The following is a 141,876-nucleotide window of genomic DNA, read 5'->3' on the forward strand; positions in this document are numbered from 1 at the left end:
TAATGGTGGAAGCAGTGAAGTTTGATGCTATTTGTGGTGGATGTTATCACTGTGCATTCTGGGCAATGTGTCTTACCCATCTTTTCTGCCTGTCCCTGGTGCTCTGATGTGCTGGTAGCACTGATAAGCAGAGGTGTGAGACACTTTCTGCTCAGGATAATCTGCTGAGAATGAAGCTGCTGCTTTCTCTGTGCCAAGTAGAGGGGAGGATGATGGAAGAGAGGTTGTTAGAGGGACAAGTAGCAGCCAACTCTGTTTGGATTCCCTGCTCTTGGAGGGCAATGAGGTGTTGAGGAAGAGAGAGACCTTGTCCAGCTCATACAGGGTTAGCAGCAGTGCATTTCATTCAATTTAATCAGTTTCTTGACCTGACATTTTGTTCAGGTCGTTGACGATTGGGAGGATGTTTGTCAGCTCGTGTCTCTGCCTGCAGCCACCTGATCGATTTATTGTTTGGATTTTGTTTTGTTTTTCACGTGTAAGCTCAGGCATGTGTGCCAGCTCTGTGCACCGCTTTTATACAGTAACTAAACTTAAGTGTCACTCATCTCTGCTGTTTATTGCCCAGGAGGTCTTATGCATGACTTGGTTTCTGAGCACTAACTGACTGGTTTATTTATCTCGCTGTTTAAGCCTTTCCATCCAATTTCTTTTTCTTCTCTATGCATCTCCGCTCCAAGCTTGTTTAATCTTGGTTTGTGTCTGAGGTTTAGGGCCATATAGCTTAGCATAGTCTGTTAGCTTCAATTTCTCTCCTCAGTGTTTTTTTTAGCACAGTCTATTTTCAGGGACTGTGACCTGTGAAAAATTTGAATAAAGCTCTAAATAGACCACTTATGGACAACACATAATTTCCATCTAACCCCTTCCATTTGCAAAAAACATGTCACTGCATGGAGTAAATGAATCCTAAACTGTCCACGGCAAACAGATGAATAAGGAGATTGAGAAAGAGCAGAGGAAGAGAAGTAAATGAGAGCAGCAGCTGCCCCTCGTGGGAGGTTCCTGCGCCAGCCAGTCGATTAAATTCAGTTGTCTTTGTAGTCTTCCAAAGGTTAAAAAAGCATCAATATTTCTGGGAGGCTGCACTTAACTCAGTTTCCTTGACATTAAATTGTGTGATAAATGCAAAGCAGCAAATCATCAGGCCTTGTTTCATAATTAGAGTAATTTCATGCATCAACTTCTTGACTGGCAGGTGGAAAATAGTTTTCTGTACAACACATCTCTTGTGACAACACAGAAAGAGAAGGAGGAATCTCCAGTGGGCGGAGGGAAACTTTAATCCTGATGGATTATTACAAAATATGATCAATATGTGAACCTGAAATGGATTTTTAGTTTCAGCTATGACTGGTAGCTCTAATGATTGATACATTCCCTCTGCACACTAAGAAAAGCAAAGCCATGAAGGTGTTGCAAATTGTTATTCATGACTCTAACAATGTTAGTAAAAATGTCTTAATGGTTTGTCAGTTGTAGCTTTATATTTTATTGCTGATATGTAAAATCTTAATGAATAATTTAGTAAACATTGTTTCAGTCAATAATAGCCAGCGGTATCAAAAGAAAAAATTAAGTTGTGACACTAAGGATTAAATTTTCCACACAAAGCAAATTATAGCAACATTCGATGTCATTTCTGTGCGGGTGCAGGATATTGCACTAAAAATTAAAACAAAGCAACTGCCCAATTGTGAAGGAGATGACAAAGACAGACAGAAGTAGAGACCGGGTGAGAGAGGAAGAGAAAAAAAGCCAGTCAGCCTGTGCTGGCAGTGATAAAGGGTAATGAGTTATAGCATTCACAGGTACACAGTGCTCACATATATCACAGCTCCGTCAGCTCACTCTGAATCGTGACAAAATATTTCATCCCGATCTCACTCAAAATCTCAAATCCTTTCACACTGGAGTAGCGATGGCTTTGCTTTGCTTGTGTGTGTGTGTGAGTGTGTGTACTATTCGGGTGTGTGTATATGTGCATTAGACGCAGCCAGGAATTGCACTTTTTTTTTTCAAGGGGGGGCTTCATGAAGACTCATTAGTCCGACCAAGTGAAGAGCAGAATAAGTGATTGATCAGTGAGCGAGGGAAAGGGATACCACAGAGGAAAAGGGGCTTCTCCTCACATCACCATTTCTGAACAAGGCTGGCAGCCTCCATTAATGAATTGGACTGTCCCATGCTGATGAATAGAGTCTAGATGGGCAGGAGGAAATGAAGGGAGTAGGGGGATGTCAAACTACATGAACGATTAAGAAGCTCATATCAGGCCCGTGTTACAGAGGCCTATTAGTCCTCTTGTCTCTGCTGGCGATGGGCGTAATGAGGTAGTCTCCAAAGACCAGATTGATTCCTACTCTAACACTCCAAGGATAAAGAGCAGGCTTACTGTACAGTTGCACAATAGGCTGTAATAACCAGTATAAGTCTCCTTTACTCTTGGACAATGTACAATGACACGACTCAAACTTTTACCTTGTAAGTGTAAGGACTTTTTTAAGTTCATTTTACTAAGATCTGAGTTTTTTTGCCTTTCGTGAAATTCAAATTCAGACATAATGTCCATCCGGTGTTTGTGTCAGTGCAGTTTAAATCTGATGTTTCTTTTTGTTTTCTTTCTCATGGTTCTTATTGGTGTCCAAAGGTTTAAATTTTAATTGAGCATTAGTGGGACTCGTGAGAGAAGATACAAATTTTGCAGGCTTTTGCTTTTTTGATGTCACTTTGTCAAACAAGCCTGAGCTACATAGTGCAAAATTATTACTTACTTACTTTTATAGCACTACATTTTCACGTGTACTGTCCAAACATGCAATCCTGAAGTGTTTTATAATGCTGTAAGATAAACACTTTTACATACAGATAGAACTAATTTCACAAAATGTATTTTATTTAGAAATTCCTAAATCCAAGATGATTTTTATTTTTTTAAAGAACAAAACCAATAAACTTGGCTTAATCTTCTTTTCTGAGCTCCATTTTCATCCAAGACCTATTAAAGACACATCACACTGCTGCACTGGGTGAAAAATGTCTTCATTATGAAACATATGGGCACTATATTTATTTAGAGACAGCTCGACAGACTAATATCATGAAATTGATTTAGTAAACCTTCAATATTCTTGCATTATCCATTGCACTATACTGCTCTCTCTCGCTACAACAGTCAGTTGAGGTTTTTTTTTCTTGTTTTTTACATCACACTTTGACACCCTTTCCCCCAGTGATTCCTGACATGCAGTGCGGGAGACAATCAGAGCAGAGTGATCATGGACATAACCCCTCATTAAAGAAAGTGCCTCCTTCCAAGTTGACAGAGAGGTGAAGGGAGAGGGCTGACCTTATTAACAAAGCTTGGTAGGTTAACATAGTGTCATGCCATCACTCAGATTATTCTTTCCTAGCTTGTGTTACCAATGACGGACCTGCCAGGTAATTACTGACAAAGTGCCACGTCCTCTCTGCACGTACTGTTATAAAAGCTGAAGGGTTCTAATTTTAATCATAAAGCAGAATTTTTTTTTTTTTTCGTTCTTACTTAATCATGTAAGTACCTTGTAAGACCTTGTACAGCTTGCAGTTGCCTTCACTACGAAGGAACCTGAGGCTATTGTCTTGTGTTTTGGCTCAAACATGATTCCCGGAAGAAAAGATTTGAATCATTTTTTAACCAAAGCCGATATCGTCTAAATGACACATTGGTGGCCACAGATTGGAGGATGCCGGGAAAGAGTATGTTTTCAGGAGTTTCTCATGGGTGAAGGCATTTCAAGCTACAATGCAGCATCGATGAGTCCCAATTCAGCAATTGTTGCAGATCATGGCAGCTAAAATTTAAGTCAAACTAACAATCCTCCAGTGTTCTTTATAAATGCGATGGCTGTTCTGTTCGGTGGAGTAAAGAGGCAAATGATTGGACAAAGAAGAAAGTTTGACACATTTTAAAAGTATATCTTAATATAAACATTTTATTCAGTGCATTTTTGTGTATACAACAAATAATAAACAACTGGAAGTTATCAGACAGCCACAATGTCTGCCTGTATATGTTGTTTTATCAGATTTAGCCTGGTAGTTTGGAACACATGATCCAACATGGGTTAATACACATAGCCTACATCATGCAGCTCTAGACCAGAATTTCCCTGCTTTCTCCCATGCAACAGATAGGTTCACCTAATACAAACCACCTCCAGAGGAAACCAAGAAAAGAAAGTCTCCCAGAAGCATGTACCAGAAAGAAGTTATGTAGCTGAAGGGAAGAGTACATAGCCCACAAAAAGGGTCCTTTGTGTACATATCTGTGTTTGTACATGCCCTGTGCAAGAAAGGGAAGATGTTCATTTTTGTATGTTTTTGTCATTTTTTTGTTTTCACTTTTACAAATATGACGTGTCCTATAAAATGTTAAGCCACCTAAAAGTCCACAGTATTCTTTTTTAAATATAGAAAATATTGTCACCACAATAAGTTACTCAAACACATAACAAGCATCCTGGGAAAGGGCTTTCACCATTTTCTTATGGTGAGCTGTATCAGACAAGAGAAGTCGACAAAAAAGGATGGCTTTGGGGGGGGGGGGGGTGTCAAAGAATGACACAAGCACAGAGGGAGGAAACAGATCACGAGGACCAGAGCTAGAGACATTGTGACACAGCGGTAACAGAAGGGAATGGGGACACATAAGTCGTTTCATACCTCGGTCATCGAGCGTATAAGCAAAAAGCACGACATCAAGCACGCTGCCAACTTCAAAATGTTTTAAAATCACTTCCTTTGTCCATTGTTCTTTATTTTCCCACAAAATCTTTGCTTTCTTTCATCAAAAATGTACAATAAAAAAAAAAAATCCAGCTTTGCCTTAATATTGGCTTGGTTTTCAGCGGCTTAAAGGGACACTCTTTTGTTCTGTCTTTGGTTGGCTGGAAACCTTTTCAGTAATGAACAAAAATACAAATACTGAACAATGGCAAGGGAAGAGAACAAGAGGGGGGCAAAAACAAAACCAGTAATCAAATAAAAATCTCTCAGCTAATTCAGAAAATTAGCAAAAACCAAGGTGCAGCTGTGGCATCTCTGAAATGAAAAAAAAAAAAAAAAAAAAAAAACTGCAAGAGAGCCACACTGTCCCTTATATTTCAGGTCAGTTGAACATAGGCTTCATTTTCCCATGCTAGAGAGCTCAGTCTCTGAGCGTGTGCACTAGGATGCAGGAGAGCTACCATCTGGCTGGCCACAGTCCCAGTAGCACTAGACTGTGCCACACCAGGGAGTTTATAGGCTTTGTATTCACAGAAGCATGGATGAGAGAGATCAGGGCTTGTACTGTACCACTGCAGCTTCGTAGACCAGCACCGTTACTAGCTGCCCTGAACACCTGCATGTCTAACTTCCTGTCCTTTTCTGACATATGCACGAGTGCTTGGTGTCTGCATGACCTAAGAAAAGTTATTGTCCATAGGAAATTAAATAAGAACAAAATAAGATAAAGATGAGCTAACTGGTATGCATTCATCATCAAAATAGAGTGACCAAGGTAATAAATAAATCTCAAGCCCAAAACAAAATATTTAATTTGTTTCTTTAAGTCGAGAATGATCTATGTGCTGTTTAGTTTCCTACTATCGATGCTGTTTTGGTGACGATTGACCAGGATGATACCTAACTGCTTTTTAATGATGGCGTCTGGGTGTTGATGTGTGGTTTGTTGTAGTAGCTAGTCCTGAACCGCTGATCGGAGAAACAAGTCTGCTTGGATTCACGCTCTGCTAGAGGTAAGGTTTCGTGGTTCGGCCCCTGGCCTGGGTTTGGCTACCGGGCTACGTCGACTCATTCTGGCTCACGGCTTTGCCTCCGTTGAGGACAGCTGAGGCACTCCGACTCTTGGTGGGTGTGCCACTGCCAGAGCGGGAGAACTCTGTCAAGTCGTGAAGAGATGGCTCTCTGTACATTGCCACTGTGGAAACACAAGAGAAGTGCAAATCAGACAGAGTGAATTTTATAGATAGTAAACAGCCAATAACAGAAAACAAATAGCATGCAAAAGCTGTGAAGAGCATGAAGTTAAAGATTAAGGAATATTAGGGTTGTTCACAGTTATCATCAGGAAAGGCCAGTTGATACACATTTCAAAGTTTCATAAATACTTCTCAAAAGAATCCTCCACGAAGCTGCAGAGTACTCTAAAAAAAATAAAACTACTAATGCCCACAAAGCAGGAGAAGGCTATAAGGAGATAGAAAGGTTTTTTTAGAAAGCCACTTCCTCATGTCGTAATTATAAAAAAAAATACCAGTTAACAGGAGATCAAGTTAAAGTTCGAAAGACCAAGAAAACTTTCTAAGAGAACTGCTCGTTGGTTTGGGCCTCTAATCAACCAGTTTCAGTTATGGCTGGAATTAAAATATTCTCCATGTTTCAGCCTGCAAACGTTTTTTTATCCACATTGGAGCATCAGCAATATAACATTTACGAATTACCTTATTCATTTGTTCATTTAATAAACTTAATTGACAATGCGGCTGCCCTTAGCAGCCTAACCATAAGACTGCACATTATAATGACTGAATTGCTCCTCAAAGTGTGACAAGGTTGTTCGACTACTTTTTTGTTGCCATTTGCAGGTAAACTCATGTTTTCTCAAGTGAGAAGATGATTTATTCGTTTGTAAGTTTAGTTTTTGTGTTTTTCTACAGAGTAAATGCAAGTTTATTTAACATTTTGTAAAATAATCTCATAAATCTCATGGACGACTGTTGATAGTGTAATTGTCCAAATAACTACTGTATAGTCCCCTGAAAACTGCTGAATCAAGACATCACAGTAGACTAACACGGTGCTGAAGAAAAAAAAAAAAAAAAAAACATTCACAGCATTGGCATTATAAATTCAAGAGTTGCTAATGTTTTAGCTTTGCTGTGTATGCAGCATCGGCTCAATCTGCATCTCAGCAGACGCCTTTTCAGAAGAAATATCAGAAATCTGAGGTTCACAGTCTTTGGTTTCAGGATGTTGTCAACATCCTTCTGCCTAGAATGCTATTTGATGTTCACTCCTAAGGGAGTTGGTGGCTGAAACAGCAAACCCAGTCCTGCAGACACTTCACTTAGCCCAGCATTTTTTTGGTACAGCAGCAGTCCAGAGACAATCTTTGTGTACACACATCAATCATTGGCAGGATTTTGCTGGGAAACTGCTGATGATTGATACCGGTCTTGTTTGTGACAGTATTGTGTGAATATAAGGGAGGCAACTGACCTCAGGATTAAAGCATCACCTCAAAACCATTGCTGCTTTTCATTTTTAAACATAAATCCCCGACAACTGACAATTTTTTCCATTTCCCCACACAAATCACCCTATGTTTCAGTGACAGACGCCACTTGGCAGGCAGATACTCTCCAGATAAAGGCAGATCTTTGTCTCTTCTATCAGGTCTTTCTGGCAGAATTTTAAGAGGATTTTCCAGTTTGGGTTTGAATGACGTGAGCTGAACTTGCTTCATCCAGAGAAAGACAGAATGAGCGGCTGTGGGCTGAGCCTCACAGACTGGAACCAGAGGAGTAGTGAGTAATGCCTGGAAGAGATGCCATCGCCAATGCAGAGACAGCTTCTTAATTGGTGCCCTGTAACACTGCTGCCTCTGAATCTTTATGAGCTGCTGGAACAAATTCTCCTCTATTTCTTTCTCTCTCTCTTTCCCATGCAAAGCTCTTTTTGAATCACGACATACATCCAGGATGTATGTTTGTTGGTGTTTTAAAGTAAAGTATGTGTTTGATATGTTTCTCTCTATTTGGATTTGCTACTGGACCTTAATATTATATTTCTCCTTTTACATGAAAAGCACAAAAAGCAGCTATGGGCTTTGCATTTTGGTATCTGTTAGAATTATCGCCTTATCCAGCCTATATATATCCTTGTAATTCACTTCTTCTCTTTCTCAGTATTTCTCTCAGCATGAAGTAAGGCAATCATTTTCTAGCTATTGCTCTTAAGTGTGTTTGAGACCCCTTGGATGGCCTGTCAAATGAAAGTGAAAACCTATTACAGTGATCCCAGAGGGCAGATATGGATTCCTAATAAGATGCTGGCTTGAGAAGCTCCAATCAAAGATGCAGGAAGGGGCAGCAATACTTTGGCAAATAGAGGCAATGAAAAATGTAACTCCAAGCTGTAACATTTAGCAGGATTACTGAAGGAGACCCCTCATGTTTTACCAAGATTCTTGCACACAATTTGATAACATCAACATCTACATCTGCCTTTGGTGTAAAAAATGAAGAATCTGGCCAGGAATATTTAATCTTTTAAATAAAGCTTTGTCGCTTTATTTCCATCTCAAATTAAACAGAAAGCATTTGAATGATCTATTCTGACCTTCTCTGTAGAGAAGCACTTTAATACAGCCTTAACACAACATTGTATTATAATACAGTATACTGGACTGATAATTATAAACATATAGTATCATCATTTGAAGTAAGAATATTAAAACGCAATTATATTTTTATTAAGTCATCAGTAGTAAAGGAACCAGTAAGAAGAATACATTCTCTGGCCTCTTTTTGATATTACTGTAAAACGAGGCGTCAAAATGTTGGAATCATCTTTTAATATAATTGCATTCCAGTACAACACCATGCCCCACTATGACCTCAATAATAAACACAGTTATTACTTTTCTGACAATGGCACCCCAAATTGAAAATTTCCAACCTCTTTAAAAATAAAATTCATGGCAGAGCTGTTGTAATAAATTGCACTAGATTATACAGGTGTGTTTGATAAAGTAGCCAGTGAGTGTTTGTCAGTATAATGGTTAGATTGAGTTTACTTAAGTAGAAGGCATGTTAATGTGCATGCTCAATAAAAGAAGTAGAAACTATATATAGAGCCAAATGACAGATATAAACTCTACTCAACAATCAACTGCCCTCTTTTCCGTATTGTTTGAGTATTTTGCTGTGCAAGCCTTTCATTTCTTACTGAGACAAAAAAAAAAAAAAAAAAAAACCTGAGTGCTCTTTCTTTTGTCACACCGAAGAGAAAACAGACTCTCTCACTCGTCTCTGTTGAGAGGTAAATCTGTGTCTTGTTGAAGATGAAAGGACTGTGGCCTTTTCAGCAGACAACAGAACCATCTCTCCCCCTCCCTGTTTCCTCTGTTCCCCACAGCCCCACCACCACACATTCAGCCTGGATGGGTGGGGTTCCCCATGACTTTACTAATGGAAAAAATAAAATCCTGGGTGCCACTGTTCAAAGCATTAAAGCATATTGTTCCTGCAGCTTTTAGTTACTGACAATGGCTTGACCTCATTCTGCATGTCTGCAGAGGAGTGTGACCAACTCAATGAAGCTACTGAATAGGCACATGCCAACGTCTCTGAGAATGCACAATGTCAGAGAGTCATGTAGAGAGGAGCTCATTTAGTCTTTAGTAAAAGAATATTCACATTGGACCTTAAATATGAAGAAAATGGGGAAATTTAATCAGTTGAGTGGTTCTCTGGTCTCTAATTGAGAAAAACAACGCCTTTGCCAACAAACACCTGAACAGTCAAGAGAAGTTGCTCAATCAATTCTGTAGTTACTTCCTCTCAGATGCTGAGCCTTGCACTGCTTTTGATCAGCCAATATGTTCTGTTAAAACTGCATGATTAATCATTAAACAGTTTGATAGGCCCACCACACGCACACACACACACGCACACGCACACGCACACACACACACACACACACACACACACACACACACACACACACACACACACACACACACACACACACACACACACACAATGTTGCCATTTCTGTCATTTTACATGTGAACAACTGAGAGCAACAGAATGAATGTCTTCCAGGAAAGACTGCACTGAAAATGTGCACCGCTATTCCCATTTTCAAATGATATCACGTCAGTGCCCCTTGAATGACGTGTGACTGTTTCACACCTTTCAGTGCAGCCATTGAGAGCAGCTATGAACAAATGGGTGGATAACACATTACACAAACTAATTCGCGAACCAAACTATAACACAAACCTTCATACTCAACAGTAAATTGTGAAAGAGGATCTGAGCAGGCCTACCTTTTAGAGGTTTGGGAAGGAAGTGGGCTGCTGGCTTGTTCTTCTTGACATGATTCCCCTTCATGATTTCTCCTTCCTTGTTCAGACCGAGGTACCAGCCCCTGCCCGACTGTTGCTGCCGGTATATCATGGAGGAGTATGTTACATAGTAGTTCTCGAACACCGACTCCTTGAATTTGCACTCTGGTGTAAAGTGTTCCTGGGGAGACAAGATAAGCAGAAACGATGTATTGAAGTTGTTGGACAGTACTTCCGAAGTTCTCAAGAGTCTTTGACATACTGTTACGAACATTAGCAGCTGAAATGCAATAGTTTATTACTGGAGAGTGCAAATTAGTAACGGTACATTGCGCTGCACGTCCAACACTCACTCAGGCACAAAAAGAGTGGAGGAACTATCTCAAGGCTCAAGCCCCTGCTTTAAAATTTTGGTCTCTTGATAATCTAATTCTATTCATTCCATTTACCGTAGTGAATAATGTAGCACTTCATAGCATAGATAACAGTGATATGACAGATATAGAGGAGCATTAATAAAACATACAGGCAAAATGAGCAGTATATTCTCATTTGGTCCCAGCTCTTAATTATGTATGGGCAAGCTCATTATCTTTCAGAGTTTTGTCCTTTGCATTTTAGACTTTGTTGGACAAGATAATTTATTACTGCCAGTTGACTTTTATTTATTAAAGTAATGACCTTTTATACTGCAAAAAATATTAAAATGTTTTCACAGAGTGACTTTAATAGAATAATATGCAATCTGCGAGTACTTGCATAATGCATGCAAGGTGTTACTTCCTTTCCTCTTTTGCTAATGTACTGGTTGTGGAGAGACTCCTTAGAGACATGCAAAATTCATCTTCTGGACTCCATATTGTGCAAGAGTTCACTCGCCCTTTCTTTTTAGAATCCAGCCCTTCTATGGGATTTCACCATTAATGCCAGATCAGTGTGGCTGAGGTTTATTTCCCCTGTGGCAAGATTTTGTGTGTGGGGATGCATGGGTGTATATGTGTGTGTGTGTGTGTGTGTGTGTGTGTGTGTGTGTGTGTGTGTGTGTGTGTGTGTGTGTGTGTGTGTGTGTGTGTGTGTGTGTGTGTGTGTGTGTGTGTGTGTGTGTGTGTGTGTGTGTGTGTGTGTGTGTGTGCGTGCGTTTGTCTAATTTGTAGAGCTGCGTGGGCGGTGAACCAACAAAACAGAGTCGAATAAGTTAGAAGACAATTCCTCCTGAGAGAGACCGAGGGACAGCGTGTTAGACAAGTGCACGAGGAAACTAAAAACAAGTGCAGCTAGTCAGCAGTAAATTGTTCCTGCCTTAATTTTTTTCTTTTTAGGACACTTTCACATGAAAATGCATTTATTCAAACATTACCTTAATGCACAGTTAAACACAGTTCGAATAGCCGGTGAGTGAACGTATGGATGCTTCTTTCAGACCAAAGCAGGTCTGACACGGCGCAGTCCTAATGCAATTAAAAAACATCACACTGGTGAGGGTGATGCCGTGTTCCCAGGGCCAAAGACCCACTGTGAGATCATGACAAACAACATGTCACTACCAGACGGGGAGTCATCTATAACAGCCTCTCTCAGCCTAAGTGTTGTTTTTTTTTTTTAACACTTTAGCAGCGTCACTCTTTAAGTGCCGCAGTAACAGGACTTCAAAAGACAGACTGACGTTCATGTCTGATGATGAGGTGCTTTACTCTTCTGCTGAAGCTTCTGTATATAATGCAGCTGAAACATATAAAAGCTGTACAGTAACTGTAACTGTAATGGTTGTAAAACATTCACTTGTTGAACCTGTTAAAAGAGCCCTACCCCATAGTGCTTTGCCTTTTGTCACACCAGGCCTCAGAGCCCACTTGAGAAACAAAACCTACACCTACCTCCAGTAACTGACAACCACACTCATTCAACATGCCCTTCTCACTGATCTAGCCTTAACAGACCACATCACTCTCTGACAAGCATAGATGAGGTGACAGGAAGCTTGTGACATATCACCTCAATAGGGTACATCCTGTTGGCTCAGCTCAAGTTTGAATAAATGCTAAGCCCATCAGGAGGGCTGGGGAGCCAGCTTGGAGCATACTGTGTTATGGTTCTTATTTTAGACGAGATAGTTTTTAACCCATAGAGACGACAAAGCTAAGAGATTGGTCATGTAAAATGATAACAGGCCCTCTTCTTTGTCACAAAGCATCTGTGCATACAGACATACATTACTGTCATACTCATATCTCCATCCCTCTCACTCAGATGCTGCAACGAAACAGCGGTAATTCTACAGCAGAGACAATAACATGGTTCCTGAATGGCTTCACACTTTTGTTCAAAGCCAAGTTGGAACCTGGGAGTGGTGGGAGTCTTTACATACTGCATTTATTGATGTATTGCAAATGTTCCTTGTGAATATAGAGGCTGCAAACAGATTCACAGTCCATGCTTTGTCCTGTAAATTCAACATTAACAGGACAAAAGATGTCCATTCCTTCCTGTGTTGAAACCTGTTAGTCTACTGGGCAGTCAGCCTGTCCATTTAACACGATGATCAAGGCTGTTGTGACATCTGCTCACCTTTTTGCCAGGAAATATAGATAGTACTTCTACTTGTATGCAAGATACCTTATCTTAAACAACTATCAGACTGCCATCAAATCACATTTTTATAGGCGTGAACAATATTAATGGCTGTTTGGTCTTTCCTCTATTAAAACAAAAATATATATATATTTTTACCACTACGTTCATGTCGTTTCAAACACCTTGCTTTTTTGTTTAATGCTAGAATATTGAGATGTTTAATGATCTTACAGCCTGGTGCTCCTAAGGGCATCAGTCAGGGCGTAAGATATTTAGTCCTATGTTAGATAAGGGATAAGATTAGGGTATAGGGCATTTTTAAAGGGGAATGCAAATCCTTAAGCCAAATGAAGTAGATGTCCATTACAAACCATTACAGAAATACTTTTGTTATTTTACTTCTAGATCTTGGGGAGGATGCAACAACATTTTCCAGTCTGCTTCCTCCTCTTCTCTAAACTGTTAACAGCTCCAGAGTAGGACCAGTGCACGAAGACCCCGCGTTTTTGATCAGCGCATTCAGTTTGTTTGTATAACCAGCTCTGATGCTTATGCCCCACCAGATTTCAGCAATATTGCATTCACAACAACAAGAGTGGTAAAATATTTGCAGTGCCGGGCAGCACATGCAGTATTAAAGTACCTAAGCAGCCTCAAAAAATACAGGTGGCCTTGGCCCCTTTGGCAACTTAGCATGGACCTTTTAAGGTAGAGTTTTTTGTTATTCGTGTCCCTCAAGTTTTGCCATGATTAAAATCGAGGACCTGTGATCTGTAACTTGTTGATTAGTTGTAAATTAATGCACAGCAGTATTCCTCTTCTGTGTATTAGAAGGCTAATCTTGCCTTCAACAATTTAGTGTCAATCCTTTCACCTGACCATTGGAGGTATCTTAACTGTCTATCTTCTATCTCAATTTAGAGGTCAAATTTTGTTTCAATTTTTTTTGTCTTCATTGCTTTCTCAATCCTTCTCACACATCATTTCTTGATTGTTCAAGTCCTCAGTGTATTCGGTCTGTCTTGCTACTGTATCTGACTCTCTTGTTAGGCCTGCTTAGCAGCAGCCGTCTTAGAAAGACTGGGCAGCACCCATCTGAGTTATGCATGAGCTGCAGTTGGAAGCAAAACAACAGGCTGCTCTCAAGCCAGGAGTTCTGTTCTACCTCTAATAATGAGCTTATGTGGATTTGGCTGGTTATGCCTGTCCTGGAGAAGAATAAGAGTCTATTGATAAACGGATGCATTCAGATAGATACAGGCACAGTTGGAGCCAAGATGGAGGAGAGGCTGCTGGCTGTCAAGGCAGTATTGGAGTGGGTTTCTGACAACAGGCTCGCTCAGACTGACACAAGGAGGGGCCAGAATGGCTGGGGATCCCCATTTCTATTCTAACCGGGCTGTGATAGACAGAAACACTCAGATTCTTTTGAATGGGCTCCAGTAGCATCCTCTTCAGTCAATCTATTGTCCACTGAAACCAATCTCCCAGCAAAAAAACTCTCACATCACTTTAATCATGACTCCAGTGCCAGATGGAGCAAGGGGAAATCACTTTAGAAGTAAAGCAGGACACTATCTGCATAGAAATAATATCCGTCTTGTCATCTCTCTCTCTCTCTCTCTCTCTCTCTCTCTCCCCCCCCCCCAAGTCTCTGTGGTGGTTTGGCTAAATGGACTTTTAATGATCCCATTACACTACTTGGGCTTTTCCTTGAAATATGCAACTATGACAAGTCTTTGTCCAAATGATACACAGCTGGCAACCTCATTTGCAAAAAGTCCAGGCAAGCAGTTTTGTAAAACAAAAAAACGTACAGAATTTGTAGTGTATGTCATGATTGTAGGCACTGTGTCCCAATAGAACCAATTAGGCTTAAGGAAAGTGAGCTGCATAATTACCCCTGTTGTATAAGTCTGTTAGCTGTTTCTTGCCCTCTGTAGCTATGAGAAAATGTGCTTAATTGTTATGTTGTTGGTGGCTCTGTACAGCATTCTCTGCATTTAACAGGAATGAAATGGGCAAAATTCAGTCCAGTCCGATATATATTTACTTTCTAAAGCATCAGTGTCGGGGCGAGTTGTGTTTTCATTTAACTTTATAGACCTCTCTATCCTAGCATGCTCTTTGAGCTGTGACCTGGTAGACAGAAGCAAGAAAGAGAGCAGGATGACAGAAAGCTTGAAAGCTTTATGGTCCTCTATTCATGTTTTATACCAGTTTCACTTTTTAACCTAAGACAGAGTCAACAGTGACATCTGTTTTTAACTCCTCCTGACAAATAATTACACTTATCAAACTGTATGGTTTGTTGGTATTTACTGGGGGCTTTATATGTGTGTGTATAAGGGTACAGAGGCAGTAATTCCACTATGTAGATTTCATCAAATTTAAACAGATATCATTACTGTTACTGAACAGGACATCAGGGTTTAGCTTCAATGAGTCGCAGCTTTATAAGTAATTACAAGCGTCAAACTTTGCCTCAGAAATTTTTGCATCCTTTCCTCTCATCTCTCTTCTCTTGACAATTTCTGTAGCGTCAGGAATGCAAGTCTAATTTAGGCACAGTATGTTTACTGCAATGCAAATTAGCTTATTCAAATGTATGTAAAACATATTCACCATTAATAGTCACATTTCCATGAAATTTATAATTCAGATTATAAGCTGTTTAAAGGCTCAAACTGAATAAAAATGCTTCCTGTGAACACTTCATTCAGAATAAGCAGGCAATTTTAATCGTTTGTAAAGTGGCAGTTTAAACTTTTTCATAAACCGATCAAAAGAAAAATAGTAGGCTTCCATGTAAATAATTGAACTATTTACTTTCTGACTGCGTTCTTTTTGCACATGCCCTCCATCTTGATGTAAATGCAGATGGATGTTTCTCCCTCCACTACCAAAAATGGCACCTTCCAAGCTAGGAGTTTGTGATAAATAACTGAACATTACTGGATACCAGGCATGTGTTGTTATCAAGCTTTAGCTTAAGAGCAACACGGTAATGGCAACTAATGTGCTGAACAGGCAATAGATGTCCACTTTATTTTTTTCCCTGTTTTTTTTCCTCTAACACCCGCCCTACTCTGTGTTTGATTGGCAAGTATTTATTGCCTTGGTCAATTCAAATCAAAGGCAGACTAGGGGTGCGTCTTCCCAGAATGCAGGTGGGGGAAAAAGGCAATAAAATACGTGATGTATTCAACACAGCTGTTCTGATTAAATGCATTGATGCATTTCAACATAAAACTATATTAGATCACATCCCATGTAAATATTTGACCTACGATCTTCAATCTGAATGAAAAAATTAGTGAATGTAACTGCAGCTACTGTGGCACCTTCCAACAATATCCATTCTTGCATCCAGAAATTTTTCATACACAAATTCATTCAAGTCTGTATTTTATCTCATGTTTATCTCAAAGAGAGACAGAGAACAGTCACATGTTTTACAACAAGGGGGAATCCCGGCTGAAGCTATGGTGGTGTTGCCCGAGCTCTTTACGATCTAACAACTGCCTATAGGAAGGAGACATTCAAAGGCTGATGACATGTTGAGCGTACAGTGGTGAAGGATGTTTCCTTGCTATTTGTAATCGCTGTGAATGTAAAACACATTGACACACATGCACAAGCATACACTGCCCATGTGGACGACCTTTTGCACGCACACGCAATTATACAATTTAACAGTGGTAAAACTGTAACATGAATGTTCCATTAGTAAAGCGGTCATGTCAAGAAAACACTATCAATTATGATGCATTCTCAAACAGTATTCTGTTGGCTTCAGGGGAGTAATTACAGCCCAGTAATGTTTTCCTGATCCAATCAGCAGGAGAGGAAATACACATAATGGATGTGATCTCCTCTGTAAAGATATTGGCCGTATTTTTTTCAAGCCAAGCCAAATCAACGCTGTGCACTGCCCCATGCGTATTCAGCTGCCATATCAAAATTGAAATGACACCAATTATGCCAATACAATCAAGGCTGAGCGCTGTTCTAATTTCTTTGCAGCGACATCGAGGCTTGCGAGACTCAAACAAACTAATGCTGTGGCTGGGCAGTGAAAACAAATCTTACTAAATCCGGCTTTTCAGTGTCCCAGTCTTTTCAATAGAGGGGAAGTGGATTTAAAAACATCTTTTCCCTTTAGCTAAAGATGAAGTACACCCATAGTGTACTCAGTTGTTTGGGAATAAATTGGAGAGTTTTAATCTAGTGGAAAAGACCCTTGCAAATACCAAACATAAATAAGCACACCCACACAGGGTACACATTCAATCCAGAAGCACATACACACACAGCACAAAGTAGTTAATGACACAGCTCAGTGGAGTGAAACCTTACAGCAGTGGTTATTTACCAAAGGCTTTGTGCTTGCTAAATAGCTGAAAAGGCATGGGTGTGAGCCAACTACATGTCTAACAGGAGTGTATCAAAACAGAAATACATCATGTACAAGGACAACGATATAAAGCCTTCTTCGATACCTGTCTGTCTGCAAGTTTATTTTTGTTTATCCTACAAACATACAGCAAACAGCATGTAATTGTTATATTCTGAACAATAAAATGTGCTCTTTCACAACCTCTGCAAGGATTCAGTGATGTGATTAAAGCCATATTTTAAAGTTAGAATCTAAATGTAAACCTTGACTAGAAATGAGACAGAAATACTTGAAGTGAATTGGGATGAAGTGGATATAATGTACATCCACCTAGCAGCCATTTTTTCATCATTGGCATTCTGTTGTCTTCTAAAAAGCATTAATCAAATAACCTTTATTTTAATTTTAAACATTTCGCAAATTTAAAGCATATCCAGAAGGACTTATAAATGACTGAGAATGTTGTGCGTTTAATGTCTTATACAGAATCTCATTCACAGAATACACGACCATTGTCAGGATGTAACTGGCACAAAGTTTTAGGTAAAAGAGCCTGTAAACCTCAATGCAAGCCTGATAGATAACTTCACCCCGAGAGCCCTGAACTCTCCATTTTACACACTCACACAGCAGTCTAGACGAGACTCAACTGGAGCCTCGGTGACTCACACTAATTCAAATATGACCTGCCAGGAAATTAATAACACCACTTCAAAGGCACCTCATGAGATATGTGCACACCATTTAACTCAGGACGTAAAAACAGAACTCACATCTGAAAACATACCAAAAAATTTGAATGATTTTTTTTCTCCAAATTAAGAGTATTGAGTTGGCAAGATTATTTTAGATTATATTGACGACACTTTTTTCTTGATAAAGGTTGCTTGTGCAATTCTGATGCAAAACGTGCTTCACTACTGTTGTAAAAGTAGAAAGGCAGACATGGAAATAGAGAATAGTAAAGTAAAATATATACTAATTGGTTCTTCCTCTCCCACACATTGATGGGGAGAGATGAATATATTTTCACTGGTGCATTCTGCATCACCCACACATGTGCACTTTCTCACTCCTCATTTCTCTCACACTCTATTCTTTTCTTGGTTTATGTTTTCTGCTCTTAAACACACAGAACACCCAGTTATATAGAAATAAATGCACATACACTAAAAGCCTGAATGCTATCAAAGGTAATATGTTTGTAGGTAATTTGTGTCAGATGTAAATTGATCCTGCATGTAAATCCTGTGAATCCTCTTTATTATGTTACATTCTCTCACCAGTCGCTCGTATATATTCATGCATGCTCTTACGCACACACACGTAGAGTAATGGGAAAAATCTATATCCTAGCAGCAGCGCTCCCTTCCCCACCGAGAATACGTCATCTGTTGTCTCTCCACTGTTGATTGGGATTATCCCCCCAATGGTGACCTATGATTGGCTGGTTTAATGTGGCTTGAAGGCAGCACTACCATTGCAGCAATTCCAGCAAGACAGCCTCCAATAGGAAGCCAGCTTCACATTCAGTTTAATTCCCTCTCTAATTTAGCTGAAATAGAAATCTCTAAAGCCCATCCCCCCAACTGCATTCTTCCAATTTAACACACCAACATGATGTACTCTATTCCACATGAGGGCTGGGATTTAAAGCAGCATGGATGGTATACTGTATGCTGGCAGCAATAGGCTTTTTGCAGCTTTTCTCTTCTCCATATGACAAAAATGTAACACATTTTTACATCACCAAGACACAAGAGAATAAAATCCAAATTCAGTTCTTAAAAAAAAAAACGTCTGGTAGTGTTTGGTTTTAATGATTGTAGTCTAAATTGTGATTTTAGTTCTTTTTGAATAATGGTTCTCGTTTTTGTTCGTAAAATACACCCCCCGCAAGAAATTACATTATAAATACATATATATATATATATATATAGGTTAAGGTTTTGTTGTGACGCTCTGAATCACTAAACATGGGAATATTCTCTGTCTCATTTGTAGATAGAATGGGCCTTTGCTGTGGTCATAAAGGGACTCACAGTATAATAAGATATCATCTGCATAGCAGTGAAAAAAGGCAAGCATCAAAATAAAGGACACATCCTTCGGACAGACCACAAGACAGAGTTGTACATGAAAATGCATCCTTAACAGCAGAAGCTGAAAAACTGGATAAGAATGATTCGCTCACAGATATCCAAACACAAAGTCACTTCATTTGTAATAGGAGTGTGAAACGTTATCCCAAGAATCCAGCAGTACCAACCTTGATTATTCCCCTGCGTCGCCGTATTCAGATTTTATTAAAGACTCAAAGCAGAATTGTTTCAGAAAAGTGCAAAAGATGGTAGCAAGACAGAACCTTATGAAGAATATTCTGCTCATCTTGGGTAGTTTTTTTTCCCCGTAAATCTTAGGCAGTGAAAGAGTGTTTAGAAATAGGACAATACTTGTACTACTGCTTCTGTCTGCTTGTAAAGCCTTTGCCAGAGTGATCCATCTTTATGAAATGAATCCTACAACTAGCTTCATATGTTTAATTACTGACAGACTTCAAACTCAAATTATAAAGAATCCCTCACTGGGAGCTTAGGAATGGTGGTTAGCCATGACAAATAAGCACGTAAATGTGTGTGTGTGGGAAGGGGTTGAATGAGTATGTTTTATTTCAATTATTCCAGTATATTCCCCTCAGGCATGTTTAGCTGGGATGACACCCATGGATATGTTGTCACACAATTGCTAGCGCTCATTAGAATGTAATTATTGTCAGAGCATACAACATCTGCAGAGGGCTACACTGATTATGTTGTCATTCTTTTGGTCCTTCAGAACTATACATATTTCTGTGTATGTGAGAGTAAAATCACGGCTGAGAGAGATGCCAGCTCACTAGTTTTTTCTTCTTCCTGCATCACATTACTGTTTGAGTACGTAATAGATCATTATTCAGCAGAAGCTGCAGATTAAAAAGTCACAGGATCATTAGGTTTATTTAGCTGTCTCAGAGCTCGTTGCTATCAATCAGGAGACCTTTACCAAACAGAACAATCTTTAGTAATTTGACTATAAAGACAGTCTGTCAACAGTGAATGTGTGTGTGGCTACACGCCCACTGGGTGAACATCCAACCAGCCTGTCAGTCTTCTCAGTGACGCCTGCCACACAATGCAGTGGTGGCATTTGGGAAGAAGACAAACAGGGTTGGGCCAGAAACTGAATTATTCACAACCTTGCACATTTAATCCAAGATGAGGAGCCAGCTGCCACAATCAGATATGTCACTGCTTAGCCTGCTTACACAATCCTTGAACTTTTCATTGACATAGAATTATATCAGAAAATTATGTTGTTCTTTCATCAGGCTTAGGATGATGTGTCTGAGTGGGCATGTTGAGAGTGATATTCCCATTTCCACAAATAATTGAAAAAAGAAAAACACTTTGAAACTTTAAGCAAAGTCAATGCTGGCCCTGTTAAAGTATCCTTCTTCTCTCTCTTCACCTTCTTCGACCTGCTCACGTCATGTAAATCAGACCAAACGTTCTCTCTGTAGACAGCTGGACTAAAAGGTCAGTCTCTCAGATAGATGCCAGGATGTTATCCGAGACACACATTCACACTATCACTCACACTTAATGTAAGTGAGATACTTACCGATGTGTACAGGTAGCCCTCACTGTTCATAGCCAGATAGAGTTTGGTCTGCACCCCCTGGATAGCCACCACTCGCAGCCCCACTGGAATAAGGTTGAACACGGCTAGAAAGAGACAGGATGACACAAACAAAGGATCAACAAAAAACACACTTTCATCTCTATTTATGCATCTATCCCATCTTTTTCACTAAATAAATAAAGCAATGAATTAAACGCAGAATGTCTGCAATATTATAAATTGTAGTGTAGTAAACTCTGCCTGGTTATTAACCATGGAGTATTCACCATCAAGGGCTTGAAATAGTTGTTATTCGTGTCCCCTATTTTTCTCTGGACAGAGGAATGACTTGTCAAAACCTAACCACAAATAGAGGCCCAACATAAGGTCACTGAGCCACTATCTCAAGAGGGTCTTTACAATAACAAAAAAAAGAGAAGAAAAAAAAACAGTGCACAAAATTATAAAGATGACAGAAAACAAAGTATTGAAATAATAAAGCAACTCACATATTCTTTATTCATATACATAAGCGGAAATCATAGGCTGTTTAAAGTTAAACTTGTGTATTTTAACCACAATATATAAAATTGCAAAAATGCAAATGCAGATGCAAGATATCTAGTGGCAAAATGTTTAATTGAATCACTGAGAAACCTTCAGATAAAATAACTTTTGTACCAAACAAAGCCCCTCTATGCTCATTGTTTTGGCTGTGTCGCTGCAGTGTTGTTTTGCTGCACCTATTTTCACACACAAAAACAAAGCGCTCGCACTTCTCTGTACAATACATGCATTAGACTTCATGCTAAAACACACACACACACACACACACACACACACACACACACACACACACACACACACACACACACACACACACACACACACACACACACACACACACACACACACACACACACACACACACACACACACACACACATACAAAAATCTGTCTGTGTCCAGCGGGCTGAATGCTAGTTGTGAGCCTGAGAGAGCCAGCGGCAGCCCAGCTTGTCAGTGAGGTACAGTTCTACCTAATTAGTGTCAGCCTGTACTGTATGTCTGTGTGTGGGTTTATGTGTGTGTTTCATAATTTTCTGGCACTGATCCCACAGGCTGAACAGAGGGAAGCACGTGAACGTCCACCTGAGAGTCTGTGTGCATGCTTCTGTTCCCAAAAAAGGAAACTTCTCGCCTATTGTACTGACTATTGTTGGACATACTCCCAAACATTGATGCCGTCTCCACTGCTGTGGATTTTTGTATACCCTTTTGGTAATTACATCAATTACCAAATACAGTAAAACATGCCCACAAGAGAATCATAACATCCCTGTTAAGTTTCCCTCTTAAATGTAAAGATGGTACACATTGTACTGGATTTAGACACATGTGAGGAGAGAAATTAAACTTCTTCCATCCTTATATCAGTTAAGCTGTGAGTCAGTGAGTGTTCCCTTACTATAGATCCTCTTGTCAGCCACTTAGTAGATCCCTATCTACAGACTGCTTTGGGAGAAGTGCACTATAGAGGCTTTTTGACAGGCTATTTCATTTGCCCTCATCGCCTCAGAACTGCAGCCTTCCTTCTCTCCGGGCTTTCATTGTAAACAACAGCCAAAGGAATGTATAATATATTTACTTGTAGACAAACCTTGCCAGCATATTCTTGGTTCAGTGGAAAGGCATTTAAGTCCCAGAACTATTCGCTCTCTGGCTGGCTGTTCCTCCTTTCTCTTTGCCTCCTCTCTTTGATTCCATCTATCTCAGTCTTCATTTCTGTTTTGTTTTTTCGAATGCCATGTAAAAGAGCTTTCACAATATACAATCTTGTCTGTTCTCATGTTCCCAGTCATGTCTGAAATAGTAAAATATATTATAAAGCAAACAATTAAACAAAAAACAGTAATGGTTTTGGAGATATGAAAAATCTCTTATATGGTGTATTTGCTAGCCCTTTAAAAATGACAGGAGCATTTTATGGTGACTTGGCTGATCACATAAATATGCAGTGCTTAAGTGTAGTCTCTAGTATATTACGCAATAGCAAGAGTTCTCAATTTTTTTTCCTCTCACTATTCTTTTCATTTATTCATTATATAATCAGACCTCCTGTTAATTTCTCTTGAAACTGACTTCTATTACTGATACCGATCCTTGCTTTGCATGGTGGATGGTCTTCCATGCGCCCTAAATTCTCAGTGACATTCTCAGGTGTAGTACTGTTGAGTTACACTGTCAACTCACTGCAGCTCATACTAAAAGTTCCACCACCGCTGAAACATAGTTAGTTACAGCCAAACAATATTGCAGCTATCAAAAGAAGTCTCCCGAGGGAAAGTCACAGCATTCGATCTTGAAGCTTTGAAAATGACAGATCGGGGTATCTTTTCTGGGAGAATATCTTTGGTGATGCCGGCTTTGAACACGTGAGGCTGCCAGTAGAATGTATAGCTCAAATAGATAGTGCCTACTATTTAAAACCTCAGTATCTGCAGTATATTGTAAAATAATCGTGTGCATTTATTAAGCATGCCAAGTTTGTATTCAATGACTGTCATCCCTGGGCAGAGAAACTATGACTGAGTCATACCTGCTGCACTGAGGTGCACTAAGATCAACACAAACATAGGTTATAGTTAGTGTATCGAAGTAATTACTGAAATAGCTCACAGCAAATCCCCTCCAAATTTTCTCTACAAATGATTGAAAGGTCTGAAGCCACAGACACAGGAGACCAAGAGAAAGCAAGTTGTCGTTTTGACTAAAGACTACACCAGGAGAACTTTTTCTACTTTTAAAAACACTCGAACACTGCAGTGCGGAGGCGCAACAATTTCTTGCAAGAAATTCAGGTTACAGGTTACAGATGGCACTATCAGCAAACTTTCTGCACAGCCATTTTACAGATTGATCCATCTTGGTTTTACTGTAACTAGAGCTATAGGGGATGTGAGGACGTTTTTTTTTTTTCATAAGAAATCTCTCCTTACTGCTCTGGCAAACCAACACGATTTGCATTGCATTTGTATTCAAATAGAAATTAAACACATTTGGATCTGTGTACACACGCTTTGCATCTTTTATTCTTTGAATGTAGCATAGTTTAGATGTGATGTCCCTTTCTCTGCAACATCTTGCTACGTGAGCAGTTCTTGTCTTTATAATTGCACCCCACTCACTGTGCGTCACTCAACTGAGTTTTCTCCCTTGATACTCCCACCATGATGCACATATACACATCTGCACTCCACTTCATTTCAGAAGGATTACCAGCCAGAGCACTGATGGGAGATTTTCAAGAGGGGAAACTCAATTATTTCCTGTCTCCCTAGAAACACCTGAGCACACTGAAGAGGATGACAGGGCTGCCACCCACTTGCAGACCTTTCCTGGTGCACAGAGACTCATGGAATAAGAAGGGTGAAGAGGCCATGGGGACTGTTTTCATGATTGTCTCAGTTCCACCTACAAACAGCCGGGGATTCATAACCAGTTCAATGTGACAATAAAACCCGAGACTTCCCAATAATAGCTGCTCACATCTCAAACGTTTGTCCTAGTTACTCATTCTGGGATGAGCATGCCTGCTGTTAGAGCAGCCTGAATATGACGATAACGTATAGGAGCATAAAAATAAGCTGTTGTGATGAGGCACTTTTGTTATCTGACTTGTGTTGAGCTGCAGTGACTCTGCAGAGTGTAATTTAAAGAAAAATAAGCTGAATTAAGTAAATGCTCTAAAAACACAAAATGTGATTTGATAGCATAGTTTCACATCAGGTGGCTTTTTTTTTTTGCCTACTACTGTAGTCCACAGTATCTACAATCCTACTAACAATAAGGTGTTCCATTTTAACATTACATTTTGAGTCTATTTATGAAGACAAGGGCTGAAAGCACAACATCTAGGACAAGACTGAGAATGGACTGCATTTTGAACACTGAAGCAGTACCCTGCCTCTTTCAAAGAAAAGGATTTCGAGTTGCTTCAGAGTTCTCATTTTTTTTCTTTACCCAGTGGGTTTGTGATGCAACACAAGAAAATAGCTGATACTGTATAAAATAGGAGAGAAATCTCTAGGATTTCTGAGACTTGTATTTGTTATTTCTGACATTGTTTCCTATTCTTATAGAAATGTCACAAAAATATCAAACTTCTTCTTTAACATGGCCAAATGGCTAAAGTCACTCTTCTAAGCAAGCTGCAGTAGCAAAGATCAAATCCTCACCTTTATATGTATATGTTTGTGTGTGTACGCATTTGAGAAGGTCCTCTCCCACCATCACAAGACACCAGTAGCTCCAAGAGGACTGCGCTCTCCATCACCATGGAGACAAGCGCACCCAGCGCCTAACAACGCTATTTTTGGAGCAGTGCAAAGAGCTTGACTCTATCTCCTTTTCCTATTCAGCAGCACTCTTTAATTTTCTCCTCGAAAACTATTTTGGTGCCAATGCGGGCCAGTTGTTATGCAAGTAAATAGAAAAGGGAGACCATACAGACATGATGGGTTCGGTGGTCAGTGTGTGAAGTAATGTATGGTGTGTGTGTGTGTGTGTGTGTGTGTGTGTGTGTGTGTGTGTGTGTGTGTGTGTGTGTGTGTGTGTGTGTGTGTGTGTGTGCGTGCATGCACATGTGCACATGTTTGTAAAAGATGTTGAGATGTCATTTCAATATGTTTGCTTCAACTTTGGCACTTGTCTGTACTCTGTTGTATTTCACTTTGCTATTAATTTATTTAAGAGATTCCCCATAAATTAGGAGGTGTTGCTCTGCTTCAACATGCACAGAGCTTCTATTTATTTGTACGACACACACCATCACTACCAAGGGACTTAATGAATACGTAGGTACTAATTCAAAAGTGTTTACATCCGCTTAGTGATGGGATTACACACTCAGTATTACATCAAAGATGTTTCAGTATACCATGCAGAAATTATTCCTCAACCGTATTATTTTGGACTGAGGACAAAGTGACTTTCACTTTGGTCATTAACCACTGTACTGTTGTAATCTCTAAAAAACATGTAGTGCTCATTGCACTAATTATAAGGTGGTCCATTTCCGCTGTATTTTTACCCAACAAGTGTCTGTGCTGTTACTCTTCCATTGATCTCTGCTTTAATCTATTGGAAAACAAAGAGCTGGTGGGTGTTGTGGCAATGATAGGGATGCATCAATACATAGTATAAGAAGAAACTGGCTCTCACCAGAGAGGCAGTGTGTAGGAGAGTAAAAAGCCAGTCGTGATCTGTGTTCAGGCTGCTATAAAATTACTTTGATTAAATCAAATCAAACAGCTACTCAGTGCTGCACCACTTAAATGCACTGACATAGACTGACTTTTTGTTTTTCTTTGGACTATGAATCATTAAACCACTGGAGCAATAATAAAAACAAGCTTAACTGTTTATCTTAAACTGGTTCTAGGGGCACGGGTTTGATGTTGAAGTTGATATAATGTGGACACTGTTAGATAATATATAACTGGAACATGGAGCTGACGTTCACAAGGCAATAGGTTTCCCCTGACCAACAGTGCAGCAGGCCAGTGGATGTACAATTAAAAGAAGTCAGTGGAATCAAAATATTGGAGTGAAACTTACTGAAACCATTGTCCTCCTCCTTTGTTCCGTCAATGGTTCCATCTGCCTGCAGCTGCAGGTGGAAACCTTGTCGACTGTACAGCTTCGTCACAATCCCCTTCAGCTGGGGCTCTGTGGAAGCGGAGGGGAAAAAGAGACAGGAAACACAAGAGTGAAACAACAGACCCAAGACTGCAAGTTGATGTCATGAGTAGACTTCTAATGGGACATTGTAAAGCCTGAGTTGTACTGCTTGCCATCAATTTAGAAGTAACTGAAGCCACAAAAATCAATTTTAGTCAAAGGACAGTGAGGCTGAGTGGACCATAGGTCAGACAAAAAGGATTACAACAGCTAATTATGATGTGCTAAGACACTTGCCAGTCAAGCAAATACAATCCAAAAACATGTCAGAACACATGAATTGACCTTTTTAGATTTCACCATGTTGTGAAATGAATAAGAGACATTTTATTCCAATTTTGTGTTGCTAGATAAATCTAGAGATGGAATCTGTCAACCCTCAGACAAGCTACAGTTTAAAACATAGTTTTACATGGCCTTCGTCATGGTGGTTGCCACTTAATAGAATGAAAATGGCAGGAAGTACAGTTTGATCAGTGCTGCTGCGTTCACAATTAATGAACACGGACAAACTGCTTCCGTCTTCTCTCTACAGTGGAGCAGAGGGGAGAAAAATGGTAACCCCTGTGGCATGACAACATATGAATAAGACCACAGATGGATAAGAGCAAATAGTATAAACATTTAAAAACGGCCCATGAATGCATGTGCTGGCTCACTGGTCTAAGATGGCTAAGGAAATGTTTTGCATGTCACCCCTCTTTTACTCTGGCTTGCTTACCGTCGCTTTCTACAGGAATAACAAATTATATTTAAACAAAAATAAAAATATCCTTTAAAAATAACCTAAATAAATACTCATGAAACCTGACTTTAAATACACACAAAAACAATAGGGAATTTAATTTAAAAGGTAAAGAAGACTGATATGTAGGTGCAAATGAAATAAATATTGCAATGTACAGTGTATAGTCGTGAAGAAGGAGCAGAATATTGAGTGATGAAAATAATAGCTTTTGGAATTAAAAATTGGTGTGTAACAATAATTTAAAAAAACAACTTCAAAGTCTAAAAGACAATAGTTTGAAGTGTTAGTGCTGGTTAGCTGATCTGTGTGACATCAATGTCTGATAAGAGCTAAGTGCTCTCCATTCTCTGGTTACTGTCCCAGGTGGTGTGTCCTTTACTGTGGTTAACCACACCTTTCATCTATCCTTTCATCTGACTTACCTTTCAGCCCTGCCTGTACTAGCCTTAAGGTTACTTTTGCAGCACAGAAAGTTTATTCAGCCTGTACACTGCGGATATTGTGATGGTTTTGTTGGTAAACTGTCATGATGCAGTTTAGACACCGAGACAAAAAATTCGTAGCCTGAAGATCGGTCAACATCAGAACTACAGCTGCACAAGCGTCAGCATGTAATGTCAGCAAAACATGTACTCACAACATTACATGACAATACACCAAACAACATACACAGAAAATACAGTAATGTGCTCCCTAAAGTTGCCAGTTCTTTGTTGGATGAGGCACCAAGTCACACTCAGACAACGCCTTCTTGGCACTTATTGCTTCCTCCACAGGATAGAAATGGACATTGGAAGTGAGAAGGGAGCAAAAACTGTAGGATAGTTTTACTGTTACATAAGCACACGCCCTACCCTCCAGGTGCATCATATACAGAGTTATAAAACAGCTTGAGAATGAATGAAGTGAAAGAACACAGAGCTGAATATTGTAAGGCTACGTAGCAATCATGCCCACGAACATCAAACTACTGACACTAAACTTGGGAATTTAGTGAGATGGGATCAGATTAGATCACTTTTGCACTGGATTTGTAAGGGAGTGAGTGATTTAGGCACACTTTAGTCACTGAAATTGTCTGCTTGACACCACGCCGGACTTTGGCTCATGTCTGAGGTTACGGTAACACACAATTCTTATTGACAGTGTACAGGCCACTTACAATATGACTTTTGTTTTTCTTTAAAAAAAAAAAAAAATTAGGTACCTTTTATTTCATCTTATCCGCGAGTGTTTTTTTCAGCTGGATAAATTTCAGTTACAAAGAACTTGGCATTATTATGCGGGAAATATCATTTTGGAGCTAATTGTGAGATCTGCTTAAAAATTTAAATAAGAGTTAGGAGCTGCTTTTTATAAATCTGTGTGCCAGTCTGTGTCTGTTCTATTTGAGGCTGATTATGAAACTAAATTCTTATGTCCAGGACACCAAATACTAATAGTGGGTATTTTGTAATTTTGGAGAGTGATTACACATAAATCTGGCATCACTTTTGATGAAGGGATTATCCAGTTCAATTTGAACATTGAGCCATGACTTGCGAGTCTTAAGTAATTCACTTAATAAGGCTGTTTGTCTATCTAGTCCAGTGTGGATTGAATAAGTAGACAGAGAAGGATTAAGCATCAATCTAATATATCCCTCAGCATAATCTGAGATGCCAAAGGTGACTTCTCCGAATAAACTTGAGAAGTTCCCGTCAACTTCTACAGAGTCATTCATCTTTCAGAGAAATTGAGCAGTTCTGACTAAATGCTGTCTTATTTAGATGCTTTTTGTATGTAAAGGCATCCTATAAGAACTATTATACTAAGAGAATAATAGCCTGATGACATCGCACAACAGACCTGGTCGTCTCCTCCGCCTCTTCTTGGAACCAAAGAGTTTGACCCGTGAGAAAACGTTCAGTCGACTGGGTTTTTCACAGCTTCCTTTGGTTTTACTGGGGCTGCTAACGCAGCGGCAGGCATTCGACTTCTCCCGCTCCCTCGCCTGCCTTTTCTGTCTTATGAGGGAGCTGGCAATCGCTGCCGCCATAGCCAGTTTGGCAGCACTCTGGAAAAAACTTCCAGAGAAGAGTGAATATAATCACCCCCTTTGAATCCAGAAAATGTGATTCTGAAGGGAATTGTCCAGGAGCAGCGGTGACAATCTGAGGCAACTACAACGATGCGTTAAATAAAGAATTTGCAAAGAGCACTTAATAGTAGAAAGGAATAGTCCCAGCAGTGCGGTAAAAAAACAGTTAGATAACGTCCAAATGAATCATTTTGTCATGAATTTAGGCGTTATTTAGGAATTGTCCGTTGTATCTCCGAGAAAAAAGTGAAAATTAATACAAAATAAAAAACCACACGTTCCACCAGAGCCTGCACAAAGACTTTCACCAAAGCACGTTGCATGTTCCTCCAACTGTATCATTTTCTCGGTATCACAACAAATACGCACAATCCCAGTTTCTGTAAGCGGTTTTGCATCATCCCACTAAACTACCTGACCGCACGCATGGTGATCGGGTAGGCAGACAGTCACGAAAGAAGCTCAATGCAGTGCCATAGGATTGAAACACCTGTTTGCGGGCGCCGGGAGAGTGTTTGCAATGCTCTTGATCTATTTTCCCTAATCTCTTACTGAAGCTGCTGCTGTCACAAAGAGACTTAAACCGCGTTTTAGAAATGCCACGCAGAGGATGAACACGAATCACAACGTAGATTTCAGTTGTTTGTCTCTCTTTTGTTTAAGCGAAGCAACGCGAGGTAAAAGCAAGAGGCGCCCCATTCTGGATCAGCATCCGAGCCCAGTTTGAACACAAACTCTGCTGTGCTGCTGAGAGCATCCCACCTACAACCTGGAGAATGAGCGGTGGGGAGGAGGGAGAGGACGGGGAGTCTAACTAGTGAGATCCAAATCCAGTCAATGTGCACAGTTAGAAAACGAATATCTCCATACAAGCTGTCATATGGGATAATTCATATTAAGTATATCAAGAGAAAGAGACGTGGGGGCAGGTAGGTGTATGGCAAAAAGTCTGAACAAAGAGAATACCAAGGTTTTTGATATTTCATTTAACAGACTGGACAGTGTCCAACCTTAGACTAAATCTCATGGCTTAAAAACACAAATAAATAAATGTTAATTAGGCAACAGTATTTACGCATATTTAAGCTATTAACTCATTTCATTGCCCACTTTAATGTGCAAATGAATGTGAGGAATAATATAGAGGGTTGTCATTGGAGACGTCAGCAGTGATGTTACTGCGTGATGAATAATAGAATAATAAAACAAGATCCAAACAGGCTGATGCTGGTGGATTTTACCCAGAGAGAAAATGAATAAAAATGAAAAAATGACAAAAATGAATAAAACCCCAGTTTTTCCATCTTTAATACATCTGTCCCATTTCAACGTGTATGATTAGACGCTACGAAAAAAACTGACATTATGAAAAGTTCACATTTTAAAAAGTGCTACTGCTATTTTAGCAGCTATAGACTCCAGACCAAAGGTTAGGATCTGACACCATCATTTCCAAGCCTCACTGCCCGCCCCATCACTCCATCGCTTTTACTCAGACTGAGCACATTTATAGACTAACCAATGCTGCCATCTACAGTCCTCAACCAAAATTGTCGCAGATGTTAAATCTCCCCCCCCCCTCATAATTATAATAGACACGAGTAATACACCTGAGGATGATGCATTTTGTGCTAATTACATATGATGCGTCATTTAGTTAGGTCTGAGATCCAATACAGCTAATGTAGCAAATCTCATAAGTACAGCAAATAGTGAAGAACTAAACTAAAATTTTGAATTAAAATATAACTCCCCTATACTTGTTCAAACTAAATACACTCAGAAATCAATCACACAATGGGTCAAAAGTCCAGAGCAAATCAATTAAGTCATACTTATGGTAAAGCCATTTTAACAAATAAAGCCATCTCCACTTCAGCACCATGGACAGCAACAAGACGATTAACTACTGTAGAGTACCAATAAATTAATCCACTACTGAGTGAAATAAAACATCACAACAGCCTATACTATAAATGCCCAAACCATTTTACTACAAGAGAAGCTTTGTCTCAATAAAACTGAAACATAATCTGAAACACAAACAAAACAAGTTCATCGTAAATTTAGAGACAATAACAAGAACAGCAGCCTACCTGAGACACATTTTCTTAAGGGGAAAGTCATGTTTTCTCTACAGCGAAGCCAAAGCAGTGATTTGGATATTTGCGGCAGTCCTCGGGTGGTGAAGTGAAGGCGAGTAGACTACATTCAGCAAAGTTCAAACCATTGTCAGACAACTGTAAGAGGCGTAGTGGAGGAGAAAGCATTGAGGCGTGGCCATCAACAGGAAGATCATTGTAGGACATTAGCGACATGCCATTATGACTTATGCTCATTAAACATTCATTTAGAGGTCTTGTTGATCCGGCAAACACGGGCGTGTGTTCAATGTATTGCTGAGCTAGGCGGTGGGGAGGGTGAAAGGGGTGGAGGGGTGGGGGCAGATTGGAGAAAAGTGAGTGAAAATGCAGGCCGAGATTGTACTTCCGTCTTCAGACAGTGAAGACTTTGCTCTCATATTTCAAAAAATGATGTAAAATGATCCGATAATGCGTTGACTAAACCGGTTATACAGGCCTGTCCACTTTCGACTGAAAATTATCGATGAGCTATAAACTGAGACAACACGATGCATTAGACAGTGTTTTTTTTTTGTTGTTGTTTAAAAAAAAAAAAAAAAAAAAAGAGAGTAAATTCTCTTTTCTTTGGCAGTTTTCTCACATCCTAAGATGTGATACTAAGATTGAGCCAATATAACGTGAAACTATTTTTCAGCATCACGTCGTAAATTACTGTTTATCGATGAAGTGTGGCCTCTTGGTTTGCCTATACATCTTAATTTTGAATGACAGGGTATTTTAAGTTTGGAGTATGGTGTAAGTCTCCTTAGACTTGATTAAAGATAGATCTTAAAGTGAAAGCTGATTTTCTGATGAGATCCACAGACTAAAAACTCTGACACAGACTGAATATACCCTCAGTGAAATGTACATGTTTAAACACTAGAGGGAGCAAGTGGACTGGTTATGAAGAGCATTATACGCACCCTAAAGGGGAAAACATAAGTTAAGGTCAACATACAGTATTAGACAGGCAACGCTCAATGAATCAAATCTTGAATTAATGGTTTTATATAAATTGTTAGCACTGAATCTTTCTTTGCTGTTTCACATGCAGCATACAGTTTTATTTGCTTTAGAGCTGTAGCAGAGGTGTTATGATATCTAACTAAAATTACTGTTATTCACCATTCATAGAGTAGTCATTGCTCTTGGATGACACAATTACCACACAGAGCTTTTTTTGTTGTTGTTTAGTTTACAGACCAACTTAAAAATTAATAAACTAAAACTTCTGTATAGTTTTATACAAACAACATACACACATAATTGTGTAGTAGTGTAAAATTACACCATCATATTCTGCTATATATTTACAAATACCTAATCCCAACAGGGTGTCACACCAGATCAATAAGGTCAAGACAAGAGAACAGAGAAGAGAGAGAAAAAACAAATTTCATTAAGAGATTGATTGATAATGCGGGATTTGGACCAGTCAGCCGTGCAGAAAACAATTATATTTCTGCTCTTATAAAAGGTTAATTTATTTTAGTATTTTGTTGTTGTTGATGTTGTTCTTTTGTTTTTTAAGGTTTGAATCACTAGATAGGAGTATAAATCATTCATGGTTCAATGCCAATATATTGATTTTTCAAGGGATGTGGCTTAAATGACATGAAGCATACATTACAGAAAAAAGTATTTGTTTTCCCGTTTACTACCATTGATGCTTTCTATAGATAGCTCTCCATAATGCCCTAGAGGAGGTGACCTTTGCCAAATCAAACCTTTAATAGCTCATATGCTAAGAAATTGTGATGGTCAAAGGTTGTCTCGAAGTTTAACTTCAGCGTTAAAGAATCACTATCTGAAAATAGATTGCACCATAAGATACAGTAGCAATTATATCTATGGGGACCTTTTTTACTGTGATTAAGAGTAGAGTGTTTCCAAAGACTTTCTGCCAAGATGATGATGATGATGATGAGTACAGCAAAAAAACATCCAGCTATCTTGGCAGACGATGACTTAGTCGAGGGTGTTTCTGTGCATATTGAACCTTTACATAGCCTGATTTACACTGCAGCATACAGTATCTCTGCCTGGTACTATGTACTACCTTTAATTCTACTATGAGAGAACACAGACAGGCAGCTCGCTCCACTAATCCCAGGTTTTGCATCAGCTGTCCCACTACTGATAAAACCAGGCCATCACTCAAGCAGACAGTGTGGCCCTTCAGGAGGATAACTGGGTTTATCACTGACAGTTAGGAAGACAGAGAAAGGTGATGAGCGTCAGGCTGCATTGTACAATGGTGACACTAATCAAGCACACACGATGATACTGAAGAAACTACAAATGTGTAAAGACCTGATAATGTCTCTCTGCGGTAAGTGCTTTTCTTGGTAGCAGCTGAGCTATGACAGAGAAAGCAAAAAAAAAAAAAACAGCATACAATAACGGAACTGGTAACAATAGAATAAAATTATATAAACCTTTGTTTTAATCTATTTATGGCAGTGTTGTTTGAGTTCAGAAGTTTCAGAAGAAAATATAGCTCTTGTTCTCATTTTGTTTTTGGCCTTTTTGCGAGACAAAAGTGGACTATGGCTATATTTGACTCAATTGAAGTCCTGATAAGTCTCATAAAATATGCTGTCAGGAAATCAAATTCGCAGATTGGAGATAACGCACCCATCTTTGAGTTCTGTCCGAGTGCAAAACTTGTTCCTGTCTCAACAACAGATAAGAATAGCGAGTGACCTCTGTAAGCAACACCTATAGACACAGTAAATAAGAAAAGCCAGTAAAACGCAAGGACACACACAAACACAGAAAATGCCTATACGTGGTGTGTGTGTGTGTGTGTGTGTGTGTGTGTGTGTGTGTGTGTGTACGCACTTTGGTTGCTTGTGTGGCAATGTACCATGGGTACATTAATTACTGTAGTGCTCCAGAATGCCTGTCTACTGCGGCCTACCGGGGGCATCTTGACTGTGCTGTGCTCACACACATGCATACACACAGTGGGAGACTGAGAAAATAATTGGGAGTTGCTAAAAGCTAAGTTTTGACCGTATCCATCATAAGGCAACCATATAGTATGTGTAGTGCGTACGGTAAATCCTGCCTGTACCCCAGTGTTTGAACCTAACATTTACATGCTAATATACTAAAATGTTTGCATTGGTAGCCCAAGATTAGGTTAACATTTGATGCACTACATATTTCCAAATGTTGCGTTTAAAAGCCAGAAATGGAGAATAAAAAAAGTCTACTGCAGAAACTGCTGTCATAGAAAAGGCTCAGGCTTAGCATTTACTCTTCCTTAAATGTTTATACACAGTGTTACAAAACACTTTTCATACATGCCAAACTGTGTAAGGACTTCAAACATACTCACAGGGTCATTCTGCTGCTCTTCCATCTCTGGCCACTAGAGAGCAGAACATCAGAGACAAAGGGGAGATGTGTGGTGGCAAGGTTGAGCACTCTGTTAACCTTTGTATTATTAAATATAACAGAACAATTAAAGCTATCTGTTCTTATTAATAACCCAAGGCTGTCATGATAACACCCAAGTTTTAATGAATTTTTAAGTTCAGAAAGAAAATTGGGCTCCAAGGGCAAACGCTGAATAAATGGGCTGGTTAACCTTGCTCGTGGTGTTTAATAAAGGGCAGAGTTGCATGCAAGGGTTGTGCGACCGACTACATCGAGAAATTTGATGTCATACTAAATTATAATCTTCACATATGATTTCAATGTGTAATAGCGGGATTTTTTTTAACCTTTTGGTACAGAGTGAGGGGATAAAGTGAAACATTATCAGGGGAAAAAGGAATGATCTCCTCTGAGCTCAAAGGGTTGCTGCTCAAATCATTCAGCCCTTTGGCAACGTTCTGCTGGCTGTCTGCTCTTTGTGTGCGCGGGTACAGTAAATCCACTACAACAGCAGCTTGCAGCATGCTAGGCCACCAGTGCCATAGTGATACCACACGTTGCCATGGAGACTGCACATACGTAAGAGGGTGTGTGTGTGTGTGTGAAAGATAGAGATGAGAGAGAGAGAGAGAGAGTGTGCTGAGAATGGGGGTTGGGTATTACAGAACAAGAAACCATCAGTCACTCAAGGTGCCAGTAGAGGAGGGGGCTACACAGTCATGGCTGAATGGCAGACCCACGGCAAAGATTGTGTGATCTATCCCACTCCTTCAGAGCCACAGGGCTGTGTTCATGAAAGCAAGGAGTCAGTAGACTGAAACTGGAGCACACGAGTCCCATTGTTTTTTCCGCTGGGTAATTCTGGATGAGCTCCATCACAGAGCAGAAGAATATGTCACAACCTTACAAGCTGGAACTCTTAGATTGGGATATTTTGGGTCCGATGACTATTTTTTTGTCTTGTGTCTCAAGTTTGTTTTTAGTTGCAGTGAAAATAACATAAAACATAAGATCAATACTGCCTTTAATAAGACGATGTTTGAGCTGTGTGTCAATCAGCTCCTCATTAAACTGCCACCGTTTCTGTCTCACTTTAAAATGCTAAAACGAATTAGGAACAGACGGAATACCTGGCATTTGTCATCGAACCTCTCACCTTTTGTACAACGACTGTCTTCAAAGTCTTTATCTGCTGCTTAGCGCTGCCATATTTTCCTCTCACACGGGGAGAGTGACTGCAGAGCTTTTTGTTACCCAAGTGAAAGGAATACAATTCTATTTCATACATCAATAAAAGCTAAATATGGCACTGAAACATAGAACTCAAGCAATTTCAGTAGCAGAGTGCCTGCCAGACACTTTGTGTCTGTTTGTTTGATATTGATACAAATAGATGAGGAGCTTCACTGCTGAATAATTTTCATCCATTTGATATTATATTTGCAATCTGGACATGCACAGCTAAATATGAATCGTAAAGTGAAAGTAAGGTTATGATTATCTCAAATATTGAAGTTTCAATTAATCTTCATTCATGTTTACCTCAAACTGTTGTACAATGTATGATACAAATTTTTTTTTTTTTTTTAACAGAAATATTGAATCGGTAACCACTAACTTAAAGTTATAGCCTTAGACTTCTCCATAGCGTGCATTACATCGAACCCCTTGTTTAACAAGTTTGATTGAACCTGTTACTGCTAGTGAAATCTCTGTATTTCAGAGTATATGGAGCTTTTATATATTCTGGTGAGACATTCCCATGCTGGGCAGTTGAATGCATACTGGCCACACTCTATGGGTAGAGCATCCGCACCACAGATTTCTGCCAACTGAGTTGGCTAACATGCAGTTTAGCCCTAAAAATAATTCAATGGTACAGCTCTTAGACTTTCCAAATGTTATCGGAACACATGGTTATAATTCCAATAGAATGAGTCACAACGGACGCGATGGAGTAGACTATGGCCTATCCTGTGACACAAGCACGTGTTGACAGGGGTTTTGAAATTACTGTCACTTTTTTTTTCAGGGTTCGAATCCGGTCCTGGGCCTTTCTGTGCGGAGTTTGCATGTTCTCCCTGTGCTTGCGTGGGTTCTCTCCGGGTTCTCCGGCTTCCTCCCATCATCCAAAAACATGCACCTCAGGTCAGGTTACCTGGCGCCGCGCTAGTGGCAGCCTGCTGCAGCAGCTCCCCCCTGAGAGCCCCCCTGCTGTAGTGAAGAAATTTCCCCTCAGGGATTAATAAAGTGTATCAAAATCACTGGCTGATGGGGGAGATAAAAACTGTAAAAGTCAGTTAATTGTTTTATTAGTTGTAAAAAAAAAAAAAAGCCATCAGTTCTCTTTTGTTTTAGCAATCAGTGATGTGAGAATCACATTAAGGGAGCTTAATACTGTAGGTCCATGAAAATGAAGTGATACACTTTGACCTGCAGAGTAGATTCTGCTTATAAAACACAACCCCAAAGATTATTATTAAAATGGATTTCACAGAGCTTTAATGTGTTTCCTCTTCAACTTATAATAGAGAATAACAATTTACATGTTTGTGTTTGAGATGAGACCAAATTAATTGTCCCTTGCAGGGGCTTATACCAAACAACAAAAATCCCAAAGTCTAACAAAGTAAATACAAATGATTATATTTACACAACTCGAACTCTACAAGTTGCCACTTGTTATTTTGAACTATGCTAAATAATTTAGCTAATAAACATAATGTGGGCCTTTCACCTGCTATGGCGTCTGCTCTCGTTGTTCCTTAAAATGTGTCTGTGCACACCTGTGTGAGTATGTGTATGCAAGTTTCTAGGCTGTAAGGACATGGCAAAATCTCAATCAGAGGCACCAAACCGTGTGTGAAATGGCCAGAGTTCAGACAGCAGCCTGCTCAGAATGACTAATACTCTAGCAGCAATGTGCTCTCATTACCCCAGCATGTACGAGCGTGTGAAACTAGAGGCTACACAGGCTCCCTATTTCTCTTGTCCTCTAACCGGATAATCCTTATTTCTCTCTAGACTTTAAAGATGGGGATGATTATTGTACTTTACTGAAAAGCTCCCAGTCACAGACCTTGAAAACCCTGGATCTGAACCATACTGATATAAATGCAGATTAAAAAAGTCTAGCATGTTATGTGTGGCCCTCAGGTGCCCTTAGCAGGAATATGAAAAATAAGTACTTTTATTTGCTACTTGCAAACAGTTATGAAAGTTGGAAATTGAATTGTTACACTAATATGTATACATGAGCACACAGTGTTTGTACAATGTGTGTGGATGTGTCTGCATTGCATGACCATGCAGTTCTCAGGTCTCACATGGAATTATGGGTGGATCAAAACTAGTGCTGTAAGCCAGAGGGAGATCATGTGACTGACTGCTATGTAAAGCAACCTAGACAGTGTGAGTTTCTTCTTAGTTCTTCTTGTTTAGAGGTTCTAGTTCAAAGCAACACATAGGGTTACAATTATACAAATCTAGGCACATAAGCACAATTGCCTGGGTGTTCATGATACCTGTTTCTAGGTTACCTACTCCACACTGTCTCGAATACCACATTACTTTTCCTTTAACCAGTTAAGGCAGAACGAGTAGAAGATAAGCTCATATGGCATGATGTACCACACATTCACTTGTATATACAGATTATTCATCAATCATACATACATGTATAACAGATACACGCATGTACACACAGGCAGCCAGCCCACCAAATCTAATATGAGCCTCTAAATGCCCGTTATCAGAACAACATCCTGTGTCTGTCGTTGCCAGCATCACAACAGGAGGAGGGGGGAAGCAAATGCAGGAGAAGCTCCCTCGCCAAAATGGATGACTGACCAGTCACATGTGTGAATCATAGATGGTGAGTCAGTGGAAGCCCTTTGGCAATATCTATCATGGTGTGAATGCTTCAGAGAGACAGCGTTTAGGAGTTGAAAGACCACAAATAACAAAATCACTTTTATTCTCTTTCAACTAATTTGTCCTCCATTACTCTGAACACACCCAGGAAATGGGCTCTTGTCACAGTGAAGAGTGACATCTGGTAACAAAGAGAAATCAAGGAAGTAAGTTGCAGACTCTCTGAAAGTTTGTATTAATAACTCCATGCTAATTATACCCGTCAAGCAAGAGGAGTCTTAGTCCCAGAATACAGTTAAGTGAAGTGATGTTGTCCTACATATCCCCTCCAGTATGACACATCAAGGAAAGGGATGGAGTAAGATTAAAGGCTTCATCTCAGACAGTAGCTGGCTTAAACTGTCTCCTTACTGATGGAGACACAAAGGAAAGCTCTGAGACTGGCAAGAGAGCACAGGGTCAGGCTTGTATTCTTATAAGAGTTTCTAACTTAGGACACATCTTAGGTAATGGACACTTTCTCACAAGGACGATGAAAGTAAAACAATTGCTATTCCTGAAGCTAAAACTATAGTTATTACGGTGTTTTGATTTAGAAATAAAGATAAACATTTTTTTGTCTCTGTAATGTTCTCCTAATGGGAAGAAACACTGACTATTGTTAAGGTGTAACAAGTATTTATGATAGACACTGATCTTGGCCATTAAGTAGGTCTGTGTCCTCAGAATAACCCCATCACTGGCCTCAAGAGTAACTGTGGATATTAGGTTAACTGTGCAGTGCAGCGAACTGGATGTGAACATTAATGAAGCTCATTTTAGTCTGCCCACACACTCTGGGTTTCTCCTGCTGATGCATGTCCTCAAGGAAGGTGTTGGGGTGTTTCAGTTCCCTGGGAGGGAAGTATGATGCAGTGATGTCCCATGATACCCCACTGCGAATCAGAGAGACAGGGAAGATGCAAAGGATGCTTCTTCAGCTGTTCAGCTATTCAGTAATTGATGAATGGCTGTATATGAATTTTAAATCGATGGTGCTACACTTGACGCTAAAATGATTATGTATATTAACAAACAAAAATCTGAATGTGTGTAAGCATGCCATTGGATGATTTCCGGCTGGCATGGATTATTTCAGTGCACTGAAAAGCGTTCGGTGGAACAGATCGACTAAGCTGGAAATGACACGACAGGAGACATGAGTCAACTGATGGGAGTGGGTGGGTAAATAGGTCATGTTCCCTATCCGACACACAGTATCCCACTTTTCACTTTCATTCCCCATGCTTGTTAGTGAAGTAAGCAGACAGAGAAATCAATGGAAGTGTAATGACAATGGATGGTAGTGGACCTGTGTTTGGAGCATAACAGGTGAGAGAGGCTGTGTCAAGCTGATAGAGAACCCAACAGAGGTATAAAAAAAAAGGTAGACCAGAAAGCAGCAGTAAAGCAGCAGTGGCTCTCTGTGGTGTGTAGCAGGCCAATAGTATGTAATCCAACACTGATGCAAAACAGCATTAGACTTGTAGAATCATAACGAAGCCTGCAGGCATAACATCCTGTTATCTAGTGTCTTGCCTACATTACATAGGTAGTAGTCTGAGTTTTTAGTCACCTTTTAACTGAAATAAAAGTACTAAATGAAACTCTTTGCTCCTTTGTCCTGGGTTTTGTGGTGAAATAGCAGATATCAACACATTTTTACAGACTGAAGGCCATTTAAATTATTGCCATATTATCATATTTAATGTCAGAGTACACCCTTAAATTGCAACCTTCTACATCTGTGTCAAGAACCAAGAAACATGCTATCAAAGACAATTACGTAAACCAGCTGTGAAGGCAAAATCCTGATTTCTTGTGCTCTAATAAGGACTGCAACACCACTCTTGTTCAGCTACAATACACTGCCATCATATACAAGTGCCATTGTATGTGTAGTAATTGCAATTAACATTTTTAACTGTTTGCTTATGTGGTGCATTCAAGTGCGAATGAGACACTGTGACACACTGAAATTTGAAAGCCAAGAGTCAGCAGCTTCATGAGCTGCAATAAGTTGTTGGAAATCAAATCAAGTGTATAAACATGGCAAATATAGCACTAAAGAAAAAACATCTTCGAGCTACAAATGCTGTGCACAGCAAGAACAAAGATAAGCAACTGTGAACTGTGAAGAAATGTGTCTGCTTTTGTCGTGTGGCAATGCGCAGTATAATAATAAATTACAGTATAATTATATATTGGAGAAATGTGTTTTAAATACAAACATATGCTATTTTAATTCTGCATTGATTTTTTTTTATTATTATTTTTTATAATAGCTGACCTATGTTTAAGAATTAGAAATTCAGAAATCAAACTATTCTTTAAAGCAGTGCAGCATCTTATATTTATTCTTCACTTTAATTTGGTCTGTAAAACAGTTAAATAGAAATGAACAGTGTGCAATAGTCATGCACTTTTCAATCCTGGTGTCTTTATGAACACATCAAAAAGGATGAAGAGGGATCCCAAAAATCCAAAGACAGCACAGCAGACTCCTTGCTGCAGAGTGTGTGTGTGTGTGTGTGTGTGTGTGTGTGTGTGTGTGTGTGTGTGTGTGTGTGTGTGTGTGTGTGTGTGTGTGTGTGTGTGTGTGTGTGTGTGTACATGTTGTACTGTGGACAAAGTCTTGTTGGAAACCTTCCGAGCGAGGACATTCCTACACTATGAAGACATTTGGGGTTATATGAGGTTAGACATTTAATTGTGATGGTTAGGGTTATGGTTATGTCTGAGGGAATGTATTATGCTAGTGAGCGTCCTCATGAGTATAAGTGTGTGTACACAAAACTTCTACAACTTCATGTGTCTTATCTGTAGAAAACTAAGTTCATGCTATTACTCACTACTTCATTATATTAGTTTATGGATTCTAAGGAGGTAGAAGTTGTATGTTAGGTGGTAGTTTAAATGGATATTATGAACTTAATCTGTTGGACTGTGTTCAAATTGCTTTTGCTTTCCAGTGTTGTATTAACAAGCCAATCTCAACAGGCTTTCGGGTAGATTTTTAACTACAAGAAATTCAGCAACTTCATAAAACCCCTTGCTATTTATTGCCAACTTCAGCATAACGCGATGCAAATACCTGCACTGATTGCAGGCACAAAACAGACAGATTTTTACAGTGAAAGAGTATTTAGCAGTGGGCAATACCAAGATGAATGAGATTTGGACTACTTATTTACTGAGAATTAATGAATTCTTTGTAGCACTGAGGAGGGAATAAGAGCAGTGTCTTTTTTTTCTTAGCTCCTCCCTCTTTTTGGCCGCTACAGCCAGCTTGACCCTTGTGACATGCAGTCAGTACGAGGTTATGCTTTAACATGATTGAATGATTTCAACTTAGCCCTTTGATTGAAGGATCAGTGCAAATGACTGGAGCCCATATCATACTGCTCAGGCTATGGTCCCCATGCAGCGCAGCGCAGCACAGCTGCTGCAGTATTTTGTGTCTGGTGCTCAGTCAGTTTGTAAAAGTACTTGCCACAAACATGCACTCATATTCAACAAGTAAGAACAAGTTTGTCTGAGCACTGCCGGAACATATTTGTCCCACAGAGTGCAGGGAAAAAAACACGTCTGAATCTCTAGGCATGACCTGTGATGCGCATCATCATCCAGGGTCAACATGTGTGTTTGCAACTGAGAAAATAACATGAGGAGATTAGGACATATTAACCAATGGTTTGGCAGTCAGGAGCACAGATTAGAGATGGGAGGCTGCGTGACACTGGCCTGTTGTGATGATGGTTTACGTCTGAATATCATTACTGCTGAAGGACTGCCTCACTGTCTGCCTAATTGCTACCCATTACATCATACTGAACATGCATCTGAGGCCTGTGACATCCTGCTCTCACACACGAGCACAGCGGAGCCCAGAGAAACATGCCTAATATCCATCATAACACTGAAGAGTCACTCATGTTATCCCAACACACAAGAAACACATAGTTACTGGTTTTTTTGTTCACATTATATCACTGACCGATTATAAACCTTTTGAACTAATATCAACCTTTTGTCTTCTGGTTTTGTTGTTTCTTTCTCACTGTGTGTGAGAGAGTGAGTGATAGAGCACATGTGAGAGGAAAAAAGAGAGACAGCTGTCAGTGTATGCTGGCAGGGGCTGATGAGATGTGCGATGTCTAATTATATCTCCAGCCAGTGGATTAGTGAACTAACACTAATGTTTGCCATAAGGCTGCAGGTGCCGGAAAATACTTGCACAAAGCTCAAAAATACACATCAGATAGTCAAGTGCAATCAGGTAATTCTTCTAATAGGAAAAGAACAGTTGTGTGTGTATTTTTAGTACTTAGACTTAAAGAGATAGTAGTGATATAATGTGTTTTTTTCAGAAATAATAGACCCTGACAGGTCAATGAGGCAACAGCAGAATACACTCAGGCCACAAAGTAGCTTTTGGGCGGACACTTCGCAGAGGAGGCTGTGGGGTTGTGTAAGGTAGACAATGCTTGTTTGACTGCACAGTAGTAGAATTTTTACAGTCGGCCTTTATTTGGTGCGATTTTGTGCATATATGTGTTTACATGGTGAGCATGCATCATGCGGTGTCTCACCAGCACTTGACAGCTGAGGTTCAGCACAGCCGCACAGATGCAACACCTCTGTGTTGTTTATTCAATCCAGTGCACCGGCCTGTCCCGCTTGGTTGCTCGTATGTGTGCTGTAAAATTAGATTTCATTCCACGATAATGACATGCACGCCTCCGGTTCACCGCATACTGATGCGAGACACCCGACTGAGGGTGTGTGCACAGTAGGAACGATGAGGAAGGACGAGGCTGTATGACATCGGAGCACTACACTGCCTAAGCTTGTTGGAGGTAAAGGGCACGTCATACACGGCCAACATAGGGCCTCACATATATTGGACATATATTGAGTTACTTACATCAGGGCTCATTTGACAAACACCCACAGTAGGTAATGGAGAGGCACTGTACACCTTAATGAACAGAAAAACATGCTGTGGGGAGCTGATGAAGGGGAGAGGACTACCAACCAGAGAAGGAAGTGGCAGTGGCGGTGAATGAATGATCACTTCATTATTTAAATAACAGCCATTTACAATGACTTTGAAAAATATGTTTTAGAAGACTGCTCTATGTGTAAGTAGCCACTTAAGCCACTCAAATTCTTTCATTAAAGATTATCTTTTGCCTTTTAAATGTATCTTTTGTGACATAGGTTTTATTATAAAAAGAAGGAGTTTACGATAAATTCATGTGATGATACTTTGACAAACACATTTTTTTGTGTGAAATATGGATATTAAATGAAGCAAACAATCAGAGATGAATTATAAGACTCTATGAGCATAAGTGCAGAATAACAAACAAGTAATAATGTAAACGACTAATATAGTACACCATCATAGTGATTTATATATAACTTGGCTGTTTTAGCTGTTTCTTTGCTGTAGCTGCTGTTGCAAAGTTGGGGAGGAGATTGCACAGCACACAGATCACTGAGTCGACAATAAATTGGCTAAGGCAACTGTGGAATACCCTGGACACTTTCCAGACATTTAACCACCATTGAAAAGGAAGTAAACAAACAATCTGTCTCTTGTGCAACACACATAAATACAACTGAGAAGGGGCGACAGAATGTCTGGCTATCGCAGCACATATTGATTAAATGTTCTCAAATGTTACCTTAACATCTTTTCTTTTGCATTTGGCCAAATCACTATACAGTGCACCCTCTGTATGTGGAGGACAGCACGACTCTTCCGGTCCTTAATCGGGAGTTTGTTTGGCTCCCTGGAATAGCCAACCCGTCTCGGGGTCTGGCAGGCGATGTGATGGGAAAAATTGGGTTTTGTATGAATCCTAGCCAACATTAGCCTTGGCTGGCAGGCTGGCATATCACTTGGTGCCCCCTGAGATGAAACATGCAAGGCTTTTACATAACTCTCCAGCTCCGAAGATCACCCTCTAACTGTCTGTATGTGTCAGAACCAAACTGGCCTGTTGTTTTCCCAGCCTTCACTAATATGGTGCTTGGGCAATTCTGGTGTTGCCTGATCAGACATTAGAGGCCTAAGGGGCATTTAAGGTTCTAAACAGTCACAAGTGCAGTCTTTAGTGTTCTTCAGACAATCAATAGTGTCAGGGTGCCACAATTGATAATTCTTTATTAGTCTAATAGGTTCACTCGGTATTTCATAGATACTAACACTGGGATTCCAGTGTGATCAGAATGTCTATTGACATCCAGATTGGTATGCATTGTTTTTCTTAGACTTTGCCGACAATTATGCTTAATGGAACAGATTGTTCAACCAACAGGACTTAACTGACAGTAATTAATGGGTACAATAGAAAGTAAATAAGGATTAAAACCTGTGACCACTCAGCTGTTATTCTGTATTCAGTTCATTGTCTGAACTGGAAAGTAGAGCCTGACATATATTGGACTTTTGAGGCTTATTGAGATAATAATATATCAACCCTTTTTAGCATACACATATGTGAAACTTTTTTTTTGAGGAGTACATAAATTTGGTTATTAAAGAATTGTAAATAAATTATGTACTAAGCGGGGCATTTCATGATTAAACATAACCATTAAACCTATAGGGCTCTTATATATTAATGAATGTCTGTTACATTCAAGTCAAGTTCACACAATCCTGATTAAGCCAATCAGATAAGCCTCTCTGTATTTCACCGTATACAGAGTTTTTTCATGTGGCGTTCCACACTGGCCAGTCAGATGCATACCGGACACACTCTATTGCCAAGCCAGCTAACTTCCATTTTAGCCCCATGCAAACTTGCATAAACTGTACAGCTCTTCTAGACTTTTCAAATGTTATTGGACCAAATGGATTTAACTTTAGTGAAATGAGTCATTTAATGGGGGTTGTGACACTCTAAAAAAGTTCTGCATTGCAAGTTCAAGGATTGTCTGCCGAACAAACGATGTAATAGTGACACTAAATCTAAATGACCTTAAACAAATCTTTTGCATTTCTGTTCTGCAGTTAGTATAGTTACTGACATTTAGGACAATACCTAAAGTGGGACAGTTCTCTTGGTTCTAATAAACTTTTAGCAGGATGTAAAATCATTTCTGAAACAAGCGGCTGAATGTCATTGAAATCAAATTCTGAAATATAGTTAAGTTTGTCCAGTCAATATGGGTTCAGCCTTTACGCCTAGGAATATCAAAGACTGTCTGAAAAAAGCATATAACACAACCAAGTTTTTCAGATGGCAACTACAGAAAAATAAAAAAAGAAGAGCGTCTGCTTTTTATCTTACAGTTAAGTGCATTCAGTACACCTAACTTTTGTGTAAGCCTCAAGAGTAAACACAAAAGGAACGAGGAACACCGAAAGCAAGAGTGGGCAGTCGCTGCCACTGAATATCTGTGTTATGACTTGGGGAGAGGAACAAGCTGTTGAAAAACTAGCGGTGGCATGCTGCAGTGTTGGCAGAAGACCAAATACAGTGTATAGTGTGCAGCCTGTTGACTTTGACTGCTATGGTGGGGTTGCGGTGGGGAAAAATGTGTAAATTAAAGCCAAACCTTTCAAGATTTCCATGTATGCATTTTTAATAAAGGTACAATGAATGCATTGTCCGCAGTAGTATTTTGCTCTCATGCATTATGTGGGTATAATTGTCATTCTCAGTAAATATCAGTAATATCAAAGCTTTACAAGGTCCAGTGGTTTCCAATTTCGTTTCTCAATCATTGAGGCACTGGGCCTGAAAGTAACATATAATTATCAAATTCTTCTACTAACAAAGAATGACCTTCAATGGGATGATCTTACTCCCAATCAAATTTAAGATGCATGAAAACAAAAAGAAATGTTGGTCATTCACTGCAATGTTTGTTTTGGCATAGTTGACCATAGACTCAAAGGTAACCCATGAATACTTTTAAACAACAACCATTTGGGAGCTTGTCAAATAAATTCTTAATGGTGTGATATTAACATGGACAAACAAAGGTCCAGTGGTTGGTTCATTCTTATGAGGTTTATTAAAACGAGCAATAAAAACAGGATGCAGCATTTTTCACTGTTTATATAATACATCTGCTAAACTTCTTCTGCCAAATAAGTGACACTAATTTGTGTATATCTATAATCGCCATCCTGGCACCTGTCGGGAGCCACTTTACTCGCCTCCCATTAATGTGGTGCTGACTCAGCAGTGCGACTCATTGCCCCAATTAAAAAGCTTAATGCTTGTTTACTCCAGGAAAAACTTGCACACCGCTTGTGTCACAGTTACTTTAACCTGACTACTCTACTGATTGTTCGTGTTTAGCTCAGATTTAAAGCCAGACTGTAGTTACACAGGAAATTTACTGGAAAAAACAATACAGCAAGTCCATTAATGACAAAAGCTGGGATTTTAGTGTCAAGCTGGGTGAAGGTTTGTGATATCTAAGTCTGGCAGTGTAAGCGATGGGGACTAAAGCTGATAATGTGGACATGGAGGACACGCATGATGCATTTGACTTTGTGGAATATAAAACAGCATATCGTGTCCTGTAAATGCATATTTTTATTCCCTGGTTTGCAATAATTATTTCTGAAGAAACATTGGGAAAATGTTTTTATTTAAGCATGCAATATAATTATATTACATAATAGAGTCAAATTCACCAAATGGGGACTGTTGAAATAAAGCATAATGCATTCTGCTCCTTTCCAATGACCCTTCCAGTCTCTGCCATTTTCTGCGTTGAAAATGGCAGCGTGCTTAGCTGACGAGCTATATGCTTTTGATGGGAAAGATGTGATAAGCATGCATGTGCTAAATTTATCAGAAGCATTGTGCAATTTAAGGCTAGTCTCTGACAATTTGGATTAATTTATGAGAGATTTCCCTTCAAATATATGAGAAATACAGTGCAGTTTCAGCCCAACCTTTCTCCTACAGTGGAAGGCATACTTAGAATATAAGTAGTATGACATGCTCCATTTATATGAACTGTACATGGTGGTAAAATCAATCATAACATTAATCGATAACAAACCATTTGACTGCATTTCTGAACAGAGTAGTCCCAATAATTTGCTTCTTTATTTCAGTCCATATTGCTAAGTTTACCATGAGGAGAGGAGCTGAGGTGTGGGAGGTGAATGAGAGAGAAGTGTTAATTAAATAGACTATGATAGAACGTAATAAGCCCGGCAACTTGACCCCGCTTCATTTCTGTCGGTCTCCAGAGGAGTTTCTTGTTAATGTTGTCATGCACACCCACTCCCGCTTGTTTGTTTATGCCTTTAGTTTAAGCCTCAGCGGAGCCACAAATCACTGAATCAGCATTTCTGCCTAAATCTGAGAAAGTAGGAACTTGAAAATATGTGCTTGTGTTTGTATGTATGACATTGACAGAGCCTGAGCAGTTAGCTTTCACATTTAGAAATGGTTACATTTCGATTTAAAAAGCTTAACATTTACTACGTAACACTACTTCTTCACACATGTGGGAGAATTAAAGTACTAGTAGTACATATTGTCTCATTGTGGCATTCATTTTTCATCAGTTTAAAGACATTTAAGTTCATGCCTCGTGTAAATAGAAGATAGAACTAAGTAATATAATGCAAAATGCACACTTGTGTTCTTACAGATGTCAACAGTGGTCAGATAAGCACAGCAGAACTTACAGTGCTGATGTGACATTGACACTTTCCTGCTAGCCTGCGCTCTCCAGGCACCAAATCACATTATCATACACATGATTTATTCATGCACAGTCTATTTATGTATCGACTTAGACAAACAGAGTTGTTGCTTTTGTGCAGCAAGACAGACTGCAAAGGAAAGAAAGAAAATTAAACAAGCTGCCATTGCGGCATGAGTGCATCTTGTGGCTGCATGTTTTGTCTCTTGTTGTGGTAATGTGCAGGACTCTGTGAAACACCTCAACAGGATGCTCTGTAAAAGCAGAAACACCAGCCCCCTGAAATGTAATTGCACTGTATCAACTTTGTAGTGAATCCCTGCCATGCATTTTACAAATGGATGTGGGAAATGAATGGTGTTACTTCTCATTCCTCGTGCACTTCTGCTTACATTTTCTTGGCTGAGTGGGCAGCAAATGAATTATTTTGTCAATAAGGCTGAAACTGATTAGACAGCAGCCTGAATGTTGAGTAACACAGGTGCTGCACCTCATTCTGTTTAACACATCACATTACTGATTTCATTACGTTCTTTTAACCTTACAGTTTGTTAGATGCGTAATAAGTTAAGTGACTGCTATGAATAGCTCAAGTTCAAATATATGCAAGCTTTAGTGAAAAGAACAGACACCAAAGGCGGCCGAATGTGTTGGAAGTCAACCTAAACATGTATTATATCCTTGGTGTGAAAGGTCACCAATAATATAAAATATATTTGATCTGCAAAAAAAGGATAAAGCATACCAAAAAAAAAAAATGGTGTGATCATTTAAAGGAAATGTTTTTATTTGTTCTAGTCCTTATTGTCTGTCCATTACAGATTAACAAAGAAACACAAAGAGAAAATGTTCTGTTTTTGTCATTTTAAAGTGAAGAGTAGGGTTGCCCACTGAAAGTCATATAGTACAATCATGTTGGAGGATCCCTTCAACACGCACCCCAAGTCCATCAGCCCTTGAAGCAAGCTGTGCATCGCTTAGGTGCCAGTAGTGGGGGTCAGAGAGTTGTGCGGTTGGAAGCGAGGACCAAACTAGAATTGACCGGAAGGCCCGTCTTGCAGGAGCAACTGTTGGTCCCTGCAGACCACAGAACTACCAAGGGACGGGGCCCAGGCGGCAGACTTGTGCGCCTCATGGGACTGGCCCTGGAGCTATGAGGAGGCCGACTGAGGGTGAACTGTGGATTTTCTGATTTCAAGATAGTCTATGAACAAAGGAATGAATATTGAATCTTTGTAGCGACCTGCTGAAGCCGTGTATTCCCTTCAGATAAACCTTCATATACATTTCTGAGATTGTATTTTGTCTGCCATCATTTCCATTAAAACTGCATTTAGAAGTGCTCTCCTAATGGCCAGTATGAAACGATTACAGCAAGCAAAACCTATTGAAATTTTTATAGGTGCCTAAATACGACTGGGTGAGAGACCTCGAGCCCAAGAGTGTCTGTGTGTGAGATGGTGGTGAGTTATTTCAGATTGTTTTGTAAAGTGGCCATTTGTGGGATTCAAATGTGACAGTCTGCGACATTCATTTATGCAATGGAGTCAATTTTCTAGGTAGCATTTTAAAACTCCTGTAATCTAAACCAAACCAATGTGAAGCAAAATTTCTCTTGAGTATGGCCAGAAAAATCTCCAGATCAGTGCAGAGGAAGTGAAATAGTGAACAAACTAATTCAAATGTGGGGCCACAAATCCACAACACGCCTAATTGAACTGGAAATACTCCCATTTCTTATTGAGTATATCTCGCACAAATATCACACATACTGCTCATGTCTGTGTTTACATCCCTATAAGGATAGTTGTCTGTCTGTGTACATATTGCATAGCTTGGAACTACAAACACAAAGTCTTGCAGTCGTTTGAATTATGGATGGATATTTACACAGATCTGCCCCCCAGGCATCATCTTTTGTTTCTGCTGTGGAGAAACAGAGCAGAGCCAGACAGAGAAAAAGAAGGAGGGGAAAAGGGAGAGATTGACGAGAGAATCAAGAGAAAAAAAGAATCAAAAGGTAGGGACACAGACTGAGCCAAAGAGAGCAAGACGGAGCACAAACTGATTGACAGCAGGTAGCACACACAGGCCTGAGGAAGGAGGAAGAGTCCAAAGCTCTCTGCCTGAAGTGAACACGTGTTCTTATGCTCCCTGCAGCTCAGCAGAGATGAACTGATATGATTTGAACTTATCCTCTGGGGTGCTACACTCTAAATACATGTGCTGTCAATGTGTTGTTCTGTCAAACACGTCTCTGTGCATGTGGAACCAACATCTTGCTCTCCGTACCATCCACCTCAGTACAGTGCTGGAATATGCATTAGAAGAATTAGGCTGCAGATTACCGACTCTGTCAAAGCTTAATGCATCTCAGAGTTCATACATTACAGAGCTGTCAACAACAGCAGATCTACTCCAGTTTATCAATGGCACGAACATCAATAAAATCTTGCTGTCTTGTTTACCAAGTAGTATGATAGTTAATAAATTATTGTAATTTAACTATAGAATAGACAGCCAATCGCGGTTCCTCACTGAACAGTCTGTATCAAAATCCACTTTGACTTCCGTCTAACACATACAGTAGCTTTGTTTTCTCCAATAATCCATGAAAATCATTAATGAGAACAACACAAAGCTGTTGCGATCTTGTTGCCATGGTAACAGTGTGACATGGCTGACTTTTACTGTTCATATCTCTCAAAATGTAAAACTTACATCAAATGCCACTTTCCCAATAGTAAACAACCGTAAAACAAATATATCACTATATCACCAACTATTTCTGTTTTTTAATGTGCTATTTATTCCCCATAGCAAAAATATCCACAGACAATTTTATAGTGTAGGATGTGTGCCTCTGTTTGTCTGTATAGCCTACTCCGCACACGGTGTAACACATTTTCCATCTGCATCATGCATCCACATTAATGACGTCCTCATGAACAGCTTACGTAAGAGCTGTAGTCTCCCCTCCTTCCTTTGTAAATTCAGTCACGTCCAACTGGAGCTGCAGACAAACTGAATAATACATCTGTACTTCTCTTGCCAGACATATGCTTGTATACCACTTCTTTATTGCTCTTTCTCACCCTCTCTCTCTTTTCTCACAAGGATAAGGACGTGCTTGAGTCCTTTAGCGGGTAAACAGAGAGCTATCAACAGGTTAACTGACATCTAAGTGCAGAAATACTGTACCAAACATGACCCCTTTTTCAAATACAGCAGGAGACAGACCAATACATTGCAGAAAACGTATCAGTAGTGAGAGAGTCAATCTCTTACCTATCAGGAAGTCTGTAAAGGAAGGCAATTTCTACAATCTTAGCACTCTATTGAGGGATAGATGATAAATGAGCTAGTCAAAGATTCTGAGTGCCAGACAGAGCGGGGTATTGTAGCATGCTTGGAGCACAGGGGGATTTTATTTTATTTTACTACATGTCCTTAATTGAATGAGGGTTGTTAACATGTACAGTATGCAGTCTTATTCTCATGCTGGTGCTGCAAGCATTGAAGCCGAAAATAAAAACAGGTTAGGGTGCGGGGGGTGTAGAGGGAAAATAATGTTAGGCAGGGAGATAAGAAAGAAAGGAAGCATCGGGTAGGTAGTCTGCAACCACCACGACCCTCGAGCCTCAGGCAGAAGCATGGGCAGCTTAGGGTAGGTGACTCTTTCGTCATGATCTATGAAATATAATCTTCTGGAGAAAAAGATCAAAAAAAGTTTCACCTTTTTTTGTTATGAGGCCAGTTTAAGTGGAAGTACACACTGAAATTGCAGAGTCATTGACTTCATTAGGGCAGCAGCTGCCTCCATCTATAACCCCTTTTCTTTTTGCACTTTGTTTTGGTCTGTGCGTGCGCCTCAGGGTGGCAATGTCCGAGTTAATGGTTTGGGGTAAGGAGGGGTGGGCAGGAGCTGCAGATGCTATGCTCCTTAGTCCAACATAAGGGGTATGCAGGCAGACGCGCACACACAAACACAAACACAAACATACACTCATACACTCGGAGAGGCGCCATCCTGCAGTTTTCCTGCAAGCAAACATCCCCTAAGCATTGAGTCGTATAGTATGTTCAAATACACACACACTCTCACTTGCACGAACGCGCACGGTCGCGCACAAACACACACATGCTAGAAAGGGGCAGAAGCACGCCAGATGCTCTCTAAAAATGGGACAGGAATGAAAGAGAACTTAGTTTGGAGGGGCGGCGAACTATCAGTTCACACAGAATATGAGAGAGAGGGGAAAACAAGACGAGAGTGGGCAGGGGAGATGAGGAGCATCAGCAAATCAAAACAAGAAGGGGGTGCGAACAAACCTTCGGGCTCTGTGCTCTCTTTGTGGACGGCTTGCTTCAGCGGGCAGCAGAAGATTTCGTGACACTTAGCACGAAAGGGGGACCCTTTACTCCTTATATCCGCAGAGTGGATGGAGTCCTGCCGTAACATAATGTACTCCTGGGTACCTGGGGCAGCGTCATCCTGGACTGCGGTGGTGCCATAACAAAATGAACTGGGGTTAGAAAGCTCACCACACAAACAAAAACAAAAGAAAACAACAACAACAACAACAACAACAGCAAAAACACTAGGCAGAAACACGGGCAAATAAAAATACATCAAACATTAGCAACAGCAATAGCTTTAAATAACTCTACTGTAGCACATAGTGACAGAGACAGCAGGAATAGAGAAGAGAGGAAGACCAAAGAGAATAAGAAATAAATAGACAGGCTCAGATCAAGAACACCAAGATCACAAAACAACTCAAATTAAAGATAACCACATAAACAACAGTGGGGGCTCTGTTAAAAATACATCCTCGGTCACTGAAAAGGAAGAGTGTTAAAATAACACAAAGAAAAGATAAAAGGAAACAAGAACAGTTAGATGTTCAACATCAGTGTTATGGCAGGTTTTTAGCAGGCGCTGAACCAGGAGCCACTGCACTTGAATGAGGTGATTTTCGGGCTAGTAGGAGTAAAAAGTTGCGGGATTGCAAGGCAAGCGTGCGGTCTTCCACTATAAGTTAGCATCACTGAAACCCCCCTTGTTCATTATATATCCACCCCATTTCCATATGAGTAGGCAAGCAGATGCAAAGGCATGCACAAGCCCCAGATCACACTGGTCATGCTTACTGTAATTGACATTACAGAGAGCTTCTATAACATCACTCTGCATGTGTCTGTAGGAATTCTGGGATCCTGTGAAAATCCCTGTGTTTCTGTTTCTGTCTGCATGTACTGGACCTTGCATCTGTCCTATTCTGGGCACAGTCCCTGCTTGGCTTGGATCAATGACCTATTTTCTCTCTGTTTATGGATTAGCAAGCGAATCAACCCAAATAAATTGTATCTTCTTTTCCTAATGGATTTGAGTGCCATGCCTCTTTCTGACACATTTATTGCTTAATGAAAATGACTATAGAAAAGGATATTAATCAGTGGATTCTATCGAACCACCACAATGCTTAATCCCCCTTTCATTCATGACATATTTTCTTTTTTTAAATTTTTGGTTCACCTAAACTGGCATCGTGTATAAAGTATAACTCGTGACTCATTATCCCTCACGTGCAGTTAGTTAATGATGTCCTGATATCAACCGTTGTCATGCTGTGATAATATCACAGTCTTACTGCACATAAACCTCGGCCAACCTCATTCAGAGAGCTGAAGCATGAATGGATTACAGTGCTGCCTCAGTTTCCTCTCCCAGAAGAAAACACTAAAACATTACAAACACTCACTCACCACACACTGACTTCCATGTGCTGTACTTTTACACAAAGTGTCTTCATCACAAAAAATATCTCAAGGAGCACACACACAACACACACACACGTGCAATTCGTTATTGTTCACATAAAATAAGCTTATTCAGCTGGTTTGCTGTGGAGCTCAGCTATGTGAATAAATGTTACAGTTACAGCTACTAATGTAGTTTTTGGATAATTTCATTTTATCAAAGTAGCTCTCAGAGGAAAAAAGGTTGGAGACCCCTAAGCTAGAGTCATAAATAACTATCTTAGTGACAAGCAAAACAAGGGGTCATATAACAGATAATATGACCCCCACTCAGGTCCTGATGACAGATCAAAACCTGAATGTTAGTATGAAAGCAAAAAAAAAAAGGTCTACTATCCAGTAGGCTAGTCCTCCTTCATGCATTGCTCCTGTACTATATGTTTACCCCTTAAAAGACACACAAACCAACAGGAGGCGGATTATCAGGTCTCCACACCGGATGCATTTAATCACCACATGCCTTTCCCCCTACAGGACTTATCAGTATCTTATGGCCTCTTTCAGGCTCCTGGATAACCTGCCACACTAACACCCTCTACACACACACCAGCAGAACGTCCATCACATACTATCCATCACAATTCCTTGCCAAGAAAACATAATAGTGGTAAAACTTTAATGGAGCTTTGGAATGACAGAGACGATGTCTAAGATTCCTTCCAGGAATATGACCCCATTCTCTGCTCCTGCGGCACAGAGGTGCTGCTACTGTATTTGATCAAGTGACATTCAGCTTAGCTAAGATACCGTGCTCCCTCAAACTCCACATACAAAAATTACGATTCCAAACCTTCCCATTAAACCATCCAGACTATTTCCGTTTTCCCTCGTTTCTTTTCTTCCCAAACCACAAGCGTTAATCTACAGTGGAACACTTCCATGGGTTAATTAGAAAAGGGTCAAACTTCAAACTGCTTACTGGCATTAATACATTCTACAGTTGCTTTCTCTATATCATCCTCCCTATCCTGTCTGCTCCTGTTTGAATATTCCTCAGAGGTCAGAGCTCAGGTCGAAAATGTGAGTGTGTGGGAAAGACTTGCGTGGGAAATGTTTAATCCCAGCCGGCATGTATTAATGAGCCAGCTAACTGTCGGCTCATCAGAGGTAATAAAAATGAGCGACAGTGGGGCTATGAGGACGACAACGTGTAGGAGGTGGGCACCATTTTTCTACAGCTTTCATCCTTGCCTCAGCCTTGATTTAGAGCGCATATTGGGACGGAAGGAGGCATGATGGATGTTACTGCAGGGCCTGAGACCTCACTCTCTATCAGACCAGCCACTCAGAGTGAGCTGTCACCCAGGTTCATGATAGTCAGTGATCTATAGGCGCCAGATTTGCCACACTGGACCTTCAACAGGCTGCGATAGATGTCCTTGTCCCTTTGACAGGAATAAATCTCATAGTAAGGATAAATGGGTAAAAATAAGGGGGAGGAGGGGACAATATGTATCTTGCCTCGGTTAGTTGGTCATCTACTTAAGGCCCCATAAGAATGACAGCTCATAAGTGGGTTTTATGGCAACAGCCTGGCAGATGTGCTATCTGTGTGGGCAGTATTTACCGTATGTAGTATATAGTAAGTGAGGTGCAATGACTCTGCTGTGGTTATTGTATGGGACAGAGGAGCCGGCTTAATGTGACAAAGCATCATCAGTGACACCCGTACTCACAAACGCCACCTGCCTCGTTCAAATGGGGTTCAAGGACATGTGTAATCAACTGAAGCACTGTCAGGTCAAGAAAAATGAACCACACCATGAAGTGCAATTCACACAATTTACTTAAGTCATGGCTTATATCCATCAAGAGGGTGGAGCACATTCATCATGACTTGACGAATAGCGTACTCACTAAATTAGAACCAGATTTAAGCACAGAAACGGGTCTGGAGCCTGAGGTTTGTGTTTCAAAAATAGCCTGGCCTCAATGTGGTTTTTCCAAGGAGCAGAATCTAGCACATTGTCTTCTGGGATGCTTTCGGTTCAGTGTGGCTCCATCTCAAGAAAGAATAGTGTTATTTTGGTTGTAAGTCACCTTGCAGGCAGCAGAGAAAGTAAGCCGAGTTGAACTTGAGGTTTTCTTTGAAACGCAGAATGAGCTTGCATTTTTTGTCCTGCTCTTTCATCCCTGTGAGCTCATTATTTGTCACTCTCTATCTATGTTTCTTTTTCCTTACTGTTCCTTGCTCTCTTTTGTTATAACCAGAAGGTTTATAGTGGGACATGATAGCTTGGGGGGAGGGGAGATTGTAGCTTTTTGTAATCAATGATGATATTGATTGCAAAACAAATAGAGCGATGACAATTAAAATAAATATAAAACTGCAAAGAAAAAAAATCATCCGCCTTAATTTTTTTTATATTACTGTTTCTATGACTACTCCTTAGTCAAGGTTTTAGTATTGTAACTACATTGTTATCTTTATTAATGACTATGACAATGTACAGTATAACATAGTGGCTCTAAAGTGTCATTAAATATAAAATAGCATGCATGTTTTCTGCATCTTTGGTAGTCTTTTAAAACTCATGTGAGAGTCTTATTCCATTACTATGAAGAGGGCATGACTCATAAAAGAGCACAGAAAAACAATTTTCACTAAAGTTGGCAATCACTCAAAATAATGCAACACAATACGGTCGTGGCTCCAGTCAATCTCTCTCGGTAAACGCAATTAATTTATGACAACACGCAGTATGTACAGAAGCTATGAATCTTCCCCAGAGGGCAGACGGCCATCTGATTCTATTTATACATCTAGAAATTGTGTGGAGTGGCTGCTGTCTACATCTCATCTCCCACCCAATGTGCGTGTTTTTTTTTACCAGTCCAATTTTCAGCTGATCTTTGAGGCAAATGCAGATTAAATATAATGAGTGGGAAACTTGGGAACAGAGCCATGATTAGAGTCACTTCTTCTCTGACAGACTGTCCCATATAGTACAGGATAAGCCCAATCATCAGATGTTTAGTCGGTTTGGTGTTTGCGTGTCTCTGCGCGATGTGCTTGCAGAAGAGGGGAATGAGCAGATGGAGGAGAGCAAAAGTAACACCTTTACTTGCGTAACAGCAGGTCCGCTGGGATGAATCTCATGAAACGGTTGGTAAAGGCTCAATGATAGACACATGCAGCACTCATATGAAAAAGTATTGATCCGGCATCTACGAGTGGCCTTGCAAAGAGCCTATTTTGCCACATTCCGACAGCTTCCTTAGCCTCAGGGTTGTGAGCATGCACACGAGTCCCATTTATGAGTAAGAGATATTTGTTCTATACCATCTGTTCATGATCCCATGTGCGTGATAGTTGTGGGCGGGTCATGGATACGATTCACAGTGTGTGGAATGTAACTGACAATATTTACTGCACCAAAAGAATACCTTTTTCCATAAAATACAATTTGTGGGGCTACTGAATAAAGGAATTGGCTTCCAGTTTATTTTTTATTTTATGAAGGTACAGTGAGAGGATCACGCTCAGGTTTGAAACTGTAAGAGGGAGTTAATAACAGTGCATGATCACACGTAGTCCATTAAGCACTGAAATGGTGTTTTAATATCTAGTATCACATCTAAAAAAATTCTTCAGAGGGCTAAATTCTATCTATAAGAACTGAACAAAGTGATGTGAAAATCTTTTGGCATGTGAGTTGTGAAAACGCTGCAGTATTCGACCATTTCATCACAAATTGCAGAGCAACCCTCCAAAGTTGTATCCTTGGAATAACAACTTGAGGCTTTAAGAGGTTAAAAAATTTAGAAAAACTAAAACAACTTTGCTGTTTTCTTTGTAATTATTGCACGAATAATCTTACAACCTCTCAGATTTATTTCAGGGCCCTAGTGAATTATCTAAGCAGGTTGGGAATCGCTGTGGAAGAGTACTATCAAAATCAGCCATGAGGCCTGATCATCTTTCAGACAAGTGAAATAAAATGATCGTCCAGAACAATGTGACCCAAAAAATAACAGAACAGTAAACTACCAGGTCAATAAAGAGACATACAACTTTTGAACGTTCAAATTCTTATCTTTAAAAATAGTATCAGTTGTGACCTCAAATGTAAGAAAAGGCAGTTTTGATGCAGGATTTGTCTTAGTAAATACCTATACAGTAAAGCTGTTTATTAAGGATTATTATCAAATCTCCACCTGAATATTTTGCTTTCTGTTTTTGCTCAATTGTTTTCTCTATTTTGCTGAAGATTTGCAACATATTGGAAATGGCTCATCCTTTGCACTTCAAGTCTCCATTTACAAGCCTGACTACTGAACACAAATATAAAATCTACTCTTCTTTTAGTTTTTCATCTTCAAAACTATTTGTTGAACCCAATAGGTTTATAATGGAGGTTTAAATTCATGGCATTCATCAGCTGGTTTGAAAATATGCCAAGATGAGAAAAATCAATATGTGGAGTCTATTTGGGTCTAAACTCACTCAATCTCTCTGGTGTACGTGCACACACACACACACACACACACACACACACACACACACACACACACACACACACACACACACACACACACACACACACACACACACACACACACACACACACACACACACACACACACAACCTCTACACTGCCACTATTTATTTAGCCAATTTTTTAATATGCTGTTTTGGAACCTAATGGCAGAGTTACATTGGCATCCACACATTGAAAAAGTGCAGATGCATTTGTTACTCCACAGATGCATTTGTTCACTGTTGTATTTAAACTGAACTCTAACTATGAAATGAAGCCATTACGTTGCATTATGCCACTTCCTGCTACTGTTGTGGCCATCCAGGAGCACCTAGTGTGGCCAACTTAGCCGCTTTGAAACTTTTCAGTCCAATTTAGTGACATTGTTTTTCAATAAAGCTCAAAGCAACAAATTGAGCAAATTTTTTGGACCAAAATACTTTCCATTTGGAGTTGCCACGACTCCCCTGCGAGTGAGAGGCATATCCCTCTCTGCATCTTCTGTGTTCATCGAGTGGCAGAGAGGCTATGTGATGTGTGACTGAATAATGAGAAAGATATTCCAACCTTCTCTCGGGGTGATCGTTTAAAATATATAGCCGGAATCACATCACAGCCATTGTCTTTAAATCGTGTATGGTGATTTTGTCAGATAATGTCTGAATTTAATTGAAGTAGTCCAGAGCAGCAGCTTGGAAATGACTCCTGGTCATCTTAATCTCAGTCGCTATTTCATAGACAGCAGAAACAGACAAACACAAGACTGATTTGAAATGATAGACACCGCATTCTGTATGTGTTCAATTAAATTGATCTGCTGTTCTGCTAAATGGTTGATGCCCTGCCAATCGACAGAGATCACCACCTTTAATTGGTGCGAGGTCCAGATAGTGCCCACATTACCTCAGTGGCCCTTGGGGGAGGAGGGTATTAACATTCATGCACAATTGCACCCAACTTTATTTGGCACCCATGACATTATTTTTGGTGCCTTTGTGTGAGGACAGAGCTAAAAACATGCAGACACACTGGAACTTGTGAGCATAAAAACAATGAAAAAGCACAACTAATTCCTGGTATATTATGGAGTCCAACTTCTTTTCTGGGACACACTATGGTAAAATAATTTTTTCTATGTAATTTTTTATTTTCAGTCAATGCATGGCTAATGCAGGAGAATTAAATGCCAATAAAGAACAACCAATGCACAAGATCAAGAGAGCACATAAATACATACAGACACACAAATGACCCTATAGATTATTCTCACGCACACAACCTCCATGCGTCATGGATTCAAACGTTTCATGGATATCGCATCAACAGACAAGGGCTCAAACACACTCTCCTGCTAAGGCAGATTAATGGAAAGGATCCCTTTTATTGTAATTAACAGCTGACAAGAGCAAATAGAATTGTAAAGTATATACTACTGCCTACTGCCTTTGAGTTAGGAAAGACTGAAATATTGTGGGAGGAGGTTCAAGTGTAATAGGATCAACAAAGCCAGAGCAGTAAGTGACACCAAGTAGCTTATGATATATCATATGTCAAATCCGCTCCAAAGTCACATATGATTCATGTGGATTCTGTGGTTGCTGTCAAACGTTGCACGATACGGTTACAGGAATAGAAGGATGTGTTACTTGTCCATCACGCCACAATTTTCTGGTATTTGTTGAAAGCGTGTTTAATGAAATGCGGTTCAACTTCAGTCAGGGATTTTAATAGGAAACATCTGTATTCTTTTATGCATTAAATGATTAGCACCATGTCGACTTCCTCCTTCACAAAATTATCATGAACTACTGAACTAAAAGCACCAAACGCTGTTGGATTTGCAAAGATTTACTAAAGCACTGACAGTAAAAGTGAATACAAAAATGATCATAAAATCATCATAATGCATTTTTAAACACAGGTTGTGGTTGTTTTAATAAAAAAAAAAACTTAAAAAAAAAAACAACCTCTTGGCCATACAGAGTGAAATATATGGATCAATTTTGGATAAAGTATCAGACTAAAAAGATGCTATGTTGGTATTATAGGTCTATTTTTTTTTAATCAAATTGGGCCCTCCCTTCTTAAAAAACACACTTAACCACATTCAGCACAAGTAAATAGGCTCACAATTGTGACCTTAGTCAACAAAGAGCACAGGAGGAGGAAAAATAAACGACACTGCAGTAGTGGATAAACCACTTAAAATTTTGCAAAAGTCATAAATATGTCCTACATTGGTCCAGTGCTAATGGTGGGCTTAGATGCTCAACACCAAGAAGAAAAAAAAAGACCCAGGAAATGTTTGCTGCCAACAGAATCCTGTCGTCTAGTGGGTTGCATAACAGTGTGATACCTGCAGCTCAGAGCAAGAGAGACGGGTCCATGCTGCTGGATCACGAACCCCAGCTTAACGGTCTGCAACATATCAGATATACTGTAAATCTTCTGTAGAATCCAATCAATCAGAGCTGACAAGAAACCAATCATTTGACAGTTTACAAGTTGCAGACAAGCATCAGTGTTTGACATCAAATATTGTTTAATCAATTGTTTTAACCCACTGAATGAGTATTTTATTCTTGTCAGAATAAATAGTACTATATAATGGGAATAGTATACTTCTGCCTTGAGGGGGGGGAGAGGAGGGAGTCACTACATGTAGCAGTGACTCTCATAGCACTTACAGATGTTTTAGTGCCCAGGCCCATTCCACTTCCATCTACAGCTATGAGCTAATGTGGGTTCTGCTTCGTAACCTCGGTTCTGTCAGAAACTAAAAACTTAAATGATCTATTTCTACTACTTAAAAACATTTAACACCATCCGTCTCGTTACACCTTCTACTCCCGGATATCAGTATGATTTGACAAAGCACTAATGGGTTCAAATCAAACTTGGGTAAAGGATGATACAGGCACAGAAGATACAACAATTCCAAACATTAAAATGACTAAACTCAATGCAAAGTTTTGAGCAGTTATGAAATTGGATGTGAGCACCATGTAATAATATCACTGGTAAGCTTTCACAGGTTGTGACAAGCCTCTTCATTAATTACCTTCTCAAAAAAAATGTCCTTGATGCAAGCCTCTCTGCCAAGAACACAGTCTCTGGCAGAGTAGATATGGAGGGCAGAATTTTCCTCTGCCCTCTGCCAACCAGATCAGATCCCAGATGGGCATCAAAACCACTCACACTGTAGTTTATTAATGCACATTTACAGCCTTTCCTGTTGTTCCAGGAAGGAAGGTAGCAGAGGGAGAGGGGGTGGAGGAGGAAAGTGGAGGAGTGAAGGCATGTGCACAGTTTTAAAGAACAGAAGTAAAAGGTGGAGTGGCGAAAAGGATGCTGACCTTAAAATGCCATTAGTATGAAGGCTCAGCACTGCAGAGATTTTACTGAACATTTGCAGCAAAGTCTTTCAATAAGGACCGATAAGTATTTTACAAAAAAACAGAAGCAAGGAAAGGTGGTTAGATTGCAAATTGAGGCTGACAAGACACATAGCTATTGCCACCTATGTCACATTAGATCTGCTGCTGACTGTTCTGGTTCTTTCCCTTTGGATTTATTGAATTGACATTATTGTAATGCATGATTTTTTTCTTTTTATTGATTGGGATTAGAATGATAAATATGGAATACTTAATCTAATAACGACATCCTCTTGATGAAATTTGAATATTTTACATATTTTAAAAACATCAATGGTTTTTTTTAAAATTTTAAAACAAGAGTACTGAGCTTTCAAGTTCTCATAACTCTTTCTCTACACTTCGATGAATTATTAAATAGTTTGTAATTCACCAACACTGCAGAATTAAAAATCTTAAATAATGAGCCTAAGTCATTTTTCAGATGTTTGTAGTCTCCACTCAGCAGTTGAATATGAATATTTGGATGACAGAACATGTATGATTGTGAAATGGTTAATTTTATCCCTGCTGTGTTGTGACTGTGTTGCTATAATAGTTACAGTAAACATTGTTTCACATAAATATGTTCTGTTAAAATGCTATGGTACATGTTCATGATTTGCAGTTATTTAAGGAAGTTTATTTACTCATAAATGCATGATTTATGGAAATGTATTCATAAATAAAAGAAATTCAGGTGTCAGTCAGGCACTTAGGCTAGGAGTTAGGTTGGAACCCATTATTTTTATTTGGGAGTTTGACATGATGTTCTGGGAATGTTTTAATTCCTGCATGTCTTCACTGAAGACTGAAGACTCCATACAAGGACACCTGTTCCTGTCCAGTGCAGTTAAATCAGCTGAAAATTTCCATGAGAAGATGAGGGCACAGACGACAAACCCAAATAAAGATGACAACAAACTGTGAGAGGATTGAAAAATAACTCCTTACATTACTAGTGAAAAGATTAAAAATACAGTATCAGAAAATGTACACCGGCTAACCCATCTATATTAACAAGTGACGAACACACTGTAAATTCCAGTTGCCCCCAAGAGTCCCAACTAGCTTGGCCTTGATGCACAATTACATAAAGGATTCAAATCAAGGCATTCAGAGAGAGGAGATTTAGGAACAGCTAACACCAACGCTATCTGAATCATCAAATATATGGGATTAACATTTGATGGCTCAGTTTTCTGATGATGCATTTTGAGAGGGACAAGTTGTTTTGCGTGTGTCATGCTTTGATAGGGGAACTAAAGCAGGAGAGTGTTGAGAAAGAAAAAAAAAAAAGACCAAATAACAGGCAAAGCAAGAGAAGACCACATTCTGTCTTCGCATGTCAATTCTCTGATGAGCTGAGGTGGAACAAATAAGGTTATTCCAGAACAGTAGTCATTGCCTGAGACACGGGTCCTGCTTAACTTCACTGACAGGACACCTCAATCAATCAGACAAACTTGTTCTTGTCACTTTCTCATGTGCTCCATGCATACACAATGACTTTGTAATTTAATGGTTTTCGCATATTATTTTCACTACCCATATCAGTGTTTTGCAAAATTATTTTATAAACGAAGAGGCTAATCCTTTATACTTTTTTTTTCACAATTTTACTGTATCATTAAAATTGACTTATTCCAAGGAAAGACAACCCAGAAATGCAGAAAAGGTAAATAAATTGATGCTGCACTTTGAAAGACTTGGCTTAAGTAGAACCTTGATTGTATATTAAATTTGTAGTAGTGGCTACACACATGTTAAACCTTACATAAACCTCTCTTCCTGTCTCATAGAAGAAACTGAAATACATTGGACCCATCATTTCATTATTGTAGCACACTATTTAGACTATGAATTGAAACACATTTTCCAAGTCTTGCCATTTGACAATGGACGGATCCTGTTCACTCGCAGCTGTTACCCAGCCCGAACATTTCCTTCTACATCAGCCAAGTCAACCCAGCTGTTGACCTATCATGTGCTCAACACTCTCTCCAAAATGCACACAACACATATCTGAATGTTCAACCAGAAGAAAGCCAGTTCACGAGGGCAGTGAATGGTGGGGGCTGGTGGCAGTCATTACTCAAAGTAAGGCCAAAATAGTTGCCCTCATACTGTGCAGTGCAGTCACCCAATGGGCGATTTGATGCTCAGCACCACCTCGGATGGGAATACATCAGAAGAAACAGAGAATAAAAGCCATTTCATCTACTGTGATGCTGCACTGCTACACGGAAAAATGTCACTCTTTTCTGTTTGTTTGCGGCAACACACTCTACTGTAGCTGGATCTCCACAGAAGCTTTGCCACCATTGTTGTGTGTGGCTTTGACTATCTAAGTAGATCTATAAAGTCCGACACAGATCCACTGTGTTCCTCTGTTCAACTGGTCTGTACTGAAATGTCAGTATTCTCCATCTAACACTCGTGATTTTTTTTTATGGCTTTTGTAAATATGAATTTTTTAGAGCCCAACAGAAGATGTCTATGGAAAAGGTGACAGTCTCGCTTTGTCACCCTGTCTAAATGCTACACAACCTCTGAAGACAGCCTGCGAGTAGCATGAAAACAACAACCTGTTCTGTGAGCTCTGTCAGTTTGAGGAAATCAAACCAGAGCTGTAGCACGTAACACCCGCGTCACAGCACGCCAGCAAGGAATACAATATTTGCCCTCCTGTTTATGGTGAGGTCGTGGTCTTTGGTCATCTTGCTCTGCATGTTTCTTATAAGAGACTCGCATAAATGCACGTGTGTGCGCGCGTGGGTCTAATATGATTGTACAACAAATATCACAGTGCACGCTGCAGTTTGTGTAGGCGGGCTTATATGGGGAGTCCATCTGGCCAAGGGACCTTGGGGCATCTGGAGACCATGCCTGCATTTGTGTGTATGTCCCTGTACTTGCACATGTATTGTTGTGAGGACCCATTTTAATTTTTACCTCTTTGGGAGGTGAGGATATTTTGGCTCATCCTCACTTTGGGACAGACCTTCAACGGGCTGTTTGAGACTTGGTTAGAATTACGTATAGGTTAATGTAAAGGCTGGGATGCAAAGTTCAATTGTGATGCCTAAGAGGGTAGGAACTGCTTTATGTCAACGAGGGTCCTGACCAAGAAAGAAAAAGTGCTTATTTCTTTCTCTGTGTGAGTAAGTGCACATATACTATTTGTGCATATAAAGCCGTAATCCAGGTTTATGAAGTCTGGATCTGTAGCTTGAAATCATCTGTGAGCATCCTGTTAAAACAGTTTTTTTTTTTTTTTTTTAGCATAAAACTAAGCAGGTTGTATGATGAAAATATGCTGGCAGTTTAATTTTGACCAGAAAAAAAAAATACTTAACAGTAAATGCTTACAAACTGTGGAGTATTTTTAGTTTGTCTGCAAACATAAGTGTGCACTTGCGTACATTTTTTGTCTTTCTATGTACAGTGTGTTTAATGCGTGTATGTGTTTAACCTGTCTTTCCCAGTGAGCCACCCATGAGACATGTAGACTGCACCGGTCTTATACCCAGTGACAGTCTCCCAGATGTAACACTAATTCCCCACAGCAAACACTGTCCAAACACATGTCGACAAAAGCACCTACACCACCAACTTCAGGACATGAACCTCCCTTTTTTCTGCATTTCTGACTTGAGTAAATAGCTCTAGATTTTAACTGATCATATGCCCTCCTAGGATTAATTTGAAGCAACAACAAAATAATTAAACAGACCTCTTAGAGGGCAGGAAGAAAACAGGACCTGATGAATGCTGCAGCCTTCTATATACAAAAAAAAAAAAAAGTCACCAGTTGCTTCAAAGCAGGCAGAACAATATCCCTCTAATTTATCAAAATACAGTGTCACAAATAAAGTATGTCTACAAAGATCTGCAGTTGCTTGCGGTTCTGGTTCCGCCTCCTTACCAGGCCGTTATTGTGAGTCTGGTTCTGTGTGTTGTGTGTGCATTCGGATAGGATAGGGTGGGCATTACTTGATGCTACAGAACCAGCATTTCACTACTACACAGAACCCATTACACAGTTGAGGGGCACGGCCCAGGGAGAGGAGACGAGGTGGGGACTGAAGGATTTAGCTCTACACCAAGACATGAATTATGCAGCCGGGCCATCCAGACATGTAGTTGTGTATCTTTTATAAATGCCTTACAGAGGAAAAGCAAGTTTAGCTAACATTTCCTCCCGCCACTCTGTGCCACACATCGAGGGAGAGAGAGTGACAGAGAGAGGAAAAAGAGAAAGGGAGGGAGGGTATTTCAACAGAAGCTTCTGGCACAGCCCGTGATAAAAACTGACATCTGAGAGCGATGCAGCAAAAAGAGTTCATTCCATCCGTCTTATGCAGGCACTGCACTTGAAGGATTTAAAATATGATACATGGAGTAGAGTTCTCCCTCCCTCTCACTTTGATCCCAAGTGAGGGTTTTACAAGAATCGTACTCGGTCAGGAGCATAAATAGGGCAAGGGGCACCATCTGTGCAAATTTGGGATGGATGAGTGGGTCATCATGTTAAGCCCTGCAAATGGTGACCAATCAAAGTGCTTGCAAACAAGTGCTGTAAGTGACCACTCATTTTTATCGAGCAGTATACAAGACAATTCACATATAAGAGCTCCACAGAGGACCAGGAGGCTTCTGTGTGTGTGTGTGTGTGTGTGTGTGTGTGTGTGTGTGTGTGTGTGTGTGTGTGTGTGTGTGTGTGTGTGTGTGTGTGTGTGTGTGTGTGTGTGTGTGTGTGTGTGTGTGTGTGTGTGTACATCTATAAATCCATGTGTCATACTAACATGCAAGTAAGTGAAATAGAGAGAAAGAGAAAAAAAGAGCGAAACAGCACGTATGTGTGTGTTTAACACTGAGTCAAGCTCCAGGCTAGGTTTACTATCTGGTGTTTACAGAGAGGCTGATCAGAGGGATTACAATTACACAGAAACTGCTTAAGACAGCTGCTTTACTCAGCGTTATCAAACCACCCACGCTAGCCATACGCTGACATCCGACAACACACACACACACAAGTGCTAAATGGAAATCTACACCCGTCCTGGTATTTTATGAGCACTTGTACGGGCAACAGGTGACTATCCAGGGTGCTGGTAGTTTTATCGACAACATTTCTCCTGGGATTACTGGCACCCAGACATTTCTAACTGCAGGCGAGTCAAACAGTGTCTGAAAATAGCATTATTTGTCAGTCTACATGAAGTGTTAAAGGTCATCTTGCCATGTTTCCGTTTCCTGTAACTCTTCAACTTTAGGTAATAATAGCAGTTTGATAAAGCAGTGTGACAAACATCAGTTATATAAAGCTGAATACTGTACACTTATGCAAGGGGGTAAGGGGACCCACGCTATAGAGTTTGATTTATGGTTCAGCATCTGTCTTGCAATTGCTGCGTTTATGTTCTTTCACTCACTGTAACAGAGAACCTCAATCAAGGTGAGCATATGTTTTGCAGTGGAAATAGCTCGGCTAGAGACAGGAGAATTTCTTTAATGGTGTCTTCCCTATCAAGGATATTTACTGGCATTGTACACTGGTAGGGGAAAACAGGAGCAGTTCATGCTGATTAGTATGGAAGCCAGGTGCGTACATGTCTTACCACTTAACCACTTAACTTACAACTTTATATCCAGCTAAAGTCAGCAAAAAATATAGACTGTTTATAAAATTAGACGAAGTCTCAGAGTCTTAGAAGAGAAGCCGAGGCAGAAGTGCTTTAAAGTGCTCCAAAAAACATCTAGCTCCAATGAACTCCTGTTCAAAAAGCCTCAACTTCTGTCAAGACACACAAAGTAAATTAATTTTCTCCAGATGTAATTATGATGTTATTACGATTTTGGTAATAACATTAAAATTATTCCATCATTAATTAGATATTAGGTCTCAAAGAGAGTTATGTTTGAGGGCATGACTGGTCTGACTGACGTGCAGTCAGGTGTTCAGAATTGGTGGGCAGGCATAGTGTCCTCAGGTTCCCAGTAAGATTTCATCCCTCTTTTCTCCCCACCCCATCCAAATATGGTCACTTCTGGCTCCAAAAAACAAAGAAGGTGACAGCCAAAATGCCAGATTCAGGTCTTCCAAATGTCAGTTTACAAACCAATGGGGGACAACACAGTGGCCTACTATTTAGCTAAAACAAGCCATGAAAAAATAAGAATTCTATTGCACTTTGATTTCCAGTAACCATTTCATTTATTTAGGCTCTCGGCCCCTTTAACTGGCCGAGGTCTGGGTATCAACAAGCATTATCTCCAAAATACACCAATTCAGCCTAAAAACTATATTTTTAAAACAACACAAAGGCCGCCAAAATATTTTTTGATACCATGTGAGACCGAATGACAGCTACAGGGAGGGATAGTGTAAGGTGAAGCACCAGTTGTTGATGATCCCCGTGTGAAAATAGTGCTGTAATTGAACACCCTGCCACTCTTTTCCAGAACAGTCTACATGGGGCCTGGGGAGTATCTGGGGAGCCAGACTGAAACACTCCAGCTTCATTTTTTATGACTTCATTGATTTCATTTATGTATTCGCCCATTGATAGATTGCTGATGGATGAATGGATTGCTGAAATTAATCAAAATAAGTACCTAGCTCACATCTTCATCCTCTTGCACGGGGAGATTACTGTGTTCTTCGCACATTAATGGGCCCACAGCTGTTTGTGTGTTTGTGTGTATTTGAACAGCCAACAGTGATGAGCAGACGCCACGGCCACAAAACACAAAACTGCTTCACAGTGTTGCAGATAATTGCCATGACAACATCCACAGCTTGAGAGAAGAAATGAGATGGAATGACCGGAGCAGAAACACTGCAAAATTTGCAATGTACATAAATCGATCAAATCAGGTGATTTTTCCCATGGAATACAGGTTATTAATAGTTTAATGAGCAACAATTGTACCACTTAAGCATTAATTGCAACACCGAAGCTATCCTCCTTCACCTGCCAATTAGTGTCAGAGTTGATTGTTTTCAAAATGCTGTCATACATCATTCAAAACAAACAGTGGGGATTTAGTGGGCTTGTCAGGATGGGACTCATATGCTGTCAATGAGAGAAAAGGGTGTGTGCTCTTTGCTATACTGCTAACTTAAAGTTTACACTATTGTTCTGAGCAAAACAAATCATAGTCGTCACTTCTGCAAACACCCCTGAAGTAAAATACATGTTTGTCTACTGGCTCTCTGCAGTAGAAATACTTGTCAACTACTCTATGGTATGTTAAATATTTGATGGCCACATTCTGTATGAGCAGCAAAAGGCTGTTTGCGGCAGGTAAAATGCATTTGTGCTTTGTTTTGGTTGCAACAGATTTGGAGCAGTGACAGCAGAAATTTGTATTAAGGCTATTCTTAAACATGTTGATCAGCATGTGTAAGCCTAGTGCTTCCTTATGTGCACTCACTGCCCAGTCTAAAAGCAAAAAACTTCACTATAAACTGATGGGGCTGATATCATGTATCTAGGCAGCCATTTGGTGGAGATAATGAGCTTGCTCGACAGTTTCATAGGTCAGTTTGTACTAACAGCACTGCCAAACAAATGCCACACTGCTGCACTGGACCAGTGGAAATGGCACTGAGAGAGAGAGAGAGAGAGAGAGAGAGAGAGAGAGAGAGAGAGAGAGAGAGAGAGAGAGCGGGCAAAAGAGCGAGAGAGATTTTTGATACAGCATCCATTTCCTCATGTTATTATAGTAGTATTGCTACAGGGCCAGATGTCCTATTCAGCTGAGCTGAAGAGATACGAATAAACTCAATATCCTCCGTGCTTCGTAATATTATAGCATGCAAAAACATCAGGAGTGCAGTACTTGAAATCATGCAGCACAGCTCACAGCACGTCATTATCAGCAGCCACAGCTCTTGTTTTGAGCCACTGCCAGAATTTGACCTCATCCATGACACATTATGCAGATCAGTCAAAGTCATTATCAGCATTTTGAACTGTTTTTGTATTCAACAACTAAACAATAGAGGAAAGAAAAAAAGACCAGTTTCCTACCCAGATGTCTGCTGGCAATCTGGGAACAAAGTTCCAATAAATTGTATTGAGTAGAGGCTGTTGTCACTCTGTCGTTCCCTGCGTGGAGACTTTATATCACAGCCCTTATTACTGTCAGAGCTAGAAAACATGAACGTGCTTCCGCTGGCGACATTATGGAGGAGCTTACAACTGTACACATCATTCTCACTCTCACAACTGGTGTTTTCCCCACACTCTATCGGGTTTAAATCAGAATTAGCCTTTGTCCTTCATATGACCTAACCACAAACACTCCATTATGGCTTGAGGCCATAAAACCCAAAGGGACTTTAGTTCAGTACATAAAGCACCTTTGGTCCAGCGCAATTCCCTTAACTGAACTTTTCCATGTATCTCTGATTACCAGGGTACGTCAAAAAGCCATTAGGGTCAACTAGCCATTCCACACAGGGAGATTTTTGTGTACTTCTCATTCTGTATATTTTGAACTGTTACTGTGGATTTTGCTAGAAAAACATAGAGATGGAAAAAGGGATTTCTATGATGTAACATGTACAGTATAGCGGCATAAGCTTTACAGCAAGGTTTAACAACGTAGGTCAGAAAAAATAATCAACAAAGTGAGCAGCAGTGACTTTTCATGACCTTTCCTCCTGCTGGCCTGCAGTTTCACAATCCTCAGGGGATTGTGGTTAAAGCAGAAAGACATGATGGAAGGTGTCTTTCAGGATATCTTCTGAGATGGAAGGTACAGACAGACTGACAGACAATATACAGACAGAAACAAAGACAAGACGACCTGGAGAGGATCAGACTGACTGAAAAACACAAACCGGTTGATCTTTTGGAGGAAAAAAGTCTTTTAATTTCTGAAAAAAAAACACTCCAGAGCTATATAAATTCATTCTATATCAAATTCTGTTTTTAAGATCCTCCAAACAGATTTGAAAATGTCATATTTCTTACAAACAAATGAGCTTTGGCAATAAAAGAGGACTAAATATAGCATAGCAGGCTACGTGACCCCAGTGACCTAATTCCTTTTCTGCCAAGTCGTAGAACCCACATGTTTATCCCTCCACCTGTCACACATCGGCAACTCAGAGGTCACCCTGAAAAAAGGCACCGTAACCAGCAGATGAGACAAATACTTCAGGAGCAATCAGCACCACATCACTGCATCCATCATTATTCTCTTCATCTTTGGCATACCTTCAGACTACTCAGTGCCCTGCCCCCTGACCTGTGCCATAAACAGGTGTACGGACACTTTAAAGGAGAAAAACTGTGAACGCGGCTCTCCCAAAGATAAGAGCATGATGACAGCTTAGCAATCAATCAATGCTTTAAATGAATCTGGTTGTGCAGGGCAACAACTGACCACAACCTTGGGTTTGACAACTAAAATGGATGGAAGTCTGATGAGATTGCTGCAATTAGACATCTGACCTTGGGAAAGTGCTAATGTACTGAGGCAGGAAAAGACATAGTATACTGCATGTGGTGTTGAAGTTTAAAGTCATATGCAAATTGCAGTTTTATGCTGTAAAAAGTATTTTCTAATCAAAATATTAACTATTTTTTCTTGCTTCTTTTCCATAGTCACTGTTTGCAGTGACTAAGTCCTTCTGTTAAGTCCCACTGGTCAACCACGGTGTGGTGTAGACTGCCAAGAGTCTCCTCTGACACATACGGACACACATTTGATCCATAAATGGTTTCCCATCTGCAAACAATTGCAGATGATAAGGTGCCTGGCCAAGCTTTAACAACTCTGCAGTGAATTTAACCTACACCAGAGTGGGTCAGAGTTTTCACTGCTGTGCCATCTGGGCCCCTAAAAATCATTTTCAGAATGATATTGGATTTCACTTTCTTTTAATCCCCCTATTCAGCTTCTGAACTGTGAATAGATAATAATTCAACATTAATAAACAATTATAACAAACTATAGTTTAGTTGTAGATATACATTCACAAATATAATAGGGACTATCAATTGAAAATATTAGACACCAGTACAGATACAGGTACAACATATTGACAGATAGCTGCTGACTGCACACAGAGACCAACTCAGACAGGTATGTACCTAATATTAGTTTGAAAAGAGTGAAATAAGGTGAGCTAATGTAAGTATAGCCTGTATATGGGAAACACTGTATTGGCTCACTGACATGAGAAATGAGATTTAATTGTGTGTAAATATAGAAAAAGTAATGCATTTTAAAAGAAAATGTATCAATGTGGATGTAGCCTAGAGGGATTGAAGTTTGGTACAAAATAAGGAGGCATTTTATGGAACTTGATAGCATTGAAGGAATTAATACGGTTCTATAAAAGTATCTAAGTTTGGTAACATTCTCTAGCTATAAGCGCTGATCAACGTCTGTATTAACAACTGTAGCTGCCGGACACAAGCCCAGCGGCCCAAAGAGTTAGGGGTTGCTTGAAATAACTGTCAAGACTTCTTGTTGGAAAGCAAATCAAATGACTGCAGACAGTAACTCAAAACCACCACAAAGAAACACAAACGACGAGAAAAAGACACAAAACGGCCACAAAAGAACAAATGACGCAAAAACATGGCAATTCATACTCTACATATGCAGCATCACATATGTGGGTGACACAGAGAGAGCGCCGATCACCCATTTATGCATGCTGTGTGTTACCTACTTAGAATACATAGACTAGCCTATAGCCTACATTATGACCTAGATGTGAGAAAAGGGGGCAGCGAGGAGACTTAAACACTTTTCTCTGTCTGCTGTCTCAGTGGAAGTGTAGAGTCCTCCTTCTCCGACACACTTTGCCACTTAATGGGGCCCAGTAGGTATGTGTTTGTGTACATGTGTGTGGGGAGAGGCACGTTAATCCCACCTCAGCTGCCACCAGCAACACGACTACCTCACCAGCCACACTGGGCTAGGTCAAAAAACATGCTCATTAAAGTCGACTCCCCAACACGTGAGACAGTGATTTGGCAAAAGGAAGGGCTTCATAGCAAATTGCGTGCTGCATTCAGCCGTTTTATAAAATCGGCTGAGCCATGGAAATTTCGAGGTTGAAGAGGGTGAGAGCTGTCATACCATGTAAAGGCACAATCCTCTGGAATAACTTCTTTATAAAGTTGAAATGACCAGTATAAGCTTAAACGGACTGAGTAAATGGGCTAGTCTGAACTGGTCTAATCTAGGCCGGGTTGTTCTGGGTCTATCTGTTGACTGTCCCCTGCTCAGCTCTGCCAGTCTGCACCCAGAGGGCCTGTTATTTTGGGAGCTCAGCTGAGAAGAGATGACAACATCATGGACTGCTTAAGCTGCTTACATTTCCTCAAGCACTCCCAGTGCACCCTGGGATCTACACTCTTGCGTTGCTACTGTCACTGTTGCATCGGGTGCATGTGAACAAGCATTGTGTGGCCCGTCCTTGCACAAAGCATTCGAATCTGCACAGTTACACACAGAAAAACATCACGTCACATCAAGCAGAGTGCGAAACGTGAGGATAAGTAAGTTGGTGCGTGAGGATGAGAAAATCCCAGAAGACAACAGAGATGGGGAGGACAGGGTCACATAGAGGTGAGATGAGGGAAGGATGAGTGTGTGTGTGTGTGTGTGTGTGTGTGTGTGTGTGTGTGTGTGTGTGTGTGTGTGTGTGTGTGTGTGTGTGTGTGTGTGTGTGTGTGTGTGTGTGTGTGTGTGTGTGTGTGTGTGTGTGTGTGTGTGTGAGAGGGGGGGGTGTTCAGGTAATAAACACAGGTCTCTGTTGAATGCTGTAGAGGCTGTTTTCTATGGATACATAGCAGTTAGCAATAGAATCAAGATTTGTATATAATTAAAAAAGACTATCCAGTCACATGGCTTTTTGTGCTTCTCTTCATTCTCTGCATTAGGTTGACATTCAACTATTACTACTCTTTGATTTTAACTTTGATTTGTTGTGCTATTTCATTTGATAATTCGACCACGCTGGTAATAACTTCTTGTGACTGCAAAGTTCCTCAGCAAGAGTCCTGTAGCTGCTTTCGTTCACGTTTATTCATGTGAGAATTGGTTTTTTTTTCATTCTGTTGAGGGAAAAATGCCAAAACATATTTTTAGACAAGAGAACGAATAGGGCTGGCACGTTTATGAAATTTTAGTTGACAATTAATTATCATACAAATAACTGCAATTAATGATTTGTCTTTTATGTTCATTTTATGCCACGATCATATAGTATAAAGCCTAATCATAGTTTGATAATATACGTACACCCTGGGAAAAACAAGAGCCTCTAATGCCTGTGGTGTTCAGCTTTTCAACTAAATCCATGATATTAATGTCAGTAGATGCTTATCGAAATGCAGTTGGTCGATAATTAGAAGTTAAGCACCTCAAGATAAACAGTCAATAATGCTAATTCTCCACCCGTGCCATTAAACCACAGAGGGAGAAGAGGGCGCAACAAGATCACGTCTTTGGAAATAGTGATGGAAATAAGACATTTCTGTTAGTTTCATACAGCTGTTTGTGTACAGATGAATGAAAATAATTCTGACGATTATCCAAAATGATTTCAGTCATCTCAAATAATCGCGATTAGGTGATTATTCCAATAATTGTGACAGGCCTGGGAGTTAAGACTACCTAACCAAAGACTTGAATAATTAAGATTTGTTTTTATTTGTGTGGAAACTCCTTTGATAAATTTTGTGTAGCAGCTACTTTTGTTTTTGGCCAATCTGTTTCAATAGTTTCTACATTACATTACATTATTACATTTCATTTAGCTGACGCTTTTATCCAAAGCAACTTACAATAAGTGCATAGAAAACATGTGATATGCTTTGCAAGTGAAGGTAATAGGTTAACAGGGTTCAGGCTGTGAACTGTCACCACAGTCTTGCTTCATTATGTGAGCTGATATTTTAACAGCAGGCGTCATACCCGCATGCCTGGCACAGTCCTCGGCAGTTATTATCGCTCATCCTACCCTCACACAACCAGCCATGATGCAAACAGCACAGACAGGACACCGTAAAACCTCTGGCCCAGGATATTACGAGCTCATTGCCTGACAGAGTGACATAAAATTTGAAGATATGAAATGTAAATGTTGGTGAGGGAGGAAGAGGAGGAGTTACGTGGTGAGTCCAGAGAGTAAGCTGAAGTGGAAGTGATAGAAGGGAAAGTAGACAGGCAGAAAGATTTAAACCCTTTCTAAAAAAAAAAATTTTAAAAAAAAAAGGGAAGACTAATGTGCTGCTAGAAGTAGTTTGGAGTGATGAGAAAGAAGTAAGTGGTGTGAGGAGAGGTGAGTACAAAAAGTTTAGACGTTTTTGTTTTTTTAAGAGTTACAGAAGTAAGATTGTTTCTGTGGTATTAATCTAAAAATATCAGAACGGATGACATGAGTGATGAACCAGCAGGTGTCATTGGAATACCCTTATATAAGACATAACACCTAACTGCAGCAGCCACTCATTTGTCAAAGGCAAGTCTTGCTTTTGCTGCACTGTGAGAACGTATGTAACCTTCAATCACCCTCCTAATGCTTTAAGTCAGGATGTATATACTTTTTTTTTAACTTGCAAGATCAGTCATAGATTATCTGTGCAGACATTCATCAGCATTCAGACTGCTGCTGGCTCAGACAGCATCCTACAGCACAGCACGCTTCAAATTGGGAGAGACAGGCAGAAAGTGAGAGGAGAAAGCAAGAGAGGCTGAGAGAAACCCTCCAGCCATGAGAGTCACATGAAGTAACCTTGCAAGACCGCATGCATGGCCTCTGCCATGCAAACCCTGTACATACATACATACATACATACATACATACATTAGCAGTCACACTGCCCGCACAGAAGGGTTATAAAGCTGTGCATACAGAGTGGAAACTCTGTTCACATGTGAACATTTCTGCCTTTTATCTTTTAGATTTTCTTTTTACCTGTCTTCTTTTGGTTTTCTGCCACACTGTTTTATTCGCTTTGTTTACACTTGAAAGCCCTAACAGAGAAAGTCACCTCTGTTTTGGTTCTTGTTCAAGGGTAGAATTTAGTGTGCAGTGACACAATATTTGAATATATAATCTAGTAATATCTGAAGTGATGATCATTTAAAATAATTGCAAACATATCCCGCTCTCCTGTTTTGACTGATTTCATTTATAGAAAACTGAGACGTGATGCTGTGCCTCCAGAGTAGAATGAGAATGAGCTTGTGTATATTATTCTGCATGTTAGCACACACTGTGACTTCATTCACGCTAGAATATTCATGCTACAAAACATGCATCAATCTGCATGCAAATTATACCCTCACAAACACACGTGCAGTATGCATGCGGACACCCACAGTTTCCCTTATACAGTATGATTACAGACTCAGACATGCTCACACTAACACTTTGTTTTCCGTAATGTCTTCAGAATAAGCTAAAATTACCTGACTGCTCTCGCTCCATGTTGTGTATTAGATGACATGCAGGAGCACGGGCCCCCTCAACAGCCACACGGTGCCCAGACACAGCAGATGGGAAAGACATTAGGTCTGTTCTAGCTCTCATAACCCCTGCCTCTGAGGGTTTGCTTTTACAGAGCCTGCAGGTAAGGGTTCAAACACTGACCTTTCAAAGTAAAAGCTATGACTTCACTCTCCACTACTGTCAAAGTCAGAATTATATTTAACTCAACATATGTGGACAACAGGGGTACGATGCTGACTGGCTGAAAATCCCAAACTCTTTTCTGCAAGCCCTTCCACTCCTTGTCAGTTTTAACACCCCCATCTATTGAACATAATAATGGTAAGCGGTCAAGCTAACAAGGTATATTCTACAAACAAAATCTGACAGAAATGGCTTGTAACTGGTCATATTCAAGTATCCCTACTGACTCCTGGTAGACCTGAAAGGACCAGCATAGTTTCTCCTTTATTTTAAAACAGTGGCTGTGGTTGCTAAGAATAAACGTTTTAGGCTTGAAAATGTATGAAACAGTCTATTTAAACTATTCCTTCACCGTAATACATTTTTCCATTCTCTGTCTTTGTGTTCAAAATGTTATACAAAATTCTATATAAATTCACTGCTTTGGCGTCTCTTTATTGACCTCATCAAGCCTACCAATTTTGTAAAATATTGAGCAAGCAGTGAAGAAGTGGACCAGGCTGCATTACTATTATAAAAGGTTTTATTAATGTTTCATGGTGTTTAATCATTTTTACAGAGAAAACTACAACAATTTTAAAGGCACTTTTTAAGCTTGGAGAATGTGAGTGTTGAAAAGACAGATGAAAGATTTTGGAGTCACTTCCACTTTTTCTCACTTTGTAACACAGCACAATTTCTCCTTAAACTCCAGTGCTTCTCATTTGAAAGAAACCTGGGTTGTCTATAACCTTCACTGGAAGCTTCAGAGCACCCACACAACTGCCTGTTAACAAGCCCCAACTGGCGCCATTCAGCGTCGTGTACGTCAGCCTCGGCACTGCCTGTTAGAAAATCTGCCACCATCGGGTCATTTTCCTTCCATTTTTCTGCTTTCATCTCTCCTTCAAATAGGAGGCGGGATGCCGTGACACAACTACTCATTAGTAAGCAGCAGTGGGCAGGCGGAGATCGCTTTGCAAAGACAAACAACTTAATTAGTGGCACCACAGCTTTAATAAGTTCAGCTCAAAGTAGTTTGGAAAAGTGGGTGAGAAACATCACCAGTACTGTAATTATGTCCGGGCTGGATTTTGATTTAAAATTTAAAGGGGAGGCCACAATTATTGTATTACTGAGGCTTTCACTATATTGTCGGTACGCTCCTGAATGCGATGTCAACAACTGTTTATATTCTATTGTTCCTGAGCTTTCAATAATGGGACATTCATCTCTACTGGGCATGTGCACTGACACAAGCATTGATTTGCTTTGCCTTGTGAGTGTGGAGGGCTTTGAACATGTATGTAATGATAATCCAAATCCATATTTTTTGCTGAATTGTGTGTGTGTGTGTGTGTGTGTGTGTGTGTGTGTGTGTGTGTGTGTGTGTGTGTGTGTGTGTGTGTGTGTGTGTGTGTGTGTGTGTGTGTGTGTGTGTGTGTGTGTGTGTGTGTGTGTGTGTGCGCGCGCGCGCATGTTTTTTTTTGTGTACGCGTTCATGCTCCGACTGTAATGAGAGAAGTGGAATGTGCTTCCTGTACACTCCCAGCTTTTTATCTGTCTCAAAATGTGCTCTAAAGGAGAGCAAACAGAGATAATTGAATAAAACACACCTGTAACCCTACACACCTTTTCGCACACAAAAATATGTACACGTCCAACCAGGATTTTCAGCTTTATTCTGAGCAGGATGAGCAGAGCCAGAGAAGCATTCATCAAATCCAATACGATATATTAAACTTTTCTCATCATTCCGCTGTCTCTACACTGCAAATTGTAGATTGCTAGGGCGGATTCACGCAAGGCAAATTTGTACCTCTTCTCACATTTAATTTACGCAAGCAATCTGCTGGTATTAGTGCCTGATTATAAAGGTAGTAGCTAAAATACACAATCAGGGACTGGCACCGCCATCCAACATGAACTTGGCGTGCAGCAGGGTGAATGTGTTTGAGAGCGGCAAACTCTGAAAGAAAATTGTAAAGTTGTGATGTTGAAATTAATATTCAAAAACATTTAGAAAGGTCATGGTTAAGCTGCATTTGAGAAAAGAATATGTCTGCATTTATTGACCATAAAATTGTAGCAAAATACCCCTATGACGAGTGTGAGAACTCCATATGGTGGAAAAGTAATGCGATGGCATTAAGTTTAATGAAAAAAAAACTGCTGAGCCAGTTGCCTGTCGCAGCGATTAGCATGTTGGTTTGGATTCCAGCATGGGTCAGGTCACTTGCTTCAGCAGGGTTAGCGGTTATCGCAGAGTCGGCAGCTTGATTAGCCCGCAGGGTAAAAGGAACACAGATACTTCCAAACGTGTGTGTGTGTGTGTGTGTGTGTGTGTGTGTGTGTGTGTGTGTGTGTGTGTGTGTGTGTGTGTGCGTGCGTGCGTGCGTGCGTGCGTGCGTGCGTGTGTGTGTGTGGGTGTGCGGACTGTACGGGTAGGTAGGTATTATTGTGATGCCATGGCCAAGACAGGATGGAGACCTAGAGCCAAAGACTAGAGACCGGTAGAGCAACTTGCAACGAAAGCAGCCATCTGTCCCTCTGAGCTTTGCAGCGTGGGGCACTGAGTCCTCACCCACCCACACAAACACACTCAAACCCAACACACACATACTAAACAAAATCACCCAACACGTTCAACTGATAGACGCTGCATTTGTAGAGCATGTTGTACACATAATAATTAAACACTTCCTGAGTCCCCAGAGATAGTCCCTGCACTGACTGTGAAGAAGAGTCCCGCTCAGACTCCATGAACAAAAGAATGAATGGATACAACTGAAAAAAGTCAAATCAGTATTTTGTTTGGATGATAACAACTTTTTACTTTCTGCTACTTAAGTAAAACATTCACTTTGTTGTTGCATTAAAGCCATTGTCATCTCTACTAAAAAACATGCTGTGCATTGGCAAGGAGATAGATAGATGATTGAATTGTGCATTACTAAAATGGAAAGATCTCAGACTGCCAATAGTTATTTTGTTGTTCTTTCTTCTTTTTTAGATTAAACAACAAAGCCAAGAAAATACACAGTCAAGTTCGATGACCTGACAGACAAAAACATGATTTTTTTATTTTTTTTTTGGTCTTTTTTCTTTGTGTCTCACAGCTAAGGAGCCATGCAAGTGCTTTTTTTTTTTTTTAATGGGTGGGATGACTGATTTTAGAGAAAGTGTGAGGACTGCGTCCACACAGTGTTAACAACACATTCTGTTCATCCTAGCAAGATTGCCCACAGGGTCCAAATATAGTTTATGAACAGACACACTAACATACACAATATATCCAATCCTTCCATAACAGAGAACATTGTGGCAGCAGTGATGTTTATTTTGGTGTTGTTTGAAGGGTTATTCATCTCAACACGTGGTATCGAGAACCATTCTGAAATATCAAACTTTTTTTTTTGAAAAAGGATGTGGTTGTTTAAAGCAGTGACGTGATGACAAGATTTGTCTCTTCCTCTTGTTTGCATTGTGGCTCCAGAAAGTCTCAGGCCCCGAAAAGTTTCCTTTGGTTTTTCTGTCTTATTTGCAAGGGATTCTTTCCGCATCTAATTGACAACTATCTTGTGACCAACAACCAACTCTGTATTACCATACAAAAGCAGGTACAAAGGGAATGGGGGTGATGGTCTACTGTTTGTCCCACTGTATAAAAGCTGACCTATGGAAGAGGGAAGGGCCCTTCTTTGCTGGACACCTCTCTTTGAGGGCGCATGTGTGTGTTCCTTCTTGCAAGAATAAATGTCCGATGTGTTTGATTTTGAACCAAGCCTCTTGAGTAATTTTTCTAACACGTGAGCATAAAGGTGCAGCAATATAATTATGTGGAAATGCATGAGTGCATGTGAGTGTCAGATGTTCACATTTCCTAAATTATTCATGGTCCAGCGTGAATGTGAGCATGAAACTGGATGTGGTTGAGATTACACCATGTTATTTTTTAGATTCATACACAAAGACTACTCTGCAGCAAAGCAAAGCGTCTGGCATCCCCTCCTCCTCTGTTTTATCTGTTCAGTCTGTCTGACAGACAGGAAGAAGGAGCAGAAGAGAGGTTTTGGGAGAAGAGAGAAAAGCAGTGTGCAGGAGGCTAGGCCCATAATAAACACTTATACTGTCTGTGTGAGCACCTGCATGTCTTGTGAGGACTGTTTCTTTTGTAGAGATTAAAATACTGAAGCTACCACTTAGTATTATTTTGTTATTGAATAATCTAACCAATGTTCTTCCAATTAGGGAATTTCCCAGATTGCAAGGAGACGTCTCAAAAAAGCTTATTTTGTCCAGCCAACAGAGCCAAAGTCAAATTTCCAGTCTTGAATAAACCATTGCTTCACATTATCTTCAAGCACTGCAGCATTCATGTACTTTGACACCAACAGTTGTAGGAGTTACCTGCAGATCCTGTATGAAATGTTAGAGTTCTCTGTGACTTCTTTTTACATCAGATAGCCTGCCCTGGGCTGACATTTTTTGAGCAGCCAGCCTTTAACAAACCGGCAGTCATTTCAAATCCACACCACTTGTAGCTGATTTTCATTACAGTGGAATGATTTATTTCAAATAATTTAAATTTAAATTTAAATTTTAATAATCATTTTTAAATTCCTTGCCAGACTCATAAGTGTCGACAATTTTTTTTGTGAAGGCCTTAGAGAGCTCTTTACATCTTGGCATGATGGCACTTTAATAGCAAAGAGAGCTCCAAACTTTAGATGTCAGAAGTTTTAAGAAGAAAGTTTCCACCTGTCACTCTCAAAGGGGGTTTTGGTACGTAATCTGGAACCCCCGATTCTACTTTTGTGGATGTGACAGTGTGATAAATGTGTAAATGTGTACTTACTTTAACCATGTGAATGCATTGGTTTTTTTTAATTGATTTAAAGTCCGAAAACAACAACAACAATTATATTTTATCTGTCATTTGTTTACCTTTATTAATAGGCACTGTTTCAAACAGAATCAAATGTTTGCTTTTCCAAATATGTCAGGAGAGCCAACAATTTCCATGACTGCATACTTTCATCATCATATCTCTAAATATAGATCAATATATGAAAAGTACAGCACACATAAGACTATGACAATACAAGAAGAACAAAATCTAATCTGTGCTAGTACGCTATAAACAAACACCAGATGCTGTCCATTCTGATCTACAGAGTACAGCCAAACAGGAAAAAGTCCTGCAAAATCCCATTATATCACTGGCAGACCAGACAGACAACACATAAAAACTGACACACACACACACACACACACACACACACACACACACACACACACACACACACACACACACACACACACACACACACACACACACACACACACACACACACACACACACACACACACACACACACTAACGTGCATATAGACATTCATACATGGACCATCATGTGAAAATGAGAGCCATCTCAGACTCAGTTTCAGGGTTTCATTATGTTTCCTTCTCTGTCAGACATGTTCTAAAGGCTGCTGTGATACAAAAGTCTTTGTGCTCCAAATAGCACAATAAAATATTAGAAAAAAGAGAGAATGTGTCTGTTCTGTAGCACAACTTGATTACACAGCACACCAAACACAGGGACACAACATAAAGGTCAAGAACACAAGGACTGGCTACACAACTACTGAGTATTAGGCAGTACTTAATTTAGAACTGGTGCACTCATTTACTCTTCTGAAATAACATACTGCAGGTCTGCTGCTAACTGGAAACTGGAATCAGAAATGACACTGCTACGAATATTATAGAAGATATTAGCCAAGGACTCACAGTAAGTGAAGGAATTGAAGCAATTTAATATTGTCCCTGTCCTAATTTTCCAGTGTAACCTTTAGCAAAGCTGAAGCATTTTGGCGTTATTGCGTGTAACCTTTTCATCTCGCCTACAGCACTGTTCATATTTTTTATGGGAGCCAGTTCTGCTGTTATGGATTACTGTTAGATGACTGACTGCCATCTTTCTCTCCTCTCTCTCACTCCTTCTCACGCTCCCTCTTTTTGTCCCTTCACTTAACTCCCCTTCGCTTTATCTTTCTCTCTCTCTGTACTGCAGTGTAGGCAGAGACCTGTCTCCTCTAATTACACTGGAAATGATGTGATCATTCACTACAGAGAATCTCTGATGACATCTGACAAAACAAAATGAAAAAAAAGTTTGTCAGTTTGGAAACTGAATCACTCTGCGGTCAAGCTAAAGGTCTGCCAAGTACGAAACAGCATCAATGTATGTTTTTTCAAACATTCCTGTAATAATCAAGTATTTTTTGATATTGCAGGAATTCCAAATACAGCTTTTAAAATGTTTCTACTCACTAATATTTTTTAATCCAAATAAATTCTTACTATCATAGATAGCAGAGCTAATTTATGAATGGTTATTTTTCAGACTTTGTGATAAGGCTGCAGCTTCGTTTGTCGATGTTTGGTGTTGCTTTGGCTATCATATTTGTCAAAATGTCAGCACAATGCAAATCAAACAGCTTCCCTGTCATCTGTTCCCATGTGTTGTTGAGATTTGACACCCTTCTCGGGTAAGTGATGGAAGAAGTAATTTAATTCAGAGCAACAGTGCAACATAAAATTATGCCATCAAAAGTAGAAGTCGAAGATGTCAGCAAACTGTACTTAAAGGTCCCATATTTTACTCTTTTGTGGTGTTTTATTTGCAGTCTTGATATCTTAAGATGTTTTTTGTGGTTTTAAGTAGCAAAATCTGTCTCAATATAATTTTACACCTCCCATCTGGAGCTCTACCAAGGAGAGGCTGTTTTGTGTCTGTTACATAAGGTGTATTGATATCAGTGACCCTCTTTTCTGATTGGCTGACTCTTTCCTGGGTGAAGAACAACCAGACCAACCACAGGGTTGCTTTAGTATTTTAGCTTGCTAGCTCCACAATGGGGTGACTGCTCCATGTTTTCTTCCACATAAAAGGTTGGACAGTGGACCGTGCTTTGAGAAGGCATGAGCATGAATTTGTGACATCACAAACTCAATGTGACATTTAGACTAAATGGCACAGTCGCTGAATACAGGCTGTGTCCATTTCTCCTTGGATGGAGCATTTTGACACATTCCCAGGATTTATATAGCATCTTGAGATGGTTTATATTCAAAAAAGAAAAGGACGTCTGAAATTCTACGATACGAGGCCTTTAAAATATCTCTTCATTCAGAAAATGTACCCTGTTATTGCTCTACTATGTTCTAGGATTATTACTTCCCTGATGAATCAGCAGCATTTTACTGCTCTATTTGGTCGAGGCAATATAATCTATAAAGGAAATAGTACCTCTAGCCTCCAAATAAATGCAGAGGAGTAAAAAGTATAATATTCCTCTGAATTGTTTTGAATCACAAGGTTGCCTAATTATTCAAGTAAAAGTACCTTTTAATCAGTGCAGGGGATCATTTACTGTTGCCTTCCCACCCTTTATTTTCGACTCAACAGGGTCTCTCGCTCTGTCTCAGAGCATATGTTTGTGTGAGCATGTGTGACGGTGTTTAAGGCGCTGCGTTCACAACAGTGCATGTTAGGAAGGCACCTTGGTACCCACCACCCATGACTGAAGACTCCCATGCTTATTTGGGCTTTGTTGCCGTGGCAGCGTCTCATTATGTAAATGATGTCTCCCTGATGAGGAAGAGGCAGGCGCAGCCGTAATGCTCACTGCTCCAGACTGTGTAAAATTGGCTTCAGGCACCAGTGAAGGATCGTTGCTATATTTAGCAGTCATCTTAACAATGTCTTTCTTCTCCATTCTTTCGCACATCCTTGAAACAGAAGGCCCACTCACATTTAACACTTGCTTCATCTTTTTCACACAGTGAGTACTAAAATATGACTCCCTTTAAAACACACACGAAGTCTCACTCCCACATTTCAATTGTGAGTTTGACATTTACTACTTCAAGGTTTCATGTACTGTGATTTTAACCGTCCACTGTCTTATCTGAATTTCTTTTATCTTCTTCCCTCTGTTGAATATTTTGCTGAGAATGTATTACCCTTCCATCCTCTGTCCCCATCAATGCTGAATGAATGAGCTTTCTCTTAGGAGTGGTACTAATGGCTTTCTGCCATATATCATCTTTCATATTCAAGCTGAAGGGGAACCAATACTAAGAGCCTTGGACAATCCTTACATTAAACATGGCCCAAAGATGTGACTCTACACAGTAAATATCTCTGACTTTAAATTAAATGCAGTTATTTATTGTGTCCCTTTCTCATTGTCTTTATACTAGTCATAAAAGTTTTTCAGCTGTCTCTAAAGATGTCAGTAATTACATTCACCTTCATCAGGTGTATATATGTGTATATTCATTTCTATGCTGTAAATATGTCTATTTAAGTTTTATATGTCTATTTATGTCTCTGTTTTGTTTTTTTGGACACTGAGAGCGTAGCTACAACTGGAGTCAAATTCCTTGTATGTGTTAACATACCTGGCCAATATAATGATTCTGATTCTGATCTGATCACAAATCCCCATCAGTCAAAACATAATTTCCTGCATCCCTATACCTCACTCTGGAGAGCGTGTCCATATCACCACTGTGCTGTAACAGCTATTTTGAGTGAGTGACCCAGACATCAATTCAGTCAATAGTATTATCCTCCAGAGTGCATTGCAGCTTGGTGAAGGTAAGGGAGTCAGTGACGGCCTTAATTAATGAGCAGCAACAGAAATTGCTTACTCTTCCTCGGTCTTCAAGCTCCATACAGCAACTCCATGTTCTTGTCCACACAAACTACGTCTCCTATAAAAATCACTTTTATATGCTTTGGAGAAAACATTGGTGCGGCAAAATGTTCATTTTAAGTGTTTTTTAGTTGGATATTTGTGCAAATGTTGCTTGGCAAAGGTGTGGTTAAGGAAAGGTTGAATTTAGGTACCTAAAACCACTTGATAAAGGCTAGAGAATGACTGTTGTCATGATTAAAATATTAAAAAAGCATGACCATCACACTACTCGTTTCATGAAGTATTAAATTGCACTTTATCACTGATTAGAAAAAAATTAAATACACACATTTGTGGCTGAAATTTGAATTCCCAACCTAATTTCTGATGCAAATTAGTGGTACGCATATATTTAAAGATGGGACTGCAATAAAAAATCAGGTGTCTATAATTGTCAACTGCAGGTGTCCTGAAGGGCTAATAATGACTAAAAGCCACAACACATTATAAAAAAAGACAAGGTCAAATCTTAGTACACGTCAAAACAATGTATTAAACACTGGATGGCATTTAATTTGAAACGTATACAGGAAGTCGAAGCATTCAGGTGACCAATGTGTAGCATAATCGGTCCGTCATGCGGCATTCACCATTGCATTTCGTAAAGTCCCCCTTTGTGTTTGGCCAACGAGACTAAATTTAGACCGTTTCTCTTTTTATCTGCACCACAAACAAAATATACCAAAATTTAAATACAGTTTTCCAACAGCAGCAGACCTAGTGCACATTGTTAGAATAAATGCAAAACTTCTGTATGTTTAAACCTGAATCTGCTCTGCTCACTCCTCACTGTCAGTGTGGATATCATTAACTCAAACTGCTGGCTGCTGTTTTGTTTGTGCTGACACACACTTCACTCACACTCAATTTTGTGCATTAAGGAACATTTTCCAGGAATTTTCCAAGAAGCACAGTGGGGCATTTTTGATATCTTGCATACCCAGAGCACCAGAGGTGATGAGAAACAGGCTTCATTTCCAGCCTCTAAAAATATCCCTTTATTTCCCCAATCTACCAGTGCATCAGGTCAGTTCAGGATTTCCTTTCTGCTTTCCACACTGATATTTCTTCTCATAGGCAGTGAGCACTGCTGAGGTGGAACACTGATGCAAGCTGAAGTGTGGCCCTGCCTGTAACTTGCGGGTGAAATCAGCTGCAGGATTGGAGGGGAGCAAGAAACGGGTAATCCTGTTAGCTATTCTCTGCACGTTTGCAAAGGAGATGGTGGTCTGCTGCTCTGGTGACTTCCTGGTGAATTCTCACTACAGAGACTATAGCCTTGTCCAGAATTAAGTAAATTACAATCACTAATCCGCAATCTTCTCAAACCTGAGGCAATCATTTGCCCTTACTATCAGCACCAAGGAGGCCTGCTGGCCAGTTAGACACTGTCTCCGAGGCCTGCGCTGTTCCAGCCTGTAGATCCTGTTTATTACCACTGGTCTAACCATATCTCCTCCCTTTCTTACCGTCCCTTAATCCCCTTTATAATTTTCACCAACTTTAATTAGTTCATGTCCAAAGCTACTATTAATCCTGAGCATGATTTATAATATAGAATCCATCTGGGCATAAAACCTTGGAACACTGCATGATTTTGAGACCTTGACAGAAATATTTCACTGGTGTTGCTCTGACCTGAAAATGGCCCCGTCTTCCATCTTTAACTAACAATAATTTTATGTGAGGCTGTTCCAGTCCCACTCGGCTCTGTGGTCTTGGATGATGATGACAACCCATGGCTTCTACAGTAACCTTGGGGTACTATAATTGCTTCTGTGACCTCTTTCTGCCCTCAAAACCTCCAATAGCTCACAACAGCATCACACGTAGTCTTTTGCAGTGGTATTTTTAACATTGTTGTGCATGAAGAACTGAAAAATTAACTGGCTAGATTTCTCCTCTATGTGTTAGCAATATGTTTTGTAAAAATATAGGATCCAGTCAAAAGCAAACATGCTGAAATGTTCATGATGTGCAGTTAGAACCACATATGCCTTTAAGAAATATCTACGAGAAGATTTCATGCCTTCAGTGGCAGCCCATCCTCATACCGAAAATGACAGCGGAGGTCGATTATTGAGAGGTGTCAAAACAACCTTTGTTTATATTTATCGTGACCTCTAGTGGTCGTAATAATCTTGACAAGAGCAATGGAGAATGTCAGGTTGCATAGTATAAAGAGTGATAAAGTGATCGTAAGGAGGTAGGTTGGGGTGGTTGGATGGATCAAACATACGACATTCACCCAGGAGACTGCTGTTCATGTGAAACCAAAAGTAAACGTTGGCTTATTTTAACCCACATAATATATTTGAAGTTGCATCACGTATGTAGCTAATGTTTTTAATCTAACCCAAACCATGATATTTTCCTAAATCTATAGTTTTGGTGCATAAACCTAATCAAACCGTGACCACTTTACATTGTTAACCAAGTTTTAAATTATTGTCACCATGACAATGGAGGTCCAGTACGCTTTTTGTGAAAGAACCCACTTTGTCAATGAGGTGTGAGGACGTAGTGGTCCAATAGAGGCCGCCCTAAAATCTTCCACTAAAATGGGAGTCAGTGGAAATCGACCTGTTGCGACATTTCGGTATGTGGACGTCTTGTTAGTGGTGCCCTATGTTCGGTGATAAATAAAGAAGACATCTGCGGTATTCAGCTCCTGGAGAACTGCATGTGGCACATACTGTACACAATGTGAAAGTGATCTCAAGGTGGTGTGAAAGCTCATAGACAAATGAGTCAGTGCTGCGACATGCTAAGTTGAACAGATGGGTGCTTTCCTTCATCTTAGATGGGCTAACAGCATTTGATCTGTGGTGAGGCCATTAGCAGAGTTGAATTGTCACACGTCTCGTAAAGGTATTACGTGGGGAGGAATTGATTCCATCTTCCATTTGTCATTTTCTACAAACGGTGAATATAAAAAAAAGAAACTAGACAATGCCATTAAAGTGTGCTCTCCTCAGAGCTGCGGTGGAGAAGAAACTAGATAAAGATACAGTTTAGGACCATTTTCTGCTGATGTCATCTTGGTCGTTTTAGCAGATAATAAGCCATTGGCAAAACTGTCATGTCCTCCACTTCCTCTCCAATTAAAACCCTGAGCCAATATGAAAATTGCTAACCTCAATTTGACTTACAGATATTAGCATTTACAGGAAGGGGTTAGTAGGACCCATTCAGCTGACGTCAATGTAAAGCCTTACGTGAAATAATTTCAAATATGCAGCAAGATGAGCCTTTCCAAAATATTTCACTGTTATGGCCTTGAGGAGAGACAATTTATTGTTATCAGCCAGTTTGACACACATAACCACAATTATGGGGGATTATCTTCCGATGGGATTAACAACTGTAGCATGGAGTGCATTTCTGGGAGTAAAATTGCAATAATTCAAAATCCAGGTAGTAGATAATCCCATACCTCGGTATGGTCAGTTATTTTGATGAAATAATTCAGGTGTAGAAGTAAGATTATTATCATGAGCCATGTTCAACATCAGTGGAACACATGCAGGCAAATTTGACGCAGAACATAAGACAGAAAACCTTTTATCGCAGTCAGTGTTTGGCCTCAACAATGATCAGCTCAGTGAGTGGCTTAAAACTGAAAGTCCAACCAATTTACTAGAAAATATATTTTGCATTATTTTTAAAATTATGATTGATTTTTATCATTGTGTCAGTCACTAATGATTCATTCAAGAGAATTCATTTTGGGGGTGAATGAACTGAACTGAATTACTCTGTTCATTCTCAGTTCAGTTGAGCGCGAACATGCAGAGTTACACTCATACAATGAACTAGCTGGGAGTAGCACAAGATAATGGCTTAACGAATGGTCAAATTCCTCTCGTGGTTACACTTACAAAGCAACACATGATATCCTTGTTGTTTTAACAGACTCTCCCAACAAACATAAAATGTTGGGCTTGCCCCGATGACAAGAGAGTGAAGAGACTCCTCTCACTGTTAAGGAATAGTGTGTGTTTTTCCTGATTTATTCACTGAATGCACTACATAGTGAACTCGAATGGCTCAAACTCAGATCAAGCACATCAAGTTCAACAATAATACTGAACGGTAGGTGAGTTAAAAAGACTTAAAGTCATTAAAAATTCAAGTTCATCTCCAATATTTAAGTGAGGAAACTTTGAAAATATCAAGAATTATGGACAGTTTGCTGTGTTTGTCAAACCAACAGCTCCATGCACCATGATTCAGTTCAGTGAGAGGGACTACCAGTTGTAGTTTCAGTGAAGCACTGAACAATTCAGTGAACTAATCTTTGTAATGGGGAAACTGAAAAGAACTTAATTGTCTGACAATTTCTTTCAAATCATGAGTTATGGCCTGGCCTTAATATGGATGCCAAAATAAAATGCTCTTGCTTGTCCCTCACAGCTAAAATATCACTAATACACACCAAGACGTGGTGGTTTCTGAGAAAACAATAACACATAATTTCATCTTCTATATCTTCTGACTAATCCAATGTTTGTCAAATAGCAGCAAAATTCAACATTTCAACATCCGTGGCCTTTTTCGTTTGTGAGGATTAAAACTCTTTAGTCCTTCTGAGTGACAATATTTAAGAGGGGAACCCAAATGACATGAACAATTTAATGTCTACCAGTAGAACAAATGCCACATCAAGAAATGACATTAGAAAAAAAGGAGGCCTGAGAGAAAATCAGTAAAAACTATGCAGGGATACTAGTGACACGTTTTCACTTGTTCCGTGGCCCGGCAAATTAACAACCAGAGGAGGCATGTTGCAATAGGAACTGTGGGAACAGCTTACAGAGCCATTCACCTCAGAAGACATGTCGCTCTGTGGATTACCAGCAGCTAGCTGACTAATGCACCAGCAGGTGTTTAGAGACTTTAGGGGCAGAACACTTCTGGCAGTGATGACTTAAGACTGCGTGATTCCATTCCAAAGTTGAAACATTAACAGGATGAAAAATGGGTTTTGCCGGGACATCTTGCAGATACATTCCCCCATTAATTGATCAGTAAATGGCCACTTCAACTTTGGCACATCCAACTCCAACAATGTGGTTGGCATACTTAAATGACAAAAAAAATAACTTCAGAATCCCAGAAAACACAATACACCAGGACCCAGAAGCCAATGCATCAATCACAGGGCACTCGCGGTTACTCTGAAACCCATGCTGACAGAGGAATTGAAGAGACAGACCCTGAGCATTCTCAAACAGCAATCAGCACATCAGTCAGCGATGGAGAGTGGCAGAACACTGATGCCACTCAGAGATCTGCAAGGCATTCGACTCCGCTCAGGAGTTGAGCCAGTTTCCTCCAGGCAGTGGAGCCGGATCTGCGTCAATACCAGAAAAGCATCTGACAGGAAACAACTCCACAACCCTGACACCACAAATATTTCTAGCAGAGCAGGTCCTCACTTACCCCAATATTTACATTTAGAAAACTACTCTATATTGAAGCAAATAAAGTATCGACTGGCAGTGTAATTGTCAAATTTTGTTTACTTCTTAAAGACAATTAGCTGTTTTGATTGACTTCAAGAGATAGACAATATTTTTTTTAGTTTCTGCTACCATTCCTATCAGTAAATTACTATATACTATGACAAGATTGTTCCTGGGTCCATGTCAAGATAGCAGTTGTAAAGTGGCAGTTCAAAAAATTTACCTTTCAGTTTGCCTAAGCTGAAATTTGTATAAGTATCTTCAGTTAGAAAATGATTTTAAGCTGACTAAGTCAAATACCAGAAAATCCTGTGAGCTTGTTCAAGATTTATTTGGGCTCATTTTTCAAACCCTGGGATTAGAATTTAAGGACCCCCACATGAAAAGCTCTTGCGTTACTGGTTGAGCTCTCACATGCACCTAACCTTTCGATGTATGCTCCAAATATCTTTTCAACTTCCTGTGAGAGTTTAGGATAAAACCTGACTGTGCAGGTGGTGACTGTTATGTAATATTGTGTCTTAATGCCTTGACCACATGCCAGAGCCAGCCATTAGATTGAACGATCTTAATGACACTGTAGACAGTGTGTGGTTTGGCTGATGAGATTAGAGCAGGTGTCAGTGTTGTGGAGGACAGAGCTGCCTGCATTGTGATTAATGAAGCAACTCCAAACTCCTCTCTGGGTATTTATTGATTCAGCTCTATGGCTGGCTTTGCGCTGAATTAATCTGCCCGCAAATATGCAAGACTTATGCCTTCTGCCGCGCTCAGACCTGCAATTTTGAGGCACTTTTATCCAAAGCGACTTACAACATACCGATAGTACACCATCGGGAGCAATTTAGGGTTCAGTGTCTTGCTCAAGGACACTTAGGCATGTGGACAGGAGGAGCGAACCACCAACCTTCCGATTAGTGTGCAACCCACTCTACCGACTGAGCCACATGAGTCCACCGGCTGACACTCGCAGCCCAAGAGGTGTGTCTATCAATGAACTGCACTGAGATGAAGTCTGGGAAGACTGACAAAAGTGCAGTCGAAGTTATCGCCTTACATAAATGTGTTTTTTTATGAATTGCCTGCAAGAAATCAGCAAAACAGCCATTAAAAGTGGTCATAAAACTCTACACGTTGGCTTTCTTAAGCTGGAAATGTAAAATAGGATGGACACTAATAGACAGGATTGTAATGCTGTCATGAGGCCAAGCAAGTCCTGTAGAAACATCTGCATAATTGATGCACAATGTATCATGGCAAGCCTGTTAATGCATATAAACAGGAGTTATGTAGCTGAGGTTTCGGGGCTCTGGAAAAGTTATAAAAACTGAGAAAGTGTCCTTCTTTGACACGTCTCTTTGTCGGCACAATTTAGCTTCACAAGGACGGGGGAAAACTAACACAATATGATTCACTGATGTTGATACTGAAGCTCAGATACCCATCATCTCCCTCTACCCCACCATGTTTCCCTGTGTCTGTCTGTCTCTGCATGCTTTCTGTTCTCACATGTTCTGCTGCAGAATGATGGTCTATCTGAGTGAGCCACAAAAAGAAAGAACAGAGCTGTCAGAAAAATTCAAACTCACCAAGCTCAAGAAAATACCCAGAGACAAGAAGTGATTTTGTCACCGAGCTGCACAGTTTTAATGGCAGGTCCTTTTGATATGATTACTACTCGGACCTCCACTGAGAAAAATGTTTTACTTCAATATCATTTTAGTTGGAGGTAGGTAACAACTGAGTAAGTTTCCTTTTATCCAAGGAATTTATATTCTAATCTTTTCCTTTTCTTGCCTCATCGCTACTTTATTAAATTTCTTTAACAAAAAAGAACCCTCAGCTCAGTTCAGTTGGGATTTACTGAATAACTGAATTATGGTGAATCAGCTGCAGTTTTACATATTCACAGAAACATATGAGCTACTTTAAAAAGCTGACACAATACTAGAATAACAATTATCATATATATTCGTGTAACTTAAGGCGCCTGCTGAGTGCAATAATGAGTGAGAGGTGTTTTTTTCAGGAGGAGCGGAAATGGGGGTATCACTTGTGTCCTGAAAAAGCAGGGCAGTCAGAAGCTGAAGGCCAACAGCTTGCAGGGGGGGGGGGGGGGGGGGGGGGGGGGGGGGGGGGGGGGGGGGGGGGGGGGGGGGGGGGGGGGGGGGGGGGGGGGCACTGTGGAGATGGCAGGTGGTTCCGGCTTTAATGGACTGTTTCCCTGAAATAATTTGTGGGACAGGTGGTTGCCAACATTGGCAGGGTCAGTACTGATTTTCCCAATGCAATTCCCTGCTCTTGCGCCATTCAAGACTGATGGAGGGCAGCTGGCACCAAGTGACCCTCTCAGTCAAGCAGAGAGAGAACTGTTTTTTTTTCTCTTCCTAAATTTGGAAGGCAGCACAGCCACATCAGTCTTTGGCTTTTGACTGTGCATCTATAAAACTACAACGAGACTTTTTGACTGTTCTCGGTTCGAGTGAAGATGTTTTTATCCCATCCGAGAGTTTTGGAGGTGGAGCTGCCGTAGAGCTTAAAGAGTCAGCTATTCACACATGCCATTGATTTCCAGTGGGAGACGAGAGGGAAAGTTGCTGTGGAGGTTAATCTTGAAATCAATTCTTTTGAGCATACTTTTCTTACTGTATTGTCAGCAAAACATGGCGGGCTGGCACCTCTATCCTGTAGTTGGTGTTTTGTTTTAGCTTTATACATTACTTGTATGTATGTATGAAAACCATTAAATACATACAAAGAAAAGAGATGCTATGTGTGGAATTTAGCACTTCAATCCTTTAACAGGAAAATCTAGAAAAGTTTCTGATCACAAGAGATGATCAGAAGATGTGATTGAGAAAGTCTGATAGAAGGGTTCCCGCATATGCATCATTATTGAATATATCTGCATAAACATATATAACTATATATAAAATTGAAACCTGTAATATAATGATAACCCCAAATTAAGATGCTAAATCAAATATAAAATTCAACTTTAATACCTGTAGCTGAACTGATATATCTTCATTTTTTCTTTTTATCAACGCTGTTCTAATACACCAACAAATTATTCAGAGGGGTTTGGTGCAGTGCTTCAATAAGATGCAAAAAAGTATAACATTTTTGATCATATGTGTCTCCACTGAGTGTGACTTTACAATTCAGCTCCCTCAGGATGGTCGCCAGTGATGACGTAAAATACTCTTATGTCAGTAGCTCATCATCAATTAATTACTATAATTAAATGTTAACAAAAAACTCAAAACAATTTTGCATGCATAGCTATGTTTAGAGGAGGTGCACCATCCCCACTGGATGAACCACTTACAGTAACACCAACAAGCGATGTCATCACTTGTAGTGGTGCTGCCAAAGTTAGCCAATTAGGTTTTGGGATTTTGGTGTAAGCACCTTAAACAGAGCCGAAAAATGTCAACATGGAGATCAAATTGTATCGCTATAGTGTAGTGTGTGTATAGGGTAGCTGCCACGGTGTAAATGCTGATTGTTATTATATGACACTCAGGAAAACCGTGTTTATGCATTTACCATAAACAGGCCTTTAGGATATAGTCATTAATCCTGTTTCCAATAAAGACCATGAAGACAATAGGATATAGTCGGGCTGTTGAGAGTAAAAAATTGTTAACTACAGCTCAGGAAATAAATTTACTGACACAATAAAACTGCTTTCCTGTCAACCACCATATGATTTATGATTTATTTCTCTATTTTTTTTTGCCAATTGTTTAACAAAACGAGGACAAAGACAAAGGAGGTGTAATGCGTGTACCGGTGCGTAAAGTGTCATGCACATTACCAGTGTAGATTGAACGGTTACAAAGATCAGTCCCGCCATGTTTCTCTGGCAACCTTGTCTCCTCTCTGTCTCCATGGCAATGCATAGGCAGTTTACTTCCTTTTCTCTCAGAGGTATGGGGGCCCTCGGTTTTTACGCCATAGGTCATAAACTCAGGCTACGACACGGAGGAGGCACCGCGCTTTCATGGTTGTACAGATGTGATGAGAATGTGCGGCTCCGTATGCGGAATCCGGTGCAAGCGAGAAACACAAAGGGACCTTTCAACAGGACAGTGAGACAATAAGATATCACCGTCATCATGTCTACGTTGTAATGATTACTTTTAATGTGTAAAAAAAAAAAAAAAAAAAAAAAAAAAAAAACATTCCGTGACACTGTATCCTACAGGTCTGCAACAAAATGAGTTTTTTTGCTTTACCAATTTTTTTTTTTAATTTTTTTTGGCGATCACCAAGTCAATGCAAGTAAAGCATGTGATTTCAGACCAACACATCGTGCAGCACATAGGCCTACAGAAGCAAATGCTTTAGATCTCAAACAGCAATATCCACATGCACCGTGCTGGGAATGGTCCACCATCCAGTGGCTGCTACTGTTTTCAGGCTAACCTCAAAGGGGGATTTGAGCACCATGCAGGGAATGAATGGGTGCATGGCCACGTTAAAACCTGTGATTTGGGGATAAAGCAGTCTGTGCAAGGCAAGGCTCTCTTCTTACCCTTGGAAGCATCCTTGTCTTCTTTAGGCTTCGCCACTTTTCCGCTCATAGATCCCAGTTTGGATGTGTAATTCCCGATTTAGATAAGAATCGAAATCCCCTTAATTGCTGACTGTCCTCAATGAAATCCTCACCAAAGGTTCCAGGTGCTGAGATAAGTGTTCTGTAAAGAGAGAAATATTCATCAAAATTGCATTTTCCTTTCATAACAGAAGAGCAGCGTTTGGTGTTACAGCAGGGCTATATAATGAGACAATGGACCGTGGGAGCTACTCGGGCTTCAATGTGCTGATCAGTTAGATATCAATGAAAACATCCAACTGTGGATGCTCTCTAAACACACTCACGCGCCACATGACAAAGAGCCCATATAGTTTCAATAAACACCAAGAACCAGCCTGTGAGCAGGTATATCTCTGCACAGCCTTTCCAGTGATGCAAAACCACGCTTTAACCTACCTTATCTCCTCCACGTTTTCTGCTACATCAATGCACATTGATGAAAGGAATCGTTGCCACCACGAATCCCCTTCTGTTGCATACAAAAAAAAAAAAATCACGACCTACTCTACTGTGACAAAGGAGAGGAGCAAAAAGCTGCGAAATGGAGCGCAGTTTGTTCCCCCCCTCCCACCCCCCAAGAGGTCTTCAGTCAAGAAAAATACAAGTCAAAACACTGAAGCGTCCTATCTGACAAATCCGAGAAATGCCATCCAGTGTATCTTCTGCGACCAGATTTTCTTGTCTGAGGCTTTTCCTACTAACGAGCTCTGCTGCTCCTCTGAACGCTCGGCAAGCAGAATCAACAGGATACACAACGTGAGAGCGCTCCGCCCGTTACAGCGCCGATTCACACAGTGGACATTTGTTTGTTGACCTCAGTATCACTGCTGGGACGAAAACGAGCTGCTCCATCCATGAATGCGGTCAGCGTGCGAGCTGGGTTGTCGATGCGGTGAACAGTTAAAGCAGGAACTCGCGCTGCACGGCGCACACCATCTTGCTGTTGCTCTCATTCAGTTGCCTTTGCGGAGCAATACGTTATCCCATTCACATCCAGGCTGCGCATTTTCCCAATGTATGATAGTCTAAGGTGTTTGCGTTGACTTCATTAAATGCAGTTTGTGCAACTTGCAGACCCCGGAGGATAAAACATAAAAATTATAAACCGCAGGCTAATTATCTACTATTTCGGTTTTTAATATAGATTCATCAGACAGCTACAGTTTGCATAATGTCAATGGTTTCTATGGTACATATTGCATATGATACTACTGGTGTTATGTAAAACAAAGTTCAGGTTGGCGAGTGACAAGCCTCCAAAAAGTGCCTGTTTTTTAAGTTTTGTGGACACTTTGCAGCTGTTGGAAAGTTGTCTAATGACAGTTGTGGACAGCAGGGCTTAAAGAGCAGTCACCTTAAAAGAGTCTTTGTATAGAGCGTTTTTCTTTTAAAAAAAAAAAAAATTAAAAAAATCAAATAAAAGCAAAACAAATGGACAACATTGACATAATTGTGCAACGATCAACTAATCTTCAAGATGCCGCAGCACAGTTAGCACAGGAATCTCTCTACAGCTGCTTCAAACAGTTTATACAAGTTTAATAAACAAATATTTCTCCCCAAAATTAGTGTCTTTACCTCCTGACAAAGGAGGTGAAATGAATGCCATTTGTGAGCTTTATAATTCAACATAAATGTGCTGGTTTCTCTGAATGATCCACAGAACTCACTGTAAACATTTATTTTTATTGGAAATGGTCTTCTCTCTTAAAAACCTTTGACTGTTGTAGAGCAACACAATTTTAAAGGAACTCTACAGCAAAGTTCTTAAGAAACACAACAAACAGTATCCTGCCATGAATAAGTCTGCACTGCGGCGGAATCCTACCCATCATAACAACTTGTCTTTCAGTGTTGCCACTGCAATTGAAATCTCTTTTGACTAATGATTAAAGCCATTCTGCACAGCATGTTGTTGTCCGCAAAGTATGCAGGGTCCTTACCTTTACAACCTGTAAAGACGAAACTAAAAGCTACACCTCATCCTTTGTTTGAACCATCCAGTTACAAATAGTGACTGAGCCACGTCGACAGCCAAACATCCAAATTGTTTTCAGGCCTCTTAATCCGCTTTTAAGGACACTGTAATAATTATAGTTATAAGTAGTATTTTTATCAGCTTATGTTCACAAGTCCGGGTCCAATCCCAGTCTGATTCTTGCAGGCTTTATGCACATCTCTTGGTTCTGCAGGTCTGTAGCACTCAGTGTCAGCAGAGGAAAAAGACCTGCGGGTTGAGGGTTACAAGATCTATATGGAGGCTATTTTTAGAAGAAACAGGACCCCCTTCCAACTTTCTTCACATGCTCAAATCTGCCTGACACTTTTAAGGCACACTGTGGTCTGTTTCAACAAGTGTAGTTCAGTTACTCTATAAGTATCAAGCAAACTGAACTCAAATGTAGCTAAATCATAAAGCCACCAGTTTGTTGGATCAGTGTCTAACACATTAGGAGTATCAGAACATCTGTAAAGTGGTAATGATTCCAGTATTTAACATCTTTTTATACTTTTGCATTGTGACTTTTTCTGCCTTGCTCCTTTTTGACCTAAATATTTAATTGGACAATCCTTGATGCTAACATTTCAACACTGTGGGATTAATAAAATCTAATCTAACAACTAAGTCCCTGTCCATGTGTCTTGTTGTTGTAATTAAATCACTATTTAAAGCTTATTTCAATTCCCATTTACTCCTCTCTGTACCATCTGTCCAGATCATGTTTTGGGAAAAATGTATGGATTTATTGCTTTTTCTTAAATGATCAGATTTGACTGCTCATTAGTGTTCACTAGCAATGAGAATGTTATTATTTATGATAGCAGCTGACTGAGCATCAGATCAGAATGAATAAGACTGTGAATCGATTGGAGCTGACCGCTCAGTAGCTGAGGCGTCAGGGAGATTACACTGGGAGAGGGGGGAAGGGGGAGGGGGTCTCTGGCTGGTTGTCTTCACAAGAGATGCAGTCTCTCATCTAGTGTTATATGCACATACAAGTCCTAAACATGTTACAAGCAGTGAGCTTCATCTCAAGTAAAATTTTTATTAAATATATAAAAATGAATCTCTTCATCTTTATATTATAGCAGTGCCAAATATACGGTGAAGATGTGTTTTGTCAACGATGTAAATGTGTTGTATTGTTACAAATTTGAGTCCCATAGCTTCTCCTGTCACACAATGCAAAAGTGGGGTGATGTGCATGATACAACACGTATCACAACCCAGTGTATATACAGTTGAGGTGGCAAAATATATTGCACCAACCGAGCAAAGCTCATGAAAAAGCAGTAATGGAAAGCGTAGTTGTGTTGTGGGGTCAGGATATGTTTTGAATTATGCATACACGCGCAAAAAATGAAATGTTTGTAAAGTGATTAAAGTACTCAAAATGCTGGTGGCTTCTACCTCGTGGATTGCTGAAGTGACTAAGAGTTCTGACACGTGTTCATGTACTGTATGTTGGGATTGAGGTATAAAGAGTGAGGGTTAGAGAGAGTGTAACTGTCGGTGGGTTGTGTTCCCACTGCATCCCACTGCATTGACCTTTCCAGCAGGACATGACACTACAGTGCGACGTTCATCCCCGGCCTGTTTAAAGCAAAGCCCTGGAGCGTGTTTGGTGCGGCGCAAACAAACTCCTGACTCACATGCTGTCACCTCTAATGTCACTTCACAAGTTGTGTCCACCCATGACACGGAATAACCTTGAATCACTCCTTTTTGTCTGCTGATTGCAATGGTTCAGCCAGAAAATGGACCATCGCCCTCACCTCACTTTGCCCCACACTTGTGCACGCACACTCAGCAAACTGATCTGTTTTAGTCATTTAGATCTTTACAAGTAATGCATTTAAAATCTAAATGAAGTAAAATTGCATAAATTAAGCATCCAAATATATTTGTATCAAGATTGGTTATTATGCAAAATGACCCCATTATGCATTTATCATATAAAAATATAAAAAAATATAATGAATGTTTAGATTATTAGTGATCTACTGATTTTAATGCTATCAATGAATACCTAACAAATTACTGTTGCAGTATGTTATACTGATTATATGAATAACTGATCACACATCATTGCATATATTAATCTGAAAAATCATTAGTTACAATAAAATGAATGTAGGAGAATTCAATTGCAATTATTTTTCTGAAACGTTTTTTGAAGTAAAAGTATAAAATATGAAGTCTATGCGCTCTTCAGTCAAGTAAAGTACATAGACCTCAGTGTTGAGTCTAAGTTACTATCTATCTGTAGTTTTAGTTCTTGTTTTTGTCATGTAAAACTGACTACCATCGTAAATGTCAGGCTAATTTTGTTGTAGCTCTGAGATTGTAAACCATGAATTAATAATCACTTCTAATCAGGAGGCTCTTATCAGTGTGTGTTGATATACATTGCTAGAGCAGGTAGTAAAATGGTTTATTAATAATGAATCTTAATGGATCATTTATTTAGATATTATTATGTGAGGCATGTTACTGTGTAATACTTTACTGTAATACTACACCTACTCTGGGCTGCATATCCTTGTAAATTCTGTGATGTTTATTCAGTTTCTATTACACAAATCATTTTGAACATTAGGGTTTGTACTGGTTTAAATAGAAATGTTTTCAAATCGAATGAAAACAGACACATACACACGTATCATCTAGGACTACAGTATACTGCAGTATGCCAGTGCAGATTGTTCCGTAGAGGGATTTTACAGTGTGGGAGGATTGTATTTACTTTTGTGCTTCTAGGTGGGTTAATTGTTATTTCCGTGACTGTTATGTAAGCTAATAAGATGATGGAGACTTGGTATTCCAGGGACCAACAAACTACTCAAGGCAGCACAATGGCATTTGGTGAAGAGATTGCATGTTCTAGCTTTGTTTGCGTGGGTATCCTCCGGGTGCTGTGGCTTCTTCCAAATCATGCGAATACTGTTAAATCATTAGGTTTAAGCAGTTTTGAGGCTGTAAATGAAGAATGGCTTATTTTGAAGTTGTTAATTACTGTACATTTTGGGTGCCAGTCAAACCCTTATTTGTGTCCGATCTGTGATAGGCTGATCATGGTCACAGCAAATTTGTCTTAATGCCAGATTACTGAGATTATGCTGCATGTGATTTAATATGGTGTAATGCAGTCATAACGTATGCTTACATACATAATGTTAGTATTCCAATGACCAAGGTCAAACAATACAATAAGTACGGACTACTAAACTATATATATGTCTTACTCGTAGTATTGTACTGTTCTGTGTACTTTGTCACATTTTGAGTCGCCATTTATGTCAGTTATGTTATAAGCTTTTGGGTGCTACAGCCAAATTACTTTTGCTGGAAATGGGTATTTATATCTGCAGCTCAAAATCAAGTTCCAACCGCATGGGACCGCCACACACCCCATCTGCATTCTGTGTTGACTTATAAATCAGTTGCGTGGGCAACACGACCAACAGTGAAGGAGCTGCTTGATTTGCGACTCGCCTGGACTAAAAAAAAAAAATCCCCCAAGGTTATATTTGTGGAGGATCCAGTAGGAGTGCTATGGGATCCGTCCCAAAGATCACTCCCTGGGACAAGCGGCGAGGTGTTGGAGGGAGATTAATGCTCCAATACCGTGCAGCTGGGTTAGTCATCTGCCCCAGATTGTAGGTGTTAGTCTGTTCATGCTCTGAGTGTGGCTGATAAGGTAATCAGGCTGATTCTGTTTACAGCGGTGCTGAGGACAGCAGATACAAGCTGGTATCAAGGAGGTCAAGCAGTGTTTGGAGAATTTTTGTGTTATGTAACATAAATGGGATTTATCACAAAATATCTTCTCACACTCAAAATGTGCCTAAAGTTACACAATCACTGTCTTACGACATTCTGTCTTATCAGAGAATCGCAGGTTGACTAATTATAGAATAACTGAGTAAATTTGGGGTTTATTCAGTTAACATAAGACATGGGAACCATGAGTAGAGATTTAATCTACTTGGAAAATTTGGGAAGTTTTTATTGTTGATCATGCAGTGTAATGGGTCAGTGTCAATGGGTTTGGAATCAAGCAAAGCAACTGCGATATTCACATGTTGATCATGCATGAATATGATGAATAATAATGTAGCAGAGGAGCAAATGCAGGATAGTAAAAGCCAAGGGCTGAAAATGAAAATAAAAGCCATGTAAGACATAAAAGTGATGGATTTCATCAAACACTATTATAGGACTGCTGCACCTGGTCGTTTATCTCCAAGTCTCAAAGAGCTCAGGCACAATGACCTCAGTTTCAAAGGGCAGGATGGGGTCAGCAAGTTATTTCAAAACCAAAGAGGTCAGGGTCAAAAGGTAGGATACGATGTCGTATTTCTGTCACGTCTCCTTATAACACGACACATAATTGACTTGGGCGCTCCCTAGGTTGAATTTTTATATCTCTCGTGTCACAGAGTCAGGGTATATTTCAGCTGCTGGACAGATGATCTACATATATTTGTTGCAGCTGACACACATGTCGTCTTCATCAAAGTGAATGTTTAGCACCTGAAGCATGTTTTGGTATCTAAAGAGCACAAAGGTAGCATTGATATGATGAAAAATCCATTTCTACATCATTGGCTCTGTCCATTGTCCGTTCTTGCGAATTCATTTTTGACATTCATGAGGAAAATAGTGAGCTTTGCGGGTACTTTCTGACCAGGAGGGATGGGAGCTCCACTTTTCATTAACGGTGGCTGAGCATCCCTGAGCCGGCAGCGTCTTGTCAGCTCGGCTGCATCACGGCTCACAGAACCAGGAGTGGATTTGAGCTCTCATTTCTTAGGAACTCACAATAGTACTGTGTTTTTGGGTCACTAAGAGTAAGGTTGGCGAAGTACATATATTCCTCTAAACTTCTACTGTAGCTTATTTTTCTTATGCCAGCTGTATCTGTCTCACACTTGCACATGTAGTTAGTTTAAAACAGTTCCGATGTATGATCAGGCATCAATTATGGTAAATTAACAAAATATGACATTTCTGACATTTTGACTGTTTACATCTACTGCCTTTTCATAGATTTTACAGGCAGAATTTCACCTAAAAGGACTCCAACAGTCTATTTAAGAATATTGCAGTGTGACTGGTGTTGTAAGCCTGTAAATCCAAAAACTAACTCTCCCTCTTCATCATAATAAAAAATACTTTATTGTTAAAATGTCAGTGTTTGGCTTGGTGAGTATGCATGTGGGCAAGTGGGGGAATGGGTGTGAAACATCAGGCTTTAAAATTACAAGGACGACTGGACTAATTAACGAAGCGGAACTCTTTGAAATATCACATTAATGTCAATGACTTTAAGAGGGGGTGGAGGGATGGGGGTGTGTGCATGTGGGATGATGGTGGTGGTGGTGGTGGGGGTGGAGGGGTTGGGGTGTAGCGCTTTGAGGACCACTGTGCATCTTTGTACAGCTCCCCGTGGATATTAATGCGCAAGCTCACAAATGGCTGAAAATGGTTGGGACAAACACTGTTTTTCAGATAAACTGATCACTGCTGCTTCCTTTAAAATCCTAAACATAAATGTCCATCTTGTGATTTTGGGAAATATGCATATGCTTGTTTGAGGAGAATAAAATAAGAAATTCCAAACCACTCTCAGTAATAAATACAAGGTGCAACCGGTAGACAGTTTAGTTTAGTTTAGTTTAGTTTAGTTTAGTTTAGCTTTGCTCAGCTTATCTTAGCTCGGTGCGCAGTCCAGAAACACAGGAAAAGAGCTAGCCTGGCTAGCTTTGTTTCCACCTGAATTTGCCCAGATTAAAGAAGATATAAACATGAATTAGGGAATTGTATTGGTTGTAGACAAAGTCATTACCCTCTGGTTCCTGTCTTTATGTTAAGCAAAAATAGCACAACAACTGAAATTACCTTTTGCTGCTACCCGACATAGCCTGCTGTTATGAATCAAATAAGCTCTCTAAAACCTCTTGTTCAGGCTTCTGTTCCTGTACAGTGCTTTAACAGCAAATACTTTTCCCCACATTGGCTCTGGGCTAATTATCCTAAATTAGCACAGAAGGGAAAAGGTGATCACAAACTAACCTAGTTAGACAGACTGCTTGCATGTCGCCATAGGCTCTTAGGCTGCATGCAGGCAACTTCTGTTTGCTTGCATCTCAGTAAGCACTCACGTGAGAATATCAACATTTTCATGTTATGCCCTGAAGGAGCCCTGAGCTCATTTCATCCCGTCATAACACCTGGAAGGGAAAGCTGATCTAACTAAACATAACCCCCCCCCCCCCCCCCCCAAGGTCTTCTCATGTCATTAACATTTAAATGTCACCCTGTACAAAGTCAAAAACACTTACATTTTGTACATATAATATTTCACAGACATGTAGATGGTAGAAAACACAGACAATGACAATAAATCGACCCAGTATCCCACCGCAGCATGTAATATACGCGTCAGTCCACCAGGGGACAGCTTGTCACAGCTTTGCTTGATCAGGTGTCAAAAACCACTTGGTTTAAAACCAAACATGGGGTTACGGTTAGACACTAAAACTAGGCTACTTGATCAGGAAAATATTTCTATTAAATTAAACTTTCAGTGTTTTCTTGTGGATTCAAACTCCAGGCTGTGTCTGAGTGTAAGTGTACTGTGATACCTTTTCAAGGATTTGTCCTTTGTCCTTTGTGCGTCTCTTTTCCCTGCCAAATCGAGGCTAACCGCCACAATGACACACTTCCCCCTAGTGGACTGGTGGGTGCATTTCATGCTTCACACTTCTCACATTAAGCCGTGATTACTGCAGCAAGTATCTTGATTCGACAAGCTTTTAGTGGGTTTTTCATCTATAAGTCATAATCCATGCCGAATTGATGCAACATCATTGATTTGTTTTCTAGTTTTTCATGTAAAAAAAAGTATTACAAAAGTTTTGTTCATAAATTTGAAAGTAATGATAGGCTGCCTTTTGCATTTTTAGTAGTGGGTTTATTCGTTTGTTTATATTCAGATTGTGCCTTTGAATGTCACAAAATTCAATTATTACTGCATATTTGTCATTGAACAGATTTTCCCAAATCATGCTGCTTTTGTTTGAGCTCTGCAAACATTCTCGTTCACATCAACAGAAGAAGGTTTTACCAGAGGAAAACATAAGCCCTTTGCAAATGACAACGTGTCCCTGGTGAAAGACTGAGGTCTGGGCTGCCTGATCTCCCACACAGCCGAGGAGCTACTGCACAGTAACAATCAATAGCACTGAGCAAGCATGAGAGTTTTTTTTATTATCTGCAAGGCCCTGACTCGATCCCCCGCTATAGTGACTAATCTAATCGGAGCTGACACAGACTCCCCAGCTGTGTGGTGCTGCCAAAGAAAGAGAGGAGACAGAGATGTCAGGAAGATCTTCATAAATCAATAGCAGTCACAGACAATTTTACTTCCTTCTATCCATTCATGCATCCACACCGTCCATCGAAAACGGTCTACTTAGCCTGCCTCAAAAGTCATCACCTCAGCTCTAACAGCTCAAAACACTGTTTTTATGTTCCACTGCAGAAGCTATAGTAAGCAGAGTCAATGGTTTGCCTCCACTTTGCTATTAGATTAGGCTGAGAGACTATGTGGAAAGTGTGCCACTGGGGTTATCAAGCCCACAGACTCTCCACAAGGCTCAGCAACAGACTTAGATTTAGAAATATTACTCAGCAAGGGCCACACAGGGTGCACATGCAATAATGTTGTGGATTAAAGTTGGAATGAAAACATTCACTCCGTAAAACTGTGATGAAAGTCTGTTATTCCAGGCAGTGAAAGTCTGCAATAATATTGTGAGTGATCATACTCCTCCTGGGTGGAGAAGATTGAGAAGCTCTTGTATTGAGCAGACAGTGTTAATTACTCAAGTATGAATTATTCAGCATCTGAACGATTCAGTGAAATATAAATGCCTCCAGTCACTAGTTGCCAACACTCGAGAAGACTTTAGACTCCCTGTGGGGGGGATTGCAGAGCCAGTGATGGGTTGCATTTTATATGCCGGACGGACCACAAAATGACACTAGAGTTAATTCCTCAGATGGCACGCTGAATCAGCACATTTGACCACTGACTGCATCATCGTCTGGAGTATTGATTGACCATACTGAATGATTATGAGAGGGGATAACGGCAAGAGGTGAAAGTTTGAATAACCTGTAGTTACTTTTGAAAAGTGTACTTACGCAGGGCTAACTGGAAATACATTTTTATATGCTTATTCACAAAAACTAGGACAGTATAGACTTTACATAAGCCATATTTGTTTAATAGAAAGTATTCATAGAACAAACAGAGGATGGCAAAACTCAGCTCACAATAATCGTGTCTTGTTGGTTCTTATGTCAGGGGCCTGTCTGAGAAAGCGGGTTTAACAAACTAAAACTAACCTCTGAATTTATTAACCTTGAGACAGGAAACTCAGAGTTTTTGGTTCCAATGAAGCTGATTATGGTATCACCTCTATTCAGTTTGTTCCCAGTGTCACTCCCTCCACCCACTAGAGGTCTCCTGCCTGCCATGCCCACGTCACCTGCTTACAATCTAGCCCACCTTCAGCCACTCTGCAATCAACCACTCAGTCTATTTTACCCCAGACTGCTTCTACTAGTTGCTGGATCTAAGCTTATGTCAATATTTTTGTCTTCCTTGGACCCTGCCAGAGGGGTGTACTACGAAGCGAGATTAGTGGGTCAGCAAGGTATGTTGAGACTAAAGCCAGGGTTGTCAGCATCACGAAGGTGGCTCTCTTTTAAGATGGCTAGATCACCATGGTAACTCATGCTGCAAACTTAACCTGAGGCCTGTACTACGAAGCAGGATTTGTAGTTATCGAGGTAACTTCAGGTTAAACTCTGGGTTTTCAGTACTACGAAGCTGGTTCACTTCTTACCAGGATACATCACCATGGTAACTGATGCTGCAGCGCTAACCAGCCCCCGAGCAGGTTATGTTCAAGATTTCAGATCAAAACGTACAAAATTATCGCCCACTGACCAATCAATTCTCTCTGAAAATGTTCATCACCAATCGGAGAAGATCTGGTGGAGCTCGGTGCTCAGTGAGACAGTCCTCCAGGTGGAGGGCATGGTGTTCAGAGACCGACAAACCTCTGTCTTTCCCCAGTGATTTATATACGAGGTATAGATTCATTTCATTGTGCTTTTTTACTGATATCATCCAACAACAGGGATTGTTTGATGCACTAAAGCATTTCACTTGCACTTATAAGATCAGACAGTAAACCTACCTCTCATTTTGAATTATGATTTTATATTTATTTCTTATTTGCTCCTCAGTCCAAATGATAAGACTAAAATGTTCATACACATCATGAGAATACATATAATAATACATTAATTTAATGAAATATCCACTTTATGGTAAGGTGATATAATAGGGGAAGTCTTTCAACTTCGGTGACACATTTGCGGCGATTTTTTTTTTTTGCACATCCTTCCGTCATTTAGCAGCTGCAACTGTGCTGCTTTCAGTGTGGATTGTGTGTTTAACTTCAATATAGTAAATTATAGTTTGCTCCTCATTTTTAAAATATGTGGCTCTGCTGTCGGTACACTTGTCCATGTTTGTGATTGGTCAGATGCTGCAAACTCCTCCTCTTTTATGTGAATGCACTCAGAGCCAAAGCGGAAAGCCTGAGTTAACAGAGAAAGCTGATAACCACCGTCGTAGTACCGATTATCTCTGACCACGAGTTTCCGCTTTGTTGAGCCAGCTCAGGCAAAGAAAGCCTGGGTATTTTGAACTTGCTTCATACCTCAGGACTCTGGACTCTGGCGTTGTGTTCGCATGACGTTTGTTAATTCAACTAATTCCTTGTAAACACATTTTTCCATTTGCTTCAATCCGCCTCCGTGTCCTGCGTTTGGGCCCTTTCTGTTGTTGAACTGTTACATAAGTATGATCAGTCTGAGTGGAGCGCATGCTGGATGAATGGAGAAAAAAAAAAAAAGGCATCATTAATGAAGTTGTGATACTATAATCACTATGGCAACAGGTAACCAAAGAGAAGAGCCTCCATTTTAATCCAGTGGAGTTAAAAATATGAACGTGTGACTATGCCGCGGAGGCAGCAGTGAAAGAGCCAGGGTCAAAAAGACAACACCACACATTGTGGTTAACACTTTTATGCTCTACACTCATTCATTATTTAGCACAGTTAGATTTCCATATCTGTCCTATGCAGCCTTTCTTCAGCGAGTCCTTCTAAAAAGTATTTTCAGCTGCACCAAAATCAGCACCACTCAGAAATATTATATTTTAAGAATTGTGATCATGAGTAATGACTGTAGCTACACTGGTCCAACAAATAATGACCACACCTAATACTGATGTCTTTTGATGATTTTTATTGGCGTGCTCTCTTTCTGTTTTGTCGCCTCGTACACCATAGACACCTTATCACCTCGGACACCGTGAAAACTACAAATAAAACATAACGTTCAGACGTCCATTTGTAAGCTCTTTTTGGAGTCTCTCAAGCAAATGTCCATTGCTAAACAGGCATGTTAGTATATCAGCAATGTCGTAAAACTACAAACTACAATCAACACATTGTCAGTGTAAATGAAGGTCAACAACAATATACACAATATATATGAACAAAACAAATGAAAGACAATTTACCTCGTGCACCTATTGGACCACGTGCAGAATTAGCTTAGCTTGGGGTCGTTTACACTTCTCTGCCTCTGTTCCAGGAAATGACCCACAATGCCACGGTTTCATTTGTTTCAGTCTTGCCTATTTAACATGTTATTTATTGCCCTTATAATGACTGCACGAACAAAGAATACTTGTGAATTCATAACTGAACACCCTTCTTACTTCAACGTGTCTTTTAGACAGTTACAGTGAGGAACACAGGTTTTGTTGTTGTGTGTCCTTGTTGTTTTACAATGATTACAGTAAAATGTTTTAGTTTCAGACCGACAAACTGGCATTTGTCTTTATGTCAACAGAGTCATAGTTTTCACTAAACCCGTTTTCTGCAATACACCACAGGCAGGACTGACTCCTTTGACAACTCCACAAATTTCCCATTTTTTGTAATCCCCTCACGCATCATACTGACATCCTCCACAATTTGTTTGTCTTCAGGATCCTGACTTTCTGCTGCAACAAAACATAATGTTAAACATGACCCTGTCACTAAGCTCTATTATTGTCTCGTACTAAGGTGTATGTACGCCATCTAGTGGTGTAAAGTTCAAAGTACAGCTTGTCAACTCCTATTTCTTAGGCGTTGGTTCAGGAGGGAAAAAGAAGGCAGACTAAAGCTGGACTAAAAGGAATAAATATCGCATTTTGTTTAGTTCCGAATTGATTATCAATGTGTTGACATGTCTTTTTTATATTCCTGTATTATATCAAATAAATTGATAATGAAAGTTTGTGTTTTTATAATCTCAATCTTTTTGCCCATTTAATCTAGCCTGAGGTTTACACTCAATGGGTAATCCAACCTGGAGGACTAATCAAATTTATTGTTGTAATCATGAGAACTATGGGGCAGAAAATTGGAAAAAATGCCCTGATTTGGTCTGTTTAAATTAAGAGCTGGAGCCCAAAAACTGATCTGCAACCAGCAGTAAAAAATGAGGGCATGAGTCATAGTAACAGACTTAGTAAAACCCAGTGGGACAGTTTTCTGAGCCTCATTCTTGGAACAGCGATTCCCCTAAATTTTGATCCAACTGCTCGGGTGAACTGGTTAATCCTCCATCCTCATTCTCCACACTGTTTGCTGATGTACAAATAAACACACATGCAACCTAGAGGAAATCTCCAGTGTCTCTCTGTGCATGTGAATGCTGACATACTATTTTTTTCCAGACAGTTGGACGGCTTTCCTCGGAACAAACACAACTAATTGTCAGTGTGCAAACAAGAGATTTGTACTTTGGAGTGATGGTCCAGTGTGTGTCTGTCAGGATGCCACAGAAGTTTGGAATGGCACTAGTTGCTTTGTCTTTGCTACTTTTGGACTTTCAGCTGGGCTCTGGAGGTATAAATAAGATTTTGTTTTGATGCTCACTGATAACTGCTCCTCAGTTTAAGGTTTATTTTCAGTTGTGCAGCCTTCTTTGTCTCATGTTGTCTTAGCAGTGTCTTAAATGCGAGATTTGGGGTGGAAGATCGTACTTTTTGGATAATTTATCTATATATATTACAAAAGGAATATCCTTAAACTATATATATTTGTTGTCATGACTTATGAGACTGTCTGTCCAACTATGTTTTGTCTTTGATTCACTCTAGCCCCTGCTCCAACCGCAGGCTCAGTGTTTCTATCCAGTCAGGCCGCTGACGGCGTTCTGCAGAGATACAGACGTTATAACACTGGAGTGTTTGAGGAGCTGCTGGAGGGTAACTTGGAGAGAGAGTGTATTAAGGAAACATGTGACCTTGAAGAGGCCAGGGAGTACTTTGAGAATGATGAAAAGACTGTGCGTATTTGTTTAATTTTTACATTATTTTCCACGTATTATTGTCTTTTCTGGCTTCATTAATCAGTGGTTTTACTCTCTATCTTAGATGGAGTTCTGGGCAGTATATATGGGTGAGAGTTTATTTAATATCTGATTTATACATTTCTTGGAACAATTTAGTGTTGATGTTTGAATATTACCTTATGCCTACCATTTTACCATTATAATACTGGATATCTTGTTATCCCTAAATGTAAAACTAAAGTAAATAAAGCCTCTGCCTCATCTTCTAAGACCTGCTTTTAATAAGATCTATCTCTATTATCTCTACAAACCTTTTTCTTCTCTATAGGTACAATACAATGTTATTAGATGACTGTGAGTTAAAGTCCTGTGTTTATATTTCCTCAGATGGCAATCAGTGTCAGTCCAGCCCATGTCTGAACCAGGGGTCGTGTAAAGACCACATCGGCTACTACAGCTGCAACTGTGTGTCTGGCTTCACTGGCACGAACTGTGAGATTGGTAAGTGAATGTCCTGTGGCTTGATCTAAAAATGTGATCAACTAAATTTAGATTTGTGCTGGATATGTAATATCAAACCTGATCAGATCACAGTCTCAAAGTATAAACAGCCTCATGCCTTTTACTTGGTGTTTCTAAATTAAATTAGTAGGTCACATCTAGCGACAGTTTGCTTTTATGTTCCAAAATTCGATTTTCTTTTTTGGATACTCTAAAAACAGTAGCTGAAATGCCTTCTTGCGAGAAGTGACTGCATTTACCTGAATCAAACAATTTTTTGACAGTGTATTCGGCGCCTTTTAAAGGATCTTTCATGTGCTCATATGATGCAATAATTCCTCCTGTTCATGCTGGCAGTCCTAATGTGCTTCTAATCTAAGTGATGAGGACAACAGCCGCAGACTTCGCACTGTGAAAGTTCTTTCTCGAGTTTTTCTGAAGAAAATACTACGCCTCTGAGTTAATGGATGACTTACAGAGTTACAGTTCTTTTATTTATGTTACAATCCCTCTACCATCACATATTCAATTCAATTATATTTATATAGCGCCAAATCAGATCACAAGTCACCTCAGGGCACTTACAACAGAACCTTAAAATTTTATAGAGAAGAACCCAATAATTCAACAATTCTTACATGAGCAACAGCTGGGTGGAAAAACATCCTTTTACGGGAAGAAATCTCTGGCAGGAGCCGGGTCATAGGTGGGTGGCCAACTGGGGTGAGAAGAGAGCAGAGAGAGAAAGAAACAGCATAGAAACAACAAACAATAAATACTTGGCAGGTTTGTGAGGCCAGTTTCTGCAGATCAAAAACATGCAGTGCTGGAGCCATAATTGCAGAAAGGTACAGGACGAGAGGCCAATGAGGAAAAAGCTCCAACTACAGGAGAAAGAAGACACAAAGTTAAATTTAATGACATGCAATAGTGGAGTAGAGGAGAGGAGCTCAGTGTACTTCAACACACAGTTCACGAAACCCACTTGATTTAACTCAGACAGCTGAAGTCTGGTTTCAGATTTAAATAAAGGTTTTGCGCGAAGTGTGAACTGTGAAGTTTACCCCCATTACTTACAATGGGAGCGCATTTGGAAATCATCTTTTAAAGTCCAGTATGAACATGAGACGATCACAGCACGCAAAACCCGTCTCAGTGATCATATTAGCAACTATGTAAATCCTTTACCTGTACAGTGCAGGTCACACAATACTTCTATATATTTATTCAAAGGATTGGTTTGAATGAATTGTTTCTTCACTCAGTTTTAGCAAAAAGATGTGATGTGAACAACGGATACTGTATGCACTTCTGTAACTCGATGGGAACCTTTGGAGCAAAATGCTCCTGTGCAACAGGATACAGACTGATGGAGGATGGGTTCAGCTGTGAAGCAGAAGGTATCGACATTTGCTTAATACATTTTTTTTTGATAGATATCATAATAATCACTTTTAACTCCACAATGCGATTCCTCTTTTCTCACTTCACTCAGTTGAATTCCCGTGTGGCAGAACTGCCCTGACGACAGTAAGCAGAGTATCCATGAGGTCTCTGTTTAACCAAGTGAATGCAAGCCTACAGAACACCACTTTACTGACGAACATAACCACGACTACATCACCTCCCTCAACTTCAGCTGAAGAGCCTACTCTTTCCACAAATCACTCCGTAGTAAAACACCCTTGGAAGAAACTGCCCTCGTGGGTGTACAGTGAAACTGAAGTCCCCTTTGAGAAGCCGCTGAGGCCTTTTAAACGCATTGTTGGTGGCGGGGTGGTCATTCCAGGAGAGATCCCATGGCAGGTAGTAGAAGTGTCTAATGCATTATGAGACTTTGTTACAGCGACTTCACAAAGGAAAAGAAACGGCTGCATTATGTTCAATTTCCTGAGGCTATTCACTGCTCCCTTTTTCCCGCTCTTTTATTCAGGTAGCTTTGATAGCACATCCCGGTGGACATATATTCTGTGGGGGCTCTATTCTCAGTGAACGTTGGATTATCACTGCTGCTCACTGCCTGGTGGAGGCACAAGGCTCCTTCTTCATCAGAGTGGGTAAGATTCACAGCAGACACATGATACAGAATCTCTATTTAAAGTGTAAGCAATAATTTACTTAATCCTTTGTTAGAAAATTAATCATCAACCATTTTAAAAACTGAGTCATTTAAATCAAGGAAAAACTAAAAACAATTTTTTTTTTTATTGTAACTTGTAAAAATTAGAAGGGGAAAATTCCTTTGTCATCTACTCTTGAATATCCATTTCGTGTGTTCTATTATAGAGTGAATCTGTAAGAGGCATCAGTAATATCTGATATCTCTAACTACAGGGGAGCACAACAGCCACATTAACGAGGGCACAGAGGAGGACCATGAGGTGTTGGAGCAGCACACACACCCACACTACAACTCCTCTGTAAGCTTGTACAACCACGACATTGGCCTTCTTTATCTTAAAAGCAGCATCAACTTCTCCACCACAGTGCGACCCATCTGCATAGGGCCTAGGGCCTTCACTGAGGCCTTAGTGAAGGAGTCCTCCCCGGCTACAGTCAGTGGCTGGGGCCGAACTCGCTTTCTTGGATCAACGTCCAACATGCTGCAGAAGGTCGAGGTTCCCTTCACAGACCGGACAGAGTGTAAGCACAGCAGCAGTGCCAGGATCACTCGTTTCATGTTTTGTGCAGGGTACTATAATCAGGCCAGAGATGCCTGTCAGGGTGACAGTGGAGGTCCTCACACAAACAGTATTCATGACACATGGTTCCTGACGGGCATCGTGAGCTGGGGGGAGGAATGTGCCAAAGAAGGGAAGTACGGTGTGTACACCCGGGTGTCTTTTTATTACCGCTGGATAAGCCATGTTACAGGATTAAATAAAAAACAGGAAATTAATTTGGAAGACCTTGACCCTTAAACTTAAAGAGGCTAGATTTGGCATTAAAAGTCATGAATCTGAACACCAGAGTGGAAGATCTAAAATCTAAAAAAAAACAGTGTGTCCACCAGTCTGAGATGACTTATCTTTTATAAGAAGAAGCCTCTGGATGACACTGTAAAAGAGATGTATGTGTTTAAGAAAGCAGTTACTGTGACCGAAAGATATGTAAAAAAATACACAATGTATAATTTCAGTGAATAAAATCCACCTTCAGATATACATATAACTACAGAGATATGATGCATTATTAAGAATGAGTAAATGATAATATGTGGGTATATTTTAAAATCATTATTTAGTGTACTGATTTATACTATATTAAATAAACCATACAAAAAACACAAAATTCAAGTCATACTTACAACACACTGGCTGTATAGGTACATCACATCTGTTAGATCTGCTGGTAAGTAAATGTTTTAAAAGTTCTGATGTAGAACTTTTTCACAGCAGACATTTTGACTTTTCATTGTTGAGAAACCGCGGGTGTATTAATGATGGCTGTATTCCACTCAGGGGAGGTCCTGCTTTTATTTATGTCAGTTCACTGTCATGGCTTACTGGGACCTTGAATGGAACTGAGCCATCATCACCTGGGTTTTCCCTACAATAACGATGTCGAAATGTCTCCCGTAAAAAAGATGTGAAAGCAAAGAATCAAAAAGTATCTTTGCAAATTTAGGCTTCAAATTAAATATGACCAAAAGCAAACAAAAAGAGAAAAGTCTGCACAATTTTATTATAGAAGCTCGCTTCCATTAAAACAAGACTACAGAAATGATAGATTACATCAGGGTGTATGAAACAGACTAGCCTTAGTATTCAGCCAAACATATCACCGTGTTAAAACAATTATTTAATCATTTCAATTATTAAAAAAAACAAAAATACAATTATTGCAATAAATACCATATTCTCACTGGATTATTTTTTACAGAACCAAAGCTGTACAAAAATATGCCAGTGTGGAGCAGTGAACATCAAATAACACAAACCTGCTCACTCTTCAGTTGCCATGCATTTTCATCAAAAGAAATGTTCAGCAACAAGCTCAGGCTACTTGGCTCATCGGGACACGTAATATTTCAAGCAGTTTTGTTTGTTTTCCAACTTGGAAAATCTGTGCAAATTCTGCAGCATTTTGGATTGAAATGACAAAGAAACTATCTGAATTTGTCACTCAAGCTACAAGGGAAAATAAAGGGGGTGCCGTAGCAGAGTTAAACCTAGTTCTTGTAAATATATGGAGATGTAATTTCATTTGGGACTACACAGATACCTCACAATATGACGGAACAACATGACAGCAAAATAAATAAATTAACAACATAGGAAATACATAGTGCGCAGTGGCCCCTGCTGATTTCTCGACTCATTTCCATATCAAACGCAGCGAATCAAAGGCAGCCCTTCGTCCAGGGACTCGATTTGATGTGGTAAATTCATAAAAGTTTACAATCAATATTTAATTAAGTGTTCGACACAGAGGGTGTATTTCATGTTGGCTGTATGATCCCTTTTAATGGGGAGCCCAAGATTAACCGAGCTGTAATGCTGAGGAGGGAAACAATCTGCTTCCGTGATGAAGGAGTACACCCAAAAAATACTTTCTCTCTGCTTCCCTTGCTCTGCCTCGCTTTCCCTTTTCTGTGCTGTGGCTGACAGTCAGCTCCCTAAACATCCTGAGGAAAATGACATTATTTCGTGCTGTGTGGCACGCACCTCCCATCTGTCTCCGGCAGATACAGAGGGATACACTGCCATCAATCTTCATCATGTTTGTCTGTGTCTTACATTACCATCATTGACACGTCGACTGCTGCCGGCATGCAGGGGGTATATGTCTCCCCTGCCTCCCTAACACATCATACATTCAAAAATAAACAAAGGAGACAACAGCAAGGATGAGGGAAAATACAGAGTGAGAGAGGTAAAGCAGCAAGCAAGGAACACATTCAGTGGACAATAGGTGGATTTTTTTTGTGTGTGTGTCTACTGTCCTTCCAGCATATTAAAGTGCCTGTTGAATATTTGTGAGGTCAGTTTAAAGCAAGAAAATCACATACAAGAGACTCTTATAAAGCAGGAATAAAAAAGGCATTATGGCATGGCACGTTTTGGCATTTTAACTCCCAGACTGGACAGAAGAGTGGTGCCTTCAAGGGGGAAATATAAGAAAATCACAATGTAGTTCAATGGACAATGTCAACAAAAAGATGGAACACACTGAGATACAGTAAATGTTAAAAATGATACCATATATGTACAAGTCTTTGTTTTAAGAAATGTGTCAGGCAAGTCCTGGGTTAGCATCCATCCAGCACACACTGAGACAAACAGGAAAACACACACACACACACACACACACAACTCTAACCTCAAGTATTAGCTGGAATGAGGAGTCCACAGATTGCAAAATGACCCACTGCTGCAGCAGCAAACTCGCATCCCGACTGCATATGTTGCAGATGGAGCGCCAGATGGACGAGATATTCATCATCCAATCTGAAAAGAGGAAGACCGAACAGGATCCTGGGAAAAGGCTGTTGATTGTCCAATGAGGGCTAAATGGCTCCTGTGCCTTTGTGCTGGTGCGTCCACACACCTTCACTATCAGACAGCACTGGTTGAGGAGATTGTCAGTCAAAGCCATGGGAGAAAATCAGGTCTGTTCATTCCCACTTTTTTTCCTCTTTAATGATTTAACTGTGCTGAGGAAAGCGGATGGCACAGGGGAGTGTTAGTGCATCAGTCATGAGACAGCTCTGGCTCAGTCCGTTCACCATCCACAGGTAAATATTAGATTCACATTCTGTGCTTTCTTTCCTACGGGGTGCTCAGCTTTCTCGCTTTTGGGGTCACTGGGTCTACAGGAAAACACAAAGATCGTTAAAAAGACAATCAAAGTTTAGAAACGCTATGACTCAACAATGTACTGTCTGGGAAGTCGTTTTTTTTTTCTTTACCCCCGAGTCTGGAGGAGTGCTCTCGGCTGCTGTCTCCTATAATCAGCTGCAGGCTGGAAGCTGCTATGAAGCCTTCCAGTCGGCGACTCAGATTTTTCACCAGCCTTTCCACCAGGATGAAGAATGGTGAGGAAAGTGTTGAGATGAGGGAGCAAAGTTTAGTTTTTTTACCCTAATAACACACTTTGTAAAGCTACTTCTACCGCACACTGTACCTCTTATCATGAGGAAAGTTTGGCTGATCACTACGCCTTCCTGACCGAGGGGTTTACCGAACATCATGTGGCTGAAAACTCACCAGCGCCCCCTGTTGTCCTCACATTGTAGTTGGAAGATGTCTCCACATTTAATGGTGATGCTGTCTGGTCCATTTTGGAGACAGTTAGTCAAAGCCCTGTATCGGCCTGGAGACTAACACAGAAGGAAAACTGTCAAGCACAAGGAAATCAAAAATTTACTTATTGTCTATGGCAGACTTCTTTATACTGCACTTTTTAAAGTAAAAGTTAAACATTTTTGCAAAAACTCTAAAACAGGAACAACATTAACAGGCGCAATAGCCACAAAATAGATTTAAAACACAAGTAAAAGATGTAAAAAAAAAAAAGACAAGGTCAGAAAAGTAATGGTCTGTAACTGTCTCGATATTTACACCAATTCGATTTGCTAATTTTATTGTAAGAGATAAACTATTCCAAAGTTTCAGTGTAAAGGTACTGTAATGCAAATTAATGGCGTTTCTTTTTTCAGATGGTAAACATCTGTTTTCTGTCCTTACAGATTGACCACAGACCAATTGAGTGCCTCCTCGGCTGTAGATGAGGGAAGACCAACACTCCTCTTAGTCTGTTTTAGAAAACCTGTACACAACTTCCCAGCTGAGGCAAGACAAACAACAATAACAGTACAACAATAACAGTAATCTAGGAGTGAGACTAATTTCTCAGAACTTTCAAATGAAAGAACATGGCTGATTTTAGAGTTGTTTTTTTAGTTGGATTAAAACAAATTTGCTGGAATCAGGACAGGAATCCAAGGTGATTTCTTATTTCATGTATGGTTACATATTAGAGGTAAAATTTGTTCATAAGGACCTTCATTAAATCCTCTGTTGCCATTGCAAGACTAAAGCCTAGTTTTGTGGTATTAACGTCATTAATTAATTAGACAGAGATGTATTAATTAATTGACTAAAAAAAATGTAGAATCCTACAAATTATCATTGATGTAGTATATTGTATCTGATGTGGCTGTATTTGGTCTCACCAGTTGCACTAAAACCTCCTCCTCTGTGTCAGATGGGTGGAAGGGGTCCCGACCTCCAGGCCACTCCTCCAGACCCTCGCAGATGTCTACCGAGTGATGAGCTCCGGGCCAACCTGTGACGCAGACCGGACTTTGGATGTTAACGATACCGATGAACACATTAATCCGAACACCACACCTCAAAAGACACCGTGTAGATACTTAGTAACTATGTCGACATCATCATGACCCCTTCTGTCACTTACTGGGAAATTAACAAGAACGTAGAATCAAAAGCTAATCTTAGTAGGTGGACCTTTTTCCCCCAAATTCCTCGATGTACGTGGTTCTTCAGGTCAAAGTGCACCTGAACTGCTGACGGGGGAAAAGTCAAATATCTACATTAGTTTACAATTATGAGGAAAATCAGCAGCAGCAGTGCAACAGTGTGCAAAGCAAATATCATTTGCATGAATTTCCGTAAAGGTTTCAGTGATTTAGTTACTAAGTATCTACTTGATTACAGCGTAAATGTGTGGGGATGAGATTTACTCACTCCTTCGGTTGTGCTGGTGTTTATGGGAGTGTGGCTGGGGGTCTGGACTGCTCCTCCCCGACTCAGTGTCCTCTGAACTCAGTGATGCTCTCTGTTGCTTGCTGGGAAAATAACACAAAACAACATGTGTCACCAAATCCTGTGCAGTTCGACACACTCAGGATAGATGTTATCCTCAGCCATACGATCTGGGGTCAGCTTCTTGAATCTGACTCATACAGGAATAGTAAGTCTGGCCCCAGACCACCGTCAAGAACAACTCTGTCCTGTTGTTTTTCCACACAGCCGTGACCAGGCACTAGCCAGACAGCACAAACCACACACGGCAGCCAGTTGCAAGCCACTCCATAAAAGGGGGGAAAGTACAATTTACAGACCACTGACACAGTGTTCACACAGGGTTCGCACGTGTCAACACAAGGGAAGATCTGGTCTCGATTTATTAAGATCCAAATTTAAGGATTTGGACACATCATTATTGGATGCTCAGTGAGAATCTTTCTTTTTACAGATGCTTGATCAGATCTCAAAAAACCAGCCCCATCTTAAAAAGCAGCTGTCATGAGGAAATTAAGAAAATTCATAGAATGAAGCTTAAATTTATCATTTGTTTTCCCTTTGCATTACATGCAAAATAGCAAATCTAAGATGCAAAAATGAGAGCAATAGTTTTTTTTGGGTACCATGTTAAAAAAGTCATGGAGGAGCTACTGAGACATTGGCCTCTCTACGCAGCATGGGAGCATGGTAGCATGGTAGCATGGGGATCAGTCATGAACCAGAATGGAGGCTATAAAAAGTGGGTGCAGTTGACGATCAGTATGCAAACACAGCAGCCCGGGGTGGTTGATCCCCAAGCTGGGCCAGGTGGGTCATGCCAGGATGAGGCGAGCCAGGCTGGGCCAGGCTGAGTTTACCACTGAGCGTTATGGCAGGTCAGTGGCGCTGAGGGCAGTGGCGGGGGCGCGGCCGGGGCCGTTGCCGGGGGCTTCGGGGACGGGGGCTCCTGGACCGCAGGCACAGAAACACATCAGCTGAGAGCGAGACAAAGTCGAGCCCCGGCAGACAGCCCCTGGGAAACCCTCTGGACGGCCGCATGCCCCTGCAGGTGGGGGACGGGAGGAGTGGGGATAGGCAACTAGACAGCAGTGAAGAGTGGGGCCTGTGCCCGTTGTCACACACCGCCACACACTAAGCCTTGTACCAGGGCAATGTGAAATGAGTCACATTCACTCAAGCTTTGATTAGATGTGAAAACTTAGCAAATGCGGATTGTAGCGCTGTGACTGCGTGTGTGCGTGTGTGCGTGTGTGTGTGTGTGTGTGTGTGTGTGTGTGTGTGTGTGTGTGTGTGTGTGTGTGTGTGTGTGTGTGTGTGTGTGTGTGTGTGTGTGTGTGTTCTGCATAAGTCTGTGTTTCTTTGTTTGTGCAACTACAGCCGACAGTCATGCGCTACTGTTAACACTGTGTCTGTAAGCAACCATCGGCACTGACCTCTCAGAGAGTGGTGGAGAAAGCGGCATGTGTTCTACCATTTGGCCTTGTTGATATGCTTCATCTGTGCAGAGAAGAACAACAAGGCATTGTAAGGGGACATGATGAGAGATTTCAGTTTCTGAACAGGACCTAGCTAATTCTAAGTTGAATATTAACTTGAGTTTTGCATGAGTGTGTTCATATCTTCCCTTTTGGAACAGCATATGGTGAAGAAACTCTAAGCTCAGAGGCACAGCCACAATCTGTGTAGCTTTCAACCACATCTCATGCTCTCTGAGAATTGGTTCAAAGCCCTGAAAGCAGAAGATCTTTGTACTCAGAATAGTTGCCCAGATAAACTTAAGTTGCTCACGGACCTCTAAGCAGCTTCTGCTGGTTAGTCAGAATCCTGCGGAGCTCATTGAGCCAGGCCATCTTCACCTCTAGTGTAGGAGCCTGCGAGACAACAGAGACACAAGTTGAACCAGACGTGTCCCTGGATTACAAAAGTCTGTACATGTTTCACTCTAGTTACAATGGGACCATTTGTTCTGTAAGGCCTCTCTTTAAAGTTTATATGGTTAATCATTAGTCTATTAAAGGATCAGTGCATCAGTTTTAGGAGGCTCTATTGGCAGAAATGAAATATAATATTCATAATTATCATTAGTGTCAAATGACCTGAAACTGGGAATCGTGTTTTTGTTAGCTTAGAAATATTCCTTCATATATGCAACATTCATATATGGATTGGGTCCTATTTCACTGAACGCCCAACGTTGTACCGCCATGTCTCTAAAGTAGGTCAGAAGGGACAAACCATACACTGACTCGCAAGTTGTATGGCCATAATTGATTCTCTTACTTGGAAGGAAAAAACCCTACACACCGGCTCCATTAAATATTAGAATTTGTCAGAAAATTCTTTATACGCATTTCTGAAAATGCCAGCATTCACCTTTTTTCAGGCTTCTTACCTGAACCACATAAACCTCCTCCCTGCCACTGTACCAGATCTCAAACTTCTTCACATCTCCCTTGACGTTCTCCGTGATCCCCACAGCAGTCATCTGCCAAGAGACATATACACAGACGTCATACATCAGAATTACATCATGTAACACATCTGTCCTGTCTTCACACAAACATTAGCACGCTCTCTCTCACACACACACACACACACACACACACACACACACACACACACACACACACACACACACACACACACACACACACACACACACACACACACACACACACACACCTCCGCTGTGCAACTGCTTCCTTCCCACATCCTCAATAATAAATCAAGAGCTGCAACTGCTGTTGTGACACCTGCTGTGACACCCTCTGCACATCCATGCATACAACTAAAGTAGCTGGGCAAATACATACACACACTAATATTAACTCTTTGTCTCCAGTAGATCCTTCACTTCATTACTAAGTGTTTAACCTAAGGGTGGGTTATGTTAGTAATAGTGCAGAGGATAATAAGTTATTACATGTGAGGCATTTCAAGCAGTGTAACAAACCATTTATTCTATTTGTTAGTCTTTAAAAGGTCATTTGGAACTATGTCAGGTAGGAAACCACTTTCATTACTTATCCATATTATTGTGTTTTCTAACTCTATATTGCCTGTGTTTGAAATCCCTCTCTTGTCTATTCATTTACTGAGCACAACACCAAATAGTTTACTGAGCAGCAAACTGAGTTTTTCTAAACTTAAACCATCAGTTATGCACTTAAATCATCAATTATTGTATAATTGTCTTTTACACATCTATCAAAGTCAAAGCTTTGTAGTACCATTTACTGTGTGCTATGAAAACTACATAGTGCACATACAGTATATTGCACTTAGCATTCTGAACAAACAAAGTTTCCCATTACTGACCATGTTCTTAATATGTAACCAAAACAGTTTATTTAGAAGAAATACTTTAACCTACAGATAGTCTGTAGATAATCTTCATGATATTAGTTGTACCAGCCTTATATACAAAAATGCTTAAATTATTGGTAATTTGCTTTGGACCTGCTATAAGATGTCTCGAGATTTTTTTTCTTACTTGACACTGTCATCATCATCAGTCAACAAAATGTACAGCGCTAAATGCTTACACAGCAGCAGAGTATTGGAACGTGTTTGATTTTGGTATTCACAGTCATAACATTGTAAAGTTTTTGAATATTTTCACCAATGAGTCAATGTTCTAAAAAACGAGTGTAATATTCCTTTAATCCGCACAGAAACAAAGACACAGACCAACCTTGAGACAGTGCTTGAAGCTGTACGAGGGGGTCTTGTCGCAGCCGTCTCCGTGCTCCTCCCTCCGCTTGCATAAGAGCAGAGCTCTCTCATAGAGGAAAAGATGTCTCTGCATTGGTTTGAAGCGAGCCAACTCCTTCATGCGTGTGGGACCTTTCTTATGGCTGATCCACACACTGAAAGAGCCCTGCATCAAAACACGGCCCAGCTCACAAATGTCACCCTGCATACCAGAGAAGGAAGAGTTTATGTGTGAGACTTTGTTACAAATATATTCTTAATTAGAGTTTAGGAATTCAGCTCTGAAACACAGATCAGAACAGATTTAGTTCACCTCATATCCTGTGATGGCTATCTGATGCATGGAGTCGTTGACTGATTTGAGCAGGTCCAGCATGGCTGTTAGCGCCCCCTGCAGTTCAGAGGTGCCCTCACAATCTGTACTGTATTTTATAAGCTCCTGAGAGTACACACAGAACATGTTAGCAAATACATAGTCACACCATACATGCAAAACCATACACATATATGTTAACTAAAACTGCACACTTGAGGGGTAAAGACTTGCAACAAACTGGTAGTGCTGTGGATATATGGGCATTAGCTCAGTCAGCGGATTCTATGGTCAGAGTTAATATATGCCAACAAACTGGCAAATTTAGGAGAGCTGTTTTGTCTGGTGAATTTTTTTAATTAGGATTTTGAAGATACAGAGATGCCTATGGGGAGAATTAAGAATGAGGAATCCACTAGAGATACTGTGTGCTGTATTTGCTGATTGCAAAAAATTTGCACATGTACTGGCTTAATGTGTATTTAATAAGTGAGTCTGTTTGTTACTACTGTTTTCCATCCGACTCAGAGCTGGCGGGCTGGGTTATCTGAAGGACACATCTAAGGCCAATCTCAAGGAAAATAGAGCTTATTCTGTATATATGTCAATATCCTATCTCACATATAACATGTAGGGGATGGACTTGTTTTATATGTGTGTGATATGACTTTGCTTTCTAACCTTGAGCAGCAGCTGGTATTTGGTGAGGCGTTGGATAGGTTTCAACAGGTAGGAATCCAGGCCCAGTTTGTGCTCCAGCTTCTTTTGACACTCCTTCATAAGGAAGACAAATTAAACCACAATAATTGTAATGTTTGTCAGCTTTTCTATTCTAAATGTAATTTTAAAAGCTCACATTTATTCTGACTTGATGGTGTTAATCAGTTTAGAACTGTAGAGGTACATACTGTATGCTTGTATGAAACAAATATTCAGATATTTTCAGTAGTTAAAATACGTAAAACTTTTTATATGACATCAGTGTAAGAATCAGACAAAATGCAGACAGAAAGTGAAATCAAACTGACCTGAAAGATGCCGCAGTCTGAGAATTGTCTCCACAGTGCCTCAGAGCGCGGCTTATTCTGACAGTAGCATTCATACATTTTAAAACTTTCTTTCTGGGGAGACGGGAATAAGATGGATATAAATGATGTACTAATGATCAGAGTATTGTATGAAGAGTCTACACAATATTCATATTCATCCTCTCACCCGCTCCAGGAAACACGCCCCCACACTTTCAGGAGCATCCAGGCATCCTTCCAAGTCCTGAAGGAAAACCCTGGTTTCCCACAGAGGTCAAAGGCCAACAATTAGATCTCAGAAGACAAACAATGTGACTCAAAAAAACAATCTTAAGTCATCCCCTCCCACACATCAGCCTTGATACAATAACTGGTATAGACACAAGAATGCGTTATAGAAACCAATGAGGTTAACAATTCATCTCTCAGACCATCTCTCAGGCCAGACTTGTTTCTTGCCAGGATCATTTATTTGGCTTTAAAAATCATTGAGCAAAATTTGGCGTGGACCTGAGCAGGAAGGCAGAAACATTCATGAACTCAACTGTTAATATTTTCCATATCAACTAATACATGTTTAGCAAGCTAAGCTTTCATCGGAGTGTGTTTCTAAAACTATGACCAGAGTTATTCACATTTATGGTACAGACAGCTTTCTAAATAAATCAGTTGGTAGGACGTGGTCAAATATAGTATTAAACTCAAAAGTGTGGTTCAACCGAATAGTAGTCACAAATGCTGATAGGTCTTCTTTACATTACAACCAAAATTGTTTTATAACTAACTATAACTATGCTTTATTTTATATTTTAACTGTATTTGTGTTCATTTTATGCATTTCATCTTATAGTTTAATCTGTTTTCATGTGAAACATATGAAGGACAGCTACTTCAAACATGTTTTAGTTTTCTGTTAGTCAAAGTCATGGATCATAAGGACCGATTAGATAAAAGGACAATGACAGACATAAATGACCCGTGGCCCTTTCCTGTCTTTTATATTATGTGAGGCATTTTACTTTACTGCTCTTTCTGTTGTTCGTAGTCTATTTGTACTATTTTTGTTGAAGATAATAATACTAAAAATAAAGTTGAAAAGAACACCCTTGAAGTTCTCTAAAACAATCATTCCAGATCATAGTGGAAATGTTTGCAGAAGTTTAAAAGTGTCATTCTTTAAAGCTAACAAACTATTAATACAGAGCCATAGTAATCACTTTTCACAACCATTCGTGTCTATTTCTGTGTTTAAACAGGTCGACTGTATATGTGACGTGAGTCATTAATCACTTGCCTGCTGTGAAAATTGTAGATCTCGGGCATGTTTCCAAAGAGAATGTCTCTCTTACTGCGAAGTATTGGAGGCAGGAGCCCAGACAGAGCTGGGTTTTCCATTTCAGCCCTGTAACCCTGCAATATTTATGGCAACACAATGAAGGAAGCATATGGTTTGTGCAAACTGAATAAAATATGTATTGCTAAGAGTAATTTAAAAAAAAAAAAAACTAGGTGAGAACAAACTGTACACACATATTATAAGATTTAATCATAAACTTTTAAAAATACCTTTTGTGATAAATAAAACTAAACATAGGTGTGTTATCTTACCAGTAGCACTGACAGCAGCTCCTCCACATAGATTCTCTCTGTATCTATGAGTTCCCGCATCACATGACTATGACACATACACAGAGAGACAGCCAGAGGGCATCATTAGTGCTGAACAAAGAGAATCATAAAGTAAACAACATCAAGAGCAGCAGTAAGGACAGACAGATGGGTGGACAGAAGCCTCCTCCTCACCGCTTCAAGAGATCTGGGCTGTCGTCTCCGTACAGACTATACGACACACAGCTCCGGCCTTCCTGGTAGTCGTGAATTACCTCGATCTAAAAACACAATACAGATGGACGGCACTTTTAAAGAAAGTGTAAATGTCCTGAACAAATTACGGGGCCAAACAGGAAGAGTTAGATACGAAAATTACGAGATAAACATTTTACAGGGTCAGTGAAGCTGTGGAAATGGAAGTATATGAATACATAAAATGAATAAAAACAGTTTTTATTTTATACTTACTTTTCTAGGGTTGGGGCTCTTTCGGGACGCTCTCTTCCCAGGCAGAGAAAGGTCGAATGTGAACTTCAAACCATCACCTGTGAAAGCCAGATGAGCAGCAGCAGCTAATCAAAGAGTGTAATTCAAACATAGTTTATTTCCATATGCTCTGATGAGCTATATAAGGAGATGACTAATTTAAGTGCCCACACTAAATCAAACACAATTGTGTTTGTTTTTTTATAACCGCCTGTACAGTGAGAACATGATAGACTCATGTTGGATTGCACAGCTATTCAAAAAAAACATTAATCAGTCATGATGGACATTTGAGGTAATCAGTAATAATAGGTTGCCTCCTCTTCAGGTGTGGTGTGGAACCAGGATGTAAAGATCTGAAGCAGTGTTTGGCAGATCTGTCAGATTATTTTTGATCCCAGCAGCTGAGTCCTAACATGATAGTCCAAGCTCATTTGAGTGTTGTGCCTGTGCACGTGCCATGTTGCATTTGTCAATGGTATGCATGTATGCATGTATGCGTGTGGGTGAATGCATGTGTATATAAACTTGTACCTGATCAGATCAATCAAAACTAACCACGATTGCCTTTATCTCCTTTCTTAAATGGCTTACATCGCCAGTCTCAAAGGAGCTTCAAAGGGGTTCATATTCACTCTCCCTTGCTTGTTATTGCTCTCATTAGTATGGCTTCCTATTACGGAGAATAAAGTCTTAAAGACATTTAACGGACATGGGAAAAAGCCTCTGTTGTTTTACAGTTATACATTCAATTGATGACGACACGTTGAAATAATAATATTTTTTTTTAAAAAGCGCACACACACACACACACACCAGATAGCACATACTGTATTAATTGGATGCTACTGTATTTGGTTAGCTTTGCACAGCTTCCCATGAGACCCAAAGGGAGATGAAAAGGTCTTTACTGTATATGAACCACATATGGTTCTATAGCAGCTATTGTGACTAATAGAGCAGTCAGGTATCTCCCAGTGGACTGATTATATCGTCTATCCTTGTTCGAGTTCATTTGTAACGGCAACACACACTAACCCAAAGGCCATTCAGGGAGAACGTGGGGCTGTACAGTGGGACCCTGTGATGTGTTAATTCAACCGTGGTGCCTAAAGGAAAGAAGCAAGGGGGGTAGGGATTGGTTCCATGCCAGAAGGGCTACCTTGAGACCCCATACTGGGCCTGGAAACCAGAGGAGGGAGGGTAGGGAGTTAGTTGATTTTTGAAAAGCATACTGTATATGCAGGAAATCTGACAGCTAACTGAAGACAAGTGATGTCTCCACTGTAATAAAGATCATTCTTTGTACGGGTGTGCCTACATGAGGTGACAAATTCTCTATTCCAACAATAATTCGTTCTTCTTTGATAAAACTGTGAGAGTGTGTGTGTGTGTGTGTGTGTGTGTGTGTGTGTGTGTGTGTGTGTGTGTGTGTGTGTGTGTGTGTGTGTGTGTGTGTGTGTGTGTGTGTGTGTGTGTGTGTGTGTGTGTGTGTTGTACCATGCTTTGGGGAGAAGAGCGGGGACTTGGACCGTGGCGGGTTTTCAGGCCTGGGGGCTACCAGTTGGACCGGTCGTACATGTTTGTCAGCCAGCTTCCTGAGACAAGCCTGGCGGTTCTGGATCATCTGCTGTACTGCAGCGTGCTTTTCAAACGTTTTCCCAATCTGGCCCTAACACAAAAGGAGAGAGAAACCATGCAGAGAAAAGACAATAAATATTGCTGTAAAATTCAATGATATTACTGGTGAACATGGTCAAACAAAGACAAAGTCACACTGTATACTTCACATATCAGATCTATTTACAGGCCTTTTTTTTTTTTTTTTTTTTTAAAGTAAATAAGAGGTTGTATGGCCTTCTTTCTACATATAAGCTTATGGTACCTGAAGCAGAGGTGTCATGACAGTCTCGTACTCTATGGCCAGGATGTCAGGTCCTGAGCTCAGCATAGACGGCGACCCCTCAAGGAACTTCTCTATGTCCCTCAAAGCAGCCTGGGCCCCCTCCTTAGACTGGAACTTATCTACTAGCTGATTGGCCAACAAATATGCTCCATCATCACACCAAGTATGGGCCTGAAGGAAGAGAGCACATGTATATTATCACAATGTTTGCGTGTGCTTATGTGTTTGTAAAGAACTGCAGATCTCTCAGCACCTGCCCAAGACAAAGCAGCAGCTGGTGTGTTTGCAGGAGAAGGGAGTGTTTGGTCTTGAGAGCAGCACTGAGTGTATCACAGTGGTGGCGAAGCTCGTTGCAGCGCTGCATAATAAGAGCCATGGCATAGTGGTGACCGGCTGACAGCTGGTGTCCGTGAAGGATGATGATCTGGGCTCGAGCCATCACCTCCTGATGAGTGCAAACAGGGAAACCCATGAAGGAAGGGGTCAGTTTTTGTTGTACACACTGTGATAACTCAAACTTTCCAGTCCTTCAGCACCCATTATACATATTATACATATATACAGTTGTATGCAAGCATTTAGGAACTCCTGGACAGATATATTTACAGATTATTTTTTTAAGTAGATTAAAAAAAAAAAGCTAAATACAAGCAAGTCAAAAAGCCATGAAATGAAAAGTAACAGTGCATTGATATCTAAAGAAAGGCCCGTTTATGATGTGTCTCTGCTACAGAAGTGTCATTGTCTGCAGATGTTGACAGCTTGACTGCAGAAATGCTGACCTGTGCATTGGCTTCCAGACTGTCCAGCCTCTTCAGAGCCTGTTCTGTTTGAGCCAGAGTGTTCACAGATATGGACAGTTCCCTCTCCTGAGCCGTGAGATGCTCCAGACACAACTCCATCTAAACAGACAAGACACAGCACATATACACACAGATAAAAAAATTTTTTTTTAAAACTAACTATATAAAGCCAGAGTGGGAGCTACCAGAGGAATTACATCCACATTAAAACTTGAGCCCTGTTGAACGTTCTATACTAAAATGTATTATCTGCTGGGGAATATATAAACACAAAAACACATAAGGAACATACAGGTACATGAAATGTTTACCTCCTGAAAGCTTTGCTCATATCTGATCAACTGCAGGTACTGATGTAGTTTTAGATGATGCTTCTCAAAGAAGCCATCAAAGGCTGATTCCATGTCTCTGAGCTGGGCGAGAAGCCTTGAAAACAGAAGAACTTTGTCATAGGTCTCATTGGTTTCCACTGTAAAGCGCCCAGTAAATTATTAGAGTTTTAAAGTTTAACTGTAAGAACATAAATGTAACCAGAGGGCAAACTTATTGGTGGTAGATAACAAGTTGACTTTTAAATACACTTTTTAGCAACTGATCGAAGACATGATAAAACGCAAGAAAGAAAAAGACTGCTTAAAGATGTCTTACCTTTGCACTGTCTCCGAGTCCAGCTTCACATCCCACTGGGAATCATCCTCTTTCCCAGTGGTCTCCAGGCTGGAGAGAAGATGACGACCCTCCTTTGACACCGACCTGATTGCGTCCTATCAAATAGAGGAAAATTGACATCATAAATAGCAGATTAAATATAATTGCAGTAACATTAATAAATGCATTTTCAATGAAAACCTTAGAAATCTTACCTTGAGTTTTCTGTACTTGTCGGTGTGAGACTCGAGGAGATACTCGATGGCTTTCCCTTCATCAGGCAGCTCCGTCTCTGCCAGCTCAGTGCCAAAGCCCTGTAGCATCTGTGCGATGTCTTTGACTGTTACAGCAAAACTTTCAATAGCCTGTAGTGGAAGCAAAACCACCAAAAGACCGGTTGTACTGGTGCATAGATAATGTATGAGAATGCTTATTTGCATAGTAAAAGGAGAACAAGCTGTGGTTCATGTTAGAAAATTCAAAAGTAAAGAATAGGTACATTCCCTTCTGTATTTTAAACTTCTCGTTCACATTTGCTGGATTTCCAGCAGCCGCTTTACAAAAAATGGTTAAAAAAAACAACAACCTGTCTCAGTCAGAGAAATTTAAATGAAATGACAAGAAAGTGATGAAGGGTGAAACAGTTTACAGTTTGATTCCAGTGTAATTCATAATATGTGGCTCACGGTTCGTAAAACAATCCAGTCGCTGTGACAGTAGTCCAACGTGCCTCCAAACTCTGACGTCAGCTGGTTCTCATCAATGTAGTGCAGCAGGTCTGTGACAGAGCTCAGCATCACCACCTAAATGTGCAGACTGAATCTGAGACCTCACAGACAACACTTTGTACTTTGTCTGACATTACCTGTTAAAAGATATCATGCCCAGATGAAAAGGAAAAAAATACTTTTTTGTATTTCAAATATACTGACTTTTTCAAGAATATATTGCAAATATACTGACAACAAATTGTACTATTGACAAATATATAAAAAGTATGCAAATCATGCTTGTACCAATTTTCACAATACAACTTTTAACACACTTTAGAATAATTGTACTGTAGCACATTTTCTAGAAATATATTATTAGACAAATATACTTTAAGTGAAAGTTTAGTGTATTTAGTGTATTGATTTGAACATTGTTTTTAAATGTATTTAAAATGTATGCTCAAAATTATCATTGGACCAATGCACTGAAAGTATATTTGAACATTATCCATTTTAATATCCTGAAGTTTTAGTATATTTTAAGTTATATTTGAGTGTAATTCCAATCACAAAGTGAAGTGAATCATGCTTTTATTTCAATATATTACTTGTACATTTCTTTTGGAAAGTTTTAAAATGTATTACTGTGATAATGCACTGAAAGCAGATTTTAAAAAATACATATTTTGATATCATGATGTTTTAGTAGCTATATTTGAGGTTACATTTTATTGTAATATTGAGTGAACATGCATGTTTATATTTCAGTATATTATTTGTAAATTTCTTTTGGAAAGTGTTCCAATGCATGGCTACAATAATGCACAGCAGGCCCATTTATAAAAAATGTCAATTGTTAAGATGATCAAAATTGTATAAAGTGCATAAATAGCTATACTTGTAATTGTGATGACACCCACAACATCCTGACATTGCAAGTCATACTTATTGTGACTTTTTTTTTTTTAAGATTTAGGGACGCAACTCTGATGAAGACTGAGGTTTATCATCAACTCAGAGAACGGCAAGCACAATTAAAATAGAGCCTTGAATGATAGGTCATCAGTGATCGATCCTACACCAAACTGTGAGGAAAACTTTGTCACATAATCACAAGTGTTTCACTCAGGCCATAACTCAACCTTCACCTATAGACTCTAATGTAATGTTGCTACTAACACAAAATGTTGATTATTTTCATTCTGAAGGTTTATGTCACTTTTTTGAAAAATGTTGCATTTTGGGAAATATCAGTCCTATGATAGTATAACACGTCAGTTGTCTGTACATGTCTGTTGTACCTGACAGGGACGTGTGGTTTGATGTGGCTCTAATCCATTTATTTTGTTTTGTTTTTTGGATCCCATTCTTTCTTGTAGCAGCAGATGGATGATAATACTGGTCACAGCTTGGATCCCCATATGGATCAAATCATGGCATCCCTTTGTGGTAGGTGTTCAGATTAGGATTGGAGTGGTTAACATTTCAGAGGACAGTATGTTTAAACTATGATTTTGCTTCTTTACACTTCTTCTGGTAGGAATATTGGCATACCATATTGATATAGCTCCTCACTGCTAATCTTGATTTACTGTTCACAAAATATATTGGTTCAACAGGATTTTCTGTGTAGTCAAAATAGAAGAAAATGTTGTATGAATATGCTGTGTGACATCATCTCTCGTCAATTCTGTTAACAGATAAGAGTTTCCGCAGACAAGTGCCTCGGACGTGCGGGCGGTCATCAGACGCAAGTGTAACAATGAGCAGTTCAACCAAAAGAAAGGAACATAATGTGGAGCATGTTTGCATTTCTATTTAGTGAGCGAGAGTAGGCAGTGGTGCAATAAACAGGAATGTGTGTTGTTGTTTTTTTTTATGGTTCAGTATTCTTCTGTGTTCTTTTAATCTGAAACAAGGTCATTCTGTTTTGTTTAGTAATACATGTGCCATGTAAACTTAAATCAGAAAATATTTTTCTCTCTGTTAAGTACATTTTCTTATATTTTTTGAAAATGCACTATATTACAATTATTTAACAGTATGTTTAATTGTTTAATGTGAAAATTGTTAGAAGTATTCTGTTAGTAAACGTTATATATTTTGCAGATAGTACAATTCTTGGCAGTGTATTTGCAATGTACTATTAAAAATGTGAATATATATGAAATTCAATAAAGTGTTTTTGATTACTATCTGGGAAGTGCATTGAGCATTTAGGATACTGGTGATACATTTCTAATATTGTAATGTGTAAGAGTATGTAGTGTACAAAGTAATATAGCATAAAAATTGTGCTTTCTTGGTACTTGGAATAAGCCAGAATAATAACTTTTGGTATACTATTACCGCAATATTAATATACTGATATTGTAATGTTTACATATTTGTAACACACTCAATAGATTTCAAATGTACTTAAAACACAAATAAGGTATACTTTAAGTTTGCTATCAGGTGTGTATATTAGTATATACAGTCATATACTTAAATTGTACTAAGTATAGTTAAAGTTTTTCCAATTTAGCCCCAAAATAATACACTAAATACACTTCAAATGGTGATTTTCTACAATTTACTTACTACTAAAATATATTTAGTACAAAATTAGTTGTTCCAAAATAGCATTCTTGAAGTATACTGATGAGGAGTAGGGCTTCAAGTATACTCAAGGATGCTAAGATTAAATATAACTTAGCATATGTATATTTCACCTGGGTGCACTTTTCTACAATAGAACAAGTATTTTGGGCAAGTCTCTGTGCCACACTGGAGGAGGTATGATCAACTACAGACAAGTCTATCTTCTGAACGCAGCAGAATTGAGAAATTTGGCGTACAAGAGGTTGTTCTCAGTCACAGACAGTGGAAAGCCAAGTGATAGCATTGATGCTTCTCAAATTAAAGCATAGCTCACCAGAAATACTAGAAACATCCTACGTAGGGTAACTTGCTGCATGAGAATATTTAAGTTAAAACTGAAATCCACGTGTTCTCGGCCTTGCTCACCACAGAACATTTGGCTCGAGCCCAGGGTCGTAACACGAACGAGGTGTACCTTGTTGTGATGTGAGACATGTTTGGTAACTGAGGAGGATCTGCCTTACTGGCATCTTGAGCATGAAGTCCTCTTGGCTGAAGCGGAAACCAATGTCAGTAACAGTACGGTGGAAGAAGCTGGTGGGTCGGAGCACCAAGACCAGGTGGAGGTTCCCAGGAAAGGAAGCCTTGATGTTGGAAAAATGATTCACTGTTATAGTGACGACGCTGCATAGTGACAAGGACTTCATTTAAAACAATAACTTGTGTTGTATTGTCTATTTAACCTCACTATGTTGTACACAATAAATATACAGCAGCTGCATGTTCACACAGAGACACACAGCCTTAATCCTGTATGCATACTGTCACAGGAAGATATATGGACTGGAAAAAAAAAAAGCATTAAGAAGCTTTAATCTTCCATATCTGACAGGAGAGACTTCAGGTTTCCACTGGTCCATCACTCAGGTGATTACTGCAAGCCTAATGCACTATTTACACACATCATAGTCTGCATTTCATCTGCAGGTCGTTTGAGGTCATTGCGTGACGTAGGCATTTCTGAACATAATGCACGCAGATTGTATGACAAGTAAGTAATTGAACATTGACATCATGCAGGTACAAGTGTTGCAAAATCCACCTCTGCAGTAGGATTTATGGGCAATATCACATGGCTCGCTATACATTTTATTAATGTGACGCAGCTTCTGCCAGGCATTCGTCCTGAATCGACCTTCTGATATCAAGACAAACATGCATTAAAAAGTCATCAGTCTGACAAGGCTACAATGGGTTTCGTTCAGGTCTCACGCACAGTCGCATGACTAAGCATAAGTTCGCTCTGCACCGCAGTGCAACGCTCTCCAGCATCCACGGCTGGTGCCACTGCCGCATTCACCCTGCCCGCCCAAAAACTTCACCCCAAACTCTTCACAAGGTGCATCAAACAAGCCAACTGCTCATTACCGGGCTCCTCCGGATCTTCGGCACTTCTGGCCGGTAAAAGCAATCCGCCATGGTGTTAGAAGCCATCTCGGTTCAATGCATAAGTTCCCGCCCGTCCACTGAGAAGCGGTGCCAAGCCGAGGTATGCTGCTCCCTCCGGCTGACCACAGCCGCAGCGCTGCTGCTGCCTCTCAGACGGAGGGTGGCAGCGCTCACTGCAATGTTTCCCCTCCCGCCCGCCTTCCTCCTCATCCTCAGCATTCCGCGTCATCACCCAGTTTTTGCTTACTCATACATTTGCAGCAGTATGCATTGGTACATTCAGTACAGACAAGACTGTTCGGGTCCACTTCAAACTATAGGCACCATTTGGAAGTGCACTATACACTATGCTAGAAAACACACTTTATTTTTTTTGCAGCATTAATGGTTTGATTTTTTTTTTTTTTTTTTTTGGTTGCTGTCCAGGTTTTTCTCAGGGTTTTCAATAACAGCAACTCATAAATAAAACAGTAGCCTGTAGGCGCATCCAAGTTGTAGCTCATGATGAGCTATTTGTCCTATGATGTCTGAACTCTTCTGGTAACAACATTGGTCAGATACAGATGACCCCTTTAGAAGAGGAAAAACTTACTGCTATCCTGGCAAGTGCAGTTTTGATAGAAGCCCATGTGTCCAGTCTTCGGTCTAAAATGATGATGAATTTGACTCCTGGTTGCCTCGTTCTGAAAGCAAAAAAGGCATTTAAACAACGAGTGAGGTTTTGGTGCCTCACAGCTTTCAGCCACCAAATTAAGAAACTATGATCAGTCAAAAGCAAACGAACAGTCTTAAAGATGCCTTATTGTAATTTCATCTCATTTATAGGTGTTTTACACTTCTATACTTGTTTTCATGTGAAATTTAATACAATTTATTTTAACTAAATGTCTTGGAGTCAATCCAATTTAAACTTTCCAAATCTCCTGGAGAGTGAGGTGTGGACATAGAGGACACCACCAGGACATTTGATCCTGAGCTGAGGAACACTGACAGTCAGTCAGAATACAAGCTCTGAGCTTTTGGTGCACTGCAGAAAGAGAGAGACTCAGGCAGGAATAAATGAGAGGACGCACCGAGGGATGAGAGTGAGATATGTAAACACTTTGGTTAAGGCTTCCTCTGGAATGTCACTGAAAGCTGAGCATTCTGGGAGCGTGATGATGACGCTGGAGTCCTCCCCACGCCCCCCTGGGAGAAAAACACATCACTATTTTTGAAAAAGACATGAGATACATATGCTTATGGAAACTGTTAAATAAAAAAAAAAAGACCTCACCTGACAGGTATGCCACCTGTTTCTCTATGTAGCCTCCCACCTCCTTCATGCTCAAAGGCACAGTCACCTCTGGGAGAAGAAAACAAATATCATAACTAGGGCTTTATATATAAACAAGACATTTGAATATGAAGATCCATGGGTACTGAATGATGTCAAAATTTGGATGTCATGTGTTGTTATATTATCTCCAAAGTAGGTACTTAGATTTTTGAAAAATGGTAAGTACCTAATTTTAATTTATTCATGTTTCTTTTAATTTATTTGACAATTTTTTTAATGCTAGTGTGTAAAACCCACAATAGCTATTTTGCACACGTTTTACATGACTATCTAAACAGCGTTCCAATTGCATTTTCACAGTGAAACCTTTTCTAGTTTTGAGAATGAATTAATCCCTTTTAAAAGACAGTAACTCGCACAAAATATCACCTTTTAATCCAAAAAAAAGACAGCAGGGCTCACTGAAACTTGACCGTCCAAGAACTATTTTGAACTTTGAATCATTGCTGTTACATTATTAAATATTAGCGCATGTGTTCCATGATGATGATCACTGGATGCTGTAGTTGTAACTGCTGCATTACCGTTGCAGATGTAAAGTCTGAATCCGGTGCAAGTAAAATAATCACATCGACAAAACACATCAGCTCATTCAGACTACAGTAGAGTATCTGTATCAATGTTGGAGAAGAGTTCAGATTTCCCATATATCTCATGCTTGGTGCCATTAGTGTGCCAGTGTGAGTAGCCAGTAAACGTCTCTTTTAGAGCAGTTAGTGCAGATCTGCTCATCGATGCACCAGCAGCATTCAACCAGATGTGTTTCGGACAAACTGTGCATCGTGTTGAGGCTGTTTACATATGCTCACCATACATTTGAAATATAATGCATGTAGTAGAAGATCTTATTCATAGTGAGGGTCATGATAAGGAAAAGCATCTTCTACCATTTGGAGACCCAAAAAAAAAGGCAATACCAATGTCATTATAGCACCTTTTAATCCAAACAATAATTATTAACAAAAGCACATATTTTACAGTACTGACATACTGATTTGTTAAGACCAGTCGAAATACCCCTGTCCCTCTTCAGGGGTTTATGAAACAGATCAACAGGGCAGTAAATCTGCTCACAAGTCATACTTTCCTCATCCATAATGGATGGAGACATTAAAATTTAACAGGAGCAGAGAGATAGAAAAACGCAGTCAGAAAAAGATGAGGAAGAACGGAAGAGCAAAGAAGGTGTTATTTTCCAGAAGTTACTGCAGTAATAGTGTCCGTGAGGCTGTCAGGGAGCGAGTAATGAGCTCCACTGGTACCTGCTGAATATTTGATGGGTATCTGTAACAGAGAGGAGCTGAGCCAAGCCAGGCCACAGCAGGACCAATGGCCGGCCTGTGCGCACACAGAAACAGGATAAAGTTACTGTCACACTCCAATAGTTATATAATCATTTATGCCAGGCGCCATGAGACATTCAGGAGTTTGGGACAGGTCCTAAATGAATAGATGTAACGTCATGTCGAAGCACATTTAACTGCAATGTGCGAGAGTATACTGTAATAGCGTTTGAGCTACAGGACTGTAGAACAGTGCATGGTTTGTATGGTTAAGTTATGTAAATGTATAACATGTTGAATGTAAGCAATCATAAATTGGATAAGCAAGCTATTTAAGCAACTCGTACAGCATTGATGTCAACCAAATAAGCCCAGGATACAGAAGCGCGCGCGCACACACTGCAGACCTCTGCTGCATTTGATCAAAGAAAGGGTAGCCTGTGCTGTAAACTGCAGTGTGTTTAATAAACTTGCCAGTCGGTAGAAACACTGTACTCCCCCCATCACTCTGCCAGACTACCAGTCCATCCAGTGAATGAATGCATTTAAGAGCACTGCCAAATAAAATGCCTCATTGTCTGTCAATCACGCCTCGTGCCTGACTGTGCAGCACCCGAGGAAAAGTAGAAAATATACAGCACTATTTACCTTGCTAAAAAAATGTATAAAGGTACGTAAAGTTTACGGTATAACGTTCTTATAATATTGAAAAATATACAAATCCCAGTGTGCTTGTGAGATGTTTTAAGAAATGCTGTTGAGCTTGTGTCATGTTGTCTCCAGGTGACATGGCAGCACATTGTGCACAGACAAAAGTCAAACAACCTCTGTTTGCTCTTCTGATCTTACACAGAGGAAGAGGAGTGTTTGCCAGTGTGGATGGGAATAGAGATTTGCTGCCAGTGAAGAGATCCAGCCTCAGACAAATCCTTCCAGTCTGCATACAAAGCTGAGCTTATCTCTGTTGTCCAAACAATGATAACCATCTCCATCGATTTCATTACGTACAGCTCATGTAAAAAGACTTTATCCCTCTGTGCTTTGTAATGTTTTGTTCTTTTACAACACTGAATTGTGGGCAATTTTTTTTAGGCTTTTTGACAATGATCAGATCTCAGTGAAAATAAACATATAAATATTTATATATAAATATTATACATGCATATATACACACACACTGTTAAACCCAACATGTTGAGGCTTTTCAAACACGACTTTTGTCTGATTATCAACTAAAGAAGTGAAGCGATTAATCTGTGTACAGGGAGTGACACGGATATAATTTCCCATACTGCCCAGTTGATAGTACAGTGCCACACCTTACTCGCACAGTACAGTAAATCTTAGTGGATCATACAGAATCACAGTAAAAGGAGGCGAGTCGCACATACACATAGAGGCTGTATTAAGTCTGATATTACAGATACCCAAAAAGCAGACATGTAATCCCTTGCTGAGCAAAAAAAAAAAAAAAATCCCCTCTTACAAACATGTTCATAGCACACAGAGGCCCAATCTCATGTTGCTTTTAGGTCACGAGATATTTTGCTAAATGAAGCTTTAAATGCGAAGGGGATTAGACTGGTGGGTGGCTACATTCTGATAGAAAGGGGCAGAAGAAAACTGTGTGTTCTGCCCGCTCATATATATAAAACCAGATTTATTTTAGACCAGAAAGGCATGAATGGTGAACCCTGCACAACAGCACTGCAAGGCTTTGAGCTAGGCAGGACCGATGCTTTTAATATTTACATTCAAGGACCTGTGACTAGTACCAAATATCTCCGGGTATTCGTTACGTTACTTATTTTTTTAGTTAGTTCTCGGAGAGATATTTTGCAATATATTTTGTATAAGCGCTGGACGAAGAAATATATCTTTCTCCTGTGCTATAGGCATCACAGGTCTTCCGATCATATTATCATACTCTGTGTGCACTACTACCGACACACGTTTCTAAAGAGAACTCCCTCGTCTCTCCGCACCCAGTTCTATGAAATTTGCAGGTGATAGCATGGCAATGAAGTGAAAATGTCACAGAATCATATGTGGATGTGTGAAGTTGCGTGGGAGTCGTGGTTCAAATTGAGGCCTGTCAGGCAGTTCAGGAGTCAAAACCATAAACGGTTGCGAAGTTTAAACTCTAAATAAAAGTTGGTGTCATTCCTGGATGCCGATTTTAAGTGTCATGAAAGGAGAAAAGAGCAAACAGGTCGGTTAAGGCTTTAAGACTGAAATAATCTAACGTGCTGATGGAAGAGTACCACGTGGACATTTTAAAATGAAAGATAGATTAGATTGTATTCCCAGGGGAGCACAGACTTCTTTGGGTTACGTGGGAGTTGTCCAACAACAAAGTCATGAGGTTTGGCGTAATGACTATTGTGGAAAATTATAGGTTGACTTTGAAATCCTCACATGCTATCCTAAGTGACTAAGATTGGTAACACACTCATAGAGAGTAAACTGGAGCAGCAGTGGCTCAATCTGATACTGACAATTATATTCTGCAGGTGTAGAAGTAACAGGTGAGCTACGTAAATAAAAAAATGTACTAACATAAATGATGAATCTCTGGCTATTGTTTCATATAGTTGTGTACCCTTATGCTGCATTCCCTGTAAAGAGGTTAGAATAAACCCTGTTTCATATTTCACACTGGGGGAAAAAAAAAAAAAAAACTTCACCTGATATAAATAGAAACACAGCATGGCCTTTTCCCTGTCGTGTCTGTTACCTCCACACTGCAGAACAGGTACAATGAACACACGGGAAATGTAAAGAGGCAACGTCCCATCAATTAAGAAACAACTGGATGTGGCCAAGATCCCAAAGTAATCACATTATCCTCCGGAGAATGCTGCTCTGTGCACATCAGTCCCATCAGGTCCTATTTCTGTCCATTATGCAAACCTTTGCTATAGTTTTGAAATCATGTTCAAAATACACCTTCAAACTAAATGACTGACAAACAGTGAGGATCATGTTTTGGCTGTTTTAAAGCTGACGTTTGAAAAATTATGTTGATTATTTTATTTTTAAAAAAGACCATAAACTTTACCTGTCCTACACTAAATGCAGTTGTTACAATGGAATAAAGAGTGATATATATATATATATATATATATATATTGACACGTGCAGTATCAGTTTTTAAGCCTTGTAGTTCAATACATGACTTAAGGACATACCCAAATACTACAAGCTGCATTTCGTACTTTTTAATCAATCCATTTTTCTTATGCTTGATGTATAACAGTTATAGTACGTCTTTTTGCTTCCATCACTGTCCGACACTGATTTACGACTGATATCCACAGATATTGAGGTTACAAATCATTAAATATCCATCCATCTGTGATGGCTTAAAATAGCTGACCTAATCCCTGCAATAGATCACTGTAGGAGCAAAGCTGCAGGAAGTGACACATCAATAATACTGACTGAAGATACAGTACATGGTGCAGTTATCTCCTTACTTCCTGTATTGGTTCTCAGAAGTTACAAATGGACCTTGTAAAGGAAACTAAATGGACCTCTGCCAAATTACATTTCCGTTTGCTGCACTGTGCTGACAAGGGTAAGGTGAAATGTAGTAATGTTGAATAACTTCAGGGCAGATACAAGATTACATTCAAAAGCCTGAGAGTGGCTACTCTAAGCGAAAAGAGGACTGTCAGCATGATGTGTACTCACGCTGCAGAGTGCTCTCTAGCTGGGAGCCAGCCTGCAGAAGGCAGCGGTAGCTCTCCATCTCCACCTTGGACTCGTTCCCCGGCTGTCTCTCCTCCTGCAGCGAGGCCGGGCCCATTCCCCTTCGTCTCTGACACAGGATCAGCCCGGGAGAACTGACGCCGTCGTGGGAGGCAATGACTGTAATGACTGTAGTCCAGGCCTCACATCCTCTTCAGAGTCCTATAGACCCTCCATAGTATAGGACAACAGGGAAACTCAGGCCCCACCTGACTCTGCAGGTCCCAGGATCCACATGGGATAGGTCCCGTAGGCTGCTTCTGCTGCTGGCTCTTTCTGACCTTGAGCTGCATAGAGTGCCTCCACACTAAGCTGCGCGGCCACAACGGAAGACCTGTCCACATAAGCAGGAAACAGTAGTTCGTTGTCCCGTTGTGGCCCAGACTGGGTGTGATGTGTTTCTTCCCCCTCACGTCGTCAGCCTGTCGTGCTCTCAGCGGCGGTGAGCTACTTCAAAACAAACACAGCTCCATCTGGCCACTGCTGTCTGTCCCTCTTTCTTTTCCCCTCCCCTCCCCTCCCCTCCCCTCTCCTCTCCCTCTCCCTCTGAGCTTTAGTGCGTCAGCTCTGCACTGTGCAGAGCTCTAGAGTCTGCTCCTGACACGCTGCCAACTCCCTCCCAACTTTTCCTCTCACTTCACTCCTTCATCTGCCTTTTTATGCCTTTAGAATAAAGCTAACTGTATAATAGCAGGCTGGACTATTAGGCTGACAGGATCATATCCAGCTTTACTATAACATAGATGCACCCACAGTAGAGAATAGACCTATTGTAAAAAGAAAAAGAAAATGAAAATGAAAATCTACCACACCCTCAGCCAGCACGTTTGGCCCATGTGAAGCACAGCATTCAACAATCACATTCAAACCAAAGAACAAATATGAAAGGGTATCATTGTGTGCATACTGTAACACTGAGCCTTTCTCAACTCAATGCCCCACTGCTCAGCCCACAACTCCTCTGAATGGATCAGTGCTCATTAACACTACAGACTAAAGTGGAGAAAATGTGTGTCTATATATATATATCTATATCTATATATATATGCATGTAAATCTCTGCAGTGACTCACAGCGCTTGATGTTTTCTTGACGTGAGGCCACACACACACACACACACACACAGCAGTGAGAGAGCAGTAGCACTCTGTCCTGATATGCAGCCACTCAGCTGATCCAGCTTAGCCTCTCTGCCATCTCATTACAGCACAGCATCTGCTTAGTGTGTTAAATGCACACAAACACATGCACACACACACACACACACACACACACACACACACACACACACACACACACACACACACACACACACACACACACACACTCCAACCCGCCCACACAAACAAACACAGATCTTTACATCACAGAACCTGCAAACACATCTTTGTGTAACAAAGCACAAGGCAGTTTGTTTATCTTCAAAACATTCTGATTTATTACAGAAAATCTTAAGGTTTTGAATATACTAGTTTCAAAGAGGTACATTCAGCTTGGAGGTTTCGAGTGTTGAAGCTGGAGACCCAAAGGGTTGGAGGTGGCAAGGTGTCCCTGCTGTGTGACACAGAGGTGCCTGAAGGTGGTGTTCACCTCCACCCCTCACAGACAGGGACAGAGTCCACAACCAAAAGAGTCTCTCGTGTTTGTTTGTTTTTTTGGTTTTTTTTGAAGACATTTTTATGTTATTACAAAAGTGGCTGGAAAAAGGTTGCATTAAAAATACAATCCATTATTTTCTTATTTTTCATTTACACAGGCAAAACATTAGATTCAAACATATTTTAAGCTCTGAAAATAG

General features: G+C 40.0%; 3 protein-coding genes across 10 annotated transcripts; 1 reads left to right on the forward strand and 2 right to left on the reverse strand.

Annotated features, from left to right (window-relative positions):
• Window positions 1–3,957: 3,957 nt before the first annotated feature.
• Window positions 3,958–97,854, reverse strand: fgf13a (fibroblast growth factor 13a). 4 transcript variants are annotated; one of them, XM_069694360.1, is made up of 7 exons: window positions 97,614–97,854; window positions 95,608–95,770; window positions 52,774–52,941; window positions 26,370–26,480; window positions 20,751–20,854; window positions 10,103–10,301; window positions 3,958–5,965 (listed from the first exon to the last, which is right to left on the reverse strand). In XM_069694360.1, the coding sequence occupies exons 2-7, from the start codon at window positions 95,654–95,656 to the stop codon at window positions 5,829–5,831; spliced, it is 768 nt and encodes a 255-aa protein (XP_069550461.1). In that variant the 5' UTR covers window positions 95,657–95,770; window positions 97,614–97,854; the 3' UTR covers window positions 3,958–5,828. The 4 variants fall into 4 exon arrangements, with proteins under 4 accessions (XP_069550461.1, XP_069550460.1, XP_069550463.1 ...); XM_069694359.1 differs by lacking the exon at window positions 97,614–97,854 and adding an exon at window positions 96,067–96,594; XM_069694362.1 differs by lacking the exons at window positions 52,774–52,941; window positions 97,614–97,854 and adding an exon at window positions 96,067–96,593.
• An 11,811-nt stretch (window positions 97,855–109,665) lies between these two features.
• f9a (coagulation factor IXa) lies at window positions 109,666–113,841 on the forward strand. Its single transcript, XM_069694354.1, has 8 exons — window positions 109,666–109,728; window positions 109,983–110,170; window positions 110,259–110,283; window positions 110,564–110,677; window positions 111,943–112,077; window positions 112,173–112,483; window positions 112,611–112,734; window positions 113,012–113,841. Exons 1-8 carry the CDS (start codon window positions 109,674–109,676, stop codon window positions 113,596–113,598), a joined length of 1,539 nt encoding a protein of 512 aa, XP_069550455.1. The 5' UTR covers window positions 109,666–109,673; the 3' UTR covers window positions 113,599–113,841.
• Window positions 113,842–114,342: 501 nt separating this feature from the next.
• Window positions 114,343–140,233, reverse strand: mcf2a (MCF.2 cell line derived transforming sequence a). Of its 5 annotated transcripts, XM_069694349.1 has the most exons (30): window positions 140,022–140,233; window positions 134,980–135,048; window positions 134,777–134,891; window positions 134,296–134,386; window positions 132,779–132,898; window positions 129,645–129,761; window positions 129,174–129,323; window positions 128,959–129,074; window positions 128,622–128,736; window positions 128,290–128,409; window positions 127,761–127,952; window positions 127,487–127,678; window positions 127,102–127,273; window positions 125,584–125,660; window positions 125,308–125,393; window positions 125,113–125,179; window positions 124,799–124,914; window positions 123,692–123,761; window positions 123,505–123,597; window positions 123,158–123,250; window positions 122,477–122,602; window positions 122,144–122,365; window positions 120,842–120,934; window positions 120,242–120,320; window positions 119,883–119,946; window positions 118,390–118,490; window positions 117,855–117,967; window positions 116,887–116,999; window positions 116,589–116,692; window positions 114,343–116,489 (listed from the first exon to the last, which is right to left on the reverse strand). In XM_069694349.1, the coding sequence occupies exons 1-30, from the start codon at window positions 140,134–140,136 to the stop codon at window positions 116,449–116,451; spliced, it is 3,342 nt and encodes a 1,113-aa protein (XP_069550450.1). In that variant the 5' UTR covers window positions 140,137–140,233; the 3' UTR covers window positions 114,343–116,448. The 5 variants fall into 5 exon arrangements, 4 of the variants coding, with proteins under 4 accessions (XP_069550450.1, XP_069550452.1, XP_069550453.1 ...); XR_011310736.1 differs by lacking the exon at window positions 114,343–116,489 and having other exon boundaries at window positions 116,605–116,692; window positions 116,804–116,999; XM_069694351.1 differs by lacking the exons at window positions 134,296–134,386; window positions 134,777–134,891; window positions 134,980–135,048; window positions 140,022–140,233 and adding an exon at window positions 133,683–133,843.
• Window positions 140,234–141,876: the final 1,643 nt, after the last annotated feature.

Source organism: Brachyistius frenatus, unplaced genomic scaffold, assembly GCF_029030835.1.
Source record: "Brachyistius frenatus isolate BFR_SWC_R1_liver_20210118 unplaced genomic scaffold, ASM2903083v1 Contig_17, whole genome shotgun sequence".
NCBI classification, from domain to species: Eukaryota; Metazoa; Chordata; class Actinopteri; family Embiotocidae; genus Brachyistius; species Brachyistius frenatus.

Bases quoted from the DNA above. Each gene is read 5' to 3' on its own strand.
- fgf13a (XM_069694360.1), bottom strand. From the start codon at position 95,656: ATGAGCGGAAAAGTGGCGAAGCCTAAAGAAGACAAGGATGCTTCCAAG. The intron at 52,942-95,607 runs GTAAGAAGAGAG...GCACCACCGCAG, and splicing joins AGACAAGGATGCTTCCAAGG to TCCAGGATGACGCTGCCCCA. The intron at 20,855-26,369 runs GTAAGTTTCACT...GTCTCTTTCTAG, and splicing joins GGAGGAGGACAATGGTTTCA to CCGTGTTCAACCTTATTCCA.
- f9a (XM_069694354.1), top strand. From the start codon at position 109,674: ATGGCACTAGTTGCTTTGTCTTTGCTACTTTTGGACTTTCAGCTGGGC. The intron at 112,078-112,172 runs GTATCGACATTT...CACTTCACTCAG, and splicing joins GTTCAGCTGTGAAGCAGAAG to TTGAATTCCCGTGTGGCAGA. The intron at 112,735-113,011 runs GTAAGATTCACA...CTCTAACTACAG, and splicing joins CTCCTTCTTCATCAGAGTGG to GGGAGCACAACAGCCACATT.
- mcf2a (XM_069694349.1), bottom strand. From the start codon at position 140,136: ATGGGCCCGGCCTCGCTGCAGGAGGAGAGACAGCCGGGGAACGAGTCC. The intron at 128,737-128,958 runs GTAAGACATCTT...TCTGTTTTCAAG, and splicing joins GACTCGGAGACAGTGCAAAG to GCTTCTCGCCCAGCTCAGAG. The intron at 116,490-116,588 runs GTAAAGAAAAAA...GTTTTCCTGTAG, and splicing joins GCACTCCTCCAGACTCGGGG to ACCCAGTGACCCCAAAAGCG.